The sequence below is a fragment of the Mustela nivalis genome (genome assembly GCF_964662115.1).
Source record: "Mustela nivalis genome assembly, chromosome: 8".
Lineage (NCBI taxonomy): Eukaryota > Metazoa > Chordata > Mammalia > Carnivora > Mustelidae > Mustela > Mustela nivalis.
Window position 1 is genome coordinate 74,518,470 of NC_139027.1, and position 127,224 is coordinate 74,645,693.

Consider the following 127,224-nt stretch of genomic DNA (forward strand, 5'->3'; position numbering starts at 1 on the left):
AGCAATGTCACAACAGACTGGAATGGCAGACATGGAACTAGAACCAAGGCCAAACTCAGAAGTTAGGTTCTCTGAGGAGAAAAGATGTTCTGTTTTTGTTCTCCTTCTTTCTCATTTCTCTCTTCTTTATCTGAAGTGTAATACTGATGCTGAGCTAAACTCCACAACTCCTTCCTAAGTGAAAGACAAGGCTTCTATTCCTTGACTGGGCAGAATGAGACAATAGGTTTCTCTTCAAGATGGAAAGCTAGCAGCCTCTCTGCTCTGGAACTTAAACAGAACCTTGATGTCTGAAGATTTGGTTAAGTGAAGACTAGAAGAGCAGCCAATGGAATTGCTTCTTACATATTTGTCATTAGATGCTGGGTTTGTGTCTTAACATCTCTAAGCCTCAGTTTCTTCATCTGTGAAATGGATTTAAGGGTCCCCACCATAGGCAGATGTTTTAAAAATTAAATGGGATTTTTTTTAAGATTGTATTTATTTTAGAGAAAACAAGTAAGCACATGCATGAGTGGGGGGAGGGGCAGGGGGAGAGGGAAAGAGGGAAAGCAGACTCAATGCTAAGCATAGAGCTCAACACCGAGCTCAATTCCACGACCCTAAGATCATGAACTGAAATTGAGTCAGCTGCTTAACCGACTGAGCCATCCAAGCACCCCAAGAATTAAACGGGAATTTAATGTAGCACATCAGAGTTTTCTCACATAGAACACCTTCCTGGGGTTTCACAACGCTGTCCTTTGAGCTCAAAGATACCCATTTTTGAGTATGGGTAAGGATAAGGACAAAGCAATAAGCATATGGGACCCCAGGCAACAGAGAAGAAAGAAATTTAAAACTGTGAAGAGACTTAGAAGGAGAGGAAAAAAGATAAATAAAAGGAAAATAGGAATATTGCCACATTACTTCCCCACCCACACAGCCAGAAGGCAGAGCTTTTCTTTTGTTCCTAAGATAATGCTCATTCTCTGGTGGGTGAGAGGCCTCATAACACTCATAGGCATATTTGAAAACATTGTTCAAACATGCCACTTAGAAGAGAAATGCTAATTTATCCATTTGCACAATGAAATAGTATTTTTCCCACCTGAAATTTGAAAAGATGGGTATTAAGGAGGGCACAGATTGCATGGAGCACTGGGTGTTACATGCAAGCAATGAATCATGGAACACTACATCAAAAACTAATAATGTACTGTAGGGCGACTAATGTAACAAAATAAAAAATAATAAATGATAAAACCCAATGCTAAGGGTTTCTGGTCCAAGATGGCCTATAGGAAGACCTTGAACTCACCCCCTCCATGGAACACACTACATTACACCTATTTATAAAACATTCTTCCTAAAGAACTAGGGGTCCACTGAACATCTTCTGCACAACAAAAGACCACATAAAGAACATAGAGAGAGATGAAGACATAGTAATGAAGGGAACCTCACCCCTAATACTTCAAACTACAGTGGGGTGGGGGGGTTAGTACTGAGGGCTCAGGAACAGATACCTTGGTCCTTGAGCACAGAAAAAAAGCTGTGGTTTACAAGAGCAACTAGCAAATAAAAAAGCCAGCTTGAACTCCACCAAATGGAGGGGGTTGGGGGGGGAAGATGCTGCAATGTTCTCTAGGTGGGAGGGGCTAACAGATATGATCTACACTATCCCTACCTTTTTTTTTTTTTTTTTTTTTGGCCGTGGACCAAATGACTTTATTTTTTCTATTAACATATAATGTATTATTTTTTCAGGGGTACAGATCTCTCCCCCTTACCTTGAAAACAGACTAGTGCACAGCCTGGCCAGTCTACCCATCTTGCTGCCTCAGTGAACACTAGGCTTATAGCTCACACCAGTACCAGCTGCCCCATCAGGGTGGGCAGAGGACAATACACACCAGGACACTCCTGGTTAACATTCATTGCAACTCCAGCCTTTGTGCCAAGGTGACACAGGTGCTAAGCACCCTAGAACATTCCAAGTTTACACGATTTTTTTAAATTTTATTTTTATAAATTTGACAGAGAGAGATCACAAGTAGGCAGAGAGGCAGGCAGAGAGAGAGAGGAGGAAGGAGGCTCCCTGCTGAGCAGAGAGCCCGATGTGGGACTCGATCCCAGGACCCTGAGATCATGACCTGAACTGAAGGCAGCAGCTCAACCCACTGAGCCACCCAGGCGCCCCCAAGTTTACACAATTTTGCCTTTAGATTGCTTGCTAGGGCCCCTCCAGTGCAGAGTGCTCTGGAATCTCTCTTTTGACATAAGCTTCATATTCAAATACTCTGTCAGGTGCCCATCATGCTAATCACTCGGGAACACCCCACCCTCGCCAGCTTCAGCTCCAGTCACCACACCAAAACACCCACTGTGCTAAATGCCGTGGGGCACCATGGTTTATACCCAATTCAGCTTCAGCTGTCCTTCTAGGGCACATTGTGTACAGAGAGCCCAGGATCAAACCAGTCCACACCTATTTTAGCTTTAGCTGTCCTACCAGTGTAACCTCTGTGCAGAGAGTACCAAGACCTCCCAACTTGTACCCTGCCTCCTCTCCAGCCACCTCTCCAAAGAACCCTTTGGGCCAAGCCCCTGGAACATCTCAGTTTACATCCCCTTTAGCTTCAGCTATCTTGCTAAGGTGTCATCTGTGCAGAGAGCCCCAGATCCCCCAGCAGGCACCCACTTTAGTTTTCGCTATCCTGCCAGGATACCCTCTTTACAGAGAGCTCAGAGATCTCCTGGTCCACATACCACCTCAGCTCCAACCACCTCACCAGGGCATCCTGAGATATACCAAGTTGCACCCATTTCAGCTTTAGCTGCCTACCAGGGTGCTGTCCACACATAGAAACCTGGAACATTCTGGACTGCAACCACTTCACCTTTAGCTGTCATGACAGGGCATCTACTTCATGGAAAACCCCAGGATCCCCATCCCACAGTAGCCACAGCTCCAGTCAACCAGCAAAGTCACCAACCACACACAGTATACATAGGGGACAACCATACATAAGACCACCTCTTCAAGTTTAAAAGAAGTAACTAACTGTTCCACCTAATCCCTACAAACAAATGCAGAAAGTCAAGCAAAATAGGAAGACAAAGGAATAGTCTCTAAAAGAAATAACAAGAGAAAAACTCAGAAAAACTAAGTGAAACAGAGATAAGCAATATGCCTGATAAAGAATTTAAAGTAATGATAATAAAGATACTCATTGGGCTGGAGGAAGAACTCAGTGAGACTTTCAATAATGAGATATAAAATATAAAAAAAAGAAGAACGAATCAGACTTGAAGAATACAAAACTGAAATAAAAAACACATTAGAGTGGGACAGCTGGGTGGCTCAGTTGGTTAAGTGTCTGCCTTTGACTCAGGTCATGATCCCAGGGTCCTGGGATCAAGCCCCACATTGGGCTCCTGCTCTGTGGGAAGTCTGTTTCTCCTTCTCTCTCTTAAATAGATTTTTTTAAATCTTTAATTAAAAAACACACTAGAGGGAATTAACAGTCCACTAGTAGATGCAGAAGAATGAATGAATCAGCAATCTGGAAGACAGGGTAATGGAAAGCACCCATGCTGAAAAGAAAGAAAGGGAGAGAGAGAGAAAAAAGAGGGAAAGGAATGAAGAAAGGTGGAGGGAAGTGGAATGAGAAAGGAATGAAGAAAGAGGAAGGGGGGACAGGGAAGGAAGGAAAAAGAGGAAGTGAGGGAAGAAAGAAAGGAAGGGAAGAGAAGGAAAGAAGGAAAAAAGAAAGAAATAAAAAATAAAAAAGAAGGGGGTAGAAGGAAAGGGAAGGGAAGATTTTTTTAAATGAGGATAGGTTAAGGGATCTCTTGGACAACATCAAGTGAATAAATATTCACATTATAGGGGTCCCAGAAGAGAGAAAGGGGACAGAAAACTTATTTGCAGAAAAAATAGCTGAAAACTTCCCTAAATAGAGAAGGAGATAGACATCTAGGTCCAAGAAGCACAGAGAGTTCCAAACAAGCTGATCCCAAGGAGGTTCACACAGGACATATAATAATTAAAACATCAAAGTTTAAAGGTAGAGATTATTTTAAAAGCAGCAACAGAGAAGCATAGAGACAAGGAAAGAAAAACATAATGACCCAAATTCTTTTTTTTTTTTTTTGAAAGATTTTATTTATTTATTTGACGGAGAGAGATCACAGTAGGAGAGAGGAAGGGAAGAGATCACAGAGAGAGAGGAAGGGAAGCAGGCCCCCTGCTGAGCAGAGAGCCCGATGTGGGACTCGATCCCAGGACCCTGAGATCATGACCCGAGCCGAAGGCAGCGGCTTAACCCACTGAGCCACCCAGGCGCCCCAATGACCCAAATTCTTTAGGACTCAGCAGAAGTAGTTCTAAAGGAAATATATGATGATATAGACCTACCTCAAGAAACAAGAAAAATCTCAACCTGAACTTACACCTAAACAAAGTAGAAAAATAAGAACAAATTCTAAGGTGAGTAGAAGAAGAAAATATCAAGGATCAGAGCAGAAATAAATAACAAAGTGACTAAAAAACAATTTCAAAAGATCAACAAAACCAAGAGCTGGTTCTTTGAAAAGTTAAACAAAACTGACAAACCCTTAACCAGACTCATCAACTAAAAAAGAGAAAACCAAAAAAAAAATGAAATCAGAAATTAGAAGGGAGAAGTAACAACTAACATCACAGAAACAGAAAGGATTATAAGAGAATATTACCAAAAAAATTATATGCCAATTAATTGGACAACCTAGAAGAAACATATAAATTCCTAGAAACATACAATCTTCCAAAACTGAGTTAGGAAGAAATAGAAAATTTGAACAGATTGATTACTAGCAATAAAAATTGAGTCAGTGATCAAAAAATAAAATAAAACTCCAGGATGAGATGTCTTCATAGGTAAATTCTACCAAACTATATCAAAAAATAGAAGAGGAGGGGCACCTGGGTGGCTCAGTGGGTTAAAGCCTCTGCCTTCAGCTAAGGTCATGATCCCAGGGTCCTGGGATCGAGCCCTGCATCAGGTTCTCTGCTCGGCAGTGAGCCTGCTTCCTCCTCTCTCTCTGCCTGCCTCTTTGCCTACTTGTGAGCTCTCTCTCTGTCAAATAAATAAATAAAATCCTTAAAAAAAAATAGAAGAGGAAGTAAAGCTTCTAAATATATTCTATGAGTCCAGCATCTGACTCTGATATCAAAATCAGACAAAGACACTACAAACAAGAAAACTACAGGCCAATAGCCCTGATTAACATAGATGCAAAAATCCTTAATAAAATATTAGAAAATCACATTCAAGAATAATGTAAAAGGATCGTTTACCACAATCAAGTGGGACTTATTCTGAAGGTGCAAGAATGACCAAATGTTCACAAATCAATCCATGTGATACACCACATTAACAAAATGAAGGATAAAAATCATATGGTCATCTTAATAAATGCAGAAAAAGAATTTGACAAAATTCAACATTTGTTCATGATGAAACTCAACAAAATGGGTTTAGAAGAAACAGATCTCGGGCGCCTGGGTGGCTCAGTGGGTTAAGCCTCTGCCTTTGGGTCAGGTCATGATCCCAGAGTCCTGGGATTGAGTCCCACATTGGGCTCTCTGCTCAGTGGGGAGCCTGCTTCTTCCTCTCTCTCTTTCAGCCTGCCTCTCTGCCTACTTGTAATCTCTGTCTGTCAAACAAATAAAATCTTTAAATAAAAAAAAAGAAAAAAAGAAACAGATCTCAACAAAATGAAGACATATTTGGAAAACCCACAACAAACATCTTACTCGATGATGAAAAATGAGAGATTTTCCTCTTAGATCAGAAAGACAAAGATGTTTACACTTGCCACTTGTATTCAACTTAGTACTAGAAGTCCTTGCCACAGCAATCAGATAAGAAAAAGAAGTTAGAGGCATCCATATTGGTTAAGAAGTTAATTTGTACTATTACTATTTGTAGATGATGGGATACTGTATATAGAAAACACTAAAGACACAGAATACATGAATATACATTTTTCCAAAGACTTACAGATGGCTAAAAAACACATGAAAAGATGCTCAACATCAGTCAGCATCAGAGAAATACAAATCAAAACCACAATGAGGTATCACCTCACACCAGTCAAAATGGCTAAAATTAACAACACAGGAAACAACAGGTTGTTGAGGATATGGAGAAAGGGGAACACAATACACAATGGAATAATACTTAGCCACCAAAAGGAATGAAATCTTGGGACGTCTGGGTGGCTGAGTCCATTAAGTGTCTGCCTTCAGCTCAGGTCATGATCCCAGGGTCCCGGGATTGAGTCCCGCATCAGGCTCCCTGTCAAGAAGAGAGCCTGGGTCTCCCTCTTCCCTGCTTCTGTTCTCTCTCTCGCTCTCTTAAATAAATAAACAAAATCTTAAAAAAAAAAAAAAGAAAGAAAGAAAGAAAGAAAGAAAGAACAGATGCATGGATAAATGGAAGAGAACAGATACCACAAAATAAGCCCATGCTTATATGGGCAATTAATCCATGACAAAGGAGGCAAGAATATACAATGGGGAAAAGACAATCTCTTCAATAAATGGTGCAGGGAAACTGGACAGCTATGTGTAAAAGAATGAAACTGTACCACTTTCTAACACCATACACAAAAATAAACTCAATATGGATTAAAGACCTACTACATGTGCGATCTGAGACCATAAAATCCCTAGAAGAGATCTCAGTGATTTCTGACATTGGCCACAGCAGCATTTTTCTAGATAGGTCTCCTCTGCTGAGAAAAATAAAAGCAAAATTAAACTACTGAGACTACACCAAAATGAAAAGCTTTTGCACGGTGAAGGAAATCATGAACAAAACAAAAAGGCAACCTTGTAAACAGGATATTTGCAAATGGCATATGCAGTAACAGAATAATATCCAAAATATATAAAGACCTTATCATTCTCAAAAAAAACCCACACAAATAATCTGATTTTAAGATGGGCTGAGGACTGGAATAGACATTTTTCCAAAGGAGACATACAGATGACCAACAGACACATGAAAAAATGCTCAACATCACTCAGCATCAGGGAAATACAAATCAAAACCACAAGGAGATATCTCACCTTACAACTGTCAGGATGGCTAAAATAGCTAAAATCAAAATGACAGGAAATAACGAGTGTTGTTGAGGATGTGGTGAAAAGGGAGCCCTCATACACTGTTGGTGGGAATGTAAATTGGTACTGTTACTGTGGAAAACGGTATGGAGGTTTTTTGGTTTGTTTTTTTTTTTAAGATTTTATTTATTTATTTGACAGAGCGATCACAAATAAGCAGAGAGGCAGGCAGAGAGAGGGGGGGAAGCAGGCTCCCCCACTGAGCAGAGAACCCAAATTGGGGCTCCATCCAATCCATGATCCAGCTGGGATCATGACCCGAGCTGAAGGCAGAGGCTTAACCCACTGATCCACCCAGACGCCCCAGTATGGAGGTTTTTTTTCAAAAACAGAAATGCCATATGATCCAATAATTCTACTACTGGGTATTTACCTGAAGAAAACGAAAACCCTAATTCAAAAAGATAGATCCACTCCTGTGTTTATTGCAGCATTATTTATAATCGCCACGATATAGAAGGAGCTAAAGTGTCCATCAATAGAAAAATGGATAAGGAAGATCACACACACACACACACACACACACACACACACACAGAATAGTACACAGTCATAAAAAATGATGAGATCACGCCTTTCCTGACAACATGGATGGACTTAGAGGGTATAATGCTAAGTGAAATAAGTCAGACTGAGAAAGACAAGCACCATATGATCTCACTTATACGTGGAATCTTTAAAAAAGAAAAAAAAAAAAAGAACAACAAAAGCAAAATCAGACCTGTAAACACAGAGAACAAACTAATGGTTGCCCGAGGAGGGGGGGGATGGGGAAAATGGGTATAGCTTCCAGTTATGGAATGAATAAGTCACAGGAATAAAAGTCGCAGCATAAGGAATATAGGCAGTGATACTGTAATAGTGTTGTATGGTGACAGGTTGTACCTACACTCATGAGGAACAGAGCTTTGAAATGTATAAATTTGTCCAATCACTATGTCTTACACCTGAAACTAATGTAACATGTGTGTCAACTATATTCAAATTAAAAAAACTTAAAAAACAAAACAAAACACCAAAACCCTATGCTAGGAAGGAGGGGCTGGGGATGGGGGTGGAGGAAATAGTATGAATTGCTTCTCAGCAAGCCACTAGAAAAAACAAAAAACCAAAAAAAAGGCACTACTTGTCTCCCACAGGGTTATCCCTTTACTGGCTGCAGCAGCCCCATTCAAACACAAGGTTCTAGTCACTCAAAACCTCTTGGAATGAAGGGGGAGAAATCAGAGGGGGGGATGAACCATGAGAGACTATGCACTCCAGGGAAACAAATGGACTGTTTGGGAAGGGACGGGGGTGAGGGGATGGGTGAGCCTGGTGGTGGGTATTAAGGAGGGCACAAATTGCGTGGAGCACGGGGGTGTTACACACAAACAATGAATCATGAAACACTACATCAAAAACTAATGATGGACTTATGATGATTAACATAACACAATAAATAATAATAATAATAACCAAAAAAAACCTCTTTTCTCCCAAAAAGCATGTTCTCTCACTTCAACATGCTGTTCCTTATGCCTGGAACATTTTCTTCACTTTTTCCCCAGCCAAATCTCACTCTCCCTACAGCAGACTCAGCTCACACATTACCTCCTACAGGAAGCCCACCAAACTGACCCCTTCTCAACTAGATCAAGAGTCCCCTCTGCCCCCAGAGCCCTGTGGGCTTCCACCATCACAGCCGCGGTTACCCGGGGTCTGTGCTCTCCATGACACACATTTCCAGAATAGGCAGATTGCGGCATTACATAGGAGTGAAATCTCTTTTTGGAGAAAGAGGTAAGTTCTATGTAGTTTTGAGACCTTGAGGAGTGAGGTAGAGGTCCAGTTCCGGGTCAGCATTTGAAAGAACATTCTAAGAATTCTACCTCACTAATCCACCTAAGCTAGGATCAGATTTGAGGAACTGAGCGACCTTGGCTTGGAGAACGGCGGCACCTTGTGGTCTCTACGTGGAATAGCACCATACTTCATTGGTTCATTCAACATTTATTGCCAGCACATTAGAGTTCTCTGTGTATGTGACACTCAAGGGGGGGGGGGATGACTTTTAATACCACCTTCCTATAAAATAAAATTCTTTTCAGCAACCATAAAAGAAACGCAGGCAGTGGAAATGTACTTTCATTCTGAAAGAAAATTCTATATATGAATTCTATGTATGAATCTATGAAAATAATGTAAATGATTGTCCAGTCACTAACAAGCAAATTGTAATAAAAAATATATCGACAAACACTACAATTCAGGAAGTCACAAAATCTCGCCATTTGTGTAATATTTTTTTCTTGATTTGTTCGTTAGTTTTAAAATAATTTAAAAACAATGCTTGCATCTTTTTTATCTTTACAATCAGTGTTTGTCTATTTTGAATCTAAATGCAAGAAGATATCATCTCCCAGGACTTGGAGACCCTCAGACAATTCCAAACCATTACAAATTCACTCTCCAAACAAATGCACATAGCCGAGCGTCTTGGTGTGTCTGGAGTTGAGGGTACAACTGGGGGTTCTCTGGATTAATTTTCATATAGAGTACAAAATGCATTCAAGAGTATGCTAATATGGGACGCCTGGGTGGCTCAGTTGGTTGAGCAGCTGGCTTCGGCTCAGGTCATGATCCCGGCGTCCTGGGATCGAGTCCCACATCGGGCTCCTTGCTCAGCGGGGAGCCTGCTTCTCCCTCTGCCTCTGCCTGCCATTCTGTCTGCCTGTGCTCGCTCTCTCCCCTTCTCTCTCTCTGATAAATAAATAAAATCTTTAAAAAAAAAAGAGTATGCTAATATGAGGCTTACATATAAATTATTAAAACTCAACAGTAAATGATGAAATCAGAGTAAGGTCTGTACCTAATAATCCCAATGTCAAGTTCCCAGCTCTGGAGTCTTCTCCCTGGCTTCACCCACTGGGGCCTCAGGCTCCCACTCCCCACAACAGATCAAGCCCCCATCCTTCCACCATAGTCCCACAAAACAGCCGTGGGATTTCTAAACCTCCACCAACAAAAAGAAAAAAAACTTGCCCTCCCAGAAGCTGCAGAAAATCTCTTTGCCTTTCCCTGGCTTGGAGTAGGCTTCACAGCTGCCCTTGGACCAATGGCTCTCGGGAGCCCCGCCAGGAGAATAAGACCATATGGGTCTTATTGCGGGTGGGGCCAATCACAGCTGAGGAAAGGGGAGCAAGGTCAGAAAAGAAACGCAGGAGCCTGGCTCCATTTTATTCGCCTTTGAGTTCTGCACTCCAGCATCCAATTTTCCATGTGGGGGGGGGGCTGCTTGGTTTGGCAGCACATATACCAATTTAGCACATGGGGAAACTGAGGCAGCAAGAGCCTGGGGACGGGACATCTCAGTGGGACTGAACCAGCACTTGGGACACCAGGTAAGGAAGATCCCAGCCGTGACTGGGTGTATCCAGGGAAGAAGGTAGGGCAGCTGAATAGGGTGCTGGGTGATAGAATCACCTGAAGACACTTTAAAATGCACCTATGCTGGGGCGTGGGATGGGAGGACGCATTGGTAATGGTTAAAACTGCTTCAGGTGATAAGACGCAACCAGTGTGGAAAGCACCCGCCTCATTCAATCTGCAAAGATAGGGAAGTGGAGGCCCAGCGCCGCACCTGCCTCGGTTCCCCACTCTGCCATAGCTCCTCAGTCCTACAAAGATGTCTTGGGCAGAGAAGTGGGAAGACCAGACCCTGGGGACCACATCCAGGCCCATCCAAGAAAAGCCATTTTCAGGCACTTCTCACTGACCCCATTCCAATGATCCAGCCCCTTTCCTGGTCCCCTCTCGTTCACCCCAGAAAAGATGAGGGACTCCAACAAGAGAGAAGCTGAGTTTATTACAATGATTGAGGGCTTGCCACGTGAGTTTCCAGAGTCTTCCCCTTCAGGGCCCAGATGAAGATGAAGGTAAGCAGTGCACCCTCAGCTCAGGGCTGCCCAGTAGACAGCTGCCCAGGAGCAAGTTACACAATCCCACCCTGCCAGGGCTCCCCTCCTCCCTCCAGCCAGAGAGAACAGGCGACCAGGTGGGGACCACTGGATCCGTATGAACCTGAGGCCTCCGCTGCCTGCCTTACCACAGCCCAGCTGGTTTGGAGAAACGAGCTGAGCTGACCTCGGATGGAGCTGAAGCTGGGGCATCGCATCTTGCAGGCCCCGGGCAGGCTGCAGCTCAGGCAGAAGCAGCCTCCGGCCCCTTTCCACACCCTGGGGGGCCTTCAGCTTTGCTTGCCACGCTGTAATAGTAGGTGCGCATGCGCTGCTCCACGGCCTGGAAGTCCGGGCGGTCCTCCCACCTGTGGGGGGTTGGGTAGATCCAGGCCACTGACCACATCCCCACAACCCAACTTCAGCTGGAGGGGAGACATACAGGGGGCTCAGAAAATCAGTGGGGTTGTCAGGGTGTTGGAGTTTGGGGTAATGGAGAGGTGTCTTGTACGAGGGGACTAGAATTCGGGTGTTGCCCTCCCACGTAATGAAAAGCTGCCGACATACAGGATGTTGGGGGACCATCTGTTGAGTGTTAACTGGTGAAGACTTGCATTCATTGAGTGTCGGGGTAACAACCGTCAACCAAGGGGTGCTGGGATATTGAATGCTAAAGTACTGCTCATGTGCCAAGGGCCAGTGTAATTGGTGCCAGGTGTGGGCTTATATGGGTGCAAGGACGCTGCCCCTAATCTAGAACACTGGAGCACTGACAGTGGGTTCAGCTAGTGGGGAGTCGGGCTACTTAAAGACGCTAGCCTCTTAAACAGTATTGGGGCGCTGGTGTACTGAGTACTTCCCAATGGGGGCCAGGTTAACACATGTTGGATGGACTGATCATTTATTACTTATCATAAAAAAGGTATCTATTTAATTGGGTGACTTTGGGTGTCAATGTCATAGGTGTTGGCCAGTGGAATAATGGATGTTGGGGTAGGAAAGGTATCAAATGTTAGAATATCCATGTATTGCATGGCTCAATGTAGGACAACAGTTTTTTTGGGTGCATGTTGCCTATTTTCTGATGGGAAGTTGAAATGCTGATGATTTTACGAGTTAAGGTGCTCAAGTGTTGAGTCTGAACACCAGGCAGGGGTGGAAGTTTTGAATGTATTTAGTGTTTGAGTGCTGTAGTGTTGGCCTGCAAGGGTAAAGAGGTGTTGAATGGTGGATCATGGGGGCCTGAGGAATTAGACTGGAGTATTATTATCCCATGCCCTGACCACTGGTATCATATTTGGGGTAACAGAGTACTGACTTGCTTGAGTATTGTAGGATCAATGTGTTGCGTGTTGGCTGGTGGGGAACTGAGATTTCAGATGCTGGAGCACTAGGTGTCTATAGGAGGCAGGGTGTTGTGGTGTGGTCCATCCCAGCACTCTAGAATTAGTGTGTTGAGACACTGAGTATAGGTGCAGAAAATAAAGGTAGCAAGTGTTGGAAAGGCTGTGAACTGGGCGAATCTTGGTGGGATGAGTTTGGGATTATTGGGCATCATGACCTCCGACTCCAGGCCCAGGTGTCAGTCCAGCCAGATACCCTTCCCCCACACTGGCACTCACTTGTAGATCCAGCAGTCACTCATGAGCGCGTACATTTCAGGTGGACATTCTGCCGGGCACTCCATCCGCTTGCCCTGCTCGATGAAGTTTATGACCTCGGGGCCTTTCATCTTCTGCTTGAGCCAGAGTCAAGTGTAATGTAAGTAATGGGGGCCACCTTGCCCTCACCCCCCCTTCCCACCCACCCACCTGCCTCTGCCCACGCCTGCCTTGTAGGGCTTCTGGCCATAGGAGAAGGCTTCCCACATGGTGACCCCATAGCTCCAGACATCACTGCGGCTGGAGAACTTGCGGAAGTTGAAGCACTCGGGTGCATACCATTTGAGCGGCCACTTCCCTGCCGAGCGGGCCTGAGAACAGGGAGATGCTGCCAGGGCAGGGCTTGGGGAACCTCCACCCACCAACCTCATCCACTGGGTGCCAAAGGGCTGGGAGCTCACGGTGTAGTAGCTGTCATCAGCACCCAACGCCTTGGAGAGACCGAAGTCGCTGATCTTGGCGTAGTGCCGGTTGACCAGCAGGACATTGCGGGCCGCCAGGTCACGGTGCACGAAGTTTTTCTCCTCCAGGTATTTCATCCCCATGGACACCTGGTGCAGCAGCTCGGCCACATTGCTGATGGGGATGTCCTCCCTGAGGTACAGGGGAGCCAGGGTCAGCTGGGAGGGGACAACCCAGGTTCCCAAGGGGGTAAAGCCCACTTCTCTGCTGAGCATGCGTTCAGTAGGTGCTTGGTGGACATCTGCTGTGTGCCGGGCACAGGGCTGGGGGTACCATGGGGAGGTGAACAAAAAAGGCAAAACTCACTGTCCTCCTCTAGTCTCAAGGCTTTACATTTCCCCCACATACTAGGATCCCCAAACTTACACATTGACCTGCATCCTCTACATGCCCTCAGGGGTCTTGTGGGCATCTCAGAAATCATACAGACAAAGCTAAGCTCCTGACTTACACACAAAGCCAGCTGTCCCCACTGCCCCCTTCTTCTCCAGCAGCTACTTCCTTTCATTTACTTGGGCCAGAAGCACTAGCCTTGCCATCAGCTCCTCCGTCACACCCAGCTTCCAACCTGTCAGCACTCCCTGGCAGCTCTGCCTTCAGAATCCCTCCAGAATCCTACTTCTTTCCACCTCTGCTTCTGCCACCATGCCCCAGCCATCATTGTCATTAGCCTGGACCAGAAGTTAGCCTGGACCAGAACAGTCACCTCTGCCCTCACCCCCCATGGTTAGTCCCCCCATGGAAGTCAGGTCCAGCCACTCCATGCTCAGAGCCTCCCAGAGCTCCCACCTCACCTCAAGTAAAAAGTCCAAGGTCTTCCCATAGCCCACAAGGCCCTGCAAGGCCCCCGTCACCTCCCTACCCACATCAGCTCCTCCTGTCCTCTTCAGGCACTCTGCTGCAGGCACAGGGCCTTCCTCACCGTTCCTCCATGACCCCTGGCCCAAGCACACCTCAGGGCCTTTGCACTGGCTGTGCCCTCTACTGGGACCACTCTTCCCCACAGCTGCCCTTGGCTGCCTCCTTCAGTTTACACAAACCTCACCTTCTCACCTTTCATCTCCCACCCTGACACTCCCAACCATCTTTTTCATAGTACTTATTTTCTAACGTACTCCCCTGTTGTATTATAATTTTTTTTGAAAACCTCTCTTCCCCAACCGGAATACAGGACAGAGATCTTTGTCTCTTCTGTTCACCAGTAAATCCCAAGGGCTGGGGACAGTCCCGATTACAGAGAAGTTGCCCAGTAGGCACCTGTGGAATAACTGAGCATGTGAGCCAGGTCACACCACAAATACATATGCACCAGCAGGAACAGGTGGTGATGGGCCCATGCCGCAGTGAGTGTAAAAGATCGTGTCTATGCCGGTGAGAGCTGGAGGCATGAGAACACGTTGGTGTTAACAGCTCTGCCTTGTGGGTGTGAGTGTGGGGGGGCAGGGAGCAGGAGTCACGTGAGACAAGTGTGTGCTCATGGTTGGACAAGGCTGCGAGAGTCCCACCAGCTCCAGAGGCCCAGCCCACCCCGGGTCTCACTTCTTCCCAAGCAGGAACTTGTGCAGGGGCCCGCCACCCGCCATCTCCATGACCAGCATGAGGGCCTCAGCCTGGCAGACGCCGATGAGCCGCACGATGTAGGGGTTGTCCAGCTGGTGCATGATCTGTGCCTCGCGCATCATCTCATCCTTGTCTGTCTTCTCCGTGCTGTGCTTCAGCACCTTGATGGCCACATCAATCTGCTTCCTGCCATGACGGGCACCGGAGTCAGCCCGGGCCCTGCTCAGCCCCTTCTGCCCACCCGACCGGCCTCTCTCCTCTCCAGACACATGTGGTGGGCACTATGGTTTGCCACCTGGCTCTCACTTCAGGGCCCAGGCACGCACTTCCTCAGCTGCCAGGACGTCGGCTAGTGATGGCTCACTGCCGAGTTCCTCATGGAGAACGACCCCTCACTGAACAAAACACCTCAACATTACACCCTCCCCAGGGGCTGCCTGTATCCGGGGGGCAGTCGCTGGAAGGCATGGTAGGCGTCTATTGCAACTGCAGCTTGGTGCCCCACCCTCCGCCCCGTCCCCAGCCTGTGTCTCCCACACTCTCAGGTGCTGTCCCCGAGCCCTCCCAGGTACTCCCCTAACGGTCTCTTGGCCCAGGGCCCAATTCCCAGGCAAACTAATGTTGCCTCCTGGCTCCATCCTCTAAGTTGGTGGGGGGGCCTACTCCCGTCCTCTGCCCTACCCGCCCCCACTGACAGTGCTTCCCTAAACCACAGCAGGGTGGCCATACTTGCGCATGCGGTAGACACCCTGGCGTACTGAGCCAAAGTTGCCACAGCCAAGTTCTATGTCAGCCATGAGGAGGTTGTCCCGCTTCAGGAAGAGCTTCTTGTCCTTGAGCTCCTCAGGGTCACTGTATGGGCTCTCATACACACTCGTGTCCATGGGCATTGACTGTGCTTTCTCTGAGGACACTAGGCGTGCTGGACACATACACACATACACAAGCATGCACTCCCAAATCAGGATGAGGTCTTGGGAATGGGGGGGTGGGGTAAGGCAATCTTGGCACCCACAAGTCACAGGCCCCCTCCAGAACACACCCAGGCACACAGGTACATGCAAGTGTTCATATGTATGTGTGCACTCGCTTGTGCTCCTGGTCCCGTTTATGGGTGAGCTGGGAAGCCACGTCCAAGTGGACTCTAAAGGCAGAGTCTGCGCATCTATGTCTACGTCATAGTCTATGTGTCTATGTGCACGTGTAACCACATGTGCCCCTGTGTGCACACACAGATGCTCCCATGGGTACTTCCACCCATGTGTCCGTGTATGATGGGGCCCAAGGGCCTGTTTGCACGAGTGACTGTTAGCAAGTCAGCTAGAGTACACACATCTGTGTGTGTGTATGTGTTCCCCGGCATGTCCCTGCCAGCCCGGGTTTGGGGATGCACCAACAGCCATGTTTACCAGGGCTCCAGGATGAGCCTCTGCGTGCACAGGTAACCATGTATATTCCCTGCACACACACATGGACAGGCTTACTTCTACACATCAAATTAGCATCTGCAGCAAGGCATTTCAGGAACACAGGCTCGAAAGCCCACCTGCTCAGGCTCAGTCCTGGCTCCGCTACTCCCTAACTGCAAGACCTCCTTCAGTTCCCTGCCCTCCTTTCTCATATGTAAAATGAGAATAATTGCCATGACCACATCATCTGGCCCATCAGCGACATTCCAGAAGCACAGACACAGGTGAGTGTGAAGCATGACTGGCACATAGTAGGTGCTGGACAAATGTGTATCTGTGACCCAGATGCCCTCCCCTACATGTCCATGTGTACCCCACACACACTCGTGCAGGCGGGCATGATGGATGCGCAGCCATGTGGACGTCTACCTACAAGTCAGGTCTGGCCCATATCCCTCCCCTGCCACATCCCAGAGCCCAGATCTTGACCATGGCCTAGCATGAACCCCATGCACCCCTCCACCTCCGTCAGCTCACCTGGTTCCGGGGTGTACCCATCTGAGCTGGTGTCAATCCGTCTGTGAGCCTAAAGGTCATGAGGTCAGCAAGGGTCCACAGGATCCTGAGCTGGGGGCACCTAGCCCCTGAGACCCATATGCTCTGCAGACTCCCAGGAGCAGTGCTGGGGGTATCCCACTCTCCATCCCAGTCTCACCTTGGAAACAGGACCCATCGCCCACCCACCCAGCTCCATCCCTCAGGACCCAACCCTGAGATGCCAGCCAACTCACGTGGGTGAGCGTGGATGGGTGGGCCGGGAGTGTGGGAGCAGCAGCCTCTGGGGGAGCAGAAGGGACAGTGAGGGGTGGGGCACGGGATCTCCCACTCACCCCCTGCCCCCTACCACCCACCCCCCTCACCTGCGCTGGCACTGGTATTGGGGCAGGCATCCTTCAGACAGTAGATGAGCCCATCTGCCTTCAGCTTCAGGTACTCCACCAGCTGTGGGAAGTGGGGTCAGGGCCAGGGCTCCTCTCTTCACCGGCACCCTACACAACCCCCCAAACACAAGGCAGATGGGCAGCTTACCTGCCAGAGCGTGTCAAACTTGGTCCCCTCAGGAATACAGTATTTGCCCGCTTTGTCCTGGCTGATAAGGTAGTGGTACACAGTTTTCCCATAGATCAGGGACAGTGCATAAGTGCCCTGCTCCTTCCGGGGCCTCAACCTGGCATGGGGAAGGAGGAGATATCACCCCTATAATCACCTGGGCCTCTCCTGTGACCCTGCTGGGTCCCAGTTTACACACACACACACACACACACACACACACACACAACCACAGGTTCTGCTCCTGATAGTCTCATGGAGAAGTGGCAGGGACTAAGGGCTCCGAGGTCAGGCTGGTGGAGTGGGGTGGGGGAGGGGAATGAGAGGAGATGCAGTGTCTACAGGGAGACACAGTTGTCCAAGAGCCAACATGTGACCATCCACAGGGGAATACTGGCCCTCCCACAGTGGACACTCAGCCCCAAATAGCCTGATACTCAGCCCCACAGCTGAACCCTTGGCCACCTAGGGGAGAACACTGAGCCACCCTCAAGCATACACCTGGTCCTCCATGGCTAAATATGTGGCCTTCCCCAGGGGACACTCAGCCACCCACAGGGGCTACTTGGTCATCCACGAAGGGATATTTGGCCATCTATGGTGAACACACAGCCATTTAAAATATTCTCTTGGGAAGGGCACCTGGGTGCCTCAGTGGGTTAAGCCTCTGCCTTCAGCTCAGGTCATGATCCCAGGGTCCTGGGATGAAGTCCCACATCCTTGCTCCTTGCTTTGGGGGGAGCCGGCTTCTCCCTCTGCCTGCTGCTCCCCCTGCTTGTGCTCTCTCACTCACACACAAATAAATAAATAAAATCTTTAAAAAGAGAGAAAGAGGTTCAGCTTCTGTAAGATTCCCAAAGGGGTCTGTGATCCAGAAGAGGTTAGGAAATACTTAAAAATATCTTCTTATAGACCCTTTGCAGGGGTCAGGTTTCTTTTCAAACTCAACCAGTACCACAAATTCTGCAATAATTCAGAAAGCTTTGGTAGCAAAAAGCATGAGGAACAATTCCAACCGCTTTTCAGCAGCTCTAAACTGTGGTCAAGAACAAGCCTGGCCCTGGTCTTAATTCCAGGCCTCGGTGGCATGCACCTTTCTATCACACCCTACACCCTCATCTCAGAACTGGACCTGTTCCGGCTTGTGACAAGCATCAGGATCCCACAGCGGTATTTCCCTCCCCACTGTCCCATGCAAGTTTCTATGCCTATAGCTTTGACCTTTAGACCCCTATCTCCATACTGAGAAAGCAGTTCTTGACTACAGGAACTGAAAGAAGATTCTACAACAGCCTCTGTCCAAAGCATGCTTTGCCTAGTTTTCCAGTGGTCTCGCTCAAAGTAGTTGATCTGGTCTCTTCACATTGCTCAGTGTGAGTCACTGTCCCTGATAATATTAGTGCTCCAACTGCTTCGGAACCTGTGTCAGCTGAGGTTGGAAGGTTCTTTCATCTTCTGGACCTGCCATGCTATACCCAATGCTAGCTCCCTCAGCCTCAGCCTCAGCCTCCTATGGCTCATGCTGGTCCTCCCTTCCTCTGTGACTTCAAGCTTGACATCCAAGACACCCACAGGTGGTCAAAGCTGTTGGCCCTGGCTCTCCTGACATTCCTCTTACCTCAGTTGACCAGTTAACTGTCATATACTCTACAGAAAGTTTGCAAAATTTTCCTTGGGGCATGGAATCTTCCATGGAAGCTTAAGACATGAAAGAGCTCAAAGTTGAGGTAGGAAGAGGACAGCAACTGGTAAGTAGCAGAGTCTGGATTCCCACCCATACTCTATTTTCATTGTGATTTATCATTTTTGTCTTCCTGCTCCACAAGGACAGGGATTTGTGTCTGTTTCATTCCCTGCCATGTCCTCAGTGCCTGAAACAACAGTACGTGGCACATAGAAGATGTTCAGCAAATATTGGTTGAATGGAGGAGAGGAAATTGAAGCAGGCAGAAGTTCAGCTTCTCACCCAGCATCCCCAGCTGGGAAGTAGCAGGGCCTGGATTTCCACCCAGGCAGCCCAGCTCTGGAGTCCCCGATCTGCAGATCCCTTTCCATATAATGTCCATGCGCACACTGAGAAACACACTACCGCCTTGCTCATGTTAGCACAGGCCCATCTGTACGCTGAGGTCTGCCCCAGCCTCCAGGATTTCCGCCAACAAGCCCCAGCCTCACCACCCCAAACCCCCAAGCCTCAAGCCCCACATACAGAAACTTGCCGTCCGTCTGCGAGCCGGAATAGAGTTTGCGCTCTGCCTCCTCGCGGGTCAGGCTGCTGTGGTACCAGGGCATCCGCTCGTGAGCTGTTGTGGCAATGAGCTTCTCCACCTGGGGAGCCTGGCTGATGATGGCCTGTTCCAGGGCCTCGCCCTAAGGAAGGGAGGATGGAGGAGACTTGTAACTGTGACCATGTGTCACCAAGGGGCCAAGTGCATGGCCACAGGAAGGTTCTTTCATCTTTTGGACCTTCCTAATTGCCTCTGTTCCCGTGAGACCCTTCACCCTAGGCGGACCTAAGGTGAGTCCTTTGAGCTGTTGAGGACAGCTTCCCCCCTCCAATCCCCAACTCCAGGGTACCTCTCCAATCCCGCACCCATCCAGGACACGTCCCAGGCCCCTTCTTACAGGCAGCCCCAAACTCATCTCCAGCTTGACGATCTGGTTCACTGGTTGCCGTGTACTGCAGGCTGTCAAAGACCACCACCCACCACCCCCGCTGGCAGCGCCCCCAGCATCCTCTCAGGCCCAGCCCCCCAGGCCCGGCCCAGCGTCATCTCTGAAGCCTCGTCCGAGATCCCGTCCCCACCCACCCCTCCAGCTTCCAAATCTGGCGAAGCACAGCAAAGCACAGGCTAGCAAAGAGGACAGCTCTCCACGGTGCCCGCCCCTCGCCCCCGCCCGCCAACACGGCTCTCCAGGCTCTTGAGGCCAGCTGGGCCCCGGCCAGCTATCCCCAGGCCCACCTCCTGGCCCCGCCTCCAGGGCCCGCCCACTCCGGCCCCGCCCCCGAGGTCCCCCGCTCTCACCTCCAGCTTCCACGTCTGGCGCACGTAGTCGCGCACCATGGCGTCGCGCAGGCAGTCGAAAACGCCGGGCTGCGGCTCGAGGCCCGACGGCCGGTTGCACGGCTTGCGCAGGTTGCAGGGCAGCCCGTCGGGATCGCGCGAGTAGAACTCGCACAGCTCCGCGGGGCCACAGTGCGCCTTACCGCCGGCGATGGCGTAAGTGCCGTTGAGCTGGCGCTCAATGGGGAAGTGGTGGAAGCGCACGTCGTGCACGAGCGACAGCACATAGCCTCCCAGCGAGCGCAGGCACTGGCGCAGCAGGAAGAGCCCGTCGGCCATGCCCGCCAGCTTCAGGTGCTCCTCGGCCTCGGCGCGCGAGATGCTGCCGTAGAAGAAGGGCAGGTGTGCCGCGGGGTCCGGCATCGCCGCCGCCGCTGTGCCTCGCCAGGCCCTGCGCCTACAGAGGGAGGTAGAGGGCACGTCAGGGTCTCAGCTTGCCTTCTTCAACAGCGCGCGTTGGGCCCAGAGATAGTGGGAGAGAGGCCGCATTGAGGGGCGTCCGCGCCAGTCGTGCAGAGCCTGCTTTATGCCAGAATCAACTGGGAGAGGAGTCCCAGCCTGCTGGGCTGAGCCCGGAGAGTCCCCAACCCTCTCCTGACTTTCAGACTTTGTGCGGAGCGCCCAGACAGCCCCAGCGGGCCCCCCACACCAGCACCTGGAAGCGTTCATTCATTTCCCAAACACATGTTGAATTACTGTGTTTCAGGCCGGTGTTGGAGATAAGAGTGAATAAGATAGGATCCTGCCCTCCTGAAGACAACAGTCTGGGGGACGTGGGGGATACGGTAAACAAGAGGCAGAAATAATTACAGACTGAGGTCCATGTCGTAAAGGAAATAAATGAGTGATACTACGAGAAAAGGCCACTGTCGCTGGGATGGTCAACTTCTCTGAGAAGGGAGCATCTGAACTGAGATCTGAAGGATGAAGAAGAGCCAGCTTTTCAAAAGTCATGGAAGAACACATCACGCAGAGGGACAGCAAGTACAAAGGTTCTGAAGCTAGAACCAGCTTTGTTCTTCAAAAGAACCTTACTCCATTGACCTTACCTAGAAGTCCCCTGGCCTTAGAAATTCCCCTTTGCCCTGTCCCCTTCTGCCTTCATGGACAGATTTCTAGAAAGCATAAACTAATCTGAATATCCATCAATAAGAGACTGGTTAAATACATTAGGGTTTAATTCCAGTGTGAACAATACAATCGCTAAATAAAATAAAACGCATGACTAAAAAGTACGATCCAATGTGGGGAGAAGGAATTAAAGTTATTTAGATAAATATCTAGTAAGGCAGATAACCTAAAAAAATTTTTTTTAGCTTTCTGGGGTTATAGTATAATGACTGATATCTTGATAAGCACTAGGTTTACAGGTGTCTGAATTTCTCAGAATGTACTAAAATTTGTTCATTGCAGTGTATTTGGACCCTTAAGTTAAAAAAAGAAGAAGAACCATAAAATATTGAATGCTGTTAACAATCTGTATGCAGAAATATTTAGTCTGGTGGATACTGATGATTGTAATTTACTTCAAAAAGCACCCAAAAAATAACATCAACTGATGGATGGACAGATAGGTAGACAGAAACAGTCAAGTCTTATAATTCAGAGTAATTCTATAAAGTTATTGCAAACACCGAATTAACAAAACTAAATGATTGCTGCTAGAGGAAATCCAACGTTAGGTGTCTAAAGTCCCTGCTCACAACATTTTCATCAACTGATCAGTACATAGCCCTGTTTCTGCTTAAAGACACTTTTTGATATGTATTGTTGATTCATGAACACGGAATGCTCAGCCAACAGCAGTACAACTATAAGATTATCTAACACATACTTTTCCTGGAAGGCACATCACAGCCTTCTTGCACTTAGGAACACAAGACTGCACATCAGCACTAGACTGCCATCAGTGAAATTGCCAACAAAATGCACAAAAATGTGGCACCAAACAGAGGACACTTGTTTCCAGCACGGGAATTAAAACAAAAAGCAGAGGAGTATCCTCTTGTTTGACCTCCATGGGAATGTGCACATCAGTTAACTCAAATTTCTTGCTTCTCTGCGTGTGTTCCTGAATGACTATGAAATGCCTCAAGTGTCTGGGGGTTACAAGTAAAGATTTGTGTGTAGGCTAAATATAGAATCTGTAATCAACTGTATATGATAAAATAAATATAACAATATTGTTGGCTCTATGGGGTGGCTAATGGATATACAACTACTTCTTCCCATTTTGCTGTATATTTGTAAGTTTTTATATAATACTGAAAAAACTTATCTCCCCATAACAACTTCTAGACATTTCTCTAAGGTGGGCCCAGCAAGACCACTCAGGCACAGACTGTGTTGAGGGGAAGATCCTTGAGTGCCTTTCTTAATTAAGCAAATATAAGCAGGGGGTGCAAAGAAGGCTTTTGTGGCTTGAAAAAGGCTGCCGTTCCTTCCGGGTGTCCAGGGACAGGCAATGACAGGCACAGGGACTGAGAGAAAGATACTGGAATGGGAATCAGGTGATGTTTGGGTTGGGGTAGCCAGAGGAGTAAAAGAATCTGTACTCTAACCTGATGGCTCCTGACACTGGGGTTGGGAAGGCCAAGCTGAAGGGAGTTCCTGGATGTCCCAACAGTTACAGGCAAGAGATTAATCAGGGACCACATTTGTGTCCCCACCTGGAGATGCAGATCACCAATTCCATCAGAGCACTGAAGAGTCAAAAAGTTTCCTAGGCAGTTACCTTAGAGAAATGGAAACTTGCATTCACAGAAAAACCTACACAGGAAATGTTTATAGCCACTCTGTTCACAACTGTCAGATTTTGGAAACAAATGTTATCTCCACAGATGAATAGATAAACTGTGGTACATCCCAACCATGACCATGGGATACCACTCAGCAATAAAATGGGAGGAAATGCTAAGACCCACAACACATGGATGAATCTTAAAGGCATCATGCTGAGTGAAAGATGCCAAACTCAAAAGGCCACAAACTGTATAATTCCATTAAAAACTGTATCAGTGGAGAACAATGCATCAGTGGTTGCCAAAGAATGGGAGCCAGGGGAAAGGGTTGACTAGAAGGGGCATGAAGGGATTTGGGAGAATAATCACTATTTTGATGGAAATGGTAGTGCTCAACTATAGGCATGTGTCAAATCTCACAGAAGTTTTCACTAAAATGAGTGAATTTTATTGTATGTAAATTATACCATAATTTTTTTTAACTAAAGAAACTGGATCGGGGCACCTGGGTGGCTCAGTGGGTTGGGGCCTCTGCCTTCAGCTCGGGTCATGATCCCAGGGTCCTGGGATCAAGCCCCGCATCGGGCTCCCTGCTCAGCGGGGAGCCTGCTTCCTCCTCTCTCTCTGCCTGCCTCTCTGCCTACTTGTGATCTCTGCTGTCAAGTGAATAAATAAAATATTTTTGTAAAAAAAGAAACTGGAAAGTATAGACAAACCAGACACTAAAAATAACTTATATAGGAAAGAAAGTGCTGTTTATGCTCCTGCTCTACTTTCTTGACTTCCACCCCCTCACCAGCCTTACAGTCTGCTCTCCACCCCCACCAGGATGCTCTCCAGGCTAGAGAGGAAGCACTGGTATCTCCACCTGGTGGGCACAAAGCAAGAACCTAATGCCCTTCTCAATGCTGGGTTCCTTGAGTGATGGACATTAGGGACCCTCCCTCCTGCTTGAGTCTCTTGGCTCTCCCCAGTCCTTCACAGGCTCCTTGATGTGTCTCCTCCCTCTCTGACAGTTCCTGGTCTGTCTCTTTCCCCAGCCCTGGTCCCCTTACTTGGGACATTCTGTCTGTGGCTATAAACAAGCCACCATGCCAACCTGCCTGGTCCAGATCTCTCTTCTGAGGTCTGATTGTACTGGCATCACCTCCTTTGATCTCCACCTGCTGTGTCTATTAATAAAACCTGAGATCCAGATCTAACTCACATGGTGTTTGTGGTTGGCTAAACCCCACAGTTTGTTTCGCATAAGTTGAGACCCAGGGTCTGCAAGTTGCTTCTCGGCAATTTATCTCTGAGGCCTTCCTTGCTCAAGAACTTACTGTGGCTCCCTCCTGCCCACTTGATTGAATCTAACTAAACTCTTCAACCTTCCCTTTGTTCCAACTGGGCTGTGCTATTCTCCTTCTTTTAAATGCACTTCCATACTTTTATCCATGCAGTGGCCTCTACTGAGTACACCTTCCCTACTCCTCTCCATCCTCCCACATCCAGCCATCCCTGCCTCACAGACTCATATCACTCATATCACTGCTCCCTATACACAGGACAGAGGACCAGGCAGCAAGATGGGGGCTTGTCCAGGGGCTGTGGGTAGGGGTGGGGGTAGTGAAGCTGGTCTCCGGGGCAGGAAGCTGTGGCAGGAAATTGTCGGCAACACAGTTTGAGAAGATCCGCCCCACAGTGGCCACAGGTGCAACCTGGGTAGCCAGAGACGGGTTAGTGCAGAAGTGGGGGTGGGGAGAGACTGGCCCTTGGGGCCCGGTTCAGGGCCATAAGCCATGACTGACCATCTCAGACCAAAGGCCAAAGCATCCCAGAGGCAGGAGCCTTACCTGTACATTCTAAGCTTTATCACAGCCTCCCTGTCTCACTGCCAATAGCGACAATGATAATAATAACACGACACTGCACGGCCTGTGGGTCCGGGGGTTAGCCAGCCCTCTGTATGCTTTTGCCTTCCTATGCTTTTCTGAACTGTCCTCACTAGTAAGCCAGGGGGATAAAACCCAGAGTGACTAACTTTCCAGTTCCCAGAGATGCTGGGGAGGCCAGAGGAAGTAGACAGGAAGAAGTAGAAGAGAGAGAGCCGGGGAGACGAGAGGCTGGACCAGGCATGGACCCTTTGCTTTCAGAGGAGCTGGGCCTGTGTGCAGCCTCCTGATGGGGCCCTAGATGTGGTTGGGAAGATCACATGTTTCTATCCTGAATCATGACTCCACGGCTTTCCAAGGAGACAGGCCCACCATGACACTTCCCTACCCTATTCCTGCCTGGACTGACCCCATCCAGCCTCCCCATGAACTGTGAGTTCAGAGATCCTAATTTGACCTTGCCAGAGTTTGAAGCTCCACTGAGAGATAATGGGACAGCAGCCTTGTTTTCACAGCCCAGGCCATGGGAGGAAAAAGAAGAAACCTGTGGTCCTCTGCCAGAAGGATCTCCCCGAAATTCCACCATTCAGGCATCCTCCCTGGGTAAAGGTAGGGTTCAGAGAGACCTGATAGCCCAAACATACTTCAAAGGAAAAAAGGCTCAGGTGGTCAAACACATTTTCAAAAGCTGTGGAAAGCATATTAGCATAGTAAAGGCTCTGAGAAGTGCCTGGGTGGCTCAGTCAGTTAAGTGTCCAACTCTTGGTTCCAGCTCAGGTCCTCATCTCAGGGTGATGAGATGGAGCCCTGAGTGGGGGCTCTGTGCACAGCAGGGAGTCTGCTTGAGAGTCTTTCTCTCCCATTCCCTCTGCCCCTCACCCCCCACTCCCCTAAAATAAATAAGCCTTAAAAAAAAAAAAAAAAAGGCTCAGGGTGCCTGAGTGGCTCAATCACTTAAGCGTCTGCCTTCAGCTCAGGCTCCCTGCTCAGTAGGAAGTCTGCTTCTCCTCTCCCTCCATCCCTTCTGCCACCGCTCAAGCTCTCTCAAATAAATAAATAGAAATCTTACCTAGAAAATTGAATTAAAGGTTCTGAGAAGACCTGCATGGCAGGACCATTTTAACTTTGTCTTAGCCCCACTCTTATGTAGCAGAGCCTTAAGGATCTACTATTCCACAGAACATGCTCTGAGCATCAAAAGCCCCAATTAGATGTCCACTGTCAGAGCCCAGAGGGGAGACTGAGGCAGTCAGGCTGTAGAGGGAATGAGCCTATCCAACTGGATTTGGTGGGAGGGGAAGGGAGTTGCACCAGCCAAGCTTAGAGGCTTAGTCCTCAGCCACTGACTCCACCAAAGGCAATGCTGGAATGGGGGCCCAGCCCCTCTCTGCCCATCCCTCCTCTCACTGACCCCTAGACTTCTGCCTGAGACCTGAAATCCCCCCTAAAGCCACACTTCCTGCTCTCTAGTCCAGAATCATCATGGGGACTCCTCTGCCCACCAGGAGAGGCAACACAGGCAATATCAGCCAATAAAATGCCACCTTGCTTACGTTCTAAGTCACAATGACAGCAGTTGGCATTGGGCTAGGGGTGGCGATCAGCTCCTTCATGTCTTCTTCCTGACACCAAGGGATCAGATTTCAACCATAGAGTCAGGAATCCACTGTGCAGTAGTACTGTGGTCCTGGGCAGTGAGTTAAGTTCACCAGACCCCACCTAGAAAACAGTGCAAGCAAAGGTGCCTGGCACAGGGAGATGATGAGGATCCCATGAGCTAAGACTCACCAAGCACCAAGCACAGCACCTAACCTTCCATTGGGCTATCCTGTCCTTCGCTGCTCTCAGTCCTCTAGGAGACTTCCACCTCACTCAGGGGTAAAGCCCAAGTCTTTACAGCAGTCCCCACGTCCTTATGCAAGATGCTGAATCCCTTCTTTGTCCTCATTCATGCCCTACCAGCCACATGGGCCTCCTTATGTCAGTTGTTCAGGTCACTTGATCAAATCAGGCGTGGTCCAACTGCAGGGCATTTGCACAGTCTGTTCCCTCTGCCTGGACGCTCTTCCCTCAAAATCCCTCACTTCATTCAAGTCTCTGCTTAACTACCACCACCTCCTCCAAGAGTTCTTTTCTGACCTCCCTCTCTAAAATCACCTCTCCTTCTTCAGGATAGAGATGTCCCTGTCCCAACTTTATGATTCTTCATCACCAAAAATATGATTTATCCACCAACTTTTTGATATAAGACCTTTGCTCCCTGCGTGAGAGTGGAGATTCTGTCTTGTTCCCTAACCCAGACCACAAGGCACATAGTAGGTGCCCACACCCTTCTCCTGGCTATATGCTTCAGTCCCCTCTGTTGTTCCCTCCTCCTGAAAGTATGCCATGATTTCCACCTCTCATGGCTGAGTCAGGCATCTCCTCTCTCAGGGCCTGTCCTCCCCCATCACAGCCCTGATGGCCATGTGTGACCCCTGTCTTTTGGCTCCTCTGTCTGTGACCAGGCTGAGCACCCCCCCACCCCGGTAGAGCCTATGGCTGTCTTATTTTCTATGGGAGCCCCTGTTTCCTCCCAATAAGTACGTGTTGAACAGGTAACAACAACAGCCGCCTCTGTGCCAGGGACTTTAGCAGAAGCATGGCCCACTTAATCTAAACCTCACCTCAGGGAGGTGGGAACAGTTAGCCCCATTCCTCAGCTAAAGCAGCTGAAGCTCAGAGAGGTTAATGTCAAGTTCAAAATCATGCGACCTGCGAGGGGCAGTCCCGATTTGAATGCAGGTCTCTGACCCAGCAGCCTGCACTCACCACTCTGGAGAATGTCCTTTAGGAGTCGGAATTCCTTGTTCTGAGCTGGATCCCTTGGAGCTCTCACCCAGGCTGGCAGGTGTCCCTGTACTTCAAGCTTCCTTCGACTGTCAGGGCCCAGGATACTGGCCTTTGTGGGGCTGGGGATAGGTCCCTGCATCCAGCAGACTTGCTAGGTGTTCACTGATCCACTGGACAATTCTGTGACAGCAGTCCACCCACCCCAACCTCTGCCACCTTGGTTTTAAGGGCTGTGTGACCTCAACAGGAGCTTTCCCTTTCTGGGTGTCAGGCTCTGTGACTGTAACATGGAGATGAGGAGAGTTTTAGGGGGCGGGAAACGTGGGAGGGTGAGTTGGGAGGACAGCAGGGTGCTGTCCTGTGCATTGTGCATTGTGTTTAGCCTTCCTGGCCTGGATCTACTAGATGCCAACAAGACCCCCTGAGACCTGATCAAAATGGTCCAGACATTATCAAATGTCCCTGGGGGCAGGGAGGGTCGTGGAGGGGCCACAATTGGCTACAGTTGAGAACCACAGCCTTAGGGTGCTGTAGATCTACGGGTGACCCCAGAACAACACGGGTTCGAATGGCTCAGGTCCAATACAGTGAATGTCTTTTCTCTTAGAATTTTCTTTATGCTATTTTGTGTTGTCTGGATTCCTTTATTGTAAGAATACAGGATATAACACATATGACATACAAAATATGTATTAGACTCTGTTTTCAGAAGGCTTCCGGTCAACAGGAGGCTCTTGGCAGTTACATATTTGGGGCAAGTCAAAAGTTATATGCCGGTTTTCAACTTCATGGGGTTTCGGCACCCCCTAAGCCCCCTGTAGCTCAGGGGTCAACTCTGTCCATTCACCTAATCCTCACAAGAGCCCCAGGAGTGAAGGATTTATGGAGCCAGGACCTGACATACAGAGAAGTGCGGGGACCTGCCTAGGGGACCTGCCTAGGGGCCACACAGCACACGTAGTAAGTAGATGGCAGAGCCAAGACTTGAATCAAGGCTGCCTGGCTCCACAGTACATGCTTAGCCTCATCCAGACTGCCTGCCGGCTCCGTGTCCCTGCCAGGGCTGCGTGCGGGAGACAGGAGGACAGGCACAAAAAGGAAAGGAAGTGCCACACTGAAGGAGAAAAGCCTTCCGAGGTGTCATCCGAAGATTGTTCATGCCAGGAGTCCCTGGTCCTAAGCTCTCAGCAAAACCCACTGTGCCACACTCACCACCCTGAGTGAAGCAGGAGAATTGTTGAATTCTCCTGAGAATTGGTAAACTTGAATTGTTCACCACAGGACACCTGGTCTCTCCTCCAGAGACTCTCTCCTGCCTGGGACATTTTTCCCAAACTCTTACCCAAGCGTCAAGAGTCAGGCACCAGCAAGGTGCCAGTACTTGCCTCTGCATTTAACAGACGCACAACAAACTGAGGCTCAGAGACAGAAAGCAACCTGCTAAGGACACACAGCAGTTGAGCAGGACTCAGACTGTTTTCTCTTTCACCTCTCCAGGTCCCCCTTGAACCTGACCTCCCTTACAAGTGGCTCAAGCCTGTCCTGGGCCCTGTGAAAGGAATTATCTCTGTTTGTTCTAGTTCACAGCCTTGTTGAGCCACCCTCCTCTTCACAAAGCTGGTGAGGGTGGGGGCCCGAGCACATGTTTGCTCTCTCTGGAAGATTCTATGCTTCCTGGAGCTAAGGGTGTCACCCTGATGGGGCTCAGCAGGAAGGAGGGGACTGAACAGGCATCGCTGTGTCCCCCAGACATGACCACTCAGCTGACCCTCTGGCAGGGAATCTTCTTCCCTCAGGGTGGCCGCAAGTGGTGTCTGTTTCCTTTTCCAGCTGGACACCACCCATGCCAGGCTTACGGCCCTTCACGGTCCTTCCCAGTGGCCTCCTACCTCTTCCCCCACCACCAGACCCAGGCTACCCATGGAAATGGCGGCCAGGTGCTGTTCCATCCAGATGACTTACCTGGGGTTGTGCAGATGGTATCGAGGCAAATGGGCCACAGGTCTCTGGTCCCCAACGTCAGCAAACAGCTGGTTCTAGGTGAAGAATTGAGACCCAAGAAACTAACTTGGGTATCTCTGCAGCCCAAGCCCACAGCCTGAGGCCCTACGGCTGATCACTCCCTCCCGTGCCCAGGCAAAGTGTTAAGTAGGTCATACCCCACGGAGTCTTCACCCTCCGCCAGCTGTCCTGAGTCGCCCGGGGTGTGTCTGCAGTGACAGGACAGGGGCAGAAGGCCAGAGAGCGGCCACTCACCTGGGCACACCAGCTGCCACACAAAGACCCAAGCTAAGCAGGGACCAGGGCCGGAAGGCCTGGTGTGCGCTCGGCAGCTGGTTTCTCTGAAACTCAACTTATTTCCTTGTTGTGAAGACAGGAAAGGGGGCTGCGTCTGAAGTTTACGCCAAAGTCATGAAGTGCTGCGTTCAAGGAAAATCGAAAGTCACGTGTTCCAGGGAGGGCAGAGGGCATTTCCGGGGCCAAGCAGGGCCTGTTCTGTGCTGGGGAAAACTCAGGCTAGCTACAGGTGGGGCTGATGCAAAGTGACAATTCCAACAGCATCCTGACAGCCAGGGAGAAGGAAAGCAACGACGTGAATGGGGGGTGGGGGTGGAGAAATGGGAGGCTGATCCCCAAGGCTCATTGGAAACAGGAGTCCCCCCAGTCAGACTCCCTCCCACAGGACATGGACCCAAGGCCTGCCCAGCCCAGCTAAGAGTGATTTATTTATTCCACAGGCAGGTTGAAGCTGGAGAGGGGAAATTTGCTCAGGAGGGCCATACCCCAAAGGTTCAGAGCAACTACTGTGTGCCAGGCACTGGACCAGCAATGACAACCCTGTCCCTGTGCTAGCATGGGTCACAGGCTAGAAGCAGTCGAAGCTGATTCAACGGGAGAGCAGGGCTGGGATGGTGGCAGCCTGGGAACTATGTGTATTCAGGGGAGTCCCAGTGCATGTGGCGTGGGGAGGGGGGGGGGTACCAGAGAAGGATTCTGAGAGGGATCGGTCATTTCATCACGACACGGTTTCAGTGTGTCCCCAGTGCCCACCTGCTCCCAGCCTGCCCCGCCTCGGATGTTCCTCACAGGCTGCACCTAGCTGATCCCCACCTCCTGCTCTAGTCACAACCTCCTCCCATCCTCTTCCTCTCCTTCCCCTCATACTGGCCTACGCCCATGATGACCAAGGGGTCACCCGTCACACCCATTTCCTGATGAACAGCCACTGCCCATGCTTGGTCTTCTCTCCCTCCAGTGCCCCAAAGCCTCAAGGGGCTCTCTTCCACCACTTCCTTGTTCTCTCAAACACATGGGGATATCTTCAGTGGCTCACCCATGCACATGGCCTCAGGGGTGTTGTGTGGCCATCCTAGACCCACTGTTGAGACTCCAAGAACCTTTCTTCTCTGGGTCCTGTCACCCTGGGTGATGTGGGCTCATCTCCACAACCTGCCTGATGTTTCCTCCATGCTCCAACCCAGGCCTTCTTTCCTGGGGACTTCTCTCCAGTCTCTAGTGTCCCCCAGTTCCGAAAGTCCCCCTCTCTCCTCTCAAGAAATCTTTTTTTCCCCCCTGAGTTCCAGGCTGGGATACTTTTTCCCTACATAAGTTTCCCTCAAACTGTTTTTGTTAGAAACCTTCCCTTTCCCCACAGGCATCATGAAACTCAGGATGCAGGAAAAAAAAAATGTCTCCACACTGAATAATTCTTCTGGAAGGAGAGAAGAATACCCCAGCAGAGTGAAAAGAGCAGGAATCATAGCACCAGAATCACATCACCTAGAGTAATCAGAGCAGCATTTACTGAGCACTTTACTGCGTGCCAGACGACACTGTAAGCAGTTGACAATTTAATCCATATAACTTGCTGAATTCATTTTCCAAATAAGGGAAGAGAATCCCAGAGCGGTTGAATAACAGATATACCAAATGGCCCGGGGGCACTGAAGCCCAGCCATCTGACCCCACAGCCCACCCGCTGGTGGACACAGAAGAATGGAAAGACCTGGAAGGTGAGCAGGCTGTATGTGGAGGGCCTGAGGGCCACCTCCAATCTCTGGGGACATCAGGCCTGATAAGGGAACTCCTCGTCCCCTGTGAGGCACTGGTTCAGCGGCCCCTCCAACCCCCTTGTGGTCCCAGAGATTGCTCTCTGACTCTACAGAAGCCTGGCCGGTGCTCAGAGGCAGACAGTTTGAGATTGGCTTAGAGATAAGGCTGTGTGCTCTGCCAAAGTGGAGGGAGGTCTATGGGTCTTTTGAACGTTCAGAGGAAAGAGCAACGGATGACTGACGGAAATGTGGGCTGGGAAAATTGCAATGCATTCCTCCTGGCTGGGTCCACACATGAGAAGAGTCTCGGAAGAAATTGGTGGCTTGCTGTCAACGCCTCCAGGCCTTTGCCCACACAGTGTCCCAGCCTGAACTCACTTCCCCCACCTCCTCAACTGCCTGGCTCCTGCTCCTCCTCCAGGTCAATGATTAAATGCGGCTTCCTCCAGGTAGCCTTCCAGTCCTCAAACTGAGCAGCACAGGGGCCTGTATCAGTTTCACCTGACTTTCAAGCAGGCCAGACTCAGCACCACCAGATCACTACTGGGTAAACCTCAGGCATTTGGATGGGGTTAGGGGGGCGGGGCAGGCTCCAGCTTGCCAGAGAGGGTTCACACCTCAGGGCAATGATCCCTAAAGGGAGGACACTCCTCCGCCCTCTGACCCCCAGGTCCCTTCTGAATTTCCTCCCATCTGGGGTATCACCTGGGTGACCAGACCACAGTGACTTTAATCTTGTCCTTTCTGGGTCTGCTGCTTAAACCTCAGGGGATGAGCAAGCTACCTGGGCTCTCTGTGCCTTTTCTCATGTAGGAAGTGGGGATGATAACAGGACCTATCTCATAGGGATACTGTGAAAATTAAAAGAGGTCTCAAAGCAAATGCACCATTATTGCCATCCTCACAGACTACCGAGTTTCCCAATTTCTAGAGTGTGCTAAGTTTGGCATGCAGGCCCAAACTCAGCAATGAGGTTCCCTTGCGCCCTCCAGAGGCAGCTCTCTGGTACTACATCCTACACCAAGCACCACTCAGGATCCTAAAGGTTAAAAGTGACACCCCTTAAAAATAAGCGATCCTGGGGCACCTGGTGGCTCAGTGGGTTAAAGCCTCTGCTTTCGGCTTAGGTCATGGTCCTAGGGTCCTGGGATCGAGCCTCGCATCGGGCTCTTTGCTCAGCAGGGAGCCTGCTTCCTCCTCTCTCTCTGCCTGCCTCTCTGCCTACTTGTGATCTCTGTCTGTCAAATGGATAAATAAAATCTTAAAAAAATAAATAAATAAGCGATCCAGCATGGTTTAAGTCAAAAGAGAATTGATCTGCCACCACAGCCATATGCTGCGCCCTTCCCTGGGAGGTCATCCACTGGCTGGCTCCTTCTTAAACATTCAGTGTTACCTCTTCAGATAGTCCTTTTGGGCTCCCTATTTATTTAACACTGAGCACCTGCTCTAGGTCACTACAGATCTGCTGCAAACACCAATGAAAATCCCTTCCCTGATGGAGGTGACATTCTACGGGGGAAAACAGAGAAGTAACAAATAAACATTCTATCGAGTATAGCAAGTGGTTTCAAGTGCTAAGGAGTAAAATAAATCAGGAGAGGGTAGAAGAAGTATGTGGGGGTGCAATTTTTGATAGGTCTGGAGAGAGGCCTCACTGAGGTGCAAGCCTGTGAATTAAGACTTGAAGGAGGTAAAGGAGGGAGTCATGGGGAGATCAGGGGGAAAGCACTCTGAGCAGAGGGAACAGCAAGTGAAAAGGCCCTGGGGCAGGACTATGACATCTGTGAGGTGGGAACTGTCTTGTTCCTGGCTGGACCCCCAGCAATGGGAGTGACACTTAGCACATAATAGTGGTCAGTAAATATGGCATGAATGGATGAAAATCCCAGGGATAACTTTTAGGAAAAGGTTGCTCAGGGCTCAAATGATGGTGCCAGATTGTTACCTCCTCCACCTGCTGACTTCATTCTCAGCCAACTTTTCTTTCTGTGGTCTGAGATAGTGACTCAGCTTCAAATCTTACCCACAAAGCTAGAATCTTGAATAAAATCTATGAGATCATTAAAACTATGAGAATGGGATATGATACACTGACATATTTTATATTTAGAAAATGTTGCAATATATATATAGAGAGAGAAAAAGAGCTGTGATTTATTGAAAAAAGAAGGAGGGGAGGAAAAAAGAGTCTACCTCTCAATTTTGCCAGCAAATCTCTAACAGAGCCCATTGGCTGAGTGGATCACATGCCCGCCCCTCACCCAGCCAGGGTCAGGTCAGCTAGACCAACCACCGAGCTGAAGGTGGAACCTCTAGCATGAGAGCAGACTAAGAACACAGGGAAACACCTCTTGGATAGAGGAAGAGGTAAAAGCAAGGGGAGGCTCCCAGTGGTCCCAGACCAATGGGGAGACCACTGGCAGATGTGGCTGACCCTAACTTGTTCTTAAAATAGAAGCCTGAGGGAGGGGTGTGAGGTCAACAGGAGGGTGGACTGCCTCTCAGTTCTAGGGTCCCAAGAGGTTGGGATGAAGATGGGATGAGGGTGGGGCTGCAACCTACCAGTAAGCTCAAGGGAAGAGTCTGGTATTTGCTCTGTGCCTACTGTATACCTAAGCCCTGACAACCACATCTCCTTCCAAGTTTCCAAGTAGATCCAGCAACCCACTGCTAGGAAGGCCATTCTACCTACTCTCCATGGTGTCCCTAGCATCCAGCCCAGCACAGTGCCTGGCATACAGCAGGTGCTCAATAAATGGTTCTTGCTGAATGAACCCTGTGAAGGAGGTAAATTCCTAACCCCATGGCAAAAACAAAGACACTGAGCTTAAGAAGTGGTCAAGGCAGAACCTGTACTAGAGTCCAGCTGGGCCCAGCCTCCCAGTGGGCCATTGATGGGACATGCCCAGAGGTGTGAAGTCCCTCCTCCTTCCCTTCCTGCTCAGTGGTGACACTGGTGGGGGCTTGGGAAGATGATGCCTAGGCCAGCGCAAGATGGTCCCAGGGCTCCCAGAGCTCCAGGACTCCTTGTCCACATGAAACTGCCAGCCACCTTTGGGCATCTGAGCTACCTCTGCCCTCAGACATGCCCATCAGCTGCTCCCACAAAAGCCCATGAAACCTGCAATGAGCAGGTACCTCTCACAATCTGTCTCTGGAAGGGTCCCATCTTACAACGATTGATTCAACTCCAGGTTCTCAGAGCTTTGGAAGGAATAAGTTCAAAGAGAGAACACATTTTCTTGTTGGGGTGTGTTTTTTAAAAAGAGGACAGAGGGGGCCCCTGGGTGGCTCAGTAGATTGAGCCTCTGCTTTCGGCTCGGGTCATGGTCTCAGGGTCCTGTGATCGAGGCCCACGTCGGGCACTCTGCTGGGCGGGGAGCCTGCTTCCCCCTCTCTCTCTGCCTGCCTCTCTGCCTACTTGTGATCTTTCTCTCTGTCAGATAAAGAAATAAAATCTTTAAAAAAAAAAAAATAAAAAGAGGACAGAGGATCCCACTTCTCAAGGCAAGTCCCTCGGAATTAGAGTGGGATGTATGCTAGAGGGTCCATGGAGTTTGCCCAGAGTTGAAACAAGTAGGGTTTGTCAGGGGGTATTAACCTGGACCTAAAGAGTCCCAGTGACTCCTGGTGCTGGTCTACCCTCCAGGCCAAGGCCTGAACCAGCCCTAGTAGGATTCAAACAAGAAGAAAGTGGGCTGATTTTTCACTGGGGAGAGAGAGATAGAGAGGAATGTCCCACTCAGACCCATCCTGGGCTGGACCTGTCCTCCAGTTCCCCATGGCTTAAAGCTTTGAGGGCTTTCCCACTTTAGGAGAGCAGACAAGGAAAAACACATGGGGTGGGGGACAAGAGAGGGAGCCCTTGATATAAGCCACCCACAAGACCTGGTTTTCCAGAACCACCTCTATTTCTGGGGGAAATGTTTCACTCACTCCACCTTCCAAAAAAAGGAGACTAGAAATCCTTCCCAATCATTCCTCCTCAGCAGGTCCCAAGGATGATAGTGGCTGGGCTACACAACAGTTACAGCACAGACCCCTGGTTTGGATTAGAATCCAGGCTGCCTCCTTAGCCTGGGGTCTCTAACAGGTGACCTTAGGCATCTGAGCCTCCCTTTTCTTGAAATAAGATGAGGATAGTCATGCCTAAAGAAATTTACACAGGCAATGCGTTCTCAGCAAATGCAACTTATTAAGGTAGAGTAAAGGTCCCGGGCTGAAGGTGACCCAGGAGACCTGTGAACCAGGAAAGGAATGGAGAGGGTAGCAGTGAGGGGGAGGCCAGGGGAAGACCAGCCTGGGCCTGCACATGGCAAGACTCTAAGTGTCTGAGCAAGAGTGCCCAAGGGTGCCCAGCCACCAGCAGCCCAGGATGGGAGTGGGGGCTGCTTCCACAGGAGCTGGTGAGCACCCGATGTGTCCCTGGCCTTTAGTACATGCCATTGGTCCCGGACATGTCCCAGGTTCTTCGTCTGCCCTGGTTGCCCTCAGTCTACGGGTCCCTCTGGGTGTGATGTGTCCCCCGCCCTCCTGAGGCCACCTGCCTCCCTAGAGCCCCATTCACTCCCTGGCAAACCCACCCACCTCCAGATGCCTTCCAGCCAGGCCCCACACGCCTGGACAGGGACCCTTTGCCAAGGCCACAGCCCGACCTTGAACCTCACTCCTGTCCTCGCCCTACCACCGTGGCCCCCATGAGGTCCGCAGAGGTTGTGCAGCCGCTTTGGTTGGGAGCTGGGGTGCAGACCCTAGGGCAGTCTCCAGGAGCCCCTGCACCAACCCCAGGTCCAACCTCTGCATCACCATCCCAGAAGAGAGTGTGTCCCCAGACCCCACCTTCCAACACACGGAGGAAGGCTTCCAGGTGTCCCCACCCCATCCCCTCTGGACCCCTTCAGATTGTAGCTCAGAGGCCTAAGTCCACCACCAAAGAGCTTCAGCTAGCTAGCTGTCTGCCCTCTCCTCAGAAACCCACAAGGACCAGGCCTGTTTCCCAAACCTTTGGTTGCCTCATGCTTGAGATTGTCTACATATTAGGCATTCAATTAATATCTGCTCCCTGAATGGCTGAATCAGAGAATCAATGCTTTAATAAATAAAGAACTTGGTAGTTGGTCAGGTTTGTGTTTGGGCAAATGTGCTGCATCTCCTGCCCTAGCTATCAGTGCCGTACCAAACTCTAAGCACCCTGTAGTACAACATCCGTGTCTTGGTCCATTCGAGACTAACAGGAGAAGGTAAACATTTTGTGGAGCACACCTCACAGCCAGAAATCAAATGCCTCTCCGTGGTGTCTGGGTGGACAATTGCCTGGCATCACAGCTTCCGGTCCTGGTTTGGCGGGCCCCACCAGCTGGCTTAGACAGAGGACTTGCCCTTCAACAACTGTTTCTGTTTCTCACTGTGCTTTTGGGGGTTCTTTTCTTGAAACTTCTGCCACCAAGACTTCCCACGCAGAATAAAAATATTATATGTCATGTTCGCTGGAGGATGTCTGAAATAAAACACACAAAACCACACTGTGCAACAACGTGTGTAGGAATTCCTACTGTCTACGCTTTGGGTGGTGACAGAGGCTTAAGTTTCTGAGGGGTGAGCATTTGATGGCCCCACAGGAAGGTCAGTCATGTGTGAAATTCATTTTGCCTCTGGGCACCAGAGAGTTTCCAAGAAACTCCTTTCCCTGCCCCCAACTTTGTGGTAACACAGGCTCTCCACAGCTTCAATTCGCCTCTGTGGGATGGAGCCACGGTCTTGGCCACTTCTTGTGATACCTTCTAAAGGCACAGAAGGGAAATGACAAAGCTGATGTATAAGCCCCAGTCAGAATTGTGAAGTGCATCAAGCTTCCAGAAGCTCTTGAAATCTTCCATCTCTAACTTCTGCCATATTCTGGGCTCCTCTTTGACTTTCAGTCCTGTCTCAGAGGAGGAAGCTGGATGTGAGGCAGTGGTGGCTGGCCTGAATGGGTTACCAGTCTTGGGAATCATAGTGTTTTAAAAAACACCTTTAGGGAAAGCAATGTCACTCTTGTGGGCAATTTTAAGTACTGCAGCTTCCGAATTGTGGGGGAGAGACACTTCATCCCCCACAGAACACCACAGCTTCCTTTCTCTGTGGACAAGCTGAGCACATAACACAGTGCTGAGCAAGACCCGAGGGGCCTTGGGAAGCTGCTTTTCCCTGTGATAAAGAAGTGTGTCTCAAGGGATGCAGACAGAGGCACATAATTTCAAGATGCAATTACTGCAAATGCATAATCTTGTAAGCCATTTAATTTCTAGTGCCTACTCAAGGTTACAGCCACTGTATCAGAGCCCTCTCATCAGGGGGATAACAGACACATTCAGCAAGTGGTACAGACAGACCTTGACTGGTCAACATGGCCTCTATCAGAGCAGAGCCCTGGAGGGCCACTGCTGGGCTAGGCCCTTCATTTGCAGGACCCCGGGGGAAGACTGAAAAGTTTGTGGGAGGTCCTGGGAGGTGCCGTTTACCAACCAGTAGAGGGATCGTTCAATATTCTAACCAGGGCTGACCCAGGGCGAACAAGCCAAATGTCAGCCCTGTGGTCATCTCCTCCACCACCTCAGCCCTCCCTGCCCTCGTATTCCTCTTTTCCAATCTTTCAGGCAGAGGCTGTACCATCTCCTCTTTTTTAAGTGGCCGTCAGTGCGAAAATCTCTGTGACCTAACTTAAGGGATTCTTTATGGAGGCCCGCATGGACCCAGCCAGGAAATCCATACCCAGCTGTGTGTCAAAACCGAGGCAGTGCTTAAAAACTCCTAGCCCGGGCCATCTGTGCCCTATGAATACACAATGTAACTCCAGGATCACCAGGAAGCTCAGGGGCAACATTGGCACGGATACCCATGAGTTCTTCGGAGGAAGGCAGGAGCTAAGAGCCACTCACGATTGCTGTTTCCTCCTGCAGCACATGGTCAACGCCAGCAGCAACAATGCTGTGACCACGAGGACTCCCGCCACCGAGCCAGCACCAATGATGATGTTCCTCTGGAGGAACTGCAGAAGCTGCTCACATGGTACGGTCTTATCTGGAATATCTAAATGAAAAGACACATGGCAAAGTAAACAGAAAGAAAGTCCCCATACAGATCTGCAGGGACGAACCTGTTAGCTCTGCTTACAGCAGAACTGAAAACATTAGAAACTTGGCCTCTGGCCCCAGAAGTCCTCTGGGGGAAGAAACTGGCTTTGTTTGGGAAAATACACTCCTAAGCTGTTTGGCAGTGACATGAGATGCTGTGTGGTGCTGGAGGTGAGACGCTGAGGGTATGAGCCCAGCAAGCAGCAAAGCAACCAAAAAGAAGGGACAACAAGGCACAGTTTGCAGGAGAAGAAGAATAGAGGAAGGTCAGATGGAAGGGGGAGGCAAGGGCCCCCAAGAGGGTGGAAAATTCTGCAATGGCTACTAAAAACAGTGGAATCAAATACTCAGTTTCGAGCTATCCCCCATCAGCCCACCTTCCCAGCTTCAAGAAGTTCTGCCATATATAGCATCTGCCTCAAGTGCATAGGTTTGACAGAATCTCATTCACAAGGATAAGCATGTTGCCAGATGAACTTCAGCTCTTACAGCCTGTAGGGACTTGCCGAAATCCTGAGGGTAGATTTTGAATGCCACCATGTACGGGCTTAGGAGCACAAGACAATCTTAGCTAGAGACCCCAGCTGACATCAGGGACTCCTAGAGCTTCTGTCACTCCACTTGTAATGTGACAAAAGCAGGAAGCAGGGAAATGGGGCAGAGATGTTCCATGATAGGAACTGGATAGTTTGGTGTGAAGAAGCACTGAGGGGAGGCTAGCAATGCAGGCCGGGGGATGCTGGCCAAGGGCCATCTTGGGTTGTGGGAAGAAAACTGGAAACGTCCAACTTGCCGCTTCCATCTAAGCTACAGTGAGAGGCAGCAGCACCAAGCCACTCCAAGGCTTGTTGGGAAAAGTCAGCACATTGTTGGTAGTGATGGGCAAGTTGCTACTCGTTCTGAATGGGCCCAGGCTCAGGTCATCCAAGGCTGAAGACCAGGGACTAGTCAATATTTGGATTTAATCCCTCCTACTTGTTAGAAAGCCTCAGTGTGCAGTAATGGCAGAGGCTCAGAGGATGATGCCCATGTTAGGAAGGACCCTGGCTGTGTAGAAATGACTGAAAGTAGCATCTTTTAAAAAGGGTGGTCAAATCCCGAGTTAGTTTCATTCATCATTTTACTGGCAGATTGTATGCATTGTGGGTAAATAAAAGGCGTGCTGACATCTCCTCTGTTAAAATACCATGAAAGGCACAGATGCATTCTGAAGTTACCTGTTCATGTCTGTTTAGCTTATTAGTTCGTAAGTGTCTTGTTATAACTTATTACCTGTCTTAGCTGCTGCTTCAAGTGTTTCTTTATTTATAGCAGTAAATGGTTCATTCATATTCCTGTTGGAGAGAGAGGATTCTTTATCCCTCTTCTCTGAATTGTGATCTATGGAAGACAAAAGACAAAATGTGTTTATCTAAAAACAACCATTGGCCTGTGATTAGTTCTGGTTTTTTAAAGATTTTATTTTTAAGTAATCTCTACACCTAACACGGGGCTCAAACTTATAACCCTAAAATACAGAGTCATATGCTCTAATGACAGAGCCAGCAAGGCCCTCCTAAGTAGTTCTATTTTTTTTTTTAAGATTTTGTTTGTTTATTTATTTGACAGACAGAGATCACAAGTAGGCAGAGAGGCAGACAGAGAGAGATTTGGAGGGAGGAAGCAGGCTCCCTGCTGAGCAGAGAGCCCAATGTGGGACTTGATCCCAGGACCCTGAGAACATGACCTGAGCAAAAGGCAGAGGTTTAACCCACTGAGTCACCCAGGCGCCCAGTAGTTCTATTTTTATGATAAAAATAACTTCCTCTCGGGGCGCCTGGGTGGCTCAGTGGTTTGGGCTGCTGCCTTCGGCTCGGGTCATGATCTCAGGGTCATGGGATCAAGCCCCGCATTGGGCTCCCTGCTCCGCAGGAAGCCTGCTTCCCTCTCTCTCTCTCTCTCTGCCTGCCTCTCTGCCTACTTGTGATCTCTGTCTGTCAAATAAATAAATAAAATCTTTAAAAAAAAAAAAAAGTAACTTCCTCTCGGGGCACCTGAGTGGCTCAGTCAAAGTTCCGACTCTCAATTTCCTCTCAGGTCATGATCTCATGTGGGATGGAGCCCTGCAGTAGGCTCCACACTCAGCACAAAGTCTGCTTGTCCCTCTCCCTTTGCTCCTCCCCTACTCACACTCTTCTCTCTCTCTTTCAAAGAAATAAATAAAATCTTAAAAAAAAAAAAAAGACTTGGGGTGCCCGGGTGGCTCCCAGGATCCTGGAGTAGAGCCCCATGTCAGGCTCTCTGCTAAGCAGGGAGCCTGCTTCCCTTCTTCTTTCTCTGCCTGCCTATTTGTGATCTCTCTCACTGCCATAAAATCTTTTTAAAAAGAAGAAGAAGAAGAGTGAGAAGTAATGAACCATGTACCCCCAGCACACTTCAAGGCTGGAGCCCTCAAGCCCAGATGCCTTTGAGCTGAGTGTCAGCTTTGGCGTGAGTTTGGTGAATCTGCCTTGGCCTAGCTCTCAAAGAGGTGGGGATCAGACAATGTGGTTGACACCGCTGTGGTATGAGACAACAGCCTCTCAAGGTCTTAATTATTTCTGGGGAAGGAGAGAAATGTGTTCCTTCTTTAGCCTGGCTTAGAAAAGAGAGAAAACTTCCAACTTAAAGTGAGTCATAATTACTTGACTACGGAAATGCCAGCTTGTCAAATCAGTCAAAAGATTAACAACCACAGAGACACGTAAAACTCTGGACAGTGTAGTTAATCTGCTAAGGGGTTACACTGGCCTTGCTCTTTCACAGAGGTGTGGAAAAGATTGACTCATCATTTGAACACAAATTTTCACCCTCTGTGTCTCTGTACCACAGAAACAAAACCAGAATTAGAAACCACTGTCTATGCTTACCCATCAATGTGGCTTGTGATTTTGATCATTTGTTGCAATTTTTTTGGTGAGACAACATAAGCACAGTTACCAAGTTTTGCCAAATGCAGGCTATTTCCAGACCTCATTTCAATGATAGAAAATCATTAACTATGAGAGAAACAGTAGCCCATTATAGGAGCAAGGACAACAAGCTAAGCCCAACATCCATGAGGGAGACTCAATTCAAGTGCCAGCCACATCCTGGGCCTGGTCAAACTGTGCTAAATGAGTCCAGAACCAAGAAATTTGGGTGTTGTTTTCAGGGAAAAGTTGAAGTCTTACATCATAATTTCTCTGCTTTTCCTCTTAAGAGACTAGTGAAATAAGACTCTGATTGCTTCTCTTAAGAGCACCTTACTAGGGCACCTGGGTGGCTCAGTGAGTTAAGCCTCTGCCTTCGGCTCAGGTCATGATCCCAGGGTCCTAGGATTGAGTCCCACATCACGCTCTCTGCTCAGCAGGGAGCCTGCTTCCTCCTCTTTCTCTGCCTGCCTCTCTGCCTACTTGTGATCTCTGTCTCTCAAATAAATAAATAAATAAATTTTAAAATTAAAAAAAAAAAAAGAGCACCTTACTGCTGCACCGTTAACTGAGAACTAGGTTCCCTTCAGGAGAGCTCTATCAGTAATAGCTGGAACTCGCACACACCTATGCACGCTTTAACACGACACTTCACTTCTCAAAAAAAAAAAAAAATCATTTCCTCAGCCCTCTTCCTACCCAGCTCTTTTCACCATTAATTTTGGCATGGGGCGGGGGGCAGATATGGTTACGGCCGCTAAGGAAGATGTGTGTGGTCTGGATTTCCTACTCCAACAGAACGGCTTCAGAGCAGCTGGCCTCTGACAAGAGGCCTGGTCAACCTCTTTTTCTTATGTGGTGTGACCTCTACTACTGTGTGCAGGGGGTCTCTTCTTAATTCACTCTCTCTACTCAAAAAACCTTGGCAAGCAGACCCTCATTTCTTGTGCTCTCAAAGCTCCATTCAAAGACAACCTGAAGCACTTTTTACATCCCTTCCATTTTAGCATATTTATAGCTAATAATTTTGGATGATGCTGACTTTCCTATTGGCAGTGAAATCTTGGAGGACACAAGTGCCTTCCTTGTTTAGCTCTCAACTCCTGGCACAGAGCCTTTCACCAAGTAGGAGATCAATAGCTAGGTCTTTAGTGAGAGAAGGAATCCTGAAGACTCTTGACTGAAACCTCATGAGAGACTCTGAGCCAGAACCACCCAGCTAAGCCTGATTTGTTGGCCAAGGTTGCAGTCCTTTGAAGGCTTACTGGTACCAGAGGGTCTGTTTCCAAGACGGCTCACTCACACAGATGTTGACAGTAGGTCTCATCTCTCCACTGGCTGGAGGCATCACAAGGGCCTCTCCTTAAGTCAGTGGACACTACTGGAATGTCCTCACAACATGGCAACTGACTTTCCCCAGAGTGAGCCATTCAAGAGATAGCTGGGCAGAAAACAAAATGTCTTTGATGACCTAATCTATGAAGCAGAACACCATCACTTCTGTCATGTTCTATTCATTTGAAGCAACTCACTAAGTCCATCCCACACTCAAGAGGAGGGGGACCAAAGAATTTCTGGACCTATTTTAAAGCCACAGTAGAAATGAAATTCCAAAGAAGATAGCTGAACAAAGGAAATATTTGCTTATATCCATATAACATAAGGATTTTAATCAGCTCCCTCCGGTTTTGTGGATGGAGAGAAGTGACACTATTACAAATGGATTTACACTCTACAGGAAGCCTGGACTTTGGTATATGACCCATCCCATTAAGCAGAGACCCCTGAATGATTGAACCACATGTTGAGGTCAAACCATATGAAATATGACCGATTTTTTTTAAAGATTAATTTATTTATTTTAGAGAGAAAGCAGGGAGGAAGAGCAGAGGGAGAGGGAGAAAGAATCTCAAGCAGACGCCCTGCTGAGCGCAGAGCCAGACACAGGGCTTGATCTCATGACCCTGAGGTCATGACCTGAGCTGAAATCAAGGGTTGGATGCTTAACTGACTGAGCCACCCAGGAGGCCCTTAACCATTTTCGACCTATAAAAAACAGTAAGTTCAGATGATTCAACTTGACATTATACTCCCAAGGTAAGTTTTCTAATCTATGTATTTCTTTTCATTGTGAGACTCCTAGAAACTCAATACCATGGATTATCAAGATGAGTGTAATGATTGATTTTTAATATGATTTTTGTGTATTGAAGAAAAAAAGAAAAAAAAAAGAATGGCCTCCAAACCTAGTTTAGATTGGCCACTGTACACCTTGGGGGTCTGGGAAGATAGAGGAAAATAAATCCATTTTATACTTTGGCCACTGTACACCTTGGGGGTCTGGGAAGATAGAGGAAAATAAATCCATTTTATACTTTGGCCACTGTACACCTTGGGGGTCTGGGAAGACAGAGGAAAGTAAATCCATTTTATACTTTGGCCACTGTACACCTTGGGGCTCTGGGAAGATAGAGGAAAATAAATCCATTTTATACTCCAGGCAATGAGTCAAGCTCCTATAAGGAAGAAAAATCACACACTGAAGGAGCCAAAAGTAAACTTGAAGAAATAGAAAGACATCCCCATTCCAGCACAGAATGACTTACCATCAGTTTTCCCAAAGTGAGTAGTCATGTCTGTCTTATAAATTTAACGCATAACTCTTATAAATTTAATGCAATGCTAATAAAAATATCGACAGGCTTCTAATGAAGTTACACAAGTTGATACTAAAATTTATGTAAAAAAAAAACATGCAAAAATTGCGAGGAAAATACGGAACAAGCAAAAACTGCAAAGAAGGGGCTAGTCGCATAAGGCACTAACACAAAGTAGTTCAGCTTCTGTAATTAAAATAGGGTGGATGGATGCCTGGGTGGCTCAGCCTGTTAAATGACTGCCTTCGTCTCAGGTCATGAACCCAGGGTCCTAGGATTGAATCCCGTATCCGACTCCTTGCTCAGCAGGAGCCTGCTTCTCCCTCTGCCTCTGCTGTTCCCCCTGCTTGTGCTCTCTCTAACTCTGACAAATGAATAAATAAAACTTAAAAAAAAAAAAACAGTGTGGTACTGTTTTATACAGCAACCAGTAGGCCAGTGGTTAGGATATAAAGCCCAGGAAGAGACCTAGGACATATGGAAATTTAGTATAAGATAAAGGAGGTATCTCAGATCATTGGAACACAGATGGACTTTTTAATAAATGGTGTAGCCATTTCAGAGAAAAATAGCATGACTTGGACTGTATTGATTAAATCATTCGAACCCGTGTATGGTTCTCAGTATAAAATCATTCTCTCACAGCTGCTGGTATAGACCTAGGTGCCAAAGAGATGCTCAACTACATTGAATTTATGATTATCATGAAATCCACAGAAGGAAATCTATAGGACAAATTCAGGAATGTTAGAGGTATTCATTTTAAAGAGAATTTGGCAGTAAATTAATCTCCAAAAACCATCTAGGTCAATGATTCCAAATGTTACCTGTAGGTAAGTCACTTGGAAAATAGGCATAATTGTGTGGAACCCCGGACTCCACTTTTAGAAACTCTAGTGGGTTCCAGAAAAAAGGGTTGATAATCTCTTCCCATTTCTCATCCTCTACCCCATGGCTGATGCTTGGTCCAGGTTGAGAACCACTGACGTAGTTCATATTCTTATTCCCAGGAAAGACCACATATTTGCCAGCTTGGACAGTGACATAATTAGCCTATTTTTCCTTTTTAATCTTTCTAGCTGCTTCGGGAAGAAATGTTTCATGGGATGCTAGTTTCTTATCCTGTCTTCAGAGCCCATCTGCTCCCCCCATAATTGGGTCTGTGTGGTGAGCCTTTGCTCATCAGCTAAAGGAGAACACTTTCCCACAGTCCTCATGGTGGGGAGAGAGAGAACCCCTCTGGGCTATCACTTCAAGAATGTGTTCTGTACCTCACCAGTCTCTGACCGCAGGGGGAGAAAGGGACTTCACGAGTAAGTTTGGGAAGAGGATTCAGGTACCTTTAGCCATCCGCTTCCAGAGAGCAAACATTTTGACCTGCTCTTCAATGCTGTGAATTTTACAGAATCAAACTCTCTTGTGGTGGGGTTGGGGGAAACCATAGTTACTCTTCCTAATTCGAAAAGAAGGCCCCACGTTACCCAGCCAAATTTTCTAGAGAAGATAGTCTGAGCTTCATCTATAGGATCCTTAGCTCAGTGTCACATTTGCTTCCAAACTCAGGTACAAGAAGATGAGGTATTACTTATTGGCCCCCAACTCCGAGTACGTCCATTTGCATTTACCATTAGTAGAAATTCTGTCCACGCTGCCAAAGAGAAACCTTGGTGCAGTAGAATACCCAGCAACATTGGGTCCTTTGATGAAAACTATGGTGGGGGGTGGGGGGATGAAAGAGAAAAATTTGTATCAGTACACACGTACACACTTTTGAGTGAGCACTTTGGGTCCATATTTTGTTTTAAGTGTTGAAATGCTGACATAGAATTCCAATTGTATTTGGAATGTATATTTGAAAGTTTACATGTCAATGTAGAGCAAGGCATCGGCTAGCTGCTGACTGGAGAGGCTGGTGCCCACGCAGAGTCTGTGGGAAACAAACCTCAGGAATTGAAATTCACATCTGTATGCAAAATTCCAACACAGTACCCATTTCTCGGCTGCCCGGGGCACTTCCCTGTACTGCTGGGAGTTTCTGATACATAATTCTATCCTTACAACCTATGATCAAACAACTGTCTTAATTCTCAAACTACTACTTAAAAAAATAATAATAATCTGAAGCTGCTTTCGGGAAGAGTATTTTTCTTTTTTGTTATTTCTCCTGGTGTGCCCTAGGTCAAGTGATTTTTTCCGGCCTGGGTCTTACCATTGAATGCGGGGACTAATGACTGCACCAGCTCTCCCCAGGGGCTAAGCAAAGTATCAAAGTATGTGGGGTGGGGGGTGTACATAAAGTGTGTGCAGGACAAAGTTATGACGTTACTCAGGGCTCCTGTTGTAATTCCAGTTCCTATCTTCTGAACAGCCTCCAGAAAGTGAGAACCTGCTTTATACATGAACTCCAAGGATCCCCCACAAAATAGAAGGATAGGCACATCTGAGACCATAGATTTGAAGGTTATAGAGAGGTTTTCAGACAATTCTTTCCTGCCATTCTTGATTTGTCTTTGCCACACATGGAGCTGTTTTAACAAATGCTAAAATGATAGCACTGTATATATCACATACAGAGACCTATAGGAATACATGCACCAATAGTTTAAAAGACATATACTTACTTTCTGAATTCATGTCTCTCTTTGTAATTGATTTGCCTGCTGTTCTGGCTTCATCAAATGGTGTCCCATACGGAGCCTTGTAGAACACTTGCTGTAGAATTTCATCTCAAGTGAAGTAAAAAAGACGTGTTAATACCAGCCTTGGGGGATTGACATTTTTCTCTGTGTAAGTACCTAAAGCAGTCTACAAATACAGTAAATAGATGATATTAAGCTCAGGGGACATATGAAATTACACTCTGCCTTCTACTTGTCTTGGGAAGGGAAATCCTAACTCCTACAATCATTTCTGAAAAAGTGTGATTGAGCTAGATGTCTTGAGCAGTAAATATTTCCCATGAAAAGATATGCAGCTAGAAACTTTGCCCCAGACCTCATGACATTTAGTGTCATTATCTTCCTTCTTGCTCCTGTTATCATTCTGACCCACCTCTGAGACTTCCCCAAGAGGGCCCATGTATTTTTATAGGATGAAGTCCTTCAGGGCAAACATAAAGCAGAACAGATTTTTAAAAGTCAGAAAGCTCTTTATAAACTGTTCCTAATTTCTCATGGTTATACATTTTTAAATGTACTCCTCTTTCTTTCCTTTTTAAAGTTTTCAGCCTTCTACTTTTCCCTGGGGACAGCAGTTTCTTGTTATTTCTAGTTCTACTTTGCACAGCCATGGAAAATAACCTTCACAAATTCCATCCATTCTGTATATATTTTGAGCCCTTTTTCAAGGCTGTTGGTACATGGGTGGCTGTTCCACTCACCTGACAGAATATGCTTAAGGACCCAAAAAATTAACTTTCGAATTTACTTATTCAAAATAATGAGTTTTTGTCACCAGCCCCATTTTTTTTCACACTATGATCCCATTTTATTAAAAAAAAATTTTTTTTAAACACAATGCAACCTAATTTCTACAGGTACATACACAGGTCTGTAAATGTAGGATAAAACTACTGAAATGGGGCACCTGAATGGCTCAATCGGTTTAAGCATCTGCCTTTGGCTCAGGTCAGGATCTCAGGGTCCTGAGACTGAGCCCGCCTTGCATCCAGCTCCCTGCTCAGCAGGAAGTCTGCTTCTCCCTCCCCAGTCCCCACTTGTGCACTCTCTCTCCCCCTCAAATAAACAAACAAAATCTTAAATGGGGGGAAAAAACCCTATAACAGTTATCTTTATGGAGGTAGGGAACAAATAAAGATCAAATAGAACTTCAGCATTAAATAAATGTAAGGTTTTAGTTTCATGTATAAGGAGACTTATCACTTGTGTAAATACCAAACTTTTTAATTTACCAGAACTAACACTTTCCAACCAAGGTGAGAAAAGGGCACTATTGAGAATGATCCCAATTTTGTAAAAGCAGTAGAACAAACAAAAAATCTCTGCACAAGCACATATGTTTTTACTGGCACAGAGACAGATGGAGAGAGAGGAAGAATGCACACCTGGCCGATGGAAAGGGTGTAGGGAAGAGACTATTAACTTTTTCTTTACCCATTTCATACTGATACCTTTCTACCTTTTTAAAAAGGAAGTTAATTTTTTTAAAGAGATGTTATTAATCTCAAACAGCGCCCATTTTTGATAGTATAGAGAGGGTGACCATCTCTCCCCACCTTGTCACCTATCTGGCAGAGGTACTCAGCCTTTGCCATCCTGTCACCAGCCCCTTCCTTGACAGATGTGTTGACCTGTAAATTCCTCAACTGTTGCTCGGAGAGAACCTGGAAAGTTTACTGGTGGCCCCCCAACGCCAAGGCCAACACTAACGTGGTGCTGGGCAGGTCAATAGGCCTTTGGGGTATAATGGAATCCTCCCAAACCCCAAACCAGACACCCACCTTCACACTCCCTCACTCCCCTTCCACACATGTGGGGTGGGATTCAGAGACATGGGGCTTCTGCAAGAAGGAGAAAAGTCTCTGATTCCCGGGTGAGAATTCCCAGCACAGTAAGGTGGCTGCAAGAGCTATCTGCATCCCTTCACCCATTCAGTCATGGTAACTACCCAGCCTGCAACCAGCCAGACACTCAGTGCAGGTCCCCTGGAGCCTCTTTAATAGCACACATGGAGGAAGGACAAACCCAGAATTCCCATTATGCGGCAGTTCCTGGAAAAAAGGCCCATGTCCCATGTAGAGAGAAGGCCCTTCCAAGCAGGACTGGCAGGCATAGTTCTGCAATCAGAACATCCAAAAGGTTCTAACCCAGGGGGAAGCATCAGTGCTCACACTCCTGGGAGCTCTTTCTCAGACCAGATGTAACTCTCAGTGTCTACCCCTGACCCAAACACACCACCAGGGAGGAGAGCTTTCTCTGGATTCTGGTTGGCTTCCATACTGCATCTGTGGTTTCAAACATTTTCCCTCATGTCAGCTCTCTGCAAAGACCTCCCTAGACCTTATTTTGTTGCTGCTTTTAAATTTTAAAAAAATTTATATATATAATTTATGGTGTGTATATATTTATTTATATAATCTATGTTGATTATATATAATTTCCATTTTAAGCATTTTTAAGTGTACAATAAGGAGCATTAAGGATATTCACACTGTTGTGCAAACCCCACCACTATTTACTTCCAGAAATTTTCCATCTTTTCAGACAGAAATTCTGTACCGTTAAGCAGTAATTCTCCATTCCTCCCACCCCCTAGCCCCTAGTAACCTCTATTCTACTTTCTATCTCCAATAATTTGCCTATTTTAGATACCTTGCATAGGTGGAATCATACAATATTTGTGCTTTTGTGTCTTTATTTGGTATAATGTCTTCAAGGTTCACCCATGAATTAGCATGTAACAGAATTTCATTCATTTTTATAATCAAATACTATTCCATTGTATGTCTATACCACATATTGCGTATTCATTCATCTGTGATGGACACTTGGATTATCTCCACCCTCTTGTCTATTGTGAATAATCCTGCTATGAACATTGGTATACAATTATCCGTCTGAGCTGGTTTTCAATTCTAGTAGGTATTTATCTAGAATATATTCTAGATCATATGGTATATTCTGGATCATATGGTAATTCTATGTTAAACATTTGGAAGAACCACCAAACTGTTTTCCACACCCACCATTCTCACCACCATCTTAACATTCTCACTAATAAGAATATTTACACAAGTGATAAGTATTTACACAAGTGATAAGTCTCCTACATCCTCACCAACACTGACTTCCCTAAAAAAAAAAAAAATACACACTCTAATATGTGCAACGTTTTATCTTATTGTGGTTTTGATTTGCAGTTCCCAAATGACTAGTAATATTGAGTAACTTTTCATGTTCTTATTGTCCATTTGTGTATCTTCCTTGGAAAATGTCTATTCAAGTCCTTCACTCATTTTTAAATTGGGTCATTTGGTTGGTTGATTTGGTTGGTTGGTTTGTTGTTGTTTTTGAGCTGTAGTAGTTCTCTATATATTCTAGATCTTAATCCCTTATCAGATATATGATTTGCAGAGATCTACTTCCATTCTGTGGGTTGTCTTTTCACTGTCTTGATAGTATTTCTTGATGCACAGTTTTTAAATTTGGCAAAGTCCAATTTATCTATTTTTCCTTTTGTTGCCTATGCTTTTGGTGCCAAAATTAATGCACCTTTGCCTAATCCAAGCTCATGAAGATTTTCTCCTACGTTTTCTTCTAGAATTTAAAGCTTAGCTCAAAAATGTAGGTCTTTCACCCAGTTGTTTTAATTTTTGTGTATTACTATTTACTATTAAGTAAAGATTCAACTTCATTTTTTTGCATGTGAATACTCAGTTTTCCCAGGACAGTTTGTTGAAGAGACTGTTCTTTCCCCTTGAATGGTCTTGACACCCTTGTTTAAAATCAAATGACCATGGATGTATGCATTTATTTCTGGACTCTCTGTTCCATTCCATTCGTCTATAAATCAAGATATCCTTATGCCAGTGCCATACTCTTTTAATCACTGTAGTTTTGTAGTAAGTTTTGAAATAGAGATACTTCCAAATGTTTTGTTCTTTTATTTTTTAAGATCTATTTATTTATTTATCTTAGAGAGAGAGAAAGAGAGGGAATCTCCAGCAGACTCCCCACTAAGCACAGAGCCTGATGCGGGGCTCAATCCCACAACCTATGAAATCATGACCTGAGCTGAAACCAAGAGTGGGAGGCTTAATCAACTGAGTCCCCCAGGAACTCTCCAAATTTATTCTTCTGTTTCAAGATTATTTTGACTACTTTGGGTCTACTGAGATTCTATGGGAATTTCAGAATGAGTTCTTCTATTTTTGCAAAAAATGCAATTAGAATTTTGATAGGTTTGCACTGAATCTGTAGATCACTCTGGGGACTACTGTCATCTTTACAACAGTAAATCTTTCGATCCATGAACATAGGATATCATTCCATTTATTTAGGTCTTCTTTCATTTCTTTCAGCAATGTGTTGTCCTTTCCTGCGTACAGGATGTTTGCCTCCTTTGTTAAATGTATTCCTAAGTGTTTTAATCTTTTTGATGCCATTGTAAACAGAATTGTTTTCTTGATCTCTTTTCCTTTTTTTTTTTTTTTTGGACTATTCATATCAGAATATAGAAATACAAATGATTTTTCTGTGTTGTTTTTATATCCTGCAAACTTTCAGATGGAGCTAGAGAGTATTATACCAAGCAAAATAAGTCATTCAGAGAAAGACAAATATCATATGATTTCACACATATGTGGAATTTAAGAAACAAAACAAAGGAGAGAAGGGAAAAGAGAGAGAGAATCAAACCAAGGAAGAGATATTGGTGCCTGGGTGGCTCAGTCAGTTAAACATCTGTCTTTGGCTCAGGTCATAATCCTAGGATCCTGGGACTGAGTCCCACATTGGGCTCCCTGCTCGGTGGACAGTCTGCTTCTGCCTCTGCCCTGCCCTTTGCTTATGCTCATGCGCTTTCTCTCTCTCAAAAATAAATAAATAAAATCTTTATTTTTTTTTAAGAAAATTTTTTTAAAGACACAGACTTAACTATAGAGAAGAACTAATGGTTATCTGAATTAATTTTTTAGCTCTAACAATTTTTGTGAACTTTTTATGGAGCTATTTTAGATCCTTTTATTTCTTTTTTTCTTTTTTTTTTTTTTTTTCCTAATTTCTCTGCTAGGACTTACAGTCTATGTTGAAAGAATTGGCAAGAATGTCTCATGCCTGATATTAGGAGAAAAACTTCCATTCTTTCATCACAGAGTATGATGCCAGCTACATATTTTTCATATATGGCATTTATCACATTGAGGAAGTGCCCTTATATTCCTAGTTTATTGAGTGTTTTTATCACAAAAGGATGTTAGATCTTTAAATAAGTTTTATTTTTAATTATATTAAAAGACACATAACACAAAATTACCATCCTAATCATTTTTTTAGAGATTTTATTATTTTTATGTAACCTTTACACCCAATGTGGGGTTTGAACCCACAATCCTGAGAACAAGAGTTGCATGCTCCACTGATTGAGCCAGCCAGGAGCTCCTACCATCCTGATCGTTTTTAAGTATACAGTTCAGAAGTAGTATTTATTCTCCTTGTTGTATAGCAGACATCCAGAACTTTTTCATCATACAAAACTGAAACTCCATACTCATTAAACAACTCCCTGTTTCCACCTCTCCTACCCCAGCCCCTGGCAACTACCATTCTAATTTCTTTCTATGAATTTGACTTAGGATATCTCTTATTAGGGGTGCCTGGGTGGCTCGTGGGTTAAAACCTCTGCCTTCGGCTCAGGTCATGATCTCAGTGTCCTGGGATCGAGCCCCACATCGGGCTCTCTGCTTGGCGGGGAGCCTGCTTCCCCTCTCTGTCTCAGCCTGCCTCTCTGACTACTTGTGATCTCTGTCTGTCAAATAAATAAATAAATAAATAAATTTTTTAAAAAGGTATCTCTTATTTATAGAACCATACAGTATTTGTTTTCCCGTGACTGGCTTATTTCATTTGGCATAATGTCCTCAAGGTACATTCATGTTGTAGCATGTGACAGAATTCCCTTTCTTTTTAAAGCTGAATGATATTTCATTGTATATATATGTGTGTATGTATATGAAATATACATACACACATACATACATTCCATATATACACACATTCCATTGTGTGTATATATGTGTGTATGTATATATGTTAAAGGGGTTCACTGTCACTTGTGGGATTTATGTTAGTCTATTCATCCATGGACACCTTTTGGCTATTGTGAAGAATGCTGCTATAAGTATGGCAAACATCTCTTTGAGACTTCCAATTCATTTGGATATATAACCAAATATGGGATTGCTGAGTCATATAGTAATTCTATTTTTTTAATTTAATTATTTAAAGATCTTATTTATTTATTTATTTATTAGTCAGATAGAGAGAGACAACAAGAAAGTGAGTACAAGCAGGGAGAGGCAGAAGCAGGCACCCTGCTGAGCAAGGAGCCCAATGTGGGACTCAATCCCAGGACCCTGGGACCATGACCTGAAGCAAAGGCAGATGCTTAACCATCTGAGCCACCCCGGCCTCCCAGTAATCCTATTTTTAATTTTTTGAAGAACATCCATACTGTTCTCCATAGCAGATATACCATTTTACATTCCCAACAAGAAAATTGGATTTTCTAGCCAATATGCTAATCTCTGCCCTTTAATAAGAGTTTGATCCATTTACACACAATGTGATTACTGATTAAAAAAGAATTTATGTCTGCTATTTATTTGTTTTCCATGTCCTATAAATTCTTTGTTCCTTGGTTCCTTTATTACTGCTTTCCTTTGGGAGTTTGTTGATTTTTTTAATATCTTAATTAATTAATTAATTAATTCACACAGAGAGAGAGAGAGAGAGAGAGAGTGCACAAGCAGGAGAGAGAGAGAGAGAACAAGCAGAGGGAGCTGCAGAGGGGAAGGGAGAGGCCAAATCCCTGCTGGGCAGGGAGCCAGTTATAGAATTTGATCCCAAGACCCTGGGATCATGTCCCGAGCTGAAGGCAGCTGCTTAATAGACTGAGCCAGCCAGGCACCCCAATTTTTTGTAATGTTATATTTCAATTGCCTTCTTTGTTCCTTTTCTGCATATGTTTTAGTTCTTTTCTTCATGGTTACTTTGGGAATTACAACTAAGATTTTAAACTTATAACAACCTAGTCTGAATAGTACCAATGTAGTATATGTACACTCTGCTCATATATATCTCTACCTTCCCCTATATTGCACGAATTACATCTTTACACACTATATGTCCATGAACATAAATTTACAATCATTGTTTTATTCATTGCCTTGGAAATCACATTGTAAAAAGGAATGAGGTAACAATCCAAAATTACAATAATATTGATTTTTACATTTACCTATGTAGTCACCTTTACCAGTGTTCATTTTATTCTCAAACTTTTAACTGTCTAGTGTCCTTTCATTCAGCCTGAAGTACTCTCTAGCATTTCTTAGGGAGCAGATCTCTAAGCTTTTGTTTATCTGGAAATGTCTTAATTTATCTTTTATGCTCAAAGAATAGTTTTGTCAAATATAAAACTATGGGTTGACTGTACTTTTTTTTAGGACTTCAAATGTGTCATATCATTACTTCTGGCCTCCATGATTTTTGAGGAGGAATCAGCGATTAATCTGATTGAGAATCCCTTGTAAACACTGAGTAGTTTTTCCTTTGCTGCTTTCAAGACTCTGTCTGTGTCTCTGGATTTCAGCAATTTGACTATAATGTGTTTCAGTGTGAAACTCTTGCATTTATGCCTGGAGTTTCTAGAGCTTCTTGGATATGTAAAATAATCTAATTTGAGAAGGTTTTGGCTATTATTTCCTCATGTATTTTCACTGCCTCTTTCTCTCTCTCCTCCCACTGGGATTTCTGTAATGTATATGTTGGTACATATGATGCTATCTCACAGGTCCCTCATCCTCTGACCATTTTTTTTTTAATTTTTTTTCTTCCTGCTCCTCAGACTGGACAATTTCAATTGTCCAATTTCAAAATGATTACTTCTGCCTGCTGAAATGTGCTGTCAAATCCCACCAGTGAGTTTTTCATTTTAGCCACTGTACTTTCCAACTCTAGAATCTCTCTTTGGTACCTTTTTATAATTTGTTTCTTTATTGATATTCTCATTTTGTTCATTGTTTTCCTGATTTCCTTAATCCATCAAAGACAGTAAACACACTGAAGATGGGTTCCTATATTGCCCATTCTGACACCAGCAAACTGCACTGAGAATGCAGGCTGCTGACTACTTGGCCACCTGTTAAGGGCCTGGGGAAGGAGAATGGTAGGATATACATGAATCACTAAAATTCACTAACATTTAACAGTCTCTTCATTAAGCATTCCTCTGAATGATGCAAGTGCTCCACTAGAATCCAGTTGTCCAAAATAGTTGCTTCAGATACTTTTTGGGCAGTTCAGTTGTAACATATTCTTAGAGCTTCCTACCATCTTCTTTCCAGGCCTTGGTTTTCTCAAATGTTACATGTGAGACTTGGAACATATCAATGAGTCCCAGCCTGGAATCACCTGGAGAGCTTTAAAAACTACTGGTGCAAATATCTCATTCAATGCTAGGGAATCTGATCAGGTATCTTTTTAACAATCTCTCCAGGGGATCCTTGTGCTTAGCTAGGGCTGAAGACCTGGGGAGAAGGTTTATCTCAGCCTCAAGCCTCACCATCCATTGCTACAGGAATCTCCCAGGCCCTTCATCAGGCAGATGTGATGCTGCTAATCTAAGGTGGGGTCTGGCTCAGCACCTGAAATAATTCCCATGTGGTAGTCCTGCTCTGCTGCACAGAGCCCTCTCTGAGGACCAGAATCCTTGCCAAGTGTTTACCTTCCATACTTTCCTAATTCCCTAGGACCCTGACACTTGAAAGAACTTGCTACAGCGTCAACGCCAGCATTTTCCCTCCCATCAAAACATAGGGTTAGCTGAGATATGACCCTGGAGAAGAGTGAGACTCTTCAAATACAGCCTGATGGCTTCACATGAGGAGATCACTTACCAAATAGTTTAGAAAAATGTTCTTCTTGTTTATTTGAACTTGATACAAATTCACTATTTTTCAAGCTCTTTTTTTGAGGATAACCTATGGGGAAATAAACCTTAGCTGTGATTAAATCATTCATTGGACCGACATGAAATCTTTTTAAATCTCTACTTTTTTACATGGTGTTTCCAGAGAAGCATCACACACTTTACCTGCTCTAGGAGGAAGAGCACCGAACATGGGTTCTAGTCCACCCTCTGAGTGCCTTATGATCTCGGGCAGTGAAGTTCTGAGGGACTTGGTTCTCCCATCTGAGACTGGTAGGAAGAGGCCTGTGAGGAGGGGCTGAGATGAAATTTGCTGATGTCATCTGTGGACAGAAACGTGCTCTCCCCTTATCACACACCGGTGTTAGGAACTACAATGACCAGCAAGAAGAAACACTGGATCCAAGCATGGCTGTGCTCGGTGCTCAGTTTTGGAGAGGAGCAAACACAGATGGACACACTCAACAAGCACTTTCCCCTTTATAGGAAACGATGCCAACAAGCCATGACTTTGACCATCTTGGAAATGGGATGCCTTCTTGTTTGGGAGGACAGGGAACAACACTGCTGAGTATGCTGCACTAATCCACACAAGGGTCTATGTTTGGAGGGGATTCAGAGGACCTCAGGCCACCCCTACCTGACCTGTTTGATAAGCACAAGGAATTCCTGATGTTGTCACTGATGAATAAACAAAGGAAGGTATAAATGGAAGAGTACTAGGTCAACAGTCTCCCCTAGGATGCCATGGACTGATTTCAAGACTGCCGACACTCCCGTGGCCGCATCAAGGATATGGATTAACTGTGCTAAAAAACTGTAGCAACTCATATTTTGAACTATATTTTCAGGATATTCTTTACAGACATTGTGATACCTATGTGTCTGAACACATTTTCTTGATTCTAGGTCAAGGCTTTTTCTCTGGCCCTGGGGGAGTTGGCACAACCAGCAGGGAGGAGAAACTTGTGCCCTAATGAAGAAGTTTCAGGGTCACAGCAGCAGTCACCTGTCATAAGTGACAGAGCATTCATGAAGTGTCTACAGAACCTCAATTTTTAACACAAAACCAGGGACACCAGTTTTCACATGGTTTCAATATGGTAGATCACAGATCACAAAATCAATATGGTACATTACAGATGATCTACACAGCCACTGAGTGATCTGTGTACATTAACTTGTACACATTACAGCTTTCAACCCTACAAAAAAAAATTGGTAGGGAAGCCTACATGGTGGATGCCAAAGATTTAAAGTATGATGACTTTGATCCAACTAGTGACAAATACAGTTTTCTAGAGATGAAACATTGGTGAATCATGAGGAATAGATACACTCAGTCATTCAAGCACTTTGTCAAAAATGTGTTCTTCCTATTGTGTCAGCCAAGGGAACATAAAAACATCGTGCAGAATACACCATCATTATTATACAGTAAAATATTCACTTCAATCTGTAGTTTATAAAATGCAATGGGAGGACCATTGGCTATAAAAATGGTTTACTAATAGGTTTATAATTTCAACACAGCATACATGCCTGGATTATCCTGATAAACAATTCCTCAATCTAAACATTTCCTAATGCACACAGTGTCCACCTTAAAGGGGTTCACTGTCACTTGTGGGATTTATGCTAATGTACATGTTTTCTGCATTTGAGACCAGCTTCTTCCCCTCAGCTTTGGCATTTGAGCGTCAGTCCAAAGGCAGAGATCTCTGTCTCTCAGTGCAAATATTTTCCAGAGGCTAGAGTGTAGGGTGGGGAGATCATGGGGAGGAATGTGGGAAAGCTTTACTATCCCATGCCCAGGGCGCTCATGCACATTGAACTATAAAGTACTGTTGACTAGAAAGTCCTTACACTACCCACACCAAGTGTTACCAAGGACAGTGAGCACCACTTGCAAATCCGGTTCGTATCCTCTGAACAGCCTCCAGAGTGAGAGAACCTGCCTGACACATGAACTCTGAACTTCAGAGATCTCCCTGCAATACCGTGCTATTTATACTTTAGGCCACAGACCTCCATAGTCGGTAGAAGGTTATAAAGAGTATATCAGATAATTTTTTCTTCCACATCTCAGTTTGGTTTTGCCCCTACATACTTGGGTTAAGAATGCTAAAATGATAGGGTAGTACAAACGATACAATACATAGACCTTTATAAACGTGCACTTATAATTTTGAAGACGTATACTTGCTTTCTTTCACGTCTCTCTTTGTAATTGACTTTCCCGCTGTTCTTGTTTCATCAAATGGAACTTTGGAAAACACTTGTAGTAGAATTTCATCTCAAGTGAAGCGAGAAAGGCATGTTAATATCAGAAGTCCACGATTGATATATCTACTCTATAAGCAACAGAACTAGTCTATGAATTCAGTGAATAAATGATACAAATGCAATGGATATATAACGTTATGCTCTAAAATGCCTGGTCTGGGGAAGGAGATTTTGGCCTATCTAAATCATTTCTGAAAAATTGAGATTGGGGGCACCTGGGTGGTTCAGTCAGTTAGGCATCCAAATCCTAATTCTGGCTCAGGTCATGATCTCAACGTTGTGACTTTGCCTGCTCTGAGCTGGGTGGAGCCTGCTTAAGATTCTACCTCTTCCTCTCCCTCTGCCCCTACACCCTGCGCTCATGTTCGTGCTATAAATAAATAAATAAAATCCCCATGGCATTTTCCACAGAAATTGAAAAAACAACAACCCTAAAATTCATTTGGAACCACAGAAGATCCAGAATAGCTAACGGAATCTTGAGAAAGGAACAAAGCTGGAGGCAGGCACCACACTTCCCGATTTCAAACTACAAAGCAATAGCAATCACAGCATAAAAACTGCATGGCACAAAAATAGACACGTAGACTAATGGAACAAAACTGAGAGCCCAAGAACAAACATTGCATATAGAGTCAACTCATATTTGACACGGGAGCCAAGAATACTCAATGGGGAAAAGAGAGTCTCTTTGATAAATGGTGTTGAGAAATCTGAATAACCACAGGCAGAAGAGTGAAAGTGGACCACTGTAGTCCACAACTCACAAAAAATGACTCAGAATGGATTAATGACTTAATAACGGAAGTCACAAAACTCCTAGAAGAAACTGTAAGAGAAAAGTTCCTTGACATGTCTTTTTTTTTTTTTAATTCAAATTCAATTAAGGGAAGCCTGGGTGGCTCAGCTGGTGAGTATCTTACTCTTGATTCCAACCCAGGTCATGATCTCAGAGTCGTGAGATCAAGCCCCATGTCTGGCTCTGCACTCATGGGGGGTCTGCTTGAGATTCTCTCTCTTCTCCTTATGCCCCTCCCCCCACTCATATGCCCACTCTCTCTCTCAAATAAGTAAATAAATAAAATCTTTTAAAATAAATAAATGCATAAATTCAATTTAATTAACATATACTGTATCATTAGTTTCAGAGGTGGAATTTAGTGATTCATCAGTTGCATACAACAACTAGTGCTTGTTACTTCAAATGCCCTCTTTAATGCCCAACACCCAATTACCCCATCCTCCTCCACACCTCCCCTCCAGCAACATTCAGTTTGTTTCCTATAGTTCTTGGCAACAATTTTTTGGATATGATATCAAAAGCACAGGAAACAAAAGCAAGAATAAACGAGTGGGACTACATTAGACTACAAAGGTTTTTTGTACAATGAAAGAAACAATCAACAAATTGAAAAGCGACCTACAGAATGGAATTATATATCTGATAAGGGGTTAATATCCAAAATACATAAAGAACTCATACAACTCAATAGCAAAAAAACAAACAATCGGACTTTTAAATGGGAAGAGGAATTAGATATTATTCTAGAGAAGACATAAAAATAGCCAGGTGCCTGGGTGGCCCAGTGGGTTAGCCCTCTGCCTTCAGCTCAGGTAATGATCTCAGGATCCTGGGATTGAGCCCCGCATTGGGCTCTTTGCTCAGCAGGGAGCCTGCTTCCCCCTCTTTCTCTGCCTGCCTCTCTGCCTACTTGTGACCTGTCATATAAATAAATAAGACATTTTTTTAAATGGCCAACAGATACTTGAAATGATGTCAACATCACTTATCATCAGAGAAATACAAATCAAAACCACATTCTTACACCTGTGAGAATGGCTGGTCATCAAAAAGACAAGAAATAAGTGTTCATGAGGATGTGAAGGAAAGGAGACCCTTATGCACTGTTGGTGGAAATGTAAATTTTATGGGCTCCAAGGGAACAATTAAAATTAAAAATAAATTATATATATAATTATTTATTATATATATATGGATTATATATATAATTAATTAAATTTTAAAAAATTAAAATTAAAAATAGAACTATCATATGACCCAGCAGTCCCACCTGTGGGTATATATCCAAAGGAACTGCACACAGGATCTTGAGGAAATTATCTCCATTCCTGTGTTCACTTCAGCATTATTCACAATAACCAAGATGTAAAAGCAATCTAAGTGTCCATCAGTGAATAAATGGAAAGAAAAGGTGATGATATATATTACATAATTTTATATAATACATAATACTATTCAGCCATGAGAAAGAAGGAAACCCTGTCTTTTGCAACAACATAAACAGACCTTGAGGGCATTATGCTGAACGAAATAAGTCAAACAGAGAAACACAAATACTGTATGATCTCACTTCTACATAAAATCTAAAAAAACTAAACTCATAGAAACAGAAAATAGAATAGTGATTTCCAGGGGTCAGGTTTGGGGGAAATGGGGAGATATCGATCACGTTACAAAGTTCCAATTACAAGATGAGTAAGTTCTGGGTATACAATGTACAACATTGTGATTATAGTTCATGATACCATATTACATACTTGGAAGGTGCTAAGATAGTAGATCTTAAATGTTCTCAGCATAAAGAAGAAATAATTACAGGGCGTAATGGAGGAAATTAGGTTAATACTGTGATGTTCTTCATTTTGCATCATATAATATGTATCAAATCACCATGTTTACACCTTAAACTTATACAGTATTATATGTCAATTGTGTCTCAATAAATGTGGGGAGGGGTACATAAGGTGGTATCACTGTGAATCATATTGTACTGTTTTGAGGGTAAAATTTGGTCCAACTTCAAATAATAGGACCAAAATAAACATTTGGAACCCAAATTGTTCAAAGAAACTCTGTATAACAGTTGACATACATTGTCGGTGCTGAATGGTTAAATATTTTAAAAATATTTTAAAGAAGACAAAAACAAAGCAGATGGAAGCACACTGCCTGGTCTGTAACCCTGAGCCATTGAGACATGTGGGAGAGGCAGAAGTATACACAGACACAAGCAAACACAGTGACACAGTTGCACAGAGCAATTAGACAAGGGACAGAGAAGACAGGAGAGGAAAACCAACTCAGCCCAAGAAAGCCAGAAGGCAGGCACTAAGCTAAGCAGACTGAGAAGAGGAAGTGGGTCCTGCCAGGTAAGGCTGAGTTCTGAATCCAGTTGACCATGATGTTTACACCTCAAAAATCATTCCTGTGTGTAGACGTCAGGTGTCAGTCAACTCCCTTCACCTATACACTGGTGCTCACCATGATCTCGGCAGCCCTGATGGGTCAGTATGTGACATGCAGGAAACTTGGGACTAAGGACGCTGATTCAATGAGCTGCAAGCATCATGAAAAGTCTTTGAGGTAGTCTTGGGAGGACTGCTGCAGACTGGTGACAGTCCCCACCAAGATCCCAGGAGTGAGGGAGGGGCTGACCCAGAGAATTCCATATCACATCAGGATTGCCACGACATGACAAAGTCAAAGGGCAAGGTTCTCCTCAGAGGGTTTCAAAATTCACTTACAAATGCTGTATACAGGGGCACCTGGGTAGCTCAGTGGGTTAAGCCTCTGCCTTCAGCTCAGGTCATCATCTCAAGGTCCTGGGATCGAGCCCACATCATGTTCTCTGCTCATCAGGGAGCCTGCTTCCCCCCTCTCTACCTACTTGTGATCTCTCTCTCTGTCAGATACATAAATAAAATCTTTGGGGGAAAAATGTTGTATATGAACAGTGTACTTACAAAAATTGGGTGGAGGCTAGTGGCAGGGAAAGAAAAGACTCAGCACTTATAGATAACAGATTCTGTAAGTTCAGAAAACTCTTCCTTTATAAAACTTTTTCATAGTTCTATTTTTTGAAATATATTAATTTCTCCTTTTATTTGTATTTTATTTTTTAAAAGATTTTTTTAATTTTTTTATTTTATTTATTTTTGTTTATTTAGAGAGAGAGAGCATGATTGGAGGGGGAGAAAGGGAGAGAGAGAATCTCAAGCAGACTCCCCACTGAACATGAAGCCTGAGGTGGGGCTTGATCTCACAACCTTGAGATCATGACCTGAGCCAAAACCAAGAACTGGACATTTAACTGATTGAGCCACCTAGGCACCCCTCCTTCTTTTTTAAAGGCAGTGTCTATTTCTCCCTGGGGGACAACGGTTTCATTTTTCCCCTTCTAGGTTAACTTTGCTAAGCCACAAAAAATAATCAAAATTCCATTGATATATTTATACTGAGTTCTTTTTTAAGGGTTGTTGTTACATTGGTGGGTAGTCTACTCTTGATAAAATAGGTGCTTACAACAGCAACACCCAAAAATCAGCTAAAGGAATTACTAGTAAAATGATAAGTTCTTGGGCGCCTGGGTGGCTCAGTGGGTTAAGCTGCTGCCTTCGGCTCAGGTCATGATCTCAGGGTCCTGGGATCGAGTCCCGCATGGGGCTCTCTGCTCAGCGGGGAGCCTGCTTCCCTCTCTCTCTCTGCCTGCCTCTCTGTCTACTTGTGGTCTCTCTCTGTCAAATAAATAAATAAAATATTAAAAAAAAATGATAAGTTCTCATTACCAGCCCTTTCCATGACAGATGTGCTGACCTACAAGATCCTGAATTGTTGCTCAGAGAAAACCTGGAAATTTTATTGGTGGCCCCCCAATGCCAAGGCCAACACTAATGTGGTGCTGGGAAGGTCAATAGGCCTTTGGGGTATAAAGGGATCCTCCCAAACCCCAAACCAGACACCCACCTTCACACTCCCTCACTCCCCTTCCACACATGTGGGGTGGGATTCAGAGACATGGGGCTTCTGCAAAAAGGAGAAAAGTCTCTGATTCCCGGGTGAGAATTCCCAGCACAGTAAGTTGGCTGCAAGAGCTATCTGAATCCCTTCACTCATTCAGTCATGGTAACTACCCCTGCAACCAGCCAGACACTCAGTGCAGGTCCCCTGGAGCCTCTTTAATAGCACACGTGGAGGAAGGACAAACCCAGAATTCCCAACATGGGACAGTTCCTGGAAAAAAAGGCCCATGTCCCATGTAGAGAGAAGGCCCTTCCAAGCAGGACTGGCAGGCATAGTTCTGCAATCAGAACATCCAACAGGTCCTAACCCAGAGGGAAGCCTCAGTGCTCACACTCCTGAGAGCTCTTTCTCAGACCAGATGTAACTCTCAGCGTCTACCCCTAATCCACACACACCACCAGAGACGAGAGCCTTCTCTGGGAAAAAAGTCCCAGAGCAAGATCATCCCCCACCAAGGAATCTGATCACTGGTGTGGGGGAGCTGTCTGCCTCTTTTTAACAATCTCTCCAGGGGATCCTTGTGCTCAGCTAGGGCTGAAGACCTGGGGAGAAGGTTTATCTCAGCCTCAGGCCTCACCATCCATTGCTACAGGAATCTCCCAGGCCCCTCATCAGGCAGTTGTGATGCTGCTGGTCTAGGGTGGGGTCCAGCTCAGCACCTGAAATAATTCCCATGTGGTAGTCCTGCTCTGCTGCACGGAGCTCTCTCTGAGGACCGGAATCCTTGCCAAGTGTTTACCTTCCATACTTTCCTAATTTCCTGGGACTCTGACTCTTTAAAGAACTTGCTGCAGCGTCAACGCCAGCACTTTCCCTCCCGTCAAAACATAGGGTTAGCTGAGAGATGACCCTCGAGAAGGCTGAGACTCTTTCGAACAGTAGGGTAGCTTCACACTAGGGAGGTACTTACCAAATATTTTAGCCAAACCTTCATCCGTATTTTTTGAACTTGATGAAATTTCAGTATTTGAACCTGTGGAGAAAATAAACCTTAGCTGTGATTAAATCATTCCTTGGACCGACATGAAATCTTTTTAAATCTCTACTTTTTTACATGGTGTTTCCAGAGAAGCACCACACACTTTACCTGCTCTAGGAGGAAGAGCACCGAACTTGGGTTCTAGTCCACCCTCTGAGTGCCTTATGATCTCGGGCAGTGAAGTTCTGAGGGACTTGGTTTTCCCATCTGAGACTGGTAGGAAAGGCGCCAACCATAAGAGACCTGTGAGGAGGGGCTGAGATGAAATTTGCTGATGTCATCTGTGGACAGAAACGTGCTCTCCCCTTATCACACACCGGTGTTAGGAACTACAATGACCAGCAAGAAGAAACACTGGATCCAAGCATGGCTGTGCTCGGTGCTCAGTTTTGGAGAGGAGCAAACACAGATGGACACCTCAACAAACACTTTCCCCTCCATAGGAAATTATGCCAACAAGCCATGACTTTGACCATCTTGGAAATGGGATGCCTTCTTGTTTGGGAGGACAGGGAACAACACTGCTGAGTATGCTGCACTAATCCACACAAGGGTCTATGTTTGGAGGGGATTCAGAGGACCTCAGGCCACCCCTACCTGAGCTGTTTGATAAGCACAAGGAATTCCTGATGTTGTCACTGATGAATAAACAAAGGAAGGTATAAATGGAAGAGTACTGGGTCAACAGTCTCCCCTAGGATGCCATGGACTGATTTCAAGACTGCCGACACTCAGGTGGCCACATCAAGGATATGGATTAACTATGCTAAAAAAAAAAAAAAAAAAAACTACAGCAACTCATATTTTTAACTATATTTTCAGGCTTTCTCTTTATGGATGTTGTGACAGGTCAAGGCCAGTCCTTTCTGCAGCCCCAGGGGATTAAGAAAACCACCAAGGAAGAGACATCTATCCCCTAATGAAGTGTTGTTAGGGCCATAGCACCCACCCACTGAGTGCCCCAGCATTCATAAAGTATCTGGAAGAATTTGAACTTCTTACAACCAGTGGCAATGCTGATTCTCACCTGGTTTCCTGGCAGAAAATCTGCATAGCCATTGGTAATGTGTGCTCATGGAGGCTTTCAGCTCTACACAAAAACTGGCAATAGTACATAGACATTGCTTCCAGGTCTGATGGCTCTTTGGTAAATGAAAGAAATAAAAAGATCTCTTTTGCTGAGACATTAGTGAATCATTAAGAATCAATATGGGCAGGGGGGGAGGGGGGTGCCTGCCTGGGTGGCTTGTGGGTTAAAGCCTCTATCATAGTCCCAGGGTCCTGGGATCAAGCCCTGCATTGGGCTCTCTGCTCAGCGGAGAGCCTGCTCCCCCCCACACACACACACCTCTCTCTGCCTGCCTCTCTGTCTACTTGTGATCTCTGCCTGTCAAATAAATAAAATCTTTAAAAAAAAAAAAAAAAAAAGAATCAATACTGTGGCAGTGGAAGAAAGCCCAAGCAATAAAACGTTTGTTCCCAAAACCCTTTGGTTTTTAAAGTGCCCTGATAAAGAGTAGTCACATTCCCCCCTTTTCCTGATGTCACCCCCAATGGACAATTTGTATGATGTACCTCCTGTCCTTTTTGCTTTGCTCCACAGGCCTAGTATCTTTATACAGAGAGAATTTGCCAGAATGCTATCAGCCAATTAGTTTAGTAAATATCAAAAATAGTTCCAAACGCAGTAAAATCCTAAAATAGAGGATGTAAATCAAGTATTCACTTGAAAAATCTATGTTCCTAAAATATTCACAACAGCATTATTCAGATAGCTAAAAAGTGGAAATGACCCAACTGTGGCATAGGCATGCAAGGGAATATTGTCGGGCCACAGAAAGAATTGAAATACTGACACAGGCTACAGTGTGACTGAACCATGAAACCTATTACACAAAAGAAGCCAGTCACAGAAGATCACATGCTGTGTGATTCCATATACAAAATATCCAGAGGAGACAACTCTATAGAGCAGTCAATACGTGAGTGGTTGCTAGGGGCTGTGGGAAAGAAGGAATGGGGCATGAAAGCTGGTGAGAGTGACAGTATTTCTGGAGTGATGAAAATGTTAAAAATTAACATTAATAAAATTAAGCAGTGTCAGGATGCCTGGGTGGCTCAGTCAGCTGAGCGTCTGCCTTCGGCTCAGTGTCCTGGGATCAAGCACCATGTTGGGCTCCTTGCTCAGCGTAGAGTCTGCTTCTCCCTCTGCCTGCTGCTCTCCCTGCTTGTGCTCACTCTTTCTCTCTCTCTCTCTCTCTTTCTGGCAAATAAATAAATAAATTCATTTTTTTAAAGATTTTATTTATTTATTTGACAGAGATCACAAGTAGACAGAGGGGCAGGCAGAGAGAGAGGAAGGGAAGCAGGCTCCCCACTGAGCAGAGAGCCTGATGCAGGGCTCAATTTCAGGACCCCGGGATCATGACCCAAGCTGAAGGCAGAGGCTTTAACCCACTAAGCCACCCAGGCGCCCCTAAATAAAATCTTTTAAAAAATAAATTAAATTAAATTAAATTAAGCAATGGTGATTCACAATTCTGTGAATATACTAAAAAGCACTGAATTATTTATTTAAAAGGGTGAACTTTTGGGGCACCTGGGTGGCTCAGTGGGTTAAGGCCTCTGCCTTCGGCTCAGGTCATGATCCCAGGGTCCTGGAATAGAGCCCGACATAGGTACTCTGCTTGCCAGGGAGCCTGTTTCCTCCAATCTCTTTCTGCCTGCCTCTCTGCCTACTTGCGATCTCTGTCTGTTAAATAAATAAATAAATAAATAATCTTTTAAGAAATAAATAAAAGGGTGAATTTTATGTTATGTGAATTATATCTCAATAAAGCTATTTTTAAAATGTGTGTGTGCGTTTATGTGTGTGTGTGTTTATATGAGGGGATAGATGAAACAAGATTTGCCTAATTAGTGCATAGAGGTTCATACAAATCTTTCTACTTTTGTATATTTTTGAAAATTTTTATAACAAAAAGCTTGGTGCCTATGGGCTACCCTCCCACAGAGGTCTTTTGAGAAAGCTTCAGTCAGGAAAAATGTTAAAGTTACCTGCTTCTGAGCAAGAAGTCTTATGGTAAATTCAGGAGGTAAGGAAGGTAGAGGTGGAGAGAAATCCTGTGTTCACCATTCCACCTGGAGGAGGACACTATCCCTGCCTAATTAGGTTCACACTGAGTCTCTTACTTGGGTATCTGCCATACTACACTTGTGAGAGGACCTTTGAGAGGGCAGAGCTCTGTACCTTGCCAATAGTCCAGGAAGAGAACAAAGAAGAGTGTCTCTGCTCCTCTCTTCTTTGCCATAGTCCGTGTATCTCCTGAAATCCTTCAGCCATAATTGCCTCGAGCTCCAGGATACTGCGGAACCAGGAGGTCTGTGAAGTCACACCAAGAAGCAAGGTGGGGGGCAGTTCTACAAGGGATTGGGGGAGGGCTTGGTGTCTGAGGACAGGAGCCACTGGCCGCCCGAAGGAAATAGGATTTCCACCTACTTCCTTTGGCTCTGAAGTGCCTTCCTCCATCCTGTGTGCACTGTAGCCTAAAGATAGGAGGATATTAACCAGGACTCTTAAGTTGTACATGACAGAAAAATCAACTTCATCAGCTTAAGTGAGGGCCACCTGGCTGGCTCAGTCAGTGGAGCATGTGACTCTTGATCTTGGGGTTGTGAGTTTGAGCCCCATGCCGAATGTGGAGATTACTTTAAAAGCACACATACGCATACACACACAAACATAGATCAGCTAGTGTAGCCAGAAAAATCCATGCTAAATCAAGATAGCACATTAGGAAAGTATTGTTATTTATTGTATTACATATGTATTATGTATGATTCTAACTCTAGGGCACCTGGGTGACTCAGTCAGTTAACTGTCTGTGGCTCAGGTCATGATCCCAGGGTCCTGAGATGGAGTCCCGCATCAGGCTCCCTGCTCTGCAGGGAGTCTGCTTTTCCTTCTCCCCATACCCCACTCGTGTGCGCGCTCACTCTCTCTCTCATTCCCTCCCTCAAATAAATAAATAAAATCTAAAATATATATGTATATGATTATAACTCTGAAAATACAAACAGAAGTATAAGTTGATGTTGTCACATGTGTACCACTGTTTCCCCTACTATGTTTTATAAATATTAAACTTTTTAAAAAATTTTTGTTTATTCATTTGTCAGAGAGAGAGCACAAGCAGGGAAACAGTGGGCAGAAAGAGAAGTAGGCCCCCTGATGAGAAGGGAGCCCAATGCAAGATTTGATCCAAGACTCGATCCCTGGACCTTGGGATCATAACCTGAGCTGAAGGCAGACACTTAACTGACTGAGCCACCCAGGTGTCCCAATATTAAACTATTTTTAAAGAAAAAGTCTTTATATTTTAGCACCTTTAACTGCACATTTTTTCTTGCATTTTTATTTTACACTGGATCCCACAAATTATGTAGCCAGCCCTGACCTTTAGCCTTTAAGCTCATGCACTATATGCAGTCTGGGACTAAAGAGGTCTTTAGGGGACAAAAAGTTACACAAAAAGTTAAACAGCAGAATTCTGACTGACTCAGGCATTACTTTGTGGGGACTGCCATAAAAAAAGCACCACAGGGCGCCTGGGTGGCTCAGTGGGTTAAGCTGCTGCCTTCAGCTCAGGTCATGATCTCAGGGTCCTGGGATCGAGTTCCACATCAGGCTCTCTGCTCAGCAGGGAGCCTGCTTCCCTCTCTCTCTCTCTGCCTGCCTCTCTGTCTATTTGTGATCTCTCTCTGTAAAATAAATAAATAAAATTTTTTTTAAAAAGCACCACAAAATGAGGGAAGGAGCACTTAAATAATAGACATCTATTGTTTCATACTTCTGGAAGCTAGAAGTCCAAGATCAAGGTGTCAGCAGCATTGGTCCTTACTGAGGCCTCTCCTCTTGGCTTGTGAATAGTTGTCTTCACCCTCCATCCTCACATTCTCTTTCCTCCACATGTATATGTGTCCAAATTTCCTCTTCTTATAATGATACAAGTCATATGGGCTTAGGACCCACCCTGATAACTTCATTCTAACTTGATTGCCTCTGTAAAGATAGCCCAAATAAAGCCATATTCTTAGGTACCATGGGCAAGGATATCAACATAAATTTAGGAAAGGGGATACAATTCAACCCATAGCATTAGGTAATGGCAGCCCCATAAAAATTACTTCTCTAAAATATCTTCACAAGGGACGCCTGAGTGGCTCAGTGGGTTAAAGCCTCTGCCTTCGGCTCAGGTCATGATCCTGGGGTCCTGGGATTGAGCCCCAAATCAAGCTCTCTGCTCAGCAGGGAGCCTGCTTCCTCCTCTCTCTCTCTGCCTGCCTCTCTGACTTCTTGTGATCTCTGTCTGTCAAATAAATAAATAAAAATCTTTAAAAAAAATAAATAAAAGGGTGAATTTTATGTTGACTCCCAGTGAGCACTATTTGAGGAATCTTCACCACCTCCTTTCCCATTTACACCTTCCCTTCCCTTGCATTGGTTCACATCACCAGAGGAACAGAATTCAGGCTGCTTTGCAACCTAAGTACATACTAGAGCACTTACCTTTAAGTGATCATTAGACTTTTTCTGCCTCATTTATCTTAGTTCCAGGATTTGTTGAGTATCTAGGCATGAAGGGAAAACATCTATAATTATGCAGTCATCCAGGTCTAGAGGAGGAGTCAATAAACTTTTTCTATAAAAAGCCAAAGACAAAATATTTGGGGCTCCACAGACCACATATGTCTCTGTCACACATTCTTCTTTGTTTATTGTTGTTATTGTTACCTTTTTTAAAGATTTTTTATTCATTTATTTAGGAGAGAAAGAGAGCATGAACAAGGTGGAGAAGCAGAGGGAGAGGGAAACGATAACCGACTCCTTGCTGAGCAGGGAACCCAGTGTGGGGCTCAATCCCAGGACTCTGAGATCATGATCTGAGCTGAAGGCAGGAACTTAACTGATTGAGCCACCCAGGTGCCCTATTTTTCTTTTAATAATTCAAAAACCACTGAAAAAAAAAAAAACAGTGAAACCAAAAGCTGGTTCTTTGAGAAAATCAATAAAATAGATAAACCTCTTGCCAGACAGATGAGGGGGAAAAGACAGAAGACAACCATTACCAACCAATATCAGGAATGAGAGAGTAGACATCACTACAGATACTACAGATGTTAAAGGAAAATGACATTATATTATGAACAACATTTTGCCAATAGATTCTACAAGTTAGATAAAATGCACAGAGTCCTTGAAAGATACAAACAGAACTTGCTCAAGAAAAATAAATAGGGGCACCTGGGTGGCTCAGTCATTAAGCTCAGGTCATGATCCCAGGGCCCTGGGATAAAGCCCCTTATAGGGCTGCCTGCTTCTCCCTCTCCCACTCCCTCTTGTTGTGTTCCCTCTCTCTCTGTGTCTCTCTTTGTCAAATAAATAAATAAAATATTTTTTAAAAAAGAGAAAAAATAAATAACCTAAATAGCTCTACAAAAAAGAAATTGCTTTTCTTTCTAGAAAAGAAAAAGCTCTATATTACAGAAACTGAATTTGTGGGTAGAAACTTTCCCACAAAGAAAACTCGAAGTCGATGGCTTCACTGGTTAACTCTACCAATATTTAAGGCATAAATACCATCAACTCTATACAAACTTCTGGAAAGTTGAAACTGAGGAAATACTTCTTAATTCATTCTGTGAGACCAGCATTATCCTGATACCAAACCAGACAAAGATATTATAATAAAAGAAAACTACAGGCCCATATCTTTCATAAAAGATGCAAGAACCTTTTTTCTAAATATTTATTTACTTATTTGAGAGAGATTCCCACTGAGCAGGGAGCCCAACGTGGGGCTCGATCCCAGAACCCTAGGATCATGACCTGAGCCAAAAGCAGATGCTTAACTGACAGAGTCACCCAGTCACCCAGAAGATGTAAGAATTCTTTTTTTTTTTAAGATTTTCTTTATTTATTTGCAAGTCAGCAGAGAGGCAGGCAGAGAGAGAGAGAGGAGGAAGCAGGCTCCCTGCCAAGCAGAGAGCCCGAGGTGGGGCTCGGTCCCAGGACCCTGGGATCATGACCCAAGCCGAAGGCAGAGGCTTTAACCCACTGAGCCGCCCAGGCGCCCGATGTAAGAATTCTTAACAAAATTTTAGCAAATTGAATCCAACAGTGTTTTTCAAATAGTGACATACCACAACTAAGTGTGTTTTATCCCAGGAATGCAAGTTTGCTTGAACATTCAAAAATAGATAACTGTAATTCATCACATTAACAGAAAAATCATATGATCAACACATTAGATGCAGAAAAAGCACTTGACAAAAGTCAAAAAACATCCATTTAGGATAAAACTCTCATTGCTGTAAAATAAAGGGAACTTTCTCTGGGGCTCCTGGGTGGCTCAGTGGGTTGGGCCTTTGCCTCTGCCATAGGGTATAATCTCAGGGTCCTAGGATTGAGCCCCACATCTAGAAGGCACTCTGCTCAGCAGGGGGCCTGCTTCCCCCTTTCTTTCTGCCACCTCTCTGCCTACTTATGATTAATCTCTCTGTCAAATAAATAAATAAAATCTTTTTTAAAAAATAATAAAGGGAACTTTTCTCAGTTTGATAAAAGACATCTATAAAAAATCTCAAGTAACATATATCATAGCAAAATGCTGTCTCCCTAATCTCAGGATCAGTGCAAAAATATCATTCTCACCACTTTCATTCAACAGTGTTCTAAAGGCCCACTCATGCAATAAGGCAATAAAAAGAAATGAAAGGCATATGAATTAGAAAAGAAAGAGGAGGGTCACCTGGGTGGCTCAGTTGGTTAAGCCTCAGATTCTTCACTGCAGCTTAGGTCATGATCTCAGGGTGGTGACATAGAGCCCTACATGGGGCTCCAGCCTGGGTGTGGAGCCATTTTAATATTTTCTCTCTCCCTCTGCCCCTCGCCTGCCTTCAGCTCAGGTCATTACCCTGGGATCCTGGGATGGAGTCCCACATTGGGCTCCTGCTCCAAGGGAGCCTGCCTCTGCCTCTCCCCTCCACTTGAGCTCTCTGGTGCTCTCTCAAATAAATAAACTCTTTTTAAAAATAATAATAATAAATAGACAACCAATTTAAAAATGGGATTGAGAGTTGAAGACACTTTACTGAAAAAGACGTATGGATGACAAGTGAGTACATGAATAGATGCTCAGGGGATACCTGGGTGGCTCAGTCAGTTAAGCATCTGCCTTCAGCTCAGTTCATGATTCCAGAGTCCTGGGATCAAGCCCCTAATCAGGATCCCTGCTCTAGGAAGCCTGCTTCTTGCTTCTCCCTCTCCCTCTGCCTGCCACTCTCCTCCTTTTGCTCTCTCGCTCTCTCTCCCTCTGTGTCAAAATAATAATAATAATAAAATCTTAAAAAAATAAAATAGGGGCACTTGGGTGGCTCAGTCAGTTAAGTGTCTGCCTTTGGCTCAGGTCATGTTCCCAGGGAATCCAGACCCACATCGGTATCCTTGCTCAGCAGGAAGTCTGCTTCTCCCTCTCCCTCTGCCTATAGCTCCCCCTGCTTCTGCTCTCTGGCTCTCTGTCAAATAAATAAATTAAAATTAAAATTAAAATAAATAATTAAAATTACTAAACACTTAAAAGTAACAAACACGTTGCATGCAGTAACATGAAACAATCTCAAAATACATATGCTGAGTGAAAGAAGTTAGACAACAAAAGAAATACATACAGATAAGCCCACTTATGTAGTCCATTTCCATACAACTTAACATGTCACTATATTATAATTCATTCTACATATTTAAATATATAAATACTGTATTATGCCTGTGTAATCATATACAATAGAAAATTCCAGAAAATGACAATAAATCTATAGTACAGGAAGTTCTGGCTACTGCTTGTCCAAGGATAAAGGGGTGGAAATGGGAGGAAAGGAAGGGATTACCAAGGTGCATGATGAACTGCAGGGCAATGGATATCTTCATTATCCTGATTGGGAAAACGGTTTCATGGTGTGTTCATATGCATCAAAACTCACAAAACTGCCCTCTTTATATACATGCAGTTTGCAGTTTACTATATGTCATTTGTGTTTTCACAGAGCATAAGAAAATACAATGTATAACAAGGTGACCCTATGCTTTCACCTGTGAGATATACAAAAATGAAACAAAATGATAAGGTTCTGATTTGAAGATGGCCAATTACACCAAGGCATCTGACTCTTCAGTTCACCCCAACCTTCCACCCTAGGTTCCCAAGGTAATAATAAGATAAGATCTTAAAAGGAAATCCAACACTCAAGGGAAGTACTCAGGCTACAGCAAGAACTCATCCAATTTTCAGAGTTAATTTAGTTGACAGTGTTTCCTTAATAGTTTTGTTTGATCACTAATTTTTCTCTAATCATTAGTGGCCTCAGATGGGTGCCTGTAGTAGAAAGGATGAGGAGGTGACATGAGGCATAGAACATTCCATTCTCTCTATCTCTCAGGAAGTCCCCAAAGACCTATCTGATGGTTCCTCCATGTATGCTGAGAACTGACCTGCATTGGCTACTTTATTAGTAATGTGGGTATGAGGAAAATACTGACATTGAGAAGATTAAAGGACTCTAAGTGCTAGAGAGACATTCAGGTAAGAAATGGGGGAGATGCTGAGAGGAGCCAGAAGAAGCAAGGAGGGAATGGCTGGCCTTGCGGGTTTGGGGGATTCTCTCACCTTATGACTCTCTCCTGCCCCTCCCTGTGTTTCTTTCTTTTTGTTCCTTTCCTTGTCCAAAGTAAGGTTTCTGAGCTTTTCCTCTTCGTGGTTATCTCAGGGAATAATTGACAATCCTGCCCCTGTAGCTGGGTTTGCTGTATAGCTAACATGTATTTTGGGGGCCCCTTTCAGGCACTCCTCCCTCAGCACTGTTGCCCCAGCTGCCCAGGTTCATGGAGTTTCTTTGCAAGCAGAACCCAAGCACTTCTTTCATAAATGCTTGGCTGTTTGTCATGCAGATACTTTTTCACTTCAGTTTTTTTACTTCATTTAAAAAGCAATATATCTTTTTTTTTTTTAAGATTTTATTTTATTTATTTGTCATAGAGAGAGAAGCAAGAGCAAGCACAGGCAGACAGAGTGGTAGGCAGAGGCAGAAGGAGAAGCAGACCCCCCTCCAAACAAGGAGCCTGATGTGGGACTCCATCCCAGGACGCTGGGATCATGACCTGAGCCGAAGGCAGCCGCTTAATCAACTGAGCCACCCAGGCGTCCCATAAAAAGCAATATATCTTAAAGGCTACAGACTAGCAGACTAGAATAGAGAGCCCAGAAATAAGCCCTCACATATATGGTCAAATGATTTCTGACCAGAGTACCAAAACCATTCAATGCGAAAAGGACAGTCTTTTCAACAAGTGGTACTGGGGAAACTGAATATCCACATGCAAAAGAATGAAAGTGGACTGTTACCCAACACAACATACAAAAAACTCAAAATGGGTAAAAAGACTTAAATATTAAGAACTAAAACTATAAAATCCTTAAAATAAAACAGGGAAAAGTGACTGGGTGGCTCAGTCAGTTAAGCATCTGACTTCAGCTCAGGTCATGATCTCAGGGTCCTGGGATCCAGCCCTTGGTGGGCTCTCCTCAACAGGGAGACTGCCTTTCCCTCTGCCCCTCCCCCGGCTCATGTGCAAATGAGCACTCACGCTCATTCTCTCTCTCTCCCTCTCTAATAAATAAATAAATAATATTTTTAAATTTTTTAAAAAATGAAACAGGACAAAAGCTTCAGGACATTGGATTTGGTGATGATTTCTCAGCTATGAAACCAAAGACAAAGGCAACAACAACAAAGATAGACAAATTAGGCTTCCTGAAAATGCAAAAAATTTGTGCATCAGACTACACGATTAACAGAGTAAAAAGGCAATCCACAGAATGAGGGGAAATATTTGCGAATATCTGATAAAGGATTAATATCCAGAATGCATAGAGAGCTCCTAAAACTCAACAACAAATAATTGATTCAGAAGTTGACAAAAGATTTGAATTGACATTGCTCCAAAGAAGATATATAAATGGCCAATAAGCACATGAAAAAATGCTCAACATCACAAATCATTACAGCAACGCAAATCAAAACGATGATGAGATACCATCTTAAACCCATCATGTTGGCTGCTAAAAACAAAAACAAAAACAAAACCAGAAAATAACAAGTGCTGATGAAACTGTGGAGACACTAGAACCCTCTTGGGCTGTTGTTAGGAATATAAAATGGTGCAGCTGCTATGGAAAACAGCATGGTTGTTCCTCAAAAAAGTAAAAATAGAATTACCATATGATCTAGCAAGCCCACATGTGGCTATATGTGCCAAAGAATTGAAAGCAGAGTTTTAAAGAGGCATTTACACACCCGTGTTCATAGCAGTGTTATTCCCAGTAGCTAAGATGTGGAAGCAACCCAAGGTCCATCAAAAGATGAATGAATAAGCAAAATGTGGTATATTCATACAATAGAATGTTATTCAGCCTTAAAAAGAAAGGAAATCCTGTCACATGCTACAACATGGATGAATACTGAGGACATGCCCCATAAATAAGCTAGTCACAAAAGGGTAAGTATTATATGATTCCACTTCCACTAGGTATCCAAATGCATAGAAACAAAGTAGAACAATGGTTGCCCTGGCCTGAGGGGAGAGGAAATGGGAGTTACTGTTTAATAAGTACAAAGTTGCAGTTTTACAAGATAAAAAGAGTTCTGGAGATGGATGATGGTAGTGGTTGCACAACATTATGAGTGTATTTAGTACCACTCAACTTAAAGATGGTTAAGACTGAAAATTTTACATTGTGTGTATTCTCCAACAACAACAACAACAACAACAACAACAACAACAAAAAAGAGGGGAAAATATTATATACCTGAACAAGTTAAAAACAATTTAATACCGCTTTTCCACAAGGCCACCAAAGGATGAGGGTGCATGGGGCACTGTCGGCCAAGTGGGCTGGGCAGCAGCATCTGCTGGCCTGTCACTGGGCTCCTCCAGGTGCAACAGAGCCTATGAGGTGAAGATGAATGAAGGTCATCCTGATGTTTTCCAGAAACTGCTCACAGGATGGCTGTGATAAAACCACTGGGAGCACAACTGCATGTAAGGAGCATATAGGTAGCTGCAGATGAATATTCAAGTCCCAAACTATCCTGGTCAAAATTCATTCCCTAGAGGCATGCAGTTGGAAGGAAAAATGAAGAATTGGTCAAGAATCCATGAATTGAAACACATGATGAAAATTAGTATTTTGGGGCGCCTGGGTGGCTCAGTGGGTTAAGCCTCTGCCTTCAGCTAAGGTCGTGATCCCAGAGTCCTGGGACCCAGCGACCAGGGAGCCTGCTTCCTCCTCTCTCTCTCTGCCTGCCTCTCTGCCTACTTGTAATCTCTGCCTGTCAAATAAATAAATAAAATCTTCAAAAAAAAAAAAAAAGAAAAGAAAAGAAGATTAGTATTTTATTTAACATTGATCACCTCACAATAAATTATGTAGAAAAGTACATGTTTGAGAAGTTGTAATTGCTGGGCAATAAAGTCTATTATCTTTAAAATATTTATTTAAAAACCACAATTCGATACCAAAAATATATATATATTGTAAAGAAAAAGAATTCTCCCTTCATTCACCCACATTTACCAGTGGTCCCTTTCCCATAGGAGCCCTGAACTTGCCTCATATACTCTTTGCAGACTCTCACACATGTAACATTCTGGGCACTGTGTCTGGCTTTCTTTGCTTTGACTTAGCCCTGTGTCCTGATGTGTTTCATATGAAATTACATAAAACTTCATTATTTTTAATGTTTGCACACTGGCCCATTTTATGAGTGCATAGTTATTATCCCATTTGCATAAAGTTCCTAAATATGCAAAACTAACCTTTGGTGGTACAATTCTGGAAAGGAGTCACCTCCGAAGAGGAGCCGGGCAGCAACTGAGGGAAGCAGGTAGCTTCTGGGGTGCTGGTCATGCTCTGTTCTTAAACTCAGTAACGGTTATACAAGGGTGCCCACATTGTAATAATTCACTGAAATGTGATTTCTGCACTTTTCTGTACAATATGCTTCACTTTCACCCAATTTAATTTCACAGTTTAGTGGGGAAAGTTCTAAGGAGAAGCAAATTAACTATGGCTCAGTTTGGCAAATGAATTTGGGACCCGATCCCTTGCACCGCTGAGGCAGCAGACCCCGGCGGGGCGGGAGGCTGCCAGCAAGCTGACCCCAGCTTTTGCGGGCTGGAGACCCCCCGGGCTAGTTCCAGAGTTGTGAGGCCCCTCGGTCCCCACATCTGCAAAATGGGAATAAGAATACAGCTACCTAACGTTAGTGCAAGGATTTCATATAATCTATGTAAAACAGGTAGAAGGGCTCCGCAAACACATAGCAGGTGTTCGACTAACACCAGCTACCAAGTTACCACAGAACTGAAATTTTTCCACGGAAAAGGATTCTCCCCGTGCTCAGTAAAGAAACGCTCTGGGTAAAATATCCAGACCCTGCCTCCTCGGGGCCTACGCGCTCACGAAGTAGCGTGGTCGCAGGTGCTGCCACTCAGGAACGAAGTTTTCCTGGACAAGTGACTCTCAGACACCTCCTTGATTCTGCCCGGGTCCCCTTTAAGGGCCGAGCCATGACGTCATCTCCCTGCCAAAAACCCCTCAACACCGCGCAGCCTATCTTGAAAGCGCCCCGGCAGTACTTCCGGGAGGCCGCAATTGGCTGGTCAGCACCCGGAGGCCCCGCCCCTTGGCCCGCAGCAGGCCCCGGGCGCCCGCCGTCAATCCGCGCAAGTGGGAATGGTGATTGGCCGGGATGGGGGGAGCGCCCTCCAGCAAGCCCCGCGGGGCTGGCGTAGGCTGCGCTAGCGGGATGGGAGGGATGCGCCGCGGTGTCTAGAGCGACCGCGGTACAGGTCTGCACGCCCGCGGGTTCCTCCTGCAGCCCCCCGCTGGGCAGGGCCGGCCGGGCCCGGCCATGGAGTCCTACGACATTATCGCCAACCAGCCCGTGGTCATCGACAACGTGAGGCCCGGCAGTTGGGGGGAGGAGGGGCGCCCTGCCCTCGGGGGCGCACGCGGTGGCGCCGGGAGGGGATCCTCGCCGGTCTCGACTAGTCCTCCGTGCACTGCCCGCCCTCCACGTCCGCCAGGGGCTCTCCTGCTCAGTTGGCTTTGTAGCCCGGGTCCTGGAGCCAGCCCCTCCAGTGCAGCGGAGTTCCTCGGGCCCGGCAGGGAGGTGCTGGAGACGCAGGGGACCCATAAGTCTGGCGGCACTTGATCAGCATCGGGAGTGCTCGAATGACAGCCCAGCGGCCCAGCCATGCCCCCGTGTGTCAGGCCTGAGGACCCACTCTGGACCCTTCTTGGTTGGGGGGGGGGGGGGCCGGTCACTTGTTAGGTTTCAGCGCCAGACCCTTTAGCTCCTACTTGGGTTCTGGCTGCCCTTCCTCCTAATAGAGGACAGACAGTATTTGCCCCTTTGCTGGCCTGATCTTACAGAGAGAGTTGGCTTGGTGACCTCTACAAGACCACTTACCAAGAGACTGCAGCTCTTAGCAGGATCTCCAGAGTGGGCAGTCCCTACTGTGCTCTTTGACTGGAAAATATGTATATTGTATGTATAGGTTAAGTTCTGCCAATCACATATCCATCATCACCTGGTTGGCCCCTTGGCTACTTTAACCATCTCTTTAATTACTCCTGGCCCATGCCAAGTAGAAATTCCACAGCTAGCAGGACTGTGGGGAGAGTTCAGGACTACTCTTCCCAGGACCCAAAGCAGTTTGGGATAAAGGTTTGGAAGCTTCAGAGAAAAGTTGCTGGGGTTCCTTGTGGTGGTGTCCTTCAGCACTGGCACAGCATGTTTTCAGCTGCCCTCTGAGGATTTCTGACTTCTGAACTTTCCTGTCCATGAATGGAAAATGAAGAGCAGATCTATAGATCTGCCCCTCGCCGGGTATCTGCCTGAGCTGTGTGTGCCTTGGAGTTTTTGATTATGCCTTACTCCTCTTTCTGGGATGTGTCTCCTCCCACATGACCCCCATGTAATCCTGAATGGCGTTTTTTTTGTTTGTTTGTTTTTGTTTGTGTGTTTTGGAGTATGCATGTGGGCTCCTTGAATCACAGCAGGGGATGTTTAATAAGAAGGCTAGATCTGGGCTCGGGGGTCCACTCCAACACGCTGTAGCCTAGAACTATGACACTTCCTTGGTCAGCAGATAATTCATTTAGTCTAACCAACAACTTTTAGGAGTACAGAGGACAACCTGCCTGGTCCCTGTGGGCTTCTAGCCCCTCCTCTCTAACGTGAGGATATTTCTCTCTGCTCTGCAGACCCAAAAGGTTTGACGGTGATCTGTGGGAAGTGAGGTTGGAAGGCTGATTCCTTCATTAGTGGGAGGTTTCTAGATGCCAGGTTACCTTTAAGATCCCAAGTCCAGTTTCCATGCTGGAGCAGTGGCAGAACCAAGTTCTTTACCGGTAGTCTTTGGAGACACCACTAGAAGAGAGGTGTCTGCTGGTGCTATATACACAGTGATCTTCCTGGGTGGGTCCTGTATGTGGTCCATGTCTGCTGGGGTGGGGGTGGCCAGGAGATATTGGGAAAAAACCATACCTGGAGTTGCCTCTAGCTGACTTTGGAAGCAGCTTGTGCTGCTATGGGTTCCTCCTGCCTGGAGCTGACCCTAGAGTGTGCAGAGAAGGATGTACGTCATGGTTTTTCAGTCTGCACCATATTGACATTTTGAGCTAGGTAATTCCTGGTGTGAGGGGCTGGCCTGTGTATTGTAGGATATTTAGTAGCATCCCTGGCATCTACCCTCTCAATGCTACAAGCCCTCTACCTCTGCTGTCCCCTCCACAGTCTCCAGACATTGTCACATTTGGGAGGAGGGGTGCAAAATCACCCCCTGGTTGTGAATTACTGGTGTACTTATAAATGATCTTACCTTCTTGGCAGGATCTCAGCCTTCCTCCCTGGGCTGCCTCTACTGCTGGGCACTGCCTTCATCTGGAGGTATATGTCGGGAGCTAAACATTGTTTTTCCTTGCAGGGTTCGGGGGTGATCAAGGCTGGCTTTGCAGGAGACCAGATTCCCAAATACTGTTTCCCAAACTAGTAAGTGTTGCTCAGGCAGCAGCCCTAATCTTTTTATTGGATTCCTGGAAGAACATTGGCTCTGTGTCACAGCTCTGTTGGAGGCCAACTCTTGCCCCCAACCTATAGGGGTAAACACCAGATTTGTGAGGCTAATGCTGTTACTGGCTCTGGAAGGACAAGACAAGTGCCCTGGGCTTCCTCCTCTTTGAAGTCTGATTCTGGTCCCTCCTTGAGCCAGGCAGGAAGGAGAAGCCACCAGCATTCTCTTGGGAACAGGTTTAGCAGCACCAAGAATGGAAGGGAGACATCTCTGGGAGAAAAACTGAAACTCAGGGGAGAAAGAGTGGGGCGTTAATGCACAGCCATCCCTTCCTCCCAGGAAATGTTTCTTTCAGGGCTTATTTTCCAGCTCTAGAAACTAATGGGTTTTTTTTTGGTCAAGGGGAGTGTTCCCTGAATGGAACCAGTGACAGCAGGGCTAAGGTGGAGTTAGAAGCACAGAGTGCTCCTTCGGCTACTGTAGCCCATCAGGAAGTTTTCCCTAGGTGGTGCCTCTTCTCAAATCCTGGAGGCTTTAGAGGGATTGGCCTAAGCAGGGACATTGGGAGGGCCCCAGAGTGGCTGGCTATACCAAGAACTCCTTGCCTGGTCTGGGGACAGGGCCAGCTTGGAGCACCAGGCGCACAATAGGGCTTCAGCTTTCTTTTCTGAACTCCACTTAGGTACAATTAAAAGTTCCTACTGATGTGCAGGGAACTCAGGTCAGATTTTAGAATGGTAGCTTGTCCAGTCTTCCAAGAACTGAATCTGTATCCTGAAAGCCCTGGGAGTGGGAAGGGGCAGGATCAAGTGAATGAGAGAAGGGTGCACAAGGGAGCCATGACCTGACTTCCTGGGACCTTGCTCGGCAGACAGTGCCAGCAGCCCCGCCCTCCTGAAATCTTAAGTGTGGGCTGAGTCATTGTGGCTGCAGAAGCTGACCCTATGCCAGGGCTGGACCATGGAGGGCCAAGATTCCAGAGCTCTCAGCCCTCTCTGGGATGGAGGGCGGGGAACAGAAAGGATACTTTTTCCTCTGATCCAGAGCTTGCCATCCTGCCAAGGCCTGCTCTGTGGGCCCATATCCCTAGGCCTGGGTTCTGGCCTTTGCTGCGTGGCCAGATGCTTTGCTTTGGAGTAGATTCCATTTTGACCATAGGAGTTAGACTTTGGTTTTCCTGGACGTGGGCTCACCCACACCCCCACCCACCTTGCTGACTTGACCGGTCCTTGCAGTGTCGGGCGTCCTAAGCACATGCGAGTGATGGCTGGAGCCCTGGAGGGGGACCTCTTCATTGGACCAAAAGCAGAGGTAACACCTGTGGAGCCTGCTTTGCCTGGGCTTGGGGCTTCATAGTCCCGGGAATGTGGGCTCGTGGTCAGAGCTGTTCCTCCCAAGAGGGAATCTCTGTTTTCTGGGGCCATCTGCCAGGTGTCTTACTGGACTCTCAAGGCTCCAGCTCAGAAGTACTCTGAGATGGCATGATGATTCCTGTTAGAGGAACACACTACTTCACGCCCTGTCTTGTAGAGCGAGGCAGCTACAGAGGAAAGAGTTGATTAAAAAGGGACTTAAGAGTCTGGCTCCCTCAGCCTTGATGACTGATAGAAATGAGTGTCGTGGAAATGAGTCACCCCACCTCTTACACTCCAGGTGGGGTGACTTGTCTATGCTGCAGGGCCAGAGGGGGCCCCCAAGTGAAGATGTAGAGGGCAGCAGCAAGCAGCACCGGGGGTACGCAGTTCGGGGAGAGGGGGTGAGCCAGGGGAACAGAGATGCAGGCCTTTCCAGAGATGGAGTCAGCAGGAGCCATGGCTCTGGGTGAGAGAGGTCAGGTGGTGTTTGGTGAAAGGGGGCATGCTCTGGGAGGACACAGAAGGGCAGGTCTGTGCAGGACACGTGTGTAATGGTTGAAGAGCTGGAAGGAGCAGTGAGTGACAGGTGACCACAGGAGAGAACAGCATGGAATGGGCCACAGGGCAGCTCCTGGTGCCGTAGCAGCATCATAGAATGGTGGGGAAGGAAACTGGGGAGCGTGAAGAAAGAAGAGGGGAGAACGTGTTGGCAGCGAGTAGAGAAGCCCCGGAAGCACAGCTGGGGAGGATTACAATAGGAGGGAGCATGTCACCACCCTTTCTGTCTCTTGCCAGTTGAAGCTGACTAGGTTCTGAGGGCCTAAGAAGCTGCTGCTGGACAAAAGAGGCCTGTCCTGAGTTCAGGACCTGCCACCAGCCATGGGGACACCCAGGAAGCAGTGGTGGTTCTGTTCAGGGCAGATGAAGGGCGGCTTCCAGGACGGCAGAAAGCAGTTGGAGGAGAGGGGCTGGGCGCTCCTGCTGACCTTCCCCCCTTCCCCTGCAGGAGCACCGAGGGCTGCTGGCCATCCGCTACCCCATGGAGCACGGCGTGGTGCGGGATTGGAACGACATGGAGCGCATCTGGCAGTACGTCTACTCCAAAGATCAGCTGCAGACTTTCTCTGAGGAGGTGTGCCAGCCAGCCCTACCTGCCGGCCTCCCAGTTCCCTGTTCTGCCCTCTCCTTGCTCAGCCCTTCCTGCTTATGCTGTCACGCTTCCTCTGCATTTTAAATTAGGGCCTGCTGCCTTTTCATGGTGTTGGGGGGGGGTCCACACAGTCGGTGGCTGCCAAGTAGAGTTTTCCAGAGAAAGCTGGGTCTTGGGAGGAGGAACTGCTGGCAGACAGTGGGATGCTACCCTTGGGAATGAGAGCAGGCCGCAGCTGCCTGTGCTTGCAGCAGGCATTTTGGCCAGTGAGGATTCTTTTAGGGCCTAGGTCATGTGCCTAAACTTTGCCATCTCTTATAGCATCCTGTGCTCCTAACGGAGGCTCCACTCAACCCAAGTAAGAACCGGGAGAAGGCAGCAGAGGTGTTCTTCGAAACCTTCAACGTGCCAGCCCTGTTTATCTCCATGCAGGCCGTGCTCAGCCTGTGAGTACTCCCTAAGCCCTAGAGTCCCCTGAGTCCCCGTCCTCCTTCTGGCTATCCTCCTGCTTTTGTCAGAGTAGCCCATAGAAACAGCCCCCCAGTAACTGTTCCTTTCAGGAATTCCTCAGGTTTCTTTTTGAGACCTGATAAAGCAAATGTCCAGGGTCCCTTCCAGGGGTGAGGAGGTCCCCATGCCTCATTGGCTGAGGTGAAGGGATGCTGACTTGGTGACAGGTATGCAACAGGACGCACGACGGGAGTGGTTTTAGACTCAGGAGATGGGGTCACTCATGCTGTCCCCATCTACGAGGGCTTTGCCATGCCTCATTCCATCATGCGGGTAGACATTGCCGGCCGTGATGTCTCCCGCTATCTCCGGCTCCTGCTGCGCAAGGAAGGAGTTGACTTTCACACCTCAGCCGAGTTCGAGGTTGTCCGGACCATCAAAGAGGTGACAGGGCAGGAGGGTATGGAGGCAGGCTGGGTGGGGTGATGGGCAGTGGTGGCCCCAAGGCGCAAGGTTGAGCCCCGGGCAGGCATAGGTTTCCCAGTTGCAGCTTTCTGAGTGTTGTGGCCCTGCCCTCTGCAGCGAGCCTGCTACCTATCCATCAACCCGCAGAAGGACGAGGCTCTAGAGACAGAGAAGGTGCAGTACACCTTGCCAGACGGCAGCATGCTCGACGTAAGTTGCCGGGCCTGGCACTGGGTGGCGGAGGTGATGCTGGCATCTAGAGGAAGAAGAGGTCCGTCCCCCTCAATCTTGTGTTCCAAAGGTGGGGCCAGCGCGCTTCCGGGCCCCCGAGCTGCTGTTCCAGCCAGACCTGGTAGGTGATGAGAGTGAGGGGCTCCACGAGGTGCTGGCCTTCGCCATCCACAAGTCCGACATGGACCTTCGCCGAACGCTTTTCGCCAACATCGTGCTGTCAGGTGGCTCCACGCTTTTCAAAGGTACCACCATTTGGGAGGTGGTGCTCAAGACAGCACTTAGATGGCACCCCACTCCCTGGAGCTTGGCACGTGGCCCATTTTCTATTGGCTTTTTTAGTACTCGGCATTTGGTGTTTTTTAAGAGAAAGATTTAAAGTTAAGTTTTACTGACTTTCAAGTAGGTGCTGCATTCACATAAGATCTAAAATGTGTGAGACGACATCTCCCTTTTCCCGCTGTCTCGGTCGCCCTGCTCCTGCTCCCTCTCCGGCAGTTACACAGCCCTCAGCTGTGTGGGTATAAACAGATGTGCATTGCCCCTTGCTCCTGCTTTTATGCCCATCATAACATGCTCCCCAAGCAGCATACCATGTATGTTTTTTGGAGCCCCATATCTGGAAGATCTTTCCCTATTCATGTGAGCTCCTTCGGACGGCCACGTGGCATTTCTGAATGGATATGCCATTTCCCCTTTGACTTGCCAATGGCCTGTGAGGTCCCTGCAGCCACCTCTAACCCCAGAGGTGCTGCATCCAGTAACCTCACGTAATAGGAATATCCCTAAAGGGGAAATCCCAAGAGACTTGCTGAGTCAGAGGGTAGACACAGGTTCTTGTTAGCTGGTAGGTCAGTGCGAGTCCATCAGCGCCCTCCCAACACTGCATGTGATCTTAGCCTCTGCAGTGGGCAGAAATGGTAGATGTTTTCCCCTGATTTGTCATTTACCTTTGATTTTGCTTTGGATGTAAGAGTGCAGAGGCCAGACCAAGCTGTGTGACTCAGGGTTCCCTCTCCTGCTACCTCTCTGAGAAAGCTGGGCCCATCTCAGGCATCATGCTGGCTCTTTCCTGCCCTTGGGATGGCTTGCCGCCATCCTTGATCCTGGAAAGAACTACTAAAAGAAGCAGCAGCACTACTAAAAGTGGCAGCAGCTAGGGGTACCAGTGGGTGGAGATAGGGGTGCTAGTATAAGGGAGTTCAGATGTGGGCCCTGGGCTCAGCCAGCCTTGTGTTCACAGGCTTCGGTGACCGACTGCTAAGTGAAGTGAAGAAGCTTGCCCCAAAGGATGTCAAAATCAAGGTGAGTTTACAGGGAGCCCCATAGGGCATGCAGGTGCTGGGTAACCTTGACTGGGGGAGGAAAGGGAACATGCCACCTCCAGACAGCTCAGCTCAGCTGCTTCCTCCGTGTTTGGCTGCTCCCACTGCTCCCCACTGATGGACTTGCTGCCTGGCCTTGGGCCCTGAGGGGAAGGCTCTAAAGGCTGGGGTAGGGGCTGCCGTGTGAGGATGGGCAGTTATGCTCCTGCTTTTTCCCTCTAGATCTCGGCCCCACAGGAACGGCTGTACTCCACGTGGATTGGGTGAGGCAGGGCTCACGGGAGGGCTTTGGGAGGAGACCATTGGCACAGGCCAGGTGGCAGTGGGTGGGTTTCCCTCCCAGATAAAGGAGATGGAGCTCTGAGTGCCCAGAAAGGGTCGATGGCCCAGCCCTTGGGTCCACAAGAGTCTCTCCCTCCCTTCTCACAGTGGCTCCATCTTGGCCTCGCTTGATACTTTTAAGAAGATGTGGGTATCCAAAAAGGAGTATGAAGAAGATGGCTCCCGTGCTATTCATCGTAAAACCTTCTAGTGCCCAAAGAGGTGTAGCGTGTTAGGAGAGTGGGAGGAAAGAGGAATCAGAGCCCTTAACCCTTGCTGGTCGGAGCTCGTATCTCAGGCCTAGGGTCCCCTGCATGCCCTGAACCCTGGGCAGGTGGGGTAGCCATGCTTCCCTGCAGCCCTCCCCTGCAGACGTGCATGCGTGTGCGCGCGTGCAAGCTCACACAGACACAGTAACATTTAGCTGCATGGATGGAGTCATGAGCTGGAATTTAGGAATTGAGGAGCCTAGCTTTGGATTGTTCCAGGGATCTCCCATGGAAAGGTCTTGTTCTGACCCTTGGGGCTGCTTCCCCAGACTCCCAAGGCCAGATACCCAACATCCCCGTTTCCTTTGACAGGATCCCTCCCAGAGCCAGAGTGCCTGGATGCCTGCGTCACTAGGCTTGAGGCAGGGGGTGGGGGGGTAGGCAGCAGCTCCCCACTGGTGCATCACTGCTTCCTGTGCCACACCTAGGCATTCCTTAGCCTATCACATTCAATCCTCCTGTCTTCCCGGGGGGATGCCTTGGTGTGGACTGAGGACTGGGCAGTCTTCCATCCCCAGCCAAGGGTCTGGCCCAGGATGACCCTTTGGAGCCAGAGCAGAGGATCATGGGGTCCGGGCGGCCGCAATTCATTGTGGTCTCCCTTTAAAGCACTTCATTGACACTGCTCCCTCTCCTTTACCTTAGCGCCCTGGATGGGAAGGGTTAACAGTCTTCATTTGTTGAGAGGAAGCCACTTAATCTGGAGTCAGACCTAGAGGGAGTAAGGGGGGCACATTTCCTTTTCGCACCTCTCCCATGAAAGTTTTCACTAACCTTGTGGCCAGGACCCCCACTTCCCTCTCCCAGATATGTACAATAATTTAACACAGTTGCCTGAAAACTTTTATAAATCATATAGTAATAATTATGGACAAGCTGTAGTGTGTGACTCTGTTTTCTTGTGGTTCTTTGTGTTGTTTTTTTACTCATCTGTCCCTGAGGACTTGGAGAGAAAAGGACCAGCAAGAAGGCAGCATGGCACTGGCTCTAGCTCAGAAGCCTGAGGGTTTGAGGGGTTGGCGGGGCAACGTGGCACAGGAGGCCTCAGGAGGTTGGGCTCTCAACGTGGTGGTAGAATTCCCCAGCCTCATTATGCACTTGCTGTAATCCACAAGAAGGAACAGAGAACAAGCCTGTCTTAACTTGGCCTTACTCCTGTATAGGACCTTATGGCAGGCAGCTGGGGCTTGGGGCATCTGCACCTACCCATTGTTTGGGCAGCTCTGCTGGCCTGCTCAGACATGGCCGAGGCTGACAGACCCAACAGTGACAAGGGCTCAGGGCTGAGCCAGCTGGAAGGGGACTGCTGGGGGAGGTGAGAAGGCTGTGTTGATGAGCTAATAAGCTCAGAAGGAAGAAGCTAAGTGGCAGGGGGTGGGAAGGTACAGACAGGCATGAGTTTGGTGACTGCCTGCCCTTTCCTTCCTTCGTCAGGAATTTGGACATCTGGAGTATGTCCAGGAAGGTACCACAAGTTTGGGGCCAGTGGTAAACAAGTCTTTGCCCCTAAAAATGTATGGGTCAGGGGAAAATGATGAACTGGCCATTTTGGTAGCACTGTGGGGCCTGGAAGAGGGGCATCTCGCCCAGCAGGTGGCAGATTGACTTGCATGGGTTCACACAGGGGTCAGTGTTCCAGGTTGAGGTGAGAGCTCAAAGGACCAGCGGGGCTTGAGAGAAGGGCATGGACCCAAGTGATGTCAGCAGGGAAGGGTAAGTGGCCGTTTCTTTTTTATAATGCAAGATAAACCTGAAAGGAAGGTTGGAGCCAGCACATGGAAGGCCTTGAGAGGGTTTTTAGCTGTGTCCTCGGTGACAGGTAGCCAGCCATGGGAGGATGGTTGTCATAGCTGTGTGTTGAAGGCATCCGGAGCTGGGGCTGAAGGAGGGCCAAGAGCTGAGATCAGGTCGTAGGTAAGAGCTGACTGAGGCCTATTGTCACAGGGCATTTTATGAGGCTTTGTGGTCACAGAGTAGTTAAACTGTACATGCCCTCAAGGGGAAAACAATTTACAGAGAACTCTTTTGGTTTGGGTTCATGGTACCACTTTCTCCAAATTTACACAGGTTTGGAGCATTATTTCTTTGACTCCTCCCTTTCCGTTACCTTCTCTACTTTATGCCATTTACCAAGTTCTGTTGGTTCTTCTATAATACCTTTACTACCTGCCATTCCTTTACTGTGACGGCCTCTACCATCGGTCTTAGAACGCAAGCTTCATTCTACCCCCCCACCCAGTCCATTTGCTCTTGGATCTTAAGCCCACATAGCCTTGGTTCCACCACTTCCTAATCCAAAATGTCAGGCAGTTCTCCACTGCCTGGCAGAATAAAATGAAACTGACATGACACAGGTGAAATCCCCTTCATGAACTACATGCTGCATTAAGTGTAGGCCCATTGGGATCTGTTCCCTTCCTGTTTGGGTTCACACATCATCATGCTTCACCCACCAGCTTCTACTCTCTGCCGGGAATGACTTTCCTTCATGTCTGTCAAAATCCCATCATTTAAGGCCAAGCACAATGCAGCATCCCCCCAGTTCCCTCTTCCAATAGGGACAATACATTATAGACCACTGGTCATGCCAGGTTTCCCACTGTTGGAGAAAAACAAAACAAAAAGGTGGTAAAGCTAGAACTAACTTGGTGGTGGTGCTAGATTGGGATTGGATGTATGGACTCATGAGTGTTTTTTTTTTTTTTTTTAAGATTTTATTTATTTATTTGACAGACAGAGATCACAAGTAGGCAGAGAGGCAGAGAGAGAGAGAGGAGGAAGCAGGCTCCCCGCTGAGCAGAGAGCCCGATGCAGGACTCAATCCCGGGACCCCGAGATCATGACCCGAGCCGAAGGCAGCGGCTTAACCCACTGAGCCACCCACGTGCCCCTGGACTCATGATTTTTAATACACATACAGATAGATGCTGAAATAAATAGGCCTCAGTGTGTGAGTGCTAGGGTTAGAATATATGTGTGGATTTCCCAGCCCTGTCTGCTCAGCAGGCCTAGGCACAGTGGCACCCCAGGTGCAAAGGCACAAAAGTGTCCAGATCGGGCTTCTAAACACCACCATTCAGGAGTGCCTGGGTGGCTCAGTGGGTTAAAGCCTCTGCCTTCGGCTCAGGTCATGATCCCGGGGTCCTGGGATCGAGCCCCACATTGGGCTCTCTGCTCAGCAGGGAGCCTGCTTCCTCCTCTCTCTGCCTGCTTCTCTGCCTGCTTGTGATCTCTGTCTGTCAAATAAATAAATAAAATATTTTAAATAAATAAATAAATAAACACCACCATTCAATAAAAGGAATCAGAGCTCCGTGGAGGAATTCCAGATCTAGAGCAGAGAAAGTAATGTGGTACCACAGAGTAAGGAAGTGCCCCAGAAAGGAGGGGGGTTTGTCTTAAGGACACAGAAACTAACATGAAGGAGCACCCAGTGATCAAATCTGTGGTGGATTATAAGCCATAGAATAAAATATTTATGAGCCCACTCTGATATAAATTGAATAGATGTATACATAGGGGCCCAGAAACAGTTCTTCCTTACATTAGTTCAGTTCCTTTAGAAGGAATAATAATGGAAATCACCACAGGCAGGGAAACACTACAGTACTAACTGATCTAGACAAAAATGGATGCAAACGTTAGTAAGCAAAAGCAAGGACATTTGCATTGTTTCAGAGTACCTCCCCACAAGGTAACTAGTAACTGCAAAAAGGAAAAATAGTAACTTTATAGCCGAGAAACCTAGTGGACAGCACCTTAAACCAATGACCAAAATGTGCATCCCCAGTCTTTAGTCACTGTCTCTTGGGGTGACGCACTAAGGGTGCTGTGCCACCTGTGCTACACCCATCACTTCAGTCTGGCCAGGAACAAACAGGCAAACCCAAACTCAGGGCATCCTACAAATTAATGGACCAGTTCTTATTCAAAAGTGACAGGTTATGAAGGTAAAGATAGCAACTGTCACAGTCTGAAGAAGACTGAAGAATGACAGTGAAATGCAATGATTAGTTTGTTTAGGGAGGTCTGGGCCTGGACGGGGACCTTACTGAGAAAGCTGGCAAAATTAGTGAACAGCACGGTGTCAGTATGAATTTCCTAGTTTCAATCATTGTGCTGTTAACATTAGGGGAGACTGGGTGAAGGGTAAATAGGAACTCTGTGCAGTCTCTGCAATCTAAAACTACCTCAAAGTGAGGGTGTGCAGGGGTGGGGAAGAGCTCAGGCCCAAGCTAAGTGTTCTGCATTCACTGTCCTATCACCACAACTAGCTAGCTGCATAATCCTGAGCTTTCCTAGGATTCCCCATCTCTACTATGGGGGTGATGATAAAACTACCTACGTCATGGGTTTATAAACAGCCTAGAAGGTTGAGCCTGGAACATTTTATGTGCTAAATTTAAAAAGTGCTCAAAGATTGATAGGTACATGTCAAAAGGCCGTAGGCACCAACCTGAAGAAGCTCCTACCAGCCAAATTTGGAACAAACTAAACATCAGAAGCTAAATACCAGTTATGAATTATAATCCACTGACTATATAAAGCATTTTAGTCCATACGGACATAAATTCATCCAAGTTCTGGTGAGCGAGTTAAATCTCAGTGCTGCCCCCATAAGATACTTACTAAGGAGCAACTGCACAGTGAGGAAGTCTGGCAGACATTAATCAGGCGACCAGAGTGAACCCTATCAGCAGTGAGACAAGGCAACATCAGATGCCTAGCAAGAAGAGTGTGGAATCACCTCTGCAGTGCTCATGCCCAGGACACATAATCCTGAACCCAGTCATCGGGGAACATCAGACCAAACCGAGCTGTTGGTGTAATTTTCAGAAGTGTCAAGGTCACAGGAGTCAGGGAAAGACAGGAACTGTTCCAGAGTGGAGACAACTAAACGGACAGGACAACTAAAGGCAACATACGATTCTGAACTGGCTCTATAAAGGGCATTACAGGCACAGTTAGCAACCTTGAATAGGGTCTGAACATTAAATGGCAGAAATGTATAAACTATAACTTCCTGATTTTGATGGTCATCTTGTAGGTATATAAAAGAATGTCTTTGTAAAACATATACACTGAAGTGTGATGGGGCATCGGATCAGCAGCTCACACTCAAACTGTTCCAGCAAACAAGTTTTTTATTCTGTACTTGCAGACTGTTTCATACCATCAGACTGAGGCTCATCTTCTTCCCTCGCTTCTACAGGCTGCATTCCTTGCCCTGCATTCCTTCGCTTATAACCCCTTCTTCCACCTTCAGAACAGCACTGCATCTCTGACCATTCTCCCATAGTGACATCTCCCTCAGGCTCTCCTGCTGCTGCCCTTCATTACTGAGCCCACCTGGATAATCCAGGATAATTGCCCTATGTTAAGGTCAGTTGATTTGCAACCTTGGTAACTTTTTACTACATGACCTAACATATTCACCAGTCTGGGACTAGGATATGGACATATTTGGGAGGCTCTTATCCTGCCTACCACAGTCTGGACATGTACTGAGGACTTTTCTTTCTTTAAAGGAGAACTGTATGATTTTTTCTTAAGATTTTATTTTTTAAACAATCTCAACATCCAATGTGGGGCTTGAACTTAACAACCCTGAGATCAAATCACATGTTCCACCAACTGAGCCAGCCAGGTGCCCTGAGAATTGGGTACGGTTTTAAAAAGCAGAGAAGAGGGTCTTGACATTGAGGGAGAGAAAAGACAAATCCAATTAATGACATGGAGAGTCAAAAGTTAAGATGTGTGGAAAGGAAGACAGTGGGAAAGGAAGAGGGAATGCAGGAGACAGGCCAGACAGAAGGGCTTAGTGGCAGTACCAGAGCAATCTTCATGATAAAGTTACTGGTAAACTCTTGTCAAGAACAGCATTTGAGGCAGGAGTGTTAAGGGAAGATTTAAGAGATGACTATCTAAGTATTCCCGTTCTGAAAGAGAAGGAGGACCCTGAATGGCAGACGAATGCTCCAGCATTTCCTGGCAACAAAAGACAATGACAGCAAAGAATGGAAGCAGCAGCTCTGACTATACCTTTAAGAGGAAGTAAGGCAAGCCTGGGGGAAAGGACTTTTCTCCCTAAAGCTCCCCACCGTCATCAGCTCAGCTCAGAGACCTAGTAAGAACCAATTTTGTGGAGAAAGTAACTAAAGCCACCTCTGTGGCTAATCCCAACAATAAGGCAAAGGTCCCAATTCCATTTTACAAACAGCATTTGATAACTTCATTGTCCAGCATGTCACAAATATCAAGTAGCTGAAATGGACTTTTTAAAATTTCTTTCAGCTCTTATTTTTTTATTATTATGATAAAGTTCAAACATACACAAGAGTAGAACAATGACTCTTCTTGCACCTGGCTACAATAGATCAGTCCTACCCCAAACTCCTCTTCCTTTTCTTCCTCCCGCTTTAAAGCTAATCCCAGACAGATTTCACCCCAAGTACCTCACCAAGAATCTCTAATCCATAAAGTTAATTCCATTAACACATCTAAAAGTTAATAAATCCATATATGTCAAATATCCAGCTCAAATTGTTTTTACAGTTGCATTTCTTTAAATAAAACAAGCTCCATGCTTTGCCCTTAGTTGTTCTCTCCCTAATATCGATTTCACGTGATACGTTCGCCCTTCTGTTTCCTCATTGCAATTTTTAAACTTTTAACTATTTTAATTTTTTTTTAATAGGCCCCATGCCCACTGTGCAGCTTTAACTCATGACCCTGAGTTCAAGAGTAGCATAATCCACCGACTGAGCCAGTCAGGCGCCCCTCCTCATTGCAATTTATTTGAGGAAACTAGTCATCGGTTTCTGGAATTGTCTCATATTCTGGATTTTGCTGACGGTATCCCCATGAACTATGCTTCAAACCCCAAGACTTCAAAGCCCCCAAAACTCTGTCACAAGGTCACTCTATTTTATAACAATACTGCGAGCCATCCTCCGGGCTCTAATAATGTTATTATTACTTCTAACATCTCACAAGGTTTTTCTTTTTAAGATGTAACCTACTCTCAGAGGGCATGCTCCCAGTGACAAGCTAAATGATGGAGCTAATATTACAAATTGAGTCAGCCTGATGCCATAGCCCATGCTTTCCCCATAGCAGATGGTCCCAATCATTGTATATGGGATTGTCAAACTCAGCATACACAAGCACATAGATGGCAAAATAATATTAATAGATAGCTATTCCCAATGTAAGAATCCATGCCTCCCAAGAAATAAAGGATAGGGGGCGCCTGGGTGGCTCAGTGGGTTAAAGCCTCTGCCTTCAGCTCAGGTCATGATCCCAGAGTCCTGGGATAGAGCCCCGCATCGGGCTCTCTGCTCAGTAGGGAGCTGGCTTCCCTTCTTCTCTCTCTCTGCCTGCCCTTCTGCCTGCTTGTGACCCCTGTCAAATAAATAAATAAAATCTTAAAAAATAATAATAATTAAGGACAGAAATAAGACCAGCCAACTATGGGAGAAGGAGCCAATGCAATGGCTTGTCTTTATTGGAAAGAGGAAACTTCACAGCACATTCTGAGTAAGTTAGTGCAAAGGCTCAGTGGGCCAGCTGGTGGGGCACCAGCTTATAATGGGTTCCACAGCTAGGGCATCGCTGGGCCTCGCCTTTGTGGAGCCAGAACCAGATGACGGTACTATTGTCCTCTTCACCTGAAAGGGAAAAGGAGTTGAAGGCCAGCCAACCTAGAAGTGGAGACTTTCAATATTAACCTCATCCTCAGACACCTCTAAGACCCAAAGTTATGACTTAACTCTTAAGAGATCAATTCAAGCTCTCTCCTTCCCCACTCTTCAGATGAAGAAATGAGGCCCCAAGTCCACTTACAAGTAAACTGAGCTCACATCAGTCACTATTAGGTTCCAACAGTTCCTCTACCTACATAGATAGAATCCCAAAGTATGGTCCATTCTGATACATATTCCTAGTGCCTAAAATAGTGTGTGGCAAAGAGGAAGTACAATAAATATTCTCTGGATGAATACTCTTTCACGCTGCATCTCCAACGAGCTGGTATTACTGATGTTCTATGCTCTTAAGTCAACCTTCTTAATGAAGGTTAATGAAGCTTGAAAGGGCCAGCGGACCCTTAGGATAACTCATTTATAGACAAATCCCTTTTACACACACACACCTCGTACACACTAAAGATCTGGATATCTTACTGAAATCCTGCACAGAACATATTAAACAATGGACAAAAAGATAGTGGTGAGGTACTTACAGATGCAGCCCACTATTCGCTTGTTGGTGATAGACGGGACTAAATTAGGGTCTTCCTTGGTGCCTGCAGCTGCCTTTGGGGCTAGCAAATTGTATGGGTCCTGAAAAAGAATTAAGCCATTATGCCAAATGATCCCTACCTTCCAAAGGCTAGTGACACTGTTCCCACAAGTCAGCTTCCCTATTTCAAATGCTCCCAGAGAGAGGGCTCTGATCCCTTCGAAGACCGTGAACTCCAGAGAAGACACAAAAAGAAGTTTCTCACCAGTCCTTTCCGTGCAGCCATCATGACCTCCCTCTCCAGCCCAGTCGCCTGGTCATCATCAGTAGGAATACCACCTAAAGAAAAAACCGTGAATTATGATGTCTTAATTAACAAGATGAAAAACGCATACACATGAACGTTTGCATACAGTTTACATGCTCCTAAAGGCTACTCATACACATTGTCTCCTAAGAACCACTGTCATAATCCCCAAAAAGTGGCAACACAGGGTAATCTTTTCTTCCTTCAACCAAGGAGGCCAATATTTTACACGTTTTTTCTACAGGCAAGTCAGAGTCCTAGTGAGGTGAGCGCGGGTCTGAAGGGCGGCTTAGCCTCTCCGCATCCCAGCTGCAACCCGTTCCCCAAGGTCACCCAGAACCTCAGTTTAGGATTCTTCCGCAGCCGGGGTCAGTTCTGTGGCCGGCAGCACAAGCGGCCAGGAATGACAGGAAGACGCCTGCGGAGCGTGAAGCACTCAAGGCACCGGAGCGGTCACTGGGGCCCCGAAGAGCTGAACGGACCGCCCCGCTTAGCTGCCTTGGCACCACCCCGGGAGGGCAACGGCGCCGGTCCCTGACGCGCCGGGCGGGCCCAGTACCTCCAGATGCCATGGTGCGCACCGCGGCGACTCCATTGGGACCGCGGGCCCTGAAGGCCTGCGCGGCCAACGCTCCAGCTCCCCGAAGTAACCTTGAAGCCATCACGCCCGCTACAAACAGCAGCACTTCCGGGAGCAAGCTCCGGAAAGAGACGTGACTTCCGGGGAAGGGCTTTCCACCACCACCCGCCCCCTCAACCGAGTGTCAGACTTCCGCTTTCTTCAGGCCGCGAGCCCGCCCCACTCACGTGACTCTGGCTGGACGTCTGGAGAGTTAGCGCATGCCTGGTTCTCCCTCCCAGCCCTGGCTGTTTAGTCCGGAAGGTTCGGGGCTGCTCTTGTTATGAAACGTAGGCTCCTGGGGCTTTGCCCTTTACTAACGCAGGGCTAGCTCGCTTTGCGCCTTTGGGACTCTGTGGCGTCGTCCATAGAATGAGGAGACCAAAGTGGAGTTCCTGTGCGTCTTTCCTGCTGGTTGTGCTCAGTCAATGAGGAAGCTTCTTGATGGAACTCGCTAAGCCCAAGTCTGTCAAGAGACTTACTGGACGCCCAAATGATTTAAATTTATTTTAGGGTTTTCCCCCCCAAATGACCTAAATTTAGGAGCGGGCTCCTGAAGGCCACTGTGCTGTTAGGCCTGTTCGCTGGGCAGTGTAAGGCATCGCAAACTTGTTGCATTGGCCCAGTCTGTAGGAACTTGGGCAGGACCCACCCACAGTCAGTCTCCTGTTCCAGGGGTGCTGAGATGACGGAGTCGTTATGGGTGATGAAGTCCTGGCCTGATCTGGGACCGGGGAGGAGGAGGAGGATTGAGCCAGATTTAGGGCCCCTCCCAGGACCAAGACATTTGGTGATGTGGAGTGAGGGGGTAGGCTACTCCCAGAAGTTATTACCCAAGGAACAGTTTAAGGGAGGCTATTGGGTTATGATTGTTATGTTGATTTTTTTATGATTTCAGATCCTTGTTTTGGACAGAGCTGTTTGTGGTTTGAACTTGTTTTGAAGTTGGGTATTAACACTTAATGAACTCTCGCCCCTGCCCCTGCCGTGGAAAGGACTCTAATGTCATTAACACCATAGTAATAGCCGTGGGTCATTCATGTAACAAAGACTTTTAAAATTTTAAAAACCAAGAGGTTTGACCAACAACTCCAGAGTGTTCAGACTGGGCATGGCTACTCTATCTTGATCTAAATAGTTCTCTGAAGATCTTGAGGCATTCTCTCCTGCCCTAGGGAGGCTGCTTTTGGTTGGAAGAGGTGTTAAACCCTTCAGCAGTCTTAGAGAAGGGGCATGTGGTCCAGCCTTGAGACGCCTAGGCAGTGGCGCAGTCCGGTTGGTGATCCCCCAGAAGCAGCACACCTTCCTGCCAGTACTGGTGCCCCTGCAGTGAGAAACCTAAGCTGGAAGCTGATATCCAGCTTTTAGTTGGAAGGACTGACTCTACCCAATATGGAAAGGTACACCTCAATTAAATTTGGACTCTATTTCATCTCCCCTTTGCCTGGAACAAAAGTGTAATTAAGCTATCACTGGTTTGAAGTACGTTATTTCTTTATTGGCTTATAAAGAGATGTCCTGTGCGCTACTGGCTTGTGAAGTATTACAAATTTTAATTGCCTCAATGAACCTATGTTAAATAAATTATTGGTCCTGAAGAAAATAGGGGGAAGTTGATAATGGGAAATGGAGTCACTGAAGGTATCTGGGCCAGAGTTCTCTGGTTAAAACTGGAAACATCTCCATAGTTACCGTTGCCCACAAGCTGAGGTGTGCAAGCTTAGAAGGTGGGCATTCAAAAGTGTAAACACTGCCCCTCATTTGTCCACATTGTCAGTATAGCCCTTTCTCAGTCTGACTCCATGGAATATGTTTCCTTATCGGATGAAGATTCCCTTCATAGCAAGAATTGTGCACTATTCACCTTTGAATCCTCTAAAACTTTAGTCAATTTACTTCTTGGAGAGATTATGCAGAATGAATTTTCTAGGGCTTCTCCTGGCCCAGTGAGGTCAGTTTGAGGTACACTGGGGAAGGTTGAAGTCCCAGGTACTTCAATCTGTCCCATGTGGGTTGTATTTTCAAAAGGACCTAGTGAAGTATTCCTTCACAGGAGCGCATTTGGTCTTCATGGGTGCTCCCTCCACCAAGCAAAGAATGTCTTAACTCTTTAAAGGTGGATGGTTTGCTTTGAATGGTTTCCAGTGGGGGCACCTGGGTGGCCCAGTGGATTAAAGCCTCTGCCTTCGGCTCCGGTCACGATCCCAGGGTCCTGGGATCGATCCCCACATAGGGCTTTCTGCTCAGCAGGGAGCCTGCTTCTCTCTCTTTCTCTGCCTGCCTCTCTGCCTACTTGTGATCTCTGTCTGTCAAATAAAATCTTAAAAAAAAAAAAAAGAATGGTTTCCGGTGTTACTCCCTTCTCTCTTACCTCCAGTGCAACCACTCCAAATTAAATAGAAAAAAAATTTTTTCCGTAAATCTTAGGAATGTTCCCCAAGAACCCAGAGTTGATTTGTACCTATGGTCAGATGTTTAATGCTAGGGAAAAAGCATTGGTCTGAAATACAGGTGTTCTGGGATGGAACCCCACCAGTTAACCAAGCCAGTCACTTTTCTTTTGGCCAACCATTTCCACATGAGTAAAACTGATTAGACTAGATTAGTATTTCCCAGAGAGAACTGCACAGAATCCTAGTCTCAGGAGATGCTTTCAGTAAAAAGGACTTGGGAAGTTCTGCATTTACTGAATTCCCTCTTGGAGATGGACATTCTAGCATATTAAAGGCTCTGATTAGGCTAGGCCTGCAGCAAAGAATCCTATTTAATTCACCTGCAGTTTAAGCCAGAGTTTTTCTATCTTCATTGACCACTCTTTGCCAAGAAGCACCTAACCCAACTCTCAGCAGACCAGTGAGAAATGCAGTTGGGAGGTGTTATGATTCCTTGCTGCCTGACCATAAGATGGCTTGCTCCAGTCTATGAAATGGAAATAAGGCTTATGCCTAATCATAGGACATTTTTGCAGGTCCTTATTCAGCTCACAAAAGACCTGGGATTCTTCAGACATTGCAGGTGAGCTCCTATGTCAGGACCAGTCTCTAAGCATCCCCACCCAGGCCCTGCTGCCTCCAGCTCCCACCACCCTCTGCTCACACCCCTGCTCTCAGTATCTCCTTGGGACAATCTCCCCCACTTTTGCTCCATCCTTGTCTTTGCCAAAATAAGAAACTTTCACTGAGTATTATATTTTACTTTTATAGGATAATTTTTTTTTTTTAAATAATGGCTGATTTTTTTTTTAAAGATTTTTTATTTATTAATTTGACAGAGAGAAATCACAAGTAGATGGAGAGGCAGCCAGAGAGAGAGAGAGGGAAGCAGGCTCCCTGCTGAGCAGAGGGCCCGATGCGGGACTCGATCCCAGGACCCTGAGATCATGACCCGAGCTGAAGGCAGTGGCTTAACCCACTGAGCCACCCAGGTGCCCCCTTTTTTTTTTTTTTTTTTTTTTTTTAAAGATTTTATTTATTTATTTGACAGACAGAGATCACAAGCAGGTAGAGAGGCAGGCAGAGAGAGAGAGAGGAGGAAACAGGCTCCCCGCCGAGCAGAGAGCCCGATGCGGGACTCGATCCCAGGACCCTGAGATCATGACTGGAGCCGAAGGCAGAGGATTAACCCTCTGAGCCACCCAGGCGCCCCTTTTATAGGATAATTTTAAGTGATCTAAATAACTACATTTTTTTTAAAGATTTTATTTATTTATTTGACAGAGAGAGATCACAAGTAGGCAGAGAGGCAGGCATAGCGAGAGGGGGAAGCAGGCTCCCCGCCGAGCAGAGAGCCCAATGCGGGGCTCGATCCCAGGGCCCTGAGATCATGATCTGAGCCAAAGGCAGAGGCTTTAACCCACTGAGCCACCCAGGTGCCCCAATAACTACATATTTTAATAAATCAAACATATATGATGAGTAAGGAAAAGGTTCAATGTTAACAGTTTTGTGTTTTTCCATTTTTTTCCTTTCTCTGTGCCAGGGTTTCTCAACTTCAACACCCTTGATAATTTGGATTAGATAATTCTTTGCAGGGTAGAGTGCAGTCTTGTGTGCATTGTAGGATTTTTAGCATTTCTGCCATTAGCATTCCCCAGTGGTGACAACCAAAAATGTCTTCAGCCATTGCCATGTATCCCCTGGAGGGCAAAATCACCCTGATTGAGAATCACTGCTCCATGCTCACATAGACATATTCAAACAAATGCACACATAAGGGAAGTTTCTTAAAATATACAGATCTATAAGTGAATATCAATTATAAAAATATATATTACCATAAAACTTATTAGCAAGTTGTTTTTTAAAAAAATATTTTGTAGACATCAGATCAATACTTGTAGATCCCACTCATTTGATGTAATTGCCACTAGTGTTTCTTACTATAAATATACTGTCATCTACCCATTTCCCCCTTGATGAATATTTAGAACATTTTCCCTCTCAAACAATGCTGCAGTGCATGTCTGTGTACACCTGGCCTTCTATTTTGGAGGGTGTGTACATCAAACACCAATAAATTCTGCCAAATTGTGTTTCCCAAAAGTTTGCAATAGTTCCTGTTCCCACCAGCAGGGCATGTGAGTGCCAGAACCCCCCTCCGCATGCTGAGAGTTCCCCCCCTTTTGCAAAGTTTACCCTGTGGGTGGGTAAAAAATGAGATGCTGTTGGTATTTGCATTTTCGGTTCCCTGACCTCCAGCGCAGCTGAGCATCTCTTCACATGGCCATTTGCATTTCCTCCGCTGTGAACTGCCAGGCTCAGCCACTCAGACAAGCTCCTTAATCTCTTTTTGCCTGTTTTATTTTCTTTCTGTTGGGCGTAAGACCTACCTCTGGAGCTGTTGTGAGGACCAAATGAGTTAACACTTGTAAAGCGTTCATAACTGTGCCTAACATGCTGTCAGTGCTGAGTTAATGCTGGCTTTAAATGGGCCATCCCTGGAATGCCTGGGGGACTCAGTCGGTTAAGTGTCTATCTTGGGCTCAGGCCATGATCCCAGGGTCCTAGGATCAAGCCCCACCTCAGGCTCCCTTCTCAGTGGGGAGTCTGCTTCTCCCTGTCCCTCTACTCTCTCTCTCTCACTCTTTCTTTCTCCAATACTTAAGTAAAATCTTTAAAAATAAAATGGCCTATTCGCTATATTCATAGTTGCTTGGATTTACCCAGATCTCCGGAAGAATACAAAGGAAGCTAATACAAGGAGCTACCTCTGTGTATTTGTGGCGGTGAGAGAGTGGTGGTGGTTGGTGGGGGAACAGGCCACGGAGGCAGGGCGGGACTGAGACCCCCTGCAGACCTCTTAACACTATTTTGGGTTTTGTTTTAACTATGTGAATGTATTACCTATCCAGAAATGAAGAAAACATTTTTTAATTGATTATATTCATCTTCTTATTAGGGGGTTCTTTATCTTATTGACTTGCAGAGACTCTTGAATGTTAAGGAGGTTTCTTGAGTCCTTTCCATGGCTCAAGGCTGGTGCCTATTCAAAGGGAGTTAAGGGAGGCTTCTTCCTTGAACTGATCACAAGAAATTGGTAGGGGTGAGTTGTTGTTCTTGGTTTGGGCAGAGTGCTCACAAGCTTGAAAGAATGAGGTCATAAAAGAGATCTAATATGCACTTCTGTTGCTCTGGCTGGGCCACAGAGGCCCTGACCACTTACAGAGGTGTGTGTGTGGCTGATTTTTTATTATAACAAGTTAGGTGGGGGTGGGGGGAGGGATGGTAGAGAGTGTTGCTGTGTGCAGGCCTGCTGGGATCCTGCTTCAGCCAGGGTCAACCGAGACCTCAAGGGCCACCTAGGGAGGCCTAAGGAAGGTATGATAAAGTGGCTGAACCTCCAGCAGCCTGCTGGAAGCTAGGACCCTTTGTGCAGCAAAGCCAGGTCAGAACAAATCAGAAATTTTTTGCAGATGCCACAAGTCCAAAATGGGTTACCTGGACCTGCTGCTAGAATGGGGTCTGGCGGTGGCTGGGGCTCACAGAGATCAGAGGAGGAGTGTGTGTGTGTGTGTGTGTGTGTGTGTAAGAAACAAAAGCATTGGTTGTAGTCAACCAGTAGAGCAGCACAGGACCAATGTGAATTGTCACCCTTCCCCTCCCAGAACCATTTTCTCATCCAGTGACCCTCTTCCCCATCCCACAGAGCCCCCTTTATTCTTCCAGAGAGGAAAGTATCCTCCACCTGGGAAATCCTAATTTTCCTTTCTTTCCCCATTCCACGTCTTCCTTTCACCTCTTTCCTCCATCTCCCTCCATCCCAATCCTGCTGGGCAGGCCCCTGGGACCTGTTCTTCCTGACTCAATCAGGACACACTGACTCCCACAGCAGAGGTGAGTAAAGGACTGTTTGCAAAAGGGTAGCAGGGTTGAGGCAGCCCCAGGGGTCAGGACCAGGGATGGGCACCCTGGACCCGATGGTCTTCACACCTGGAGAGTGCTGAGCAGCAGGAGGAATTGTGCCACTGCCAGAGCCTTGGCAGACAGGGCAGGGCGGGGGTGAAGAGCAAAGTGACCCTAACCAGCAACGAGAGGGCAAGGAGTCCATTGGTGCAGCCCATGGAGGACAGCCCCCCAGGCGAAGAGCAGGGGTGGAGAGGTGCCTACCCCCTTCCCACCTAAGATGATGTCTGCTTAGTGGTTCAGCTGTACTGTCATTCTTGGGTCCTTGCTCCATGGTCCATGGTACCCAATGCTAAATATGCCTGACCATCTGTTTTCTGGGTTCCTTCTCCCACGTTGGCAAGCACTGCCAGAGAAAGTCATGTCCCACAAGAAGCTTGTGACTGTCACTCTTGGCTGAGCCCTCATGTTGGGAGCTTGGCAGTTCTTTCCTTCACGGTCCTGAAGCCCCAGCTCCGCCCATCTTGTATTTCACTGAGGAGCAGACCAGAACTCACCCAGCCTCCTTTTCCTCTGTTTCCTATTTCACCCTCCTCTTCCCTTTCCTTCATCCCCTCCTGCTGGTCTTGGAGAAACTGGGTCTCTCCTCCCCAAGGTTGCTCCTTCACCTGATGGGCTCTTCCCCCTCACCCTGCATCAGGCACCTTCCCTTGACCTTCAAAGGTGCTGAGACCCAAGTCTTTCCTCAGGTCAGTGCCTCTTCCATCCAGTTCTAGAATTCTCGAAGAATGGCTCCGTCCCTGTGTCTGCCTCTTCAGTGGCCACTTACAGTGCCACCCAACCTACAGTTTGACCCCATGGTGCCCTGAAATTCTGTTGCTAAGTTCACCCTTGGCCCCCTATTTGCCAGACTCTTTTTATAACCTCATTCTCTCAGATATCTTCTGGTAGTCAGCTGCCTCCTCCTTGCCTTCACTCAAACTAAGCTTCCTTTTGGCCTCTTGGCTCTTCTTCCTCCACTGGAGACTGATCTCCACAGGGGCGATTTCTGTCATTCAGGCCTTACCAGAGCCCTCATTCCACTTCCAGCCCACCCTCCCCAGCTAAGCTGCCTACCCACTTCCCACCTCCCTCTGCTCTTTTAGTACTCGGTCAGATATCCTGCCAAGGAAACCCTTTGCATGGCCCTCAAGGTTCTCCTTAGGCGGACTATCCCCTATGAGTTCTGTCCTTCCCCACCTGGCATTCCAGGCCTCAAACACACTATTTACATCCATGCCTTCGCACATTCTAGTCTCTTTTCCTTGAAAGCTTTTCCTTCTTCTGGAAATGAGTTGCAATTCCAACTCCAACTCCAAGACAGTGGGCAAACATATCTCACCTGTGAGGTCATCAGACTTCGACCCGCAGGGCTGTTATCCCACTCATGTGGGCTCCTAGAGTACTGGGCCTGTTTCCATTAGGGGATTGATTACACCACAGGGTGATTATCTTTTTGCTTGGTTTTGGATCTAGGCGACCAATGCATGATAGCTGCTTAGTGCTGAATGACTACTGAAAGGATGAATTCATTACACAGGACAATTGTTTATGTCTTTTGCTGTACATGGACTGGTTATTAAAAATTTTCTTAATTTTGTTAGTAATGTCCTTGTATAAGATCCTATATGAGAAGTTACTTTTGTAACTGAAAATAGGAAAAAATGTATTTCCTTCTACCATAGAGATTCTATTGTGTGCATCCCCCCAACACACATTTTTATCTCTTGCCCCCAAGAAGCTCAGAGACAGGCTTAATACTCATTCACATAATCACATTAGCCCATCTGGCCAAAATGTGGCTCTTTCTCCTCTTCGTGGTTTTGATTTTTTTTAATTATCTTTTCTCCAGTACCTCTTTTGAAATCAGACAGTGGAGGATAGAGTAAAAGGTATACACTGTGGAGTCAGAAACATGGATTCAGATGGTCTTGCACCTAGCAACTCTATAACTTGGGGAATTTCTCTGACCCTCCAATTTTCTGTTTGTAGTGTCATTAAAAAGATTGAATTACAATGTAGATAGTGTATGTAGCACCTGCTAGATGATCAATAAAAGACAATTACATGAAGGAGAAGCTATAAATGAATAAAATAATTGAAAGTGTCACTCAGGGGCGCCTGCGTGGCTCGGTGGGTTAATCCTCTGCCTTCGGCTCAGGTCATGATCTCAGGTCCTGGGATCCAGCCCCACATCGGGCTCTCTGCTCAGCAGGGGGCCTGCTTCCTCCTCTCTCTCTGCCTCCTCTCTGCCTGTGTCTCTGCCTACTTGTGATCTCTGTCTGTCAAATAAATAAATAAAATCTTAAAAAAAAAAAAAAGGAAAGAAAAGAAAGTGTCACTCCAGGGGAGCCTGCTTCCCCTTCTCTCTGCCTGCCTCTCTGCCTATTTGTAACCTCTCTCTGTCAAATAAATACATAAAATCTTTAAAAAAAGGGGGGGGCGCCTGGGTGGCTCAGTGGGTTAAAGCCTCTGCCTTCAGCTCGGGTCATGATCCCAGGGTCCTGGGATCAAGCCCCACATCGGGCTCTCTGCTCAGCAGAAAGCCTGCTTCCTCCTCTCTCTGTCTCTCTCTCTGCCTCTCTGCCTACTTGTGATCTCTGTCAAATAAACAACAACAACAAAAAACTTAAAAAAAATAAATAAAAATAAATTTTAAAAAATTTTAAAAAGAAAGAAATTGTCACTCCAGGCTGGCCAATGGAAGAATAAACAGCTACTCACATGTGGACCTGGGAAAGAGCAAGACCAACTGACTTAAAACCCCTCTCCCCTGAGTCAATCCCAGCTCTAGGATCACTATTCAAAAGACTCTTGGGAACACAGATTTTTTTTTTTTTTTTTTTTTACTAAAAACGAGAGCAAAACCCTGGGAGATGTGGGGAAAGACAGGCCAGTAGCAATGAGAGCCCTGGGCTTAAATGTGGGTTCTCATACCCCAGTGTATGGCCCTGGGCCAGGGAGGTGGCCTCCAAGCCTCAATTTCTTCCCCCTGGAAAATAAGAGTAGTCAAAGTGCCTTCCAGCCCACAGTGAAGATGGAATGAGCTAATGTTGGTGGAAGCATTTGTATCCTGAAAAAGGATTATTCTTCTGTGGGTACCTGGGTGGCTCATTTGGTTAAGCACCTGCCTTCAGCTCAAAGTCGTGATCTCAGGGTCCTGGGATCTCAGAGTCTTGGGAACTAGGCCCACGTCAGGCTCTCTACTCATTAGGGAGTCTGTTCATCCTCTCATTCTCCCTCTATGCTCTCCTGTCTCCCTCCATCCCCCTTTCTCTCTCTCAACTAAATAAATAAAATCTTAAAAAAAAAAGAGAGAGAGAGAGAGAGAGAGAAGAGAAGAGACAAAAGAAAAAGGATTATTCTTGTATAGGTTAGTATTTTCAACTTTGCCTGGGGCTGACTCACTAGTTCATATTAAACTTTCAAATGATGCTCATTCAAATTAATCTACCTATGTATGTTTAAAACATTTAAAATAGCAGGAGTAAAAAAAAAAAAATTAAAAAATTAAAAATTAATACTAAGCATTCTCCAAAGAATAGGAAGGAGTTCAGATGGAATCATTTTAACCTCTTCAATATCCCTTTTAACAAATGGAAATCAGAATAAATGGGCCCAAACTCCTAGAGGAGATGATCCAAGGAAGTAACGTCAAGTAGTAGTGTTGCTAGGAAGGTCTTCCAACATACCAAGGCCTCTGCCTTCTCTTGCTCCTGGCCCCAGCAGAGGGGCTTCCTCTGGGTATGGGTGAGCCAAAGTGCCGGGGGTAGCACCAGCCAGCTCAGCTCAGCTCTACCCACCTCCTGCCTGTTAAACCACACAGGAGGACGATTAATTAGCTATTCATGATGCCTAATTAAAAATCAGTGCCCCAGAAGAATAGGGTATGGGTCTTAATTGATGACAGGACGGGCTGAGAATGAATGTGTGTAAATGGCCTAGCTCGGGGGCCAGGCCCGGCGTCGGGGCTCAACCAGGGATCCTGGAGTATGATTCTGCCGGGGCCGACATCCTCCAAAGCGCGTGCACACTCACACACACTCAGATACACGTGCCCAGGACACACATATCTGTTCTCAAAGCAAAACGTGGTGAATTATAATCACGGATGGAGGCTATGAGCCGAGCGCTCTCAACACACACCACGGTGGGTGTCTTTACTTGGGAAAGACCCTCAAGTGGTCTGATGGTGGAGAGGCCGCAGTGGGCCAGGGTTCAAATGTTGGCGTAGCCCCTTCTGCCAGTGTCCTTGCCAAGTAGCCCTGTCCCTCTGGGCCCTACTGTCCTCTTCTGCCCGGAAGCCCCAGATGGCGGAGATCAAAAGCTCAGATGCAGGGAGGGCCGCCCACCCGGAGGCTTCCGGCCAGGCGCGTGGCCGGCGCGTGGCCCGCACGTGGGGACGCACGTGGCGACGCACGTGGCGGAGGCTGAGGGATGGGCCCGCTGGGGGCGCTGTCGGCGCGCGCTCCTGGATGCTGGACGGCTGTTGCCTGCCCAGTAGCAACCCGCGGGTGCCACGTGGCGGGCGCCACGTTGCGGGCGCGGGGAGGCCTCGGGCGGCTCTGGAGGTAGGAACCCCGCTCCTCTCCCAACCGCGGTCCTCTGTCCTTCCAGCTCCACCGTCCAGGAAGCCTACCCCGGCTTCCTTTCCCCGCCGAGCCGGCCCCCTCCTCCAGGTCTGGGCCCGGGCTTCCACACCCTTCCGGGCCCCCCAGCTGGGACTGCCGGCTGTCCCAAGCCCGCCGTGGTCAGAAGCGGCCCAGCCGCCCGCCTGCTTGTTTGAGCTCTCACGGCTTTCTCGGCTCAGCACGTGTTCTTGTGTGTTATTCTGACCCGGACGCCTTGCTGGACCCAGGGCTGGCCCTCCTCTCTGGGGTGGCACAGTCTCCAAAGCATAATTTGCTTTGTTGGGACGGAATTTCCTTCAGACTAACTTGAGAATTGGTTTATGTTTGGGTTGATTTGGTGGTTTTCTGTGTGTGTGTGTGTGTGTGTGTGTGTGTTTCCAGTGTTTCCTTAGGACGCAAAGAGTAGCTGCTATTTTCTTTCCAGAAAGGCTCTCTGTTCCCAGCCCATGCCCAGTTTGATGGATGTGCAGTTTATAATACTGGAGACTGTTTGACTTTATTTGTGGATAAAACTTACCTCATTTCATCTTTCAGATTGCATGCTGAGGCCTTGCTAACCAGAGCTGCTGCTCTCCCTAACATTCCTAAGCTATTAAATATTTGTTTAAAAGGACAGACATAAAGCAATGTCTTAGGAGTCAGGCATCTTGAAAAAGGCAATACTCATAAAAACAGGACTGTTGTCATAGTCTCAGTGAATCTTGGATCCTTTTTTTACATCAAGACTCCAAACATTTTGGATTCCATAATGATCTGACCTTATGGCTACAGTTTAAGACAGATTACTTTATTTTTCTTGTAGGGAGGAAAGCAAAAGAACAAAATGTGGGGCAACATGTTGAAATCACACTGTGGGCCAGTGATGGAGAGTGGGAGGGTTGTGGAGGGAGGCTGAATGGTCCATGCTTTGGGCCTGGGTTTGCAGGATTTCAGGAGGTACTCACCCTGCAGTGGGATGAGGTGGGCAGTTGGACCCACAGTCCCTGGGCTGGATGGGAGAGGAGGGAGCATGGTGAAACCAGATGGCTTCACTCCTTAGCCTGGAAAGAGTATGGGTGTGATGGAGGAGGAATAGGCCGTGGCTGGTTGGTGTTGGGGGCTTGGGAGGGAAAGGACAGAAGGAGAAGTCAAGTTCAGATATTGAGTGTGTTTCCCCATTTGAATGGGATGTCTTTTTATCTCCTCCTGTGTTCCTGTCTTGACACCTCATACACAGCACTTGGAGCATGTCAGATTATCCAGAATGATCATTTCTAACTAATTCCTGCGTGCATCTTTGTTCACAAGTCAATAGTTCTGAAGTTGGGCTGTGTCGTCCTTTGCGTCGCTGTTCACTTGGCAGCTTTTAGTCTTTCTTGGTGGCATAGAAAGTCATGGTGCTTGGGGCACCTGGCTGGCTCAGTCGTTAAAGGATGCAACTCTTGATCTCAGGGTTGTAAGTTCAAGCCCTATGTTGGGTATAGAGATGACTTAAAAATAAAATCTTTGTGGAAAAAAAAAAAGAAGAAGAAAGGCATGATGCTCTTAAAATTCTGGCATCCCAGAAGTGGCCTTGGTCCAGCAATTGCAGGATTCAGAGTTGGAGACTCAGGCAGAAAAGATGACCTTTTATATGCTAATGTGTTTAAGGGACACAAAGGAAGGGGTTGATAAAAGCAGGAACAACAGGAACAGGTCTGAAAGCTATATTACTTTATGGGTCAGAGAGAAAAGAAACAGCTGGTGGATGGGTCTCCTTTCCTGATAATATTGGACCAGCATATAACCACTGGTAGATTGAGAGAAATGTGCTTTGTAGCAGCCAAGCTTAGCTGCCCACTGGGCAGGTGGCCCTCACCCTTCAGACTGCTCATGACCAACCAGTCTGAATACACCTCTTGGGACTGTGGATCCATGCCCCACCATCCATTGGAGTCTTGGTGACCTTGGGTCTACTGCTGGCAGAAACTTCCCATTGCTATAAGCCCCTCAAGGACAGAGGCCATGTCTTGCCCACCCTTGGGTTTCCTGGACTCAGCACAATGCTTGATGCATCGTTGCATCTAAGTTGCATCTTACTGAGTAAAACTGCACTGCACAAGTTGAAGCAGGTTATCTTCCTGGTGCTTGAGTCAAAGTCTTCATCTTGCAGGGATCATGTTCTAAGTGAAGGTTGTCTTCTCAGCCCTCAGTCCTCTGTGCAACTGTTCTCTGAGTTATTGATTTGGGGAGCTAACCTACTGAGACCATTATTTCTCACCCTTGGCTCACAGAATGAGCTTTTGGGACTTCGTCCATTTATAAATTGGAATCTGCTAATATGTCAACGTACTTGGTGACTTGGCTCCCAGAGAGCCTCACTAGTTAACCCACAGTATATTAGGATCTCTATGGATTGATTGTGCTGGGTCTGCTGCCTAAGCAGGTGAGCAGGTCCCAGCCTCAGGAAAGCTAGGAAGGTGAATGAGACTCTCCTGGAAACAAAAGGGCAAAGTTCACCTTCTGCTTCATCTCCAGGGAAGACACAGGCTGAACTCCAGGGGCCTTCAGGATCTGCAGGACTTGACCCTGGTTCCCCATTCCCACCCTGGCGGACCAAGGTGCTCCTTCTAGAATGAGATGCTTTGAGCATGCAAAACATCTTTTCTCAGCCTGCACCAAGATGGTCTCGGGGTGATTTGTACAGAAGTGAGGACTTTGAGGAGAGTTCCTTTTCTGTATTCTTTGGCTGACTCTTAGGCTCCCAGGGGGTGGCTGCACTTTGCTAGAAAATGCTGCCACCGCCATCACCAGTTTGCTTTTTTTTTGGGGGGGGGGTTGGTTTTAATCTCTTAAGGTGACTTTGGGGGTATTTTTATGGATAAATGTCTGGTGAGCTTCTGGATTTCAGTTGGATTTGTGACAAACCCTGATTATCACTGTAAGATTTTTTGAAAAACTTGAAGGTATTAAAAGCCAAAACTAGTTTTTACCTACTTCCATAAAAATTATTTCAGGCAAGAATCATGACTGGAATAACACCGTATGTTAACTATCCTGGAATTAAACATTTTAAAAAGAATCATCAATGGATGGTAAAACTAGGAAATGAAAGTAGGACGAGAGACAGGATATTTACATAATCTCAAAGCATTTCCCTTAAGACACTGATTAATAACAAAGGGAAAAATAGTGGTATTACAGTGGAGAAACCTGGCAGAGCCTGCCTTAACCTAGTGATTAAAATTAACAGCAGCAGTAATGGGACAAATCACGGCAGTGTGCCTTCTGATACGATGTACTGAGAAAAGCACATCTCACATCTGTGTATTCCTGCTCCAAACATATAACCTGAACCTAATCATGAGGAAATGTCACGCAAACCCAAATTTATAGAGTCTACAAAGTAACTGGCCAATACTCTTCAAAAGTGTCAAGACCAGGGGCCCCTGGGTGGCTCAGTGGGTTAAGCCTCTGCCTTCCACTCAGGCCATAATCTCAGGGTCCTGGGATTGAGCCCCGCATCAGTCTCTCTGCTCAGCGGGGAGCCTGCTTCCCCCTCTCTCTCTGCTTGCCTCTCTGCCTACTTGTGATCTCGATCTGTCAAATAAATAAAACCTTAAAAAAAAACTTTAAAAAAAATTGTCAAGACCATACACCTATACACACACACACACACACACACGCGATAATTAATGATAAACCAAATATAGTGAAATGTTGACATAGGGGAATTTTGATGCAGAGTATATGGACATTTTTTTGTGTGGTTTTTGCAATTTGGGGTATGAAATTATTTCAAAGAAGTAGAAAAGGTCTTCACTTTTTTCTTATAAGAATTATGGATGGGGGAGCAATTAAAATATGCTATACCGGGGCGCCTGAGTGGTTCAGTGGGTTAAAGCCTCTGCCTTAAACTCAGGTGATGATCCCAGGGTACTGGGATCGAGCCCCACATCGAACTCTCTGCTCAGCAGGGAGCCTGCTTCCCTTCCTCTTCCTCTGCCTGCCTCTGCCTACTTGTGATCTGTCTGTCAAATAAATAAAAATATTTTTTTTAAATATGCTATACATACTTGGCAGGGAGAACTTGACAGATCTAAATGGCTTTTGTAGTATGGTAACTTCAAAATTTTGTGTATCCTGGTAGACAGTCAACTGAAATGAGTATTTATATCCTTCAAAAGACATGCACAAGAATATTCATAGCAACTTTATTCATAATAGCCTGAAATAAGAAACAATCCACATGTCCATCAGGAGAGTGGATAAATAAGTTGTGAGGCATTCATATGATGGGATTCTCTACAGTAATGGAAATGAGCAAAGAGTTACAACATGTAGCAATGTGGATGAATCTCACTTTTGTGATGTTGAGCAAATTATAATCAGATACAAAAGAGCACCAGATATACGCTTCCATGATATAAGGTTCAAAAACAGGCAAAACAGTTGATGGTGTTACAGGCAGGGTCTTGTTACCTTTGGGGGTTATTGACTGAAAAAGGTATGAGAGATCCCTCCAGGGTGTGAGAGATGTTCAGTATCTGCGTAGTTACACACACACACACATAGACACACACAGACACATAGACACACATATACAAGTTGACCCTTAAGCAACATAAGGGTTCAGTCATCAACTCCTTGCACAGTTGAAAATCTACATATATAACTTTTGACTCCCTAAAAATTTAATTACTCACAGCCTTTTGTTTACTGGAAGCCTTACCATGAACATAGACCATCGATTAATATATATTTTGTATGTTATGTGTATCATCTACTGTTTTCTTACAAGGAAGTAAGCTGGAAAAAAGAAAATGTTAAGAAAATCACAAGAGAAAATCTATAGTGCTGTACTGTATTTACAGAAAAAATTCACGTCTAAGTGGACCCATGTAGTTCAAGCCTATGTTGTTTAAAAGTCAACTATTTATACTTTTGTATATATGTGTATAAATTCATCAAGCTAAATAGTTAAGATTTGTGCACCTTCTGAAAGTTACACATCAATAAAAATTAAAATGTGTCTTGTGAGGATTATAGATCCAAATGTGAATTATAAAATAATAAAAATTCAAAAACTTGACATGAGAATATGTCATGACTTTGGGATGGAGACAATTTCTTAAACAGGACACAGAACACATTAATCATAGAAGAAAATGTTGATAAATTAGATTACATTGAACTTAAGATTTTTTCTTTAAAGACCTACTATTAAGAGAGTAAAAAGTTAAGCCATACAACAGGAGAAAAATATTTATAACACATAAAACTGACAGGGTTCACCCTGAGAATATACAAGAATGCCCACAGGCCAAGAAATATTAAGGAACACTCAGTAGAAATTGGGCAACAGATACTTTATAAAATAAGATATGCAGGCAGACAACACCATATGAAAAAAAAAGTCCCATCCTATTAGAAGCAGGAAAATGAAAATTTATAATAAAAAATGCAATGAGAAACCAGTACTTACCTACTAGAACGGTAAACATTTCAAAGACTGGCAGTCTCAAGTGTTGGCAAGGGTAGGATGAGAAGAACTGGCAAATGGCATACAGAGTGTAAATTCATACTACCACCTTGAAACTCTGAACTTATCTACCATAAATGAGCAAAGCTATTCCTGTGACCCATCAGGTTAACACCTCAGTGCACTCCCATTAAAAATGTGTGTGATTGGGTATGTGAGTATGTGTACAAAAGGCAAGTATAACAACATTTATAGTGCATTATTCATAATTGTGAAAAACTGGAAACAGTGAAGATGTCTTCCAACAAATGAGTTAAGCCTGTATTCATGGAACAGAATACCACACAACAATGAAGATGAACACACACAAACATAACACTGGACAAAAGAAGCCAGACCAAAAAAAAAAAAGAATCCATCATGTGTGATTCCATTTATGCATTATTCAAAAACCAGACAAAACAAATCTGTGGTGTTTAGTCTTGTGTAGGGGGCAGAGGGTGGCATGCTGACTGGAAGGGAACATGGAGAGGACTGTGGGGTGCTAGTATATGCCGTCTTTTTTTTTTTCTGGCCATGGTTTCCTGGGGTGTTCACTTGGTGAAAATTCATCTAGCTATATTCTTACCCTGGTATACTTTTCTGTACGCAAGTTTTCTTTAAAGTGATTAATTTGATTTACCTGTAGTGCAGTGATGCGTGGTATATTGCATGTCAGTATGGATTGAATTGTGTCTTTCCCGAAATTCATGCACTGAAGCTGTAACCCACAATATGATTGTATTTAGAGATGGTGCCTATGGGAGGTAATTAAGGTTAGAGGAGGCCTTGACAGTGGGACCCCATGATAGGATTAGTATCCTTATAAAAGGAAGAAGCCAGCACACACAATCTGTCTCTCTCTCCCACAAGCACACCAAAGAGAGGTCATGTGAACACAGCAGGTGAGTAGTCTCCCACAAACCATGAGAAATGGCTCAGAAAGAGGCCTATTTTGCCAGCACCTCCGTTTTGGACTTTCAGCCTCCAGAACTATGAGAAATAAATCTGTTGTTTAAGCCACCAAGCCCATGGTACAGGCATACTTTATTTTATTGCACATTGTTGTGCTTCTCAGATAATGAATTTTTTTACAAATTAAAGGTTTGTGGCAACCCTGCATTTAATAATTCTATTGGGGCCATTTTCCCAAGAGCATTTGCTCATTTTGTGCCTCTGTGTCATAGTCCGATAATTTTCATAGTATTTCATACTTTTTCATTATTATTACTATATTTGTTATGGTGATCAGTGATCTTCAGTGTAACTCTTGTAATTGTTTTGGGCTCCTTGAACCTCACCCACATAAGATGGCAACAAACAACAAATGTTACGTGTGCTCTAACTATTCCATAAACCAGTCATTCCCCCATCTCTCTCCCTCTCTCTCCTTAAGGCCTCCCTCTTCCCTGAGACAAAAAAATATTTTTTTAAGATTTTATTTATTTATTTGACAGAGATCACAAGCAGGCAGAGAGAGAGGGAGAAGCAGGCCCCCCGCTGAGCAGAGAGCCTGATGCAGGGCTGGATCCCAGGACCCTGGGATCATGACCTGAGCTTAAGGCAGAGGCTTTAACCCACTGAGCCATCCACGTGCCCGGAGACACAGAAATATTGAAATTAGGCCAATTAATAACCTTTTAATGGCCTCTGAGAGTTCAAGTGAAAAGAGTAGTTGCACGTCCCTCACTTTAAATCAAAGCTAGGAATGTTTAAGTCTAGTGAGGAAGGCGTGTCCAAAGCCAAGACAGGCCAAAAGCTCCAAAACAGCCAAGTGGTGAATGTGAAGGAAGGGTTCTGGAAGGAAATTTAAATTGCTGCTCCAGGAAGAAAGTGAAAGAGCCTATCAGTAATCTGGAGAAAGTCTGATCAAACCATCCACAACATTTCCTTAAACTAAAGCCTAATCCAGAGCGAGGCCGTAACTCTCTTCCATTCTGTGAAGGCTGAGAGCGGTGAGAAAGCTGCAGAAGTAAAGTCTGAAGCTGGCAGAGACTGGTTCATGAGGTTTAAGGAAAGAAGCCATCACGATGACATCCAAATGCAAGGTGAAGCAGTACATACTGATGGAGAAGCTGCAGCAAGTCATCCAGAAGATGGTGGATCGAGAAGAGAAGAGATTTTCAATGTAGACAAACAGCCTTCTACTGGAAGAAGAGTCTATCCAGGACTTTCATAGAGAGGAGAAGTCAATGCCTGGCTTCAAAGCCTCAAAGGACAGGCTGGCACTCTTGTAAGAGGCTAATGCTGCTGGTGGTTTTAAGTTGCAGCCGGTGCTCATTTACCATTCCCCCAAATCCTAGGACCCTTAAGAATTTTGCCAAATTGGGGCACCTGGGTGGCTCAGTGGGTTAAGCCTCTGCCTTCGGCTTGGGTGGTGATCTCAGGGTTCTGGGATCGGGCCCCACGTCGTGCTCTCTGCTGAGTGGGGGAGCCTGCTTCCCCCCCCCTTCTTTGCCTGCCTCTCTGCCTATGTGTGATCTCTCTCTGTCAAATAAATGAATAAAATCTTAAAAAAAAAATAATTTTGCCAAATCTACTCTGCCTGTGCTCTAGAAATGGGACAACAAAGCCTGAGTGACAGCACATTTGTTTACAACAAGGTGTACTAAACGCTTTAAACCCAGTGTGTCAACCCTTTCTGCTGCTCAGAAACAAAGATTTCTTTAAAAATATTACTGCTAAGGGGACGCCTGGGTTTGGAAGAAGTCAATTCCAACCCCCAAAGATGACTTTGAGGGGTTCAAGACTTCTATGAGGAAGTAACTGCAGATGAGGTGGAAATGGCAAGAAAACCAGAATTAGGGGTGCCTGGGTGGCTCAGTGGGTTAAGCCGCTGCCTTCGGCTCGGGTCATGATCTCAGGGTCCTGGGATCGAGTCCCGCAATGGGCTCTCTGCTCAGCGGGGAGCCTGCTTCCTCCTCTCTCTCTCTCTCTGCCTGCCTCTCTGCCTACTTGTGATCTCTCTCTGTCAAATAAATAAATAAAATCTTTAAAAAAAAATTTTTGAAAGGATGAGAAGTTCCTTCTTAATGATGAGCAACGGAAGTAGTTTCTTTTTATTTATTTATTTATTTATTTATTTAACAGACAAAGATCATAAGTAGGCAGAGAGGCAGGCAGAGAGAGGGGCGGGGAAGCAGGCTCCCCGCTGAGCAGAGAGCCCGATGGGGGCTCGATCCCAGGACCCTGAGATCATGACCTGAGCCAAAGGCAGAGGCTTTAACCCATTGAGGCACCCAGGTGTCCTGGAAGTAGTTTCTTGAGGTAGAATCTAGTCTTGGCGATAGCAATGTGAAGATTTTTGAGACATCCACAAAGGATTTGGAATATTACATTAACTTACCATCGAAGAAGCAGAAAAGAGGAATTCTTCCTTTGAGAGGAAGTATGCGAGTATCCAATTTTGAAAGAAGTTCTACTGTGGGTAAAATGCTATCAAACAGCATTGCATGCTGCAGAGAAATAGTCCGTGAAAGGAAGAGTCAACTGATGAGGCTGACTTCACTGTTACCTTATGTTAAGAAATTGCCACAGCCTCCCACGCCTTCGGCAACCACCACTCTGATCAGTCAGCAGCCATCAACATTGACGCAAGACCCTCCACCAGCAAAACAACGAACTTTCTGAAAGCTCAGTTACCAGTTTTTAGCAGGAAATATCTTGTAACCAAAGTCTGGACATTGGTTTTTTTTTGTTTTGTTTTTTTTTTTTTTCAGACACTGTGCTATTGCACATTTAATAGATAGCACTATAGTGTAAACATGACTTTTTGATCCCCTGGGAAACCAGAAAAACCCATTGGATTCACTTTAATGCAATAGTCACTGTATCACAGTGGTCCAGAATAGAACCCACAATATCTCTGAGGACTGCCTGCGTTTCATTACGGCAGCCCAGGCGGACTGAAGCACAGATAAATGTCAAGTAGTGTCAACCACCGTTTTCTGAGAATCCATTCTGTGCTGGCCCCCCGTCTGGGCGCTGGGATACAGAGACAAGGCTTCATCTGTGCACTTAAGTGACTCAAGAGGAACCAAGTCATCAGCGTGATAAAAATACACGAAGTATTGTGCAGATGAAGAGGAGGGGCTGAGAATTTGTACGTTTCCTCAGGCAGCAATGACACATTTACTCCTCTTTTGTAACTTTAAAGCGCTCCTCTGTCTTGTGCTCCATCTGGAGCAGTGACCTGCTGAACTTTCGGAAACCAGAGTGGGCTGCTTTTCATGATCTGGAGGATCAGCCAAAGCTGGGATGGCAAAAGCCGTCCACTCCAGAGTGGAACAAAGACCAGGGTTGTGTTTCCACACTCAGCGGGTTCTGCATCGTCAGGAGGACATAGAATGCACTTGTGCTCAGAAAAGAAACCGCTGGAAAGGGAGAAAATATCCTTCCCTCCCACCCTCCCCAGTTCTGCAGGGATTTGGTCTCAATGCCTCAGCGGTTTCTGAGTCTTTTTATATTTTACCGTCTCTGGGGATTTCTGAACACTGCAGCATTTGCTTGGGTAGGGTGGTTTTCTTGTCTTTGGCAAATGTTCCAGACTCATCTTGGGACGCTTTAAGTTTCCCCCAAAGAAAAGGGTTTTTAAAGAGTAGACTTAACCCACCCCCCACTCCCCACCCCTACCCTGTATTCTCAGAAGGCATTATCACGTAAAGAGAGTATCATTGGGAGATTTTAGTGATACTTTTTATACTTTGTTTTTTCTTTTCCTTCTTGCTTCTTGGTTAGCATCAACAATGGGAGCAGCTTTCAGCAGGTTTTCCAGCTTCCTGATGCTGTAGTCCTTTGTCCTCTTGGAAGGTTGGCATCAGCATGGATCTTCAGTTTTACTCACCTTGTACTTTCCTTTTTTTTTTTTTTAAGATTTTATTTACTTATTTGACAGAGATCACAAGTAGGCAGAGAGGCAGCAGAGAGAGAGGAAGGGAAGCAGGCTCCCTGCTGAGCAGAGACCTCCCCCCCCAATTCGGGGCTCGATCCCAGGACCCTGGGATCATGACCTGAGCCGAAGGCAGAGGCTTTAACCCACTGAGCCACCCAGGCGCCCCTCAGACTTTCTTTTTTAAGAAAACAGCTTTACCGAGATACAACGATACAACTCACATACCATACAACTCACCCACATACCTGTGTACAATTGATAGAGCTGTGCCACCATCCCCACAGTCAATTTTAGAACACTTTCATCACCCCAGAAATAAACCCTGCGCCCCTTAGCTGTCACACACACACATACACACACACACACCAACTTTCCTCTTCTCTCCCAGCCCTAATCTGCTGGATTTGCCCGTTCTAGACATTTTCTGTAAATGGAACCACACAGGATATGGTTTTATGAATTGGGTTTCTTTCACTTAGTGTGATGTTTCCAAGTTGTGGAAACATCCCATGTTGTGACGTGAGTTGGCACTGCATTCTTTTTTTTTTTTTTTAAGATTTTATTTATTTATTCGACAGAGAGAGATCACAAGTAGGCAGAGAGGCAGGCAGAGAGAGAGAGAGAAGAGGAAGCAGGCTCCCTGCTGAGCACAGAGCCCGATACGGGACTCGATCCCAGGACCCTGAGATCATGACCTGAGCCGAAGGCAGCGGCTTAACCCACTGAGCCACCCAGGTGCCCCAGCACTGCATTCTTTTTTATAGCTGAGTAATACTCCATTATATGGATATGTCACATTTTGCTCATCTTCTGAACAGCCAATAGACATTTGGGTTGTTTTCCCTTTTGGGGCTATTATGAATAATGCTGCTGGATTATTCATGGATAAAATTTTATGTGGACATATATATTTTTTTAAGATTTTATTTATTTATTTGACAGGCAGAGATCACAAGCAGACAGAGAGGCAGGCAGAGAGTGTGTGGGGGTGGGGGAAGCAGGCCCCCTGTTAATTAGAGAGCCCGATGAGGGGCTCAATCCCAGGACCCTGAGGTCATGACCAGAGTCGAAGGCAGAGGCTTAACCCACTGAGACACCCAGGCACCCCTGGACATGTGTTTTCATTTCTTGTGTATACCTAGGAATGGAATTGATGGGTCATATGGTACCATTGGAGGACCTGCCAGGCTATTTCCTAAAGCCCTCTTCCTTGTATGATCAATAAGCCAAGGAAATATCTTATTGCTCTTTAACATTCGTAGGATTTTGCCAACTTTGCTAAGTTGGAGGAACTGCCAGGCTATTTCCTAAAGCCCTCTTCCTTGTATGATCAATAAGCCAAGGAAATATCTTATTGCTCTTTAACATTCGTAGGATTTTGCCAACTTTGCTACTGACCATCTTAGCTGTGTGCTTCCATAAGAAAGCTGAAGGTGGGATCACTGTGCTAACATTCCTTCTCTCTACATGTTTCTCATCCTTCACAGGTCTGACGGAAACAAGCCTTAGTCTTCTAACACCTTCAGGAACAGAGGCATGTCCCACCACAGTCATTATTTATGGATCAAACAGCTTTTCAGATACTTCTGGTTACAAGGGCAATTTATTTTGCCAATATTTACCTGAAATCCCACTTACACATTGAGAGTTTGGGTAGAATGTCACACACAAGCTTTGGTTGCTTGAGCTGATGACTCTGTGATCATGCTCATGTCATGACTGTGTTGGCCACAAATTGGCGTACAAATCAGAAACAAGCAAAAAGCCCTTGGACTTCCAGCATCACCCTTTTTGATACACAGAAAGGCTTTTTAATGTTTTCAGAGGCCCTCACCACTAGCCTCCACCTTCTATGGAGTGCAAGGCTGTTGCCAGCAAATACACTATTATGGGATAAATTGACCCTCTAAAATTCATTTGTTGAAGTCCTAACCACCTCAGAATGTGACTGTATTTGGAAATAAGGCCTTTGTAGAGGTATTTAAGACTAAATGAGTTCACTGAGGATGGGTCCTAATCCAATAAGATAAATGTATGTAGTTTGAGTAACAACTGTCATGACAATGCGGAATATTTTCATCACCCTCTGAAGAACCCTGCTCCACCTTTGCCTGGCTATTGCTTCTGAGCAGAGGACATTACACAGTTGAGTTGATATCCTAGATCTGGGAAGGTTGAATCAGAAGCAATGTTCAGGAAGGACTGGAAGGAAAAGAGGGTATAGAAGGAAAAGAAACTGGTAATTTTTTAAGGTTAAAAAAAAAAAAACAGAAACAAATGCCACTGGTGAATGGAAAGATGGGCAGTCATGGGCAACACCTTCCTGAAGGCCCAAAGGAGGACAAGTTGTCAGAACCGGGATAGAGGATCATTTTTAGCAAATCCTTATCTCACTAGAAGCATCTGATGCCGCCCTTCAGTACTTAGATAAGCACAGAATTAGAATATTATTTTGGCCATGGTACAAAAATTACAAACCATAAATCCTTTACTTAATGTGGTTATTTCATGTACCTCTAAGTCCTTTTCTCTTTCTAATCCATGATTTCTCCCAAGATGTGTTGTCCTCTGCTTACTTGACATTAGTGCACATGTACTTTTCCCTGCATGGATAATTTATATATCTATTTATCCTTTCTTGTGGTAAAATACACATAGCATAAAATTTGCCATTTAATCACTTTAAAATGAGGGGCATTTAGTGTTGTGCAACCATCAGCACTGTTGAGTTCCAGAATGTCTTCATCATCCGAAAAGGAGATCTTGTACCCATCAAGCAGTTACTCCCTCTTACTCCCCCCTACTTCCCCTCACACCCCAGCACCCAGCTCCTGGCAACCACTAATCTACTTTCCCTATGGATTTGCCTTTTCTGGGCATTTCATATACAGAGAGTCATATGCAATATGAGACCTTTTGTGTCTGCCTTCTTTCACTAAGCACAATGATTTTAAGGTTTATACATTATTACAGCATGTATCAGTGTTTCATTCTTTTTTGTGATTTGATAATACTCCATTTTATGGCTATGGTACATTTTATGTACCTGTTCGGTAGTTGGTGGACATTTGCACGGTTTCCACCTTTGGCTGTGTGAGTAGTGCCACTATGACCAATCATGTGCAAGGATTTGTCTGAATACCTATTTTTATTTTCTAGTGGGTGAGGTCTCCACTTTCTCTAGTCCTCACCAACACTAGTTATTGATTGACTGATTGATTGATCAATTGCCATTCTAGTGGGTGTGAAGTGGTGTCTCCTTATAGTTTTGATTTGCACTTCCCTAGTAAAGTGCCCAATGACACTGAGCATCTTTCCATGTGTTTTTTGGCCATTTGTATAGATTTTTTTGAAAATGCCCATTTAAATCTCTTGCTTATGTTTTAACCGGGTTTGGGGGTAGGTTGTTTGGTTTGTTTTTTTTTTTTTTTTTTTTTTTGTCTTTTTGTTGTTGAGTTGTACGTTTTTCATGTATTCTGGATACTAGGCTCTTCTCAGATTTGTATAATTTGCAAATATTTTGTTCCACCCTGTAGATTGTCTTTTCATTTTCTTCACCTAACCTTTGAAGCACAAAAGTTTTAAATTCTGATGAAATCCAGAATATCTATTTTGTTGTTGTTGTTGCCTGTGCTCTTGATATCATATCCAGGAAACCATTGCCCAACCTGGAGTTGTGAAGATTTACTCCTGTATTTTCTTCTCAGAGTTGTATAGTTCTAATGCTACATTTAGGGTTTTTTTTTTTAAAGAATTTATTTATTTATTTATTTGAGAGAGAGTGGGGGGAGGAGTTATTTGAGCGAGTTATTTGAGCGGGAGTGGAGGAGTAGAGGGGAAGGGAGGGGAGAGGAAAGGTTCAGATTCCATGCTGAGCACAGAGCCCAAGGTAGGGCTTGATCCCACAACCCTGAGATCATGACCTGAGCTGAAACCAAGAGTTGGACACTCAACTGAGCCACCCTGGTGCCTCTCAGTTATCCATTTATTTTGAGTTAATTATTGTGTGTGGTGTCAGGTGAGACAAGGATCTAGTGTCTTTCTTTTGCATGTGGATGTCCAGTTCTCCTAATACCTTTTGTTGGACTCTTCTTTCTCCATCAAATGATCTTGGCATCTTTGTTGTAAATCAATTGACCATAGATGTATGTGTTTATTTCTGGAATCTCAGTTCTAGTTCACTGATATGAACTAGTTCTAGTTCATTGATATATGACCTAGATATGATATGTCTATTCTTATGCTAATACCACACTGTTTTGATTACTATGCATTTGTAGTAGGTTTAGAAATCAGGAAGTTTGAGTCTCCCAACTTTATTTTTCCTTTTCAAAATTGTTTCAAGGTTGTCTGTGATTTTGTATGCATTTTGGGATCACTTTTTCCATTTCTTTCAAAAAAAAAAAAAAGCCTTTGGGATTTTGACAGGGATGCATTGGTTTTGTGGACCACTTCAGGGAGTTTTACCATCTTAGTGATGTTGAGCCTTCTAATCCACAAATGCAAAATGTTTTCCATTAATTTGTGTCTTCTTCCACAATGTTGTCATTTTTAAAGTTTAAACTTCGCTAAATTTATTCCTCAGTATATTATTTGTCCATTTCATCTAGGGTGCCTAATTTGTGTAGAGCTATTCATCATATTCTCCCTTTTAATCATTTTTATTTCTAAGGTTGATAGTAATGTCTGCGCTTTCATCTCTGATTTTAGTAATATGTGTTCCTCTCTTTCTTAGTCAGTCTAGTTTGGTTTGTCAACTTCGTTGGTCTTTTCAAAGAACCAATTTTGGCTTTATTGACTATCTCTATTGTTTTTTCTATTCTCTACTTCTTTTGTTTTCCCTCTGATCTTTATTTTTTTTTAAGATTTTATTTATTTATTTGACACAGATAGAGATATCACAAGTAGGCAAAGAGGCAGGCAGAGAGAAAGGGGAAAGCAGGCTCCCTGCTTAGCAGAGAGCCCAATGTGGGGCTCGATCCCAGGACCCTGAGACCATGACCTGAGCCGAAGGCAGAGTCACCCAGGTGCTCCCACTGAGGGCCCACTGAGCCACCCAGGCGCACCTCCCCCCCCACCTTTATTATTTCCCTCCTTCTGAAGACTTTGAGTTTGCTTTGCTTTTTCTTTTCCTTACAGTGTAAAGTTAGGTTACTGCTTTAATGTCTTTCTTAACATAGGCTCAATAATACTCCATTTTATGGCTATACCACATTTTTTTAAAGATTTTATTTATTTATTTGATGGAGAGAGAGACTCAGTGAGAGAGGGAACACAAGCAGGGGGAGTGGGAGCTATGCAGGGGTCGATCCCAGGACCCTGGGATCATGACCTGAGCTTAAGGCAGACACTTAACGACTGAGCCACCCAGGCATCCCAACCACATTTTATTTATCCACTCAGTGGTTGATGGACATTTGAGAGCTATGAGTTTTTCTGGGAGAACTGCTTTCATTGTATCCTTTACATTTTGGTATGTTGTTTGTTTGCACTTACCTCTAAGTATTTTTTAATTTCTCTTATGATTTCTTCCTTGATCTATTGGTTGTTTAAGATTTTGTTGTCTTATTTCTACATATTCATGAAATTCCCAGTTTTCTTTTTTTTTTTTTAATGTCTAGTTTCTATTGTGACCAGGAAAGATACCCTTATAAGGGATATGATATGTCTACCCTTATGCTAATACCACACTGTTTTGATTACTATGCGTTTGTAGTAGGTTTAGAAATCAGGAAGTTTGAGTCTCCCAACTTTATTTTTCCTTTTCAAAATTGTTTCAAGGTTGTCTGTAATTTTGTATGCATGAGACTTGTTTGCAGCCTAACATATGATCTATCCTGAAGAAAATTCCATGTTACTCACAAAGAATGTATACACTGCTGTTACAGAGTGAAGAGTTCTGTAGATGCCTGTTATGTCTAGTTGGTTCATGGTTGTGTCAAAGTCCTTTGTTTTCTTTTGATCGTCTGTCTGCTTACATTATTGAAAGTAGGATAATGAATTCTTCAACTATCAGTTTATAACTGTTTCACCCTTCAACCCTGCCGAAGCTCTCTTTTTTTGTGCATGTATGTTGATGATCATTATGTCTTCTTGGTGAATGAGTCTTACATCAATATATCATGGTTTTCTTTGTCCTTTTGTAATTTCTTTTTTTTTAATATTTCATTTATTTATTTGACAGAGATCACAAGTAGGCAGAGAAACAGGCAGAGGGGGAGGGGGAAGCAGGCCCCCTGCTGAGCAGAGAGTTGGATTTGGGGTTCAATCCCAGGACCCTGGGATCACGACCCTAGCTAAAAGCAGAGGCTTAACCCACTGAGCCACCCAGGCACCCTGTTTGTTTGTTTTTTTGGGCTACTGTACCATTTTGATTCCTTCTTCATTTCCTTTTCTGTATATTTGCTGGTTATTTTATTAGTGGTTATCCTGCAGATTATAATTTATAATTTAAATTTTACAAACTAGCTTGAATTAGCTTCAATTTAGCTTCAATAGTATACAAAAACTCTGCTCCTCTACAATTCCATTCCCCCTTTATGTTTTTATTGTCACAAATTATATCTTTGAACATTAATTGTGTGTTCTCATTAACATAGATGTATAATTTTCATTTTATGCATTTGTCTTTTAAATCACATAGGGAAAAAAATCACATTTTAAATCATATAGGGAAAAAAGAGTTAGAAACCAAAAATATGGTAGTGCTTGCCTGTTTTATTTACCTATAAATTCTACATAGTTCACAGTCTAGTTCAGATTAATACCAATTTAATTTCAGTAAGATACAAAATTTTATACTTATATAGTGTGTGTGTGTGTATATATATATATATTTATATATTTATATATATATATACTATATATACTTATATAGAACTTATAGTTCTATTCCCACCCCGTCCTTTGTGCCGTTGTTGTCATATGAATTATATCTTTAGACGTTGTGCACCCATCAAGACAGACTTGTAATTATTGCTTTATCCAGTTGTCCTTTAAATCAGGAGAAAAAGAGTTATAAGTAAAAACAATATTTAGGGGCACCTGGGTGCCTCAGTGGGTTAAGCCTCTGCCTTTGACTCAAGTCATGATCTCAGGGTCCGGGGATCGAGCCCCGCATGGGGCTCTCAGCTCAGCAGGGAGCCTGCTCCCCCTGCCCTGGCCTCCTTCTCTGCCTACTTGTGATCTCTCTCTGTCAAATAAATAAATAAAATATTTTTTTAAAAAAATATCTATCCTTTAAACACACAGACACACATTTATACCATCTTTTATGTATACCCAGGTAGTTACCTTTATCACTGTTCTTTTTGCTTTGTATGGATTCAAGTTACTCTCTAATATCCTTTCACTTCAGCCTAAAGAATTTAGTTTAGTATTTCTGGCAGAGCAGATTTGTTAGAAACAAATTTTCCCAGTCTTTGTTTATCTGGGAATACCTTATCTTCCCCTTTTTGGAAGGTTAGTTTGTGTGTGTGTGTGTGTGTGTGTGTGTGTGTGTGTGTGTGTGTGTCTTAATATTTTTTTATTTATTTGACAGACAGAGATCACAAGTAGGCAGAGAGGGAGGCAGAGAGAGAGGGGGAAGCAGGCTCCCCGCTGAGCAGAGAGCCCGATGTGGGGCTCGATCCCAGAACCCCGAGACCATGACCCAAGCCAAAGGCAGAGGCTTAACCCACTGAGCCATCCAGGAGCCCCTTCGGAGGTTAGTTTTATTGGATACAGACTTCTTGGTCCGTAGTCTTTGTGCATTTTCAATATTTCACCTCTCTGTCTGCTGATCTCCATGGTTGGTGAGAAATCACTGTTGATCTTATTGAGAACTCCCTTGTAGGTGATGAATCACTTCTCTTTCCCTACTTTTAAGATTCTCTCATTGGTTTTTAACAGTTGGATTGTGATGTATTTAGGTGTGAATCCCTTTAAGTTTAACCTACTTGGAGTTTTCTGAGCTTCTTGGAAGTGCAGTGTTCTTTCTGTCCCCCTCCACCCCACCATCTCTATCTCCATCTCTCAACTCCTGGAACTCCTACTATGCATATGTTGATGTGCTTAATGGTGTCCCACTTGTTTCTGAGGCTCTGTTCATCTTATTCTTTTTTCATTCTGTGCCTCAGAATTGACCATCTCAGTTAACCTCTGTAAAAGTTCACTGATTCTTCTGCTAACCTGCATCTCGTGTTGAAGACTTCTACTTAGTCTTTCATTTCAGTTTTTGTACTTTTCAAGTCCAGAAGTTCTGTCTGGCTCCTTTTTATAACTTTTTAAATCTTCATTGATAGTCTCTGTTTGGTGAGACTTCATTCTCTTCTGTTTTTTTTCAGTTCTTTGTTCACCATTTGCTTTGGTTCTTAGGCATATCTGAGACAGTTGATTTAAAGTTTTTATCTAGTTTTTGTCTAGTATAATAAGTCCAATGCCTGGGCTTCCTCAGGAACAGTTTCTTTCATTCTTTTTTTGTCTATGAATGGACTTTGTTGTTTCTTTGCATGCCTTGTAATTTTTGTTGAAAATTGTTCATTTTGGATATTATAATGCAGTAGCTCTGGAAATAGGATTACCCCCCCACCATCTGACTTTGCTGTTGCTGGTTGTTGTGAGTTATAGTTGATTGTTTAATGACATTTCTAAACTATTTTTATGAAGACATTATCATTTTGTTGGATGACATCGCTGAAATCACTGTTCCTTTAGCTTAGTGTTAACTGGTGAGTTGTTAGAAAATTCCTTAAATGTCACCTCCATCAGCAGAATAAAACTCTTCTGATCTTTGCAGATTGGTTCTGTGGTGTACTCCATCAAAGCTTAGGCAGACCTTAATGCAACTCAGCCTTGGCCATCCTTGACTTCTGGTTTATGTGGATTCTAATGATCAGCCAGAGGTTAAAACTTACTGTCTTCTCAGGTCTTTTCCTAAGCATGCTTTAGCCCTGGGTGTACATAGGACCTTTTGGACTCTAGTTTATGTGGGAGCTTTTTAAAATCTTTTTTTCTCTGTTTATCGCCTTCCTCAGCCTCTTCCTTTACAGGCCCTTCAGACTCCCTGCTGCTTGCCTCACCCGTTATCCCTTGCCCCAGGTGGTTGTGGCTGGTAGACTTGCCTTTCAATGCTTTTAACAAAGTGCCCAGGAGGCCGCTTCAGCCCTGGGAAAGTTCCAAGTGAGAGAAAACAGAGGTAAGATCCTGAGTTGACCCCCCAGGGAGTCAGGATACAGGTCAAAACATACAACCACAGTTCTCTGAGAACGAAGTTTGTGTTACCCCCTCTGGCCCCAGGAAAGCCAAACCAGGAACATAGCCTCCACAGCTGCCTCTTAACTGGGGGGTGGGGGATGTACACCGTCTAAGTTCAAAATCCAGAATACCGTTTTCCTGAAATTTAGTAACTTCTTTCTTCATTAAGCCTTTCCCTGCTTGTTTTTATTTTCTTGCTAAATTCCAGAATTCTCGAAGTGTTAATTCTGACAGGTTTTGTCAGCTTAATTATTGCTTTTGTGGAGGGACAGGTTTCTGGGATTCCCTACACCCAGGTATGAACATTTTTGCAGTTATTTTTATACTGATAGAGTGCTCTCTAAAAAGAATAAGACCATTTTAGAGTACCAGCAGCAATGTATTTCCTCACAGCCTTGTCAGCATTTATTATAAATTTTTAAATTTTGAATGATTTCATTGTGATCAAAGAACATTTCATAGGCATATTGATTTGAATGTCTTCCACTTTTGTGGGGTCCAAACCCTTGTTGGGTTAGTGTTTGTGTTTTTGGTAATTCGTTGTTTCCTAATGTCATTCAGATATTAGCCTTTTGTGTACATTTCAGTTCATCTGATCCTGAGCCTGAAATGATGAGCGATGTCTGTGTGTGTCTGTGTTCCTTAGCTGTAGATGGACAAAGGAGAAAGCTTGTTGGGCCAGCCCTGGGTATCTTTAAATCATTCACTCGTTCAACAGAAATGCACCAAGTCCTACTGTGTGCTGTGTCTGTGCTGATTCTGGGAAAATGACAAGGACTAGAGAGCCCTGCCCTACCCCTCGTGAGCAAACATTCTTTCATGGGGTGACACTGAGGAAGCAAGGCATGCAGAATGTCATCTCAATACAACTTTTCTGTTGAGCTGTGCTAGTTTGCTTTTCTAAAAGTTTTTTTTTTTTTTCCCCCCGAAGATTTTATTTATTTATTTGACAGAGAGACAGAGATCACAAGTAGGCAGAGAGAGGAGGGAAGCAGGCTCCCCGCTGAGCAGAGAGCCCGACATGGGGCTCGATCCCGGGACCCTGAGATCATGACCTGCGCTGAAGGCAGAGGCTTAACCCACTGAGCCACCCAGGCACCCCTCTAAAAGTTTTTTTTAAAAGTTCATGTCCAGGGCGCCTGGGTGGCTCAGTGGGATACACTGCCCTCGGCTCAGGTCATGATCTCAGGGTCCTGGGATCGAGCCCTGCGTCGGGCTCTCTGCTTGGCAGGGAGCCTGCTTCCCTTTCTCTCTCTCTGCCTGCTTGTGATCTCTCTCTCTCTCTGTCAAATAAATAAATAAAATCTTAAAAAAAAAAAAAAGTTGATGTCTATACACTTGCCTATCACACCCTTGAAATGA

The 127,224-nt window shown here is 45.6% G+C and overlaps 4 protein-coding genes across 10 annotated transcripts; 1 reads left to right on the top strand and 3 right to left on the bottom strand.

The window, feature by feature from the left end:
• Positions 1 to 10,984: 10,984 nt before the first annotated feature.
• ZAP70 (zeta chain of T cell receptor associated protein kinase 70) lies at positions 10,985 to 30,366 on the bottom strand. 6 transcript variants are annotated; one of them, XM_082746869.1, is made up of 14 exons: positions 29,968 to 30,366; positions 29,771 to 29,844; positions 20,323 to 20,758; positions 19,506 to 19,666; positions 17,276 to 17,414; positions 17,107 to 17,188; positions 16,978 to 17,024; positions 16,724 to 16,772; positions 15,507 to 15,699; positions 14,757 to 14,963; positions 13,157 to 13,349; positions 12,926 to 13,066; positions 12,717 to 12,829; positions 10,985 to 11,462 (listed from the first exon to the last, which is right to left on the bottom strand). In XM_082746869.1, the coding sequence occupies exons 3-14, from the start codon at positions 20,722 to 20,724 to the stop codon at positions 11,339 to 11,341; spliced, it is 1,851 nt and encodes a 616-aa protein (XP_082602995.1). In that variant the 5' UTR covers positions 20,725 to 20,758; positions 29,771 to 29,844; positions 29,968 to 30,366; the 3' UTR covers positions 10,985 to 11,338. The 6 variants fall into 6 exon arrangements, with proteins under 6 accessions (XP_082602995.1, XP_082602994.1, XP_082602996.1 ...); XM_082746868.1 differs by having other exon boundaries at positions 30,065 to 30,262; XM_082746870.1 differs by lacking the exons at positions 29,771 to 29,844; positions 29,968 to 30,366 and adding an exon at positions 26,530 to 26,723.
• A 6,564-nt stretch (positions 30,367 to 36,930) lies between these two features.
• LOC309872562 (uncharacterized protein C2orf92) lies at positions 36,931 to 77,985 on the bottom strand. The gene is made up of 10 exons (XM_082746906.1): positions 77,251 to 77,985; positions 69,886 to 69,947; positions 67,567 to 67,698; positions 64,425 to 64,572; positions 56,198 to 56,281; positions 47,184 to 47,288; positions 46,188 to 46,271; positions 40,248 to 40,355; positions 38,781 to 38,931; positions 36,931 to 37,360 (listed from the first exon to the last, which is right to left on the bottom strand). The coding sequence occupies exons 2-10, from the start codon at positions 69,916 to 69,918 to the stop codon at positions 37,225 to 37,227; spliced, it is 981 nt and encodes a 326-aa protein (XP_082603032.1). The 5' UTR covers positions 69,919 to 69,947; positions 77,251 to 77,985; the 3' UTR covers positions 36,931 to 37,224.
• A 113-nt stretch (positions 77,986 to 78,098) lies between these two features.
• On the top strand, positions 78,099 to 86,955 carry ACTR1B (actin related protein 1B). Of its 2 annotated transcripts, XM_082746898.1 has the most exons (11): positions 78,099 to 78,395; positions 80,428 to 80,492; positions 81,750 to 81,825; positions 82,876 to 83,001; positions 83,341 to 83,465; positions 83,697 to 83,913; positions 84,052 to 84,144; positions 84,236 to 84,410; positions 85,409 to 85,470; positions 85,713 to 85,753; positions 85,920 to 86,955. In XM_082746898.1, exons 1-11 carry the CDS (start codon positions 78,348 to 78,350, stop codon positions 86,020 to 86,022), a joined length of 1,131 nt encoding a protein of 376 aa, XP_082603024.1. In that variant the 5' UTR covers positions 78,099 to 78,347; the 3' UTR covers positions 86,023 to 86,955. The 2 variants fall into 2 exon arrangements, with proteins under 2 accessions (XP_082603024.1, XP_082603025.1); XM_082746899.1 differs by lacking the exon at positions 81,750 to 81,825 and having other exon boundaries at positions 78,143 to 78,395.
• A 6,596-nt stretch (positions 86,956 to 93,551) lies between these two features.
• Positions 93,552 to 95,430, bottom strand: COX5B (cytochrome c oxidase subunit 5B). Its single transcript, XM_082746926.1, has 4 exons — positions 95,188 to 95,430; positions 94,587 to 94,660; positions 94,323 to 94,422; positions 93,552 to 93,750 (listed from the first exon to the last, which is right to left on the bottom strand). The coding sequence occupies exons 1-4, from the start codon at positions 95,288 to 95,290 to the stop codon at positions 93,638 to 93,640; spliced, it is 390 nt and encodes a 129-aa protein (XP_082603052.1). The 5' UTR covers positions 95,291 to 95,430; the 3' UTR covers positions 93,552 to 93,637.
• Positions 95,431 to 127,224: the final 31,794 nt, after the last annotated feature.

Bases quoted from the DNA above. Each gene is read 5' to 3' on its own strand.
- COX5B (XM_082746926.1), bottom strand. From the start codon at position 95,290: ATGGCTTCAAGGTTACTTCGGGGAGCTGGAGCGTTGGCCGCGCAGGCC. The intron at 94,661-95,187 runs GTACTGGGCCCG...TTTTTTCTTTAG, and splicing joins GCGCACCATGGCATCTGGAG to GTGGTATTCCTACTGATGAT. The intron at 94,423-94,586 runs GTGAGAAACTTC...ATTCTTTTTCAG, and splicing joins TGGCTGCACGGAAAGGACTG to GACCCATACAATTTGCTAGC.
- LOC309872562 (XM_082746906.1), bottom strand. From the start codon at position 69,918: ATGAGGCAGAAAAAGTCTAATGATCACTTAAAG. The intron at 67,699-69,885 runs GTAAGTGCTCTA...GTGACTTCACAG, and splicing joins AGTCTAATGATCACTTAAAG to ACCTCCTGGTTCCGCAGTAT. The intron at 37,361-38,780 runs GTGAGTGGCTCT...GTTTTATTTCAG, and splicing joins TGCAGGAGGAAACAGCAATC to ACATCCTCCAGCGAACATGA.
- ACTR1B (XM_082746898.1), top strand. From the start codon at position 78,348: ATGGAGTCCTACGACATTATCGCCAACCAGCCCGTGGTCATCGACAAC. The intron at 81,826-82,875 runs GTAACACCTGTG...CTTCCCCTGCAG, and splicing joins TCATTGGACCAAAAGCAGAG to GAGCACCGAGGGCTGCTGGC. The intron at 83,466-83,696 runs GTGAGTACTCCC...ACTTGGTGACAG, and splicing joins ATGCAGGCCGTGCTCAGCCT to GTATGCAACAGGACGCACGA.
- ZAP70 (XM_082746869.1), bottom strand. From the start codon at position 20,724: ATGCCGGACCCCGCGGCACACCTGCCCTTCTTCTACGGCAGCATCTCG. The intron at 17,189-17,275 runs GTAAGCTGCCCA...CACTTCCCACAG, and splicing joins AGTTTGACACGCTCTGGCAG to CTGGTGGAGTACCTGAAGCT. The intron at 14,964-15,506 runs GTATGGCCACCC...CCGTCATGGCAG, and splicing joins GGTGTCTACCGCATGCGCAA to GAAGCAGATTGATGTGGCCA.